Source organism: Prionailurus bengalensis, chromosome A2 (genome assembly GCF_016509475.1).
Source record: "Prionailurus bengalensis isolate Pbe53 chromosome A2, Fcat_Pben_1.1_paternal_pri, whole genome shotgun sequence".
In the NCBI taxonomy this organism is placed as follows: Eukaryota; Metazoa; Chordata; class Mammalia; order Carnivora; family Felidae; genus Prionailurus; species Prionailurus bengalensis.
The window spans coordinates 145,660,080-145,787,710 of NC_057348.1; the positions used below are offsets into that span (position 1 = coordinate 145,660,080).

The window sequence follows — 127,631 nt, forward strand, 5'->3', positions numbered from 1 at the left end:
GTTTGCTGCTGGCTTAGCGGGCAGTGTCCAGAGACGGGGCACAGCCTGGCATCCAGACGTCCCGTCCGTCAGGGGACAGGCGGGGCACTGACCGCGGGCCTGCATCTAGCTCCGGAGGGGAAACTTCGGCGGCTGCCGAGGGAAACAATGTCCCTCTGCCTGGGGCATCACCTGACATTCTTCTTCCACACCACGGCCCCAAAGCTTCTCAGCTTGACCTCTCTGGGTCCTCGCTCCTTGACTTCTCACTGCCGTCTGATCTTTCCCCGTTCTTGACTCAGATACCAGCCGCTGTCTGCGCATCACCCCCACTCTTGTGGTAGCGCCTCTCCTCCCCAAATCAAGTCCCAACTCATCGCAGCTCACGTGGTGTGTGTGTGTTTGTGAGTGTGCGCGCACACGTGTGTGTGAGAGAGAGAGAGACAGACAGACACTTTCCAACTTCCCGGAGGCTCCTTGGCCTCATCAGTGAGTTCTAAACAAGTTAGATAGTTACTACTACCCCATTGGACAGACAGACTGAAATGGAGACTGGCTTGCCCAAGGTCATCAGGGTGACAGGCAGTGCTGGGGCACTGGGACCACCAGGCTCCCCGTTCCAGCCCAGTTGTCCCCTGCACCACAGTACCGCCTGCATGAAGTGCGCCGGGCACAGAGAGATGGTGTGTCCCTTGTCCTCTAGGGCAGTTCCAAACGGTCATATTTTCACGAACTCGGTCCGGCTCTGGGACCGCATGTCCCAGGATATGTGGTGATGGAGAGTCTCCTGGCATCACAGGGCCCAGGCCCCGTCCCGAGGGAGTGGAGCCATGAGGCCTTGTTTAGTGGAGGAAGAACACCGGGCCCACGCCTGGCTGGCCTCCGTGAGGGGAAGCCGATGGCTGCTCGCTGCCTACCAGGAGCCTTTAGAAGGCCATCGTAAAGGTCAGGGCCGGGAGTCACCCTCAGTCGGCAGGTCGACCGGAAAGCCAGGTGTGAGGACGCTGAGGTCACGTTCCAGGGAGCAAGGAAGAATTAGGTCTCCCTCCACCCTCCTGCCTTGCCTCTCCCTCCCCTCCAGGGATAGTCTGTCATCAGTCTGACTTCCTGCCCAACCACAAAGTGTGAGGGGCCATGGGTGGCACCAGCAATGCTGAGGCTTTCACGGGGAGCAGATTGCACAGCAGGAGGCACCACTGCGGAGCCCCCCCCCAATTACTTGGGGAGCTGCAGGGAGAGCCGGATCCAAGCAACAGCCACAGCTGTGGGGAGGCAGGGCCTGAAGCAACCCCACTAATCAGGTCCTCCAGCCCCTGGGGGAAGCTGGCCTCTTGGCCTGAGCTTGCTTTTATGGGGCTTTCTAGCTCTTTTCTTGGAGGAGAGAGCCACATCCCTCGGCTTCTGGGATTGCTGCCTTACAACATTGCTTCCTGCGTCTCCTGTCCCACCTACAGTGTCCCCACTTGGCCTTGTTGGGTTCTTTTTAGCAGCCGTGCCACAGATGGTCCTGACGGTGGAAATCACCTCAAGGCTGTGAACTTCCTCCAGTCCCAGAGAAGGGGCCCACCTTTCTCCTCTGTCACACCCTTCTAGTTTCCCTCACTCAGTGAGTCAGAAAGGGAGTAGGGGATTCTCATTCTTATTTCGTTTATACTTTCTGTGGGAGTACTTTCTAGGTCTAATTTTAAAATGTTTTTGCGAGGGGTGCCTGGGTGGCTCAGTTGGCTGAGGGTCCGGCCCTCGATGTTGGCTCAGGTCATGATCTCAGGGCTGTGGGATCGAGCCTCGCATCAGTCTCCGCACTGGGAAAAGCCCTGGGTGGACCCCTGAATGGGGGACAGGGAGCAGCTCAACGGTGAGGCTGGCGGGTGGTATGGAAGCCGCGAGGCAGCTGGCGCCCTGGCCGTTCTCGAACGCCCGGTTTCCTCTCTGATCCATGGAGGTGACCTTCCGAAGGCTGGCTGTGAGGCCCCCGCTCTGGTTCTGCTCACCCCGGAATGAGCCCTGGCCGGGCTCTTCGCTCAGTCTGGAGCTGTGTCTCCGGAGCTAAACGGTCTCCGCTTGCTTTCGGGAGGGGAGAACGGGCAGGAAGCGCTGGCACCCGCCAGGTTGAGCATGCAGAAGGTGTTCCAGACTCCGGGCAGCCTGCCGGCCCAGGTCCAGGCCCAGGTGGCTATAGGCTACGGGCTGGATGACTCAGGTTAAGTTGTGCTAGACAAACAAGCCAGTATTCTCAACCCAGCAGGGTGACGACTGTAATTAGCTTTCTTGTCATTATCCCACCTCATTCTGAGGGTGGGCTTGCCGGGCCCGGAGCCAAGGCCCGAGGAGCTGGGCAGGAATGTGGTTATCTTGGTCTGTGTCTTGTTGCCCAAGATGCCTTCTGATGCTTCTAGAGCTGGGCTGGGAGCTGAGCCAGCAGCACCTGCATTGTCTGATGATGTCACGAAGGCTGCTGGGCTAAAAGAGCCTACCTCGGAGTAAGAGAAAGGGGAAGAAATTCCGGGATGTCTTTTTCTCCTGAGCCCAACGTCTATTCTTTCACTGCTCCCTTCTCTCAGGAGACCCAGAAGGCCAGGCAAACTGGAGAAATGGCCAGCGAGACAACTGGGCTGGACCCAGTAGGGGAGCTGAGTGGCCAGATGTCCAGCTAAGGATTCCCATACCTGCCTTGTTTAAATAATACCACAAAAAATTAGCTATGTATTTTTAAACATTTTTTAAAGGTTTATCCATTTTTCAGAGACAGAGAGAGACAGAGCGTGAAGGGGAGAGGGGCACAGAGAGGGGGAGACACAGAATCCGAAGCAGGCTCCAGGCTCCGAGCTGTCAGCACAGAGCCCGACGCGGGGCTCGAACTCACGGACCGTGAGATCATGACCTGAGACGAAGGCAGATGCTCAAGCAACGGAGCCACCCAGGTGCCCCTGCTACACGTTTTTGTTGTTATCATTTTTTTTTTTCATTTATCTACTTCGCTTCTCAAAACATCCCGACGATCTAGCTACTTGCATTAGCCTCATTTTATAGATGGAGTAACTGGGGCACAGAGGAGCTGGCTGGGATGCACACAGGTGGTAAGCAGCCCAGGCTACCGAGCCCGAGCCCATGCTTGTAACTCGCACAATCCTGCCTCTCTCCTGCTGTCATCAGGGTGTACAGGGAGCAGCACACAGCACCTCAGGATGCAAGGCCTGGCCCGCTCACAACACCCATGATGTGATCTTAGCTGTCACCCTGGCCTCCAGACTCCTCACTGTAGAAGCAGAGGTAGTGGAGGGGTTATCGAGCCAAAGGGTCTTTGCAACTGGGAGTTGCTAGTTCTATGGCTCTGGTCCACATGGAACAGCACTGAGGAAAGGTCCTGCTCTTCTCCTCTGAACAGCCCACGGGAAGTGTTTACTCCTGATTATCAAGGACAGCCTCGAGGGCATTTCAGCAGGGCAGTGATAAACTCGCGGCCTGGTGCCCCTGACTAATGGAGCAAAGCTGCTTCCCCACTCCATACCTCAGTTTCCCCCACTGGACTCAGTGGAGACAATGACCTCTTTGTGCTCAGTGTTACAGTGAGTCATGGTTAATTACCATTAGTCACAGGCTTTGGAATCCTCACAAGAAAAGGGTCATCTGCTAGGTCCGGGCCACACTGCGGTCATGATGAGACACCATTCTGGCCCATGCCCCTATGAGCATGTCTTCAAAGCGTCACTAGTGGCTTGCCTAGCTTTGTGGGTTGACCCCGAGGTGACCCAGCTCCGAGTGGTGGTGCCGAGACTGGCAGGAGATGACCCCTCAGGAGGGCTACCGCATGTGTGCTGATGTCCCTGCCAGGGGCTGATCGTCCCCTGGGTTTCCTCTTACAGCTGAATTCCTATTCCAATCTGCTTCTCAACTGTGCTCCTCTCTCTCGCCTCTAATCCCGGACACAGGGTCCTAACCCTAAGTTTTCGGGGTTTTTTTGTTTTTCCTTCTCTGGCTCCTCACTAAACATCCATTCTGTTTCTCTCTCTCCCTACTCACTGTCTCGTGCTTTCAGTCCATCTCTTTTTCCATCCTAGTACAAGCCCGTGGCAGAAACAAGGCAGCTTCAGCCTGTAAGGAACATCAGTTTGGTTAAGAGAGAAGACCGGTAGCAAAGCAAGGACAATGGGAGACTGATGCTGAAAATGAAAATAAGCCACCTGAGAAAATAAGAGCAGTAATGTCTGCCACTGGCGATCTGTTAGTCGTTCACACAAAGCGGGGAGGCGAGGTTTGTCTGGTCTCTCTCTGTTCCTGCTAGAATTCAGAAAGCCTGCAAGGAAGTCAGATGCGGAGCATGGGGGCCATCTAGCGGCTCCGGGCAGGTACTGCTGCACCACCGCTCAGCACCGAGGCCACGCATCTGATCTTGATTCGCAAGGAGGCTACGGGGACCTCAGCTCAGACCTCAGCTCTTCGGGGACGCGGCATGATGGTTAAGGAGGGGGGATCTTCTAGTCACTTAACATCTGCTAAGTCACTTTTCACTTGACATACAATTCCCTCGAATCTACAAAAGAATCTATCACGTCCACTTTCTTCCCTTATTAGAGGAGTAACTTAAATCCATGGAAGACCAAGACCACGGCACAGCCGGAAGGTCTCAGGGCAAAGACGTAAAAGGCATGTCAATAGAAAGAAACGGGATGATGGGCAATGTGGCCCAAACCTAGGTGGTAAGGGTTAAAAGGACAGTGTTCAAGTGGTGGTTTGCTTCTGTAGAAGCGGCCATTTCTTTTCTTCGTTAATGTGGCAACAACAACAACCACAACCACCAAAAAAGCACACGTAACATAAAACATACCATCTTAACCATTTTTTAGAGTAGTGGTAACTACATGCATACTGCCGTGCTCAGATCTCTAGAACTTCTTCATCTTGCACAACCGAAACTCTATACCCACTGAACTTCCCCCTTCTCCCGGCACCTGGTAACCACGTCCTACTTTCTGTTTCTGAGTCTGACTCCTTTAGATCACAGTGGAATCACACCGTTTTTGTGCCGGCTTCTTTCCTTCGGCATAATGTCCTCAAGGTTGACCCATGTTGTAGCGTAGGACAGGATTCCTCCTCTTTAAATGGCTGAATAATACTCCGTTGTACATATACCCCATGTTCTTTATTCATTTGTCCATGGACATTCGGTTCGCTTCCAACTCTTGGCAACTGTGAATAATGCCGCAGTGAACGGGCACGGCCCGTGAACAGGCATGTGAACGGGCAGTGAATGGGTGTGTGGCCATTTCTTTGTCAACAGCTATGGAGAGGGTCCGCTCACCAAAGGACGGGCTAGACTCCACAGCGGAGCGAAGGTGGCTTGAAGGTGAACAGAAGGAAGGGAGGGAAGGAGGGCACAGCTCCCTCTATATCCTTGGCTGTAGGATTTACGACAGGTCACCCTCCTGCCCAGTCTATAAACTGTGAAAAGCGATACCACTATGAGCTGGTAAGCTACAAAGAATGGGTTTTGTATATTTGTTTGCATATAAAATATTTACCGGAATGAGGTAATACATTACTTGGCCAACTTTCAAGATAAGGCTTTATTATGATTCTGTCTGAACACTCCCACTTACTGCTATCACTTCTATTGTTTCTCACCTACCTTCTATCCCAGGCATACAAAACAGAACAGGAAAAACAACAAATATGAAAACTTAGATAGCTGGGGGTGGAGAGAACATAAAGTGACCAGAAACCTTTGCTAGGCCACGGACTACTGATTGTAGAATTACAAAGACTAAGGAGACCTTTTTTTTTTTTTTTTTTAATATATGAAATTTATTGTCAGATTGGTTTCCATACAACACCCAGTGCTCATCCCAAAAGGTGCCCTCTTCGATACCCATCACCTCCCCTCCCCTCCCTCCCACCCCCACCAACCCTCAGTTTGTTCTCCGTTTTTAAGAGTTAAGGAGACAATTTTTAAATTAGCCACACAAGCGGTAGGGTGACGATTAAAGAAAAAAAAAATCCAAAGAACGTCACACGTCCCATTTTAATACATGAGCTTTTTATTCTCTCAAGTTTTCTTCTAGCCGTGGCCATGTAAACCACAGCGGAGGTACATGCCCTTGCACCGTTTTCCACACATGTCACAAACAACTTTCTGCCCCGCGACGGATTTCTTACAACGATCATTTTAAGAGTTCGAATTGTGTTCCGCCGATTTGCACTCTGTGGAGTTAATCACTCTTCAACCGTCAGATGGTTAAGTTACATTCAACTTTTTATGATAAGTAAGCATGTGCTGAACATCTTCCGGTAGATCACTTTTTCTCTCTTGAGCTATATTCTTGGTTAGGAGGCAGAGAGCAGAGTGTTAGGAAAGCAATGAACTTCTGCTTTAATTTCCTCACTTGTAAAGTAGAGATAGTACTGTGACTTCCTCATAGGCTTGTTCTGAGGCTCCAGTGAAATAAAACACGTGGTGTTTAGAAAGGTGGGTACCAACAGCCCTTACAGGGAATGACAGCTTATCTGTAGCAGTAGTAAATTCAATTTTCAGGGGTTCTCCTGTTCCAGAATGTTCTTCTCTGGCTCAGGTCGCACGAGAGAGGCGGGCTCCGGCTGCAGTCTCTGCCTCTCGAAATGGCTCGAAACCCACCCTGCCACCCAGGCACTCACTTGTGTGTTTCCTTCTCCTTTGGTCCTAGTTAGGCTGGACAAGACTCGCTAGGAAATGGGCACGGAAGCTAAACAAGGATCTTCTTATCTCTGGGACCTTGGTTTCCTCATGAGAACGGTGGGGTCCTGGAGGTAAAACCTCCTTCCTGGTCAGACATTTTATGTTCCTACCCCCATCTTCTCGATGGCTGTTCCTCACCTACTGTGGGCAACAGGCCCATTCCCCCCACCCCACCCCACCCACACCCCTACCTACTGCGATAGTGATAGGCAGCTGACAGAAGTGAAGTCAGAAAGCTGAAAAGCGTTTTATTAAAGTGGTCTGAATCTTTGGATAATCTGAATAAACCGCCAAGTCTCCGCGGCCTACTGCTCCTCCTCACAGACCTCCATACAAACTTGGCTTCCCCTTTCCGGGTCTTCCTAATTGGCTTCAGTTCCACAACAGACCAGAGAGGCACCAAGGAAAGAAAAACAGTGACCACCAGCAACACTTGAGCCACAGCCATGAGAGAGAAGAGAGAATGGGAGGCAGATGGAATGAATGGTCTCTAATTAGAGACGCGGCATCTACTTCGGAAGGCATGGGTCAGCCGACCCAGATGACCGCTACATAAAGCCAAAGAAAACCCAGGGTAGGAATAAAACTAAAAATACCAAGGAAAACTGAGGAGGAAGTGTTTGTACTTTTGCTGCTGGTCAAGCTGTACGTGCAGCTGTTTTTGTTGCTAGGGTGGAATAGGGTGGGAAGGGATTTAAAAGCTGGCTCCGAGGGAGCCACGACTGGTCTAAGGGTTGACGAATGAGGAAAGCCCCCAAACAGCATGTCGCACCTGCTAAATCGATTAAAGTTGGCTAAAATTTAAAAAGAGCCGGACTCACCTCTGGATGCCAGCGTCCCACGGGCAGTTGCAAGATAGTCCTTTCGGCTGTGAGGGGGAGATCTCAACTCTGTGCTCGGGAAAGGAGGATCACAGAGGCACCACGCTGGAAGTTCGTCCCAGCTGTATGACCATGGAAAGATCAGAAGGGTGGGCAACACGGATTTAACTCCAACTCTGCCACATTCTAGCGGTACGACAGCACTTATTGTTAAATGTCATTGAACTTCAATCTTTCCCAAAGCTACTTGGACGGGAAGTGCAACCTTTGCTAAAACAGAATCCTTGAGGGGCATCCGGGCGGCTCAGTCGGTTGAGCTCAGGTCATAATCTCACGGTCTGTGGGTTCGAGTCCCACGTGGGGCTCTGTGCTGACAGCTCTGAGCCTGGGGCCTGCTTCAGATTCTGTGTCTCCCTTTTTTCTCCGCCCCTCCCCGGCTCATGCTTGGTCTCTGTCTCCAAAATAAATAAAAACATTAAAAAAAAATTTTTTTTAAACACAGAATCCTTGAGACCTTGGTGGACCAAAACAGAGGTCGAAGGCAGGGAGGACTGCCCAAATGAGGGAGTCTAAATGACCCAGAATAGCAGGGGGTCTCCAAGATACGGCCACCCACCCTGATGCTGGGACCAAGACTGCAAAAGAAGGTTCTCACCTGCGGAGTAGATAGGAAGGCATTGGAAGTTCCATTTGCTGGCAGATGGTGAACACGGAGATTCCACAGCATCCCCATAAGCTGCCTAGTGTGGCTAACGAAAGTGGGAAAATTCCCTACAATGATGGCTTGTAATGCCACCTTGGAGGATGGGAAAGTAGCAAAAATGAAATTTTAGGCAGTTATCTTTAAAACAACAACAACAACAACAACAACTTTCATTGATCTTGAGAGAGCGAGCACGCACATGCAAGCAGGAGAGGGGCAGAGAGGGGGAGAGAGAATCCCAAGCAGGCTCCGAGCTGAGCAGACTCCACCAACCTCACGACCGCGAGGTCACCAGCTGGGGTGGTATCAGGAGTTTGGACGCTTAACCGACTGAGCCGCCCACGTGTCCCTGGGCAATTCTCTCTTTCACAAGGGCCTGCCGAAAGATAACTGTATTTCCGAGATTTTAAGTAATCCGTACGCCCAACATGGGGCTCAAACTTACAACCCCAAGGTCAAGTTGCGTGCTCTACCGACTAAGCCAGCCGGGTACCCTGAAAAATTGTATTTTCAGATAAAAAAATCAAATCATGGTGGGGGTGGGCTGGGTGGCTCAGTTGGTTAAGCGTCTGGACTTGTGATTTATGCTCAGCGCGTGATCTTGTGGTTTGTCGGTTCGAGACCTGAGTCGGGCTCTGTACTGGCCGTGTGGAGCCTCCTTGGGATTCTCTCTCTCTCTCTCTCTCTCTCTCTCTCTCTGTCCCTCCCCAGCTCACGCTGTCTCTCTCTCAAAATAAACTTTACAAAAATTAAAAAAGGGGCACCTGGATGGCTCAGTCAATTAAGCGTCTGACTTCAGCTCAGGTCATGGTGTCACGGTTCGTGAGTTTGAGCCCCCCATCAGGCTCTGTGCTGACAGCTTGGAGCCTGGAGCCTGCTTCGGATTCTGTGTCCACCTCCCTCCCTCTCTGCACCCCCCCCCCCCATGCTCTGTCTCTGTCTCACTCTCAAAAATGAATAAACGTTAAAAAAAACTTAAACCAGGAAAAGTGGGTTTCTAGAGAGGCCATGCCAGAAAGAGTTATAGGAAGAACTCACAAGAAGAACAAGTAATAGCCCAGGGCTGAAGTGATGTCCTAATGTGTGGAAGAGACCAGCAGGTTTAGGAAGAAATTCATGAACTCAATGCCATCTTTATCGGTCAGGGTTCTCTAGGAAAACAGAACAGGTAGAATATATATAGTAGACACATACGAAGAGATTTATTATGGGAACTGGCACACACAATGACAGAAGCTGAGGAGTCCCCTCCTCTGTCTCACGCAAGCTGGAGGCAAGCTGGTGCTACGGTTCCAATCCAAGCCTGAAGGCCCGAGAACCAGGAGGTCCGAGGTCCAAGAACAGAAGATGAAATGTCACAGCTCAAGGGAAAAAAGCATTCACCCGTCCTCTGTATTTGTTCTGTTCAAGCCCTCAATGGATTGGATGATCCCCATGCGCACTGGTGAGGGCGATCTTTACTCCTTCACCAACTCAAAAGCTAATCTCTCCCCGAAACATCCTCACAGATATGTCCAGCAATAATGTTTTGCCTGCTATCTGGGCATCCCTCAGCCCAGTTAAGCTGACACATAAAATCAATCATCACGGGGAGCCTGGGTGGCTCGGTGGGTTGAGAGTCCGACTTCGGCGCGGATCATGATCTCACGGCTCGTGGGTTCGAGCCCCGCATCGGGCTCTGTGCTGATGGCTTGGCGCCTGGAGCCTGCTTCGGATTCTTTGTCTCTCCCTCTCTGCCCCTAACCCGCTCGCATTCTGTTTCTCTCTCAAAAATAAGTAAACGTTTAAAAAAAAATTTTTTTTAAGTCAATCATCACGCCCTCTGGGAACACCCATTACCATTTGAAAGTATACTCGGTACAGCCTAGCGGAGTATGTACCAGAAACTTGAAACCGGTAGCCTCAAGCCTCAGGTACGCGGTGACACAGGCTGACGATAAGGTGGATGGCTTCACCTCCACCACGCAGCTCTCTAGATGGCAGACGTTTGAAACAATGAGCCTTGACTTCAACATACTGGATCCTCTTCTCCGGTCCTCTGGAACATCATTTCTAGACAGACACTAACCCCAAAATGTTACACAATACAACTATTTTCTTCCCTCCCCACCTGGATTCTTGATCTTGAATGGCTGGCCAGAGACCTCGAGGTCACCCGATTGCTCCTTTTTCTTCATGCCCAGACTGTTCATGTTGAAGTTGTCCTGACATTATTCTCAAGCCACCCTCTGTCCTTGCCATTGTTACCTCCCTTAGAGCCTTCCGGTCTCCCCTGATGCGTGCTATCCACACACACCAGAATTATCTTCCTAAGCATTAATGTCACTTCCCCGCTCAAAAACTCTTCAGTGAGTTTTCCGTTTTCCAACAGAATCAAGACCACGCTCCTCAGCAGAACATACAAGATTCCTATCTGGCCCAACTTTTATTTTCTTTTCCTCTCTCTTCTATCCCTCAGTGCAAAGGTCTAGCCACAGCAGAACACCTGCTCTTTCAGGAACACGTGAAATCCTGCTCATTTGCTCACGACATTCCTTTAGCCTCAAATGTCCTTATTTCATTAAGTGTCTATCGTGAGCCAGGCAGTTTCAAGTGCTGACGTTATAAATAAGACAGACAAGGGGGTGCCTGGCTGGCTCGGCTGGTGGAGCATAGGACTCTTGATCTTGGGGTCAGGAGTTTGAGCCCCATGTGTGGGGGTAGATTTAAAAAAAAAAAAAAAAAAAAGAGGGACAAGGTCCCAATTCTCACAGAGCCTACATCTCCCACTCATCTCCAGGTCCAGCTCAAATCTAGACCTTCCTGAAAATTCTCTCCAATTCCATACGTGAGTTGATTCTTATTTTTCTTAAATAGGCTCTATGCCCAACCTGGGGCTTGAACTCACAACCCTGAGATCAAAGGATCGCATGCTCTACCAACAGAGCCAGCCAGGCGGCCCTCGCTTGTTTTGTTATACTAATTCTTCCAGAGTATTGAGCACTCTGTCTTGTGCAACAGGTGTATATAAACGTGACTTTCAGCCTGGGAGACAGACTCCTTGAGGGCAGGAACCAGGTAGTCCTTCACCTTTGCATTACCCAAGGGCTTGTACAGGGCCTTGCACACGGAAGAGACGGAATGTTTCTTGAATTGCACAAAGCCCATCCCAAACTGCTTCCATTTATACTTTAAACACACACTCATAAACAAAACTTGTGGAGCTTTGTCTTTTTTAAAGAAATGTGACTATTTTCCCTGGAGGGAGGTATAAATTAAAAATTGCAGTGGAAGGGCACATGGATGGCTCAGTCAGTTGAGCATCCAACTCTGGATGCTCTTGGCTCAGGTCATGATCTCATGGTTCAAGAGTTCAAGCCCCACATAGGGCTTGTGCTGACAGTGCTTGGGATTCTCTCTCTCTCCCTCTCTCTCTGCTCCTTCCCCGCCGATGTGTGCACTCTCTCTCTCAAAATAAACTTAGAAAGATTAAAAAAAAAAAAATCTCTCTCTCCCTCTACCACTCTCTAGATCACAAGTGTGTGCACTCTCTCTCTCTCAAAAAAAAAAAAAAAAAATGCAGTGGAAAGACTTTTAAAAATTTACCCACATTATTATAACCTGGAATTAGGGTTGCAGTCCTTTTGAAGACCTTGTGTTAATGATTCTACACCACTCCTAAAGTGGTGACCTAGACGACAGGAGCTTCCAGAGAGCAGACTTCAAACTCACTTAGTCACCAGTCAGCAAAGGGCTTACCCCTGGGCCCAAAGGCTCATGTCCATGAACATTAGAGAGGTGCCCGGCAGTGTGCCCCTCGAAGGAGACCACGGGGCCTGACAAGGCACGCTCACGCTGAAGGCAAAAGAGCACCCCTACAGAATAACCTGGAAGCAGCCTCTCCTGGCCTCAGCCACTGACAGGGGCTTCATTCAGAAGAGATATCAACACTATTTACCCTTTTAAAAATTAGGATTGAAAAATGACAAATTAGAAAATCTGACATGCATTAAAAAAAAGGGACTCTCCTTCAAACTAAAGAGATTTATGTAACCCATGATCTTGAATTGGATCCTGGTTTAGACAAATCACATGTAAAAACATTCAGAATACCCAGGCATTTTGCATATGGACTGGGTATTAGATGATAAGAGATCGTTAATTTTCGTTGGGTAAAGAAAATAGAAAAAATGTATTTAGAGACGGAAACCGAAGTTTTAGCAGGGGCAGGATATTATGATGTCTTATTTTCTTTAAGATACTGGAGTATAAAAGTGAGTCCTACTTGGTCAAGCGTCTGACTTCGGCTCACGTCATGATCTCGCAGTTCGTGGGTTCAAGCCCCACGTCGGGCTCTGTGCTGACAGCTCAGAGCCTGGAGCCTGCTTCGGATTCTGTGTCTCCTCCTCATTCTGCCCCTCCCCTGCTCACTCTCTGTCTCTCAAAAATAAACGTTAAAAAATTTTTTTTTAAAAAGTGAGTCATAAAACAAACTACAGTTACTCAAAGAAAATATGACATTTCAGAGAAATGTCCCTTTATCAGTGTCCCTTTATCAGCTTTCACGGTCCCTTTATCAGGGGGCAGTCTTATTTAGACGGGGCAGGTCAGGGTCAATCTTCACCACAGAGACTGATGCTCACCAGCAGCAGTGAAGGAGCCTGGGGGAGTCCCCCTCGGGGGGAGCCATGTACCGGAAGGCATGTGGAGAGGGTGTCTCTCCTGAAGGACCTTCCTCCCTCACCTTGCCTATTGTTGTCAAAGTGAACAGAGAACACGAACAGCCTACCATTCACTGTAACACATCAGGAGATCTCCCGGTGACGTAACAAACCACTCTCTGGTTCAGAAATACCTCTTTGAGGGGCGCCTGGGTGGCTCAGTCGGTTAAGCGGCTGACTTCGGCTCAGGTCATGATTTCACGGTCCGTGAGTTCGAGCCCCACGTCGGGCTCTGTGCTGCCAGCTCAGACCCTGGAGCCTGTTTCAGATTCTGTGTCTCCCTCTCTCTGACCCTCCCCTGTTCATGCTCTGTCTCTCCCTGTCTCAAAAATAAATCAAGTGTTAAAAAAATTTAAAAAATTAAAAAAAAAAAAAAAAAAAAAAAAAGAAATACCTCTTTGATGAGAATCACAAGCAAATTTCAGGCTTTGCGGCTAATCTGAAAACGAAAATTTTGATTCTGCCTACTGCTCCACTGACGTGTGCTCAGTGTCTGCCTTGTTTATAACAGCCCAGAGGCAAGGAGGAACACAACTCGCCGGCAGTAAGAATCCTAATAAGCATTTTATTAACACATTCTGTCACATTCCTGGGACACAAGAGTCTTCACAACACCAGCCCGTACTGACAGACAGCAGAAGAGCTCAAGTGCTCGGTCCTCCATCTAGTTTAACAACCCCGCACTCCCTTAACAGAGCCAGGCTTGGCGTACTTCACCTGTCCAATCCCGGCACGGAAACAGGCTTCCCCTCAGGCAGACGGCAGACAGTGACGCTGCCTTTTACAAAGATGGGGGATCCTTGTGGTTAAACCGGGATGGAGAAATCCGCCGCCCAAAAGGGAATTCAGACTCTTGCTTCTCCAAGTCACTCATTCCGCTTCTCTCCAGGAAGGGCTGGAATATCTTCAGGATGAGCATAAGGATTCCCACTGCTGGAATATTCGGAATACCTTCCTTGATTTCTCAGAGAGACTCTATAGGTAGAAAAGCTCATTGTTAGAGATTAAATTCTTTTATAGAGATGAAAGACGGGTAACGGCGTTAAGGCTTCGTCTATAAATTCCTCCCACAGGGATCTAGGTACATCTAGAATTGAATAAAACCCATTTTATATTTCGTATTACTTTATATTGTATACATAACACACACCTAAAACCAGACTAAAAATCCGCGTTCTGTCACAAGACCGCTAACATACTCTGAGCCTCTAACACATGGCTCATGTCCTCCCTCCAAGTATCTTCGTCTGTCCTCATCTTTGTGAGGCTGACACTCCTGACCCACCATTAGTGCAGTGCACATATCCACCGGTTTCCGAATTGGCCCTAGTTCGTTATTTCTTGTGAACAAAGATTCACATTCATGTGATGCTTCACTGGGGTTAACAGTATAATTCAAGGCCAAGGAGTAAAAAAAATGACTCTTTAGAGCTTAAACTATGACCCTGGCCTTCTCAGCTTCATTTTTAGCCAGCAGAGCTAATAATAGGAAGACTCTCACCGCCACTTGATCATGCCTATGAAGTGATCTGAGATTCTGAGAAATGGTGTTACAGGGAGACAAAACAATTCACTAAAAGATAAAAGTTCTCAGTGAATCAGAACACGCTGATCTCTCAGCCTTTGAGAGGCACAATAAAGAGCACAGGGTCTCGATGAGAACATAAATAATAATCTAGCAGATAATCCATAAAGTTATCTCCAGTTTCTGACATCAGATGACATTTTCACTGTTTCCTCATCCTCTTTGTGGATGAATGTTTCAATAAAATAAAAGTCTCGGGGTGGGAGGTGGGGGTAGGGGGAGTTTGAGCTCTTACTAATGACCGAGGGGAATTTAGTTAATACGGCGACAACGTTAAAAGGAACTTAAGTGAAAAACAACGTAAGCTTTTTTCTAACATGAGGATCCTTTGTGTAGCCTCATTAAGCTCTGAACTTCCCAGTCACAGCAGCTGTGGGAAGGTTAAAAGACAAACCACCAAAAAGGATCTTAAAAGTCCTGGAAACCAGGGTCAATTATGAGGCCAACTTTTCCCACTACAAAAACAAAAAACCCCGTAAAAACCCTGTGGGATTTCTTGTTAGTAAGATAGTGACAGAGGGGAGTCAATAAAAACTTCCAGTACACTATTTCATGAAGATCTAGGCAGAAGAATTTACGTGCAGACATTTGTCTTCAGATAGCTTTATGTATTTTCAAAGGTTTTAAATTAGAAAAACGTAGATTTTCTTCCTGCGGAAAAACCTGGAAAGCCTTCATTTGTGTATTTAAAGGGTACAGATGTACATTCTCGGGCTCGCTATCGTTGTCCCCAGTAGAATCCCATGATCCTGCTGAGCCACGAACCTGGGACCACTTCTTCTGAACGTGTACCGGCAAGTATTATTTTACTTTGTCCTTGGAGGTTACGGAAATCAGAAATTATTCTATCTACACCGTGCTAAGAGGCAAATTTGGCAATGAGCCAGCAAAGGAAAGCGAACCCAGTTTCCGTGATTCCTTAATGCTTACCCTCCTGTCACTTCCATCCTTTACACACAGTAAACACGTGACCCGTCTTCTCAGCTGTCACGATGGATTTGCATTTACCCACATGTGCAGGTAGCAGCAGTCACTACTGCCGTGGCTTGCTGAGGCTCAGGGCACAAGTCTGGGGCTGTGGAACAGAGCCAAGTAACGTGCCCACCGTGAGGAATGAAATCGCAATCTTGGGGTCAGGGCACAGTACTCAGGCGGCTAAGCTAACTGGCCAGGCTCCAAATGCAAGTGACAGCAACTGATAGAAAAAGCAGCTGTTGTGCAACAGGAGGCCGGAACAGCTGCCTCATCATCTAGTTCTGGTTCTGTATTCCTTTTCTACTTTGAATCACTTTAGTTGAGAAGACAAAGCATTTACCAGAATTTGATGGAATGCCAAATGCTAAACTGCAGGAAGACTGAATCAGTTCCACGCCTGTTCTCCCGGACGAACCCGGACTCAGTCTAACCTGACTTATGAGAGCTGAGGGCAGGCAGGGTGCTAATTATAGGACCAGCCCCTGTTCCTCATCCCATAAACAGCGAGTGCTGCACACACAGAGGCAACGGCTTATCTCACCATGGAGTCTGTGTCAGCTGGCTGGCTGGACTGCTTGTGGGCCAAGAGGATGTTCAGCACGGCCTTCCAGCCTGGCTCTGCCGCGGCACTGGCATCTGCCTCAGTTCTGCCATCCTCCCTGGTATCCTGGCCAAATGTGACATTCACCCAAGGGCACCAGTCTCTGTGCTGAGAGGTGGGATCAAAGAAGCTTCGGGAAGATGTGTCCTGAGAGGAGGAAAAGAAACAGTGCCGATGAAGGGCAGAGGCCACGTCAATCCAGAGAGGCACTGCTGTGACTTGTCCAGTTCAGAATCTCACAACTGCCCACATTTCCAATTTGATGTCTCCTTTAAACACTGCCTGTGTCGGGGCACCCGGGTGGCTCAGCTGGTTAAGCATCTGACTTTGGCTCAGGTCGCGATCTCACGGTTCATGAGTTCAAGCCCCGCATCAGGCTTGCTGTTGTGAGTGCAGAGCCTGCTTGGGATCCTGTCTCCCTCACTCTCTGTCCCTCCCCAGCTCACGCTCTCTCTCAAAATAAATACACTTAAAAAAAAAAATTTGAACACTGCCTACGTAGTGCCCACTCTCTTTCCAAATTCTTTCATTCCCTTTGTGTTAAATCAACAGCACCTGATCAGGTATGTCCTCCCATCCCCCTGCCCGCCCCATGTGCGTGAAATAGTTACTACCTCTGCAGAATCCATTCCAAAGAACTGAAATGACAAACCTCTTCACGCTTTTTCCTTTTGGTCACCCAACTATCCCATCTTGAAACTTATTCACATTGTCTTCTCACAGCCACAGGACCACACCTGCTTCTCTGTACTATGCGGCGAGGGTCTGGCGTGCTATCTGCGCTCCACGACCTCTACACGCAGGTGGACTCACCGAGCTGCTAGAAGAGCAGAGGCGAGCCCGTTTGGCTCTCCGGAGAGGGCTAGATGGCACCTCCAGGCCAGTGCCGTCTCCTGTTCCCATACTTCGGGTCACAGGACGAGTTCTGGTGGTGGGGCTAGCAGCCTCTGGCTCAGGACGATCAACGGGACTAGAAGAGTCCCAGCTCCGAGTTCGGGAGACGATCGGGCCTGGGCTCCTTTCAGCCTGAAGGAAAGAAGAGGGAGGAGACGTACACCAATGATGGAAATGACTATGGTCAGAAGACGTATTTCTAGAAGCAGGTGCAAACAAATACGTCACAGTTTAAACTGTGAGAATTTACTTTCTGAACTGTCGACATATCTAAACTCTTCAAAAAATAAACGATTTTTATACAAAATCATGAATTTAGCTTCTGCGTTGCAACTGGTGAATAAAAACACGCGGTATTTTGATCACTGTGGTCAGAACTAAAGCTTCCCCACCTAAGTTAATCTCTAACTTTTCCACCACAACACTTTTGGCAAGAATGCTTTTTTTTTTTTTTTTAAATGTTCATTTATTTGAGAAAGTGTGAGAAAGCATGCATGAGCAGGGGGAGAGGCAGAGAAAGAGGAGGAGAGAATCCCAAGCAGGTTCCTCGCTGTCAGAACAGAGCTTGACGTGGGGCTTGGTCTCAAGAACCACTGAGAACATGACCTGAGCCAAAATCAAGAGTCGGAAGCTTAACCAACTGAGACATCCAGGCACCCCAAGAACGCTTGCTTACTTGCTTTATTATTTTAAATGTTTTTTTATTTTTGAGGGACAGAGCACGAGCAGGGGAGGGGCAGAGAGAGAGGGAGACACAGAATCGGAAGCAGGCTCCAGGTTCTGAGCTGTCAGCACAGAGCCTGATGCGGGGCTCGAACTCATGAATCCTGAGATCATGACCTGAGCCGAAGTCAGACGCTCAAGTTGGACTGAGCCACCGAGGCGCCCCCGAGAATGCCGCTTTTAAAAAGGCCACCCCGCGGCGCCTGGGTGGCGCAGTCGGTTAAGCGTCCGACTTCAGCCAGGTCACGATCTCGCGGTCCGTGAGTTCGAGCCCCGCGTCGGGCTCTGGGCTGATGGCTGGGAGCCTGGAGCCTGTTTCCGATTCTGTGGCTCCCTCTCTCTCTGACCCTCCCCCGTTCATGCTCTGTCTCTCTCTGTCCCAAAAATAAATAAACGTTGAAAAAAAAAAAATTTAAAAAGGCCACCCCAACAAGCCAAGTAAGTCTATACCTGCTCGGAGCCAGGGGAAAATGTGGCATCCTGACTCCGAGTCATCATCCTCCGAGGAGATTCAGGCACCAGAGGGAAGCGCTCTGCCCGCCCCTCAGGGCCTTGGATGGGGGAGCTGGTCAGGCCAAACGACGCATCCAGTTCAGTCATGGAAGACTCCATCTGCTGGAAGCCCCAGAGCCCCACCTTCCTCGTACACTGTGAACAGCTTATCAAGGAGAGCTGCATGGGTTCCAGAGAAGAACTAGGTAGGAACAGAAAAGAGAGTTTTCTCAAAAGGTAACACTTCCAAGGGACTAAGTGTAATCATTTGTGAGAATGCTTTATCTCATCAAATAAGTCTCTGGAACAGTCCAGTGGATTGGGAATCATGGCATCTTGAGGCCCCTGTCCTCTGATCTCAGGACCCCAACTCCAGTGTCGCTCACAAAGTTCCTACAGAAAGATCTAATGGTCTTGGTGTCATCTCGAAGGCAAGACTACATTAAAGGTTATTTTATAAATTTCTTCTGTTCCTTTTAAATGAAAATATTCCTGGGGCACCTGGCTGGTTCAGTCAGAAGAGCATGTAATTTTTGATCTCAGGGTCTTGAGTTCAAGCCCCACAATGGGTGTAGAGATAACTTAAATAAACTTTAAAATAAACAAACAAACCTTAAATAAAAAATATTCCTTGATCTATCAAAGAATGAGTAGTTAAGGTAAATCAAGATTGGTTCAAACAGTGTTTTGGTTTTTTAATATTTTATTTTTAAGTTATCTCTATACCTAACAGGGCTGGAACTCATAATCCTGAGATCAAGAGTTGAATGCTCTACCGACTGAGCCAGCCAGGTGTCCCAGTTCCAACAGTTTTCTATCTCAGAGGCAGTCTATGCTAAATTGAGCAGCTGGAATAGAAATACCAACATGGAGGCTCAGAGGACTCTGGCTGACATTTCCTTTGGTAGTTTTTATGAACTCAACTGATTTTTCTTCCTTTCTATAAACAGAAAGGAGCTTCACTGCTTACAGGAGCACAAATTCCCAGCTGGGAAGCGATAGTAAAACAAAAACAAAAACAAAAACAAAAACAAAAACAAAAACCAAAGTTCAGGTGTGTCCAAGAATTCCCGCGTTCTAATTCTGGAACTGTTACTGATTCTTATCATCCCCTCACCACCCTCTTAGGTTTTCTTTGTCTGCTTTTCTGACAGGAAAGCACCATGTGATCTACAAATACTATCAGTGACTGATGTAAACCAGTGTATGACGGTGTCAAAGTTCATGTCACCCTGCAAATTCACTGACTGACCTGCATGCCCAGCCGCACAGAGAGAGGACACAGGCAGTGACGTGGACTTGGATGTCTGAGCCTAATTTGCTTACAGCTTTTCTCTCATCCGTTCGGTGATCAAGTTCGTCTTCAAGCAGGTGCAGGAGAAGACTGATCTTGTCTTCTGTCAAGCACTATAAAGGAACCAAGGTTCCTTAAATTAAATGTCCAACCACAAAAATGACATATAACGATGTACTTAGATGGTACAACGCAAAAATCATGAAAGAAGTGCCAAACACGAAGACAATTCTCTTCATTACGGAAGGCTTACTTCCAGGACAGGGCTAAGGTATTACAAACCTTTCTGAATTGCTCTGAATCTACCGACTGAGAAAGGTAGCAGTTTTCCTAGAACTACTAAATCTTTTCTTAGTACTAATTTGTTTTCAATTTACCAATTGCAGGGGCACATGGGTAGCTCGGTCAGTTGGGCGCCCAAGTCTTGATTTTGGCTCAGATCATGATTTCACGATTCATGGGACTGAGTTCCCTGTTGGGCTCCAAGCTGACGTGAGGAGCCTGCTTGGGATTCTCTCTCTCCTTTCAGCCCCTCCCCCACCTCGCTCTCTCAAAATAAATAAATTAACTTAAAAAAAATCAATTTACAAGAGTGCCTTGGTGGCTCAGTCCTTTAAGCACCTGACTCTTGATTTCAGCTCAGATCATGATCTGACCATTGGGGAGATCGGGTTCTGCACTGACAGTGAGAAGCCTCCTTGGGGTTCTCTTTCTCCCTCTCTCTCTGCCCTTCCCCTGCACGTGCACTCTCTCTCGCAAAAAAAGATACTTACCAATTGCGGATTTTCTCTCAAACCTCTACACTTCAAACCAAAATAGGAAAAACAGATTACTATTTATATCTTGACCTGACCCTAAATTTACTTCTTGACAAAATGAGAACTTACCAAGGTCTTTATTTTTGTACTAAGAATAATAAAGAACTGACAAGGTGAACAAAAAAGCTGCCTTGGCTAGGGACAAGGGACATTTATAACAGGCACAGAGGGTAACACTTCAGTTAAAATCCAAATGGCCTCGCAACTTGAAGAAGCAAAATAATAGCTACTATTTCCTACAGTAAAGCTTGTCTCCAGAGTGTGTGCAGGGCGATGAAACAGGACACTAGATAGGGACACTAAAGATAGGGCAGAGCGGGGCGCCTGGGTGGCGCAGTCGGTTAAGCGTCCGACTTCAGCCAGGTCACGATCTCGCGGTCTGTGAGTTCGAGCCCCGCGTCAGGCTCTGGGCTGATGGCTCGGAGCCTGGAGCCTGTTTCCGATTCTGTGTCTCCCTCTCTCTCTGCCCCTCCCCCGTTCATGCTCTGTCTCTCTCTGTCCCAAAAATAAATAAATGTTGAAAAAAAAATTAAAAAAAAAAAAAGATAGGGCAGAGCATTTCTAATTTCTACTCACAGGGGAGAAGGGAGTTTATAACTTCTGGAGTATTTTCTTTGGGAAATGATAAGCAATAAACCATACGAAGTCACACTTCAGTATCTTCTGTTAAACAGTTTAAGTAACAACTCAAGATAAAATTGAATGTATGCCATTTAAAGAATATCTAGAAGTTTCGAGGGAACCATTTACTTAACTGTCAATAGCTGCCCTTCTAGCAGAGACTGAAAAAGTCCAGTTGAGGGGCAAACAACTAGCTCTCTTCACAGCAATCTGAATCCTCTGGTCATTTAAGGAAATGCTTCACGTACAAGTGCTAGTGACAACTGAAGACCGCTGTAGGCTCGCTAAGGAAAACTCACCATAGTTTTCAAGTCCTCTGGCCTCAGGGAAGGAAGCTGAAGGTCCAAGTGACAAAGGCTTTGAAAACGATCTAGGAACTCGCTAACAAGAACAGCAGGCTCATCCAACGGCAACATCCCAAATCGATCTGCGGACAAGGTAAACTGGAAGATCATGTTGGCGTAAATGGTAAAAAGTCAAAGACGTGTATGGAACGGCAGGGGACAGGTACTGATAAAACTGATCAAGCGCTTGAAGATATTAAGAATTATTGACTTTTTTTTTTTTGACAGAGCTGTGATGTTTTTGTGAATATGTGTAAAAAAGATTTCTCGAGAAAGGTTTCTCAGAAGCAGTCAGGTCTAAGCTGAATTTGAGACCAACAACAGTGTGCAAAAGCAAAGGCCCAAAGGATGGGACGGGTGCGGAGTTTCTCAACAGTTTCGCGGGACTGGAACCCAGTGCGCCTGTGGGGAAAGTAGTAGGAGACGGGGTTGCAGTGTGGAGAGTAACTAGACCACGATTTTACTAATGTATGGGAAGAGAAATTGCCGAAAAGATTTTTTTTTTTCAACGTTTATTTATTTTTGGGAGAGAGAGCATGAACGGGGGAGGGGCAGAGAGAGAGGGAGACACAGAATCGGAAACTGGCTCCAGGCTCTGAGCCATCAGCCCAGAGCCCGACGCGGGGCTCGAACTCCCGGACCGCGAGATCGTGACCTGGCTGAAGTCGGACGCTTCGCCGACTGCGCCACCCAGGCGCCCCCGAAAAGATTTTTTTAAAGGAGGAAGTGATATTATAGATAATATGCAGTAGTTTAGAGTAGAGATCATAAAGGGCCAGCTGGGATGCAAAAAAAAAAAAAAGCTTAGCAGACATTGAAGTGACCTAAGGTAATAATCCCTGCAAGATACTGGTGGCATAAAGATGGAGAGAAGGAGCATCCATGTTATAAAACTCTTAATGATCAATGACACTTCACACTGTAAGAAAAATAGGGCATAGTAATATATAGTGTTAAACTGGGATAATGATATCAACTCCTGATGTTAAATAGAAATCTAGCAGTGATGGTTTCACAAGCCCACAAGTATGTCACAACTTACCAAACCGTATACCTAAATATGCACATTTTATGTCAATTATTCCTCAATAAGGCTGTTTAAAAAATGAGGGGGGGGGGGGTTCTGGGTGGCTCACGCAGTTAAGGGTCCAAATCTTGATTCTGGCTCAGGTCAATGATCTCACAGCTATGAGATCGAGCTCCATGTGGGGCTCTGTGCTGGGTCAGACTCTGAGCTGGGCACGGAGCCTGCTTAAGATTCTCTCACTCGCCCTCTGCCCCTGCCCCGCTTGCCCACATATATGCGTGCTCCTGCTCTCTCAAAAAAATAAACAGAAACAGAAAAAAGAAAAGAAAGCACACCCAGGTGGCTCAGTCAGTTAAGCGTCCAACTTTGGCTCAGGTCATGATCTCAGTTTGTGAGTTCAAGCCCCGCATCAGGCTTTGTGCTGGCAGTACAGAACCTGCTTGGGATCCTCTGTCTCCCTCTCTCTCTGCTTCTCCCCTGGGTAACCTCTCTCTCTCAAAAATAAACATTAAAAAAAAAAAAAAAAGGAAGAAAAAAATCTCTTTTCCAGTTTTATTACTAAGAGGTACAGGGGCACCTGGGTGGCTCAGTTGGTTGAGCGTCTGACTCTCGATTTTGGCTCAGGTCATGATTTCACGGTTCATGAGTTCAAGCTCCACGTCGGGCTGTGTGCTGACAGTGCAGAGCCTGCGTGGGATTTTCTCTCTCACCCCCCACCCTCTGTCAAAATAAATAATAAATAAAAACTTAAAAAAAAAAAGAGAGAGATACAAAAGTAGTTAACAATAGCACTTTTGTCCGCCATTTATTGTATCATTAACAACAGATTTTGGTCTCTAATATTATTAAATATTATCAAACTATTTAAACTTGTTGCCAGTAACCAAATATGTCAAAAATATATGCCATCAATTTAAAAAGATGTATCATTTTACAAGGAATGTCTGATTATAAAAAACTAAGATCAACAAAAAAGGTATGGACTTTACAAAATCAAGTGAGGTTTAACAATAAAAATAAAACATGTTCTGATGACCAGTGGCTCAGGTTTGACAAAACTTAGGAGAAAAAAACAGATCCCAATGTCCTTCTGATCACCTTCCAATTTAGGGTTTGGTCTGATCCCTACAATGCTAAGAAAATACTAGTAAAAATTGATGAAGGCAAAAGAGCAAACAGAAGAAATTAAACCCATCATGTAAATGTTTTAACATGAATTAAAATATGTTTTATAACTAACATATGTGAGTATTTGGTCTACTTCAGTGTTTGATATGTTCAAAATAATCAGTCTAGTAAATTAGTAATTATAATTGTTATAATTTGAAATGTTTAAAGGGATTTAGTTTTGTTTGTAAATACTGGTAAATGTTAGAAAAAAATTACCTACAAAACTGTATTTATTAGATATGCTTAATAAATAAAAGCACTAAAAGTACAGATAGCTGTCGGTGTTCCTTTCTTCACACTAAAGTCTCTTGAACGTGAAAGAACCGAACCAAGGGATGATATAACTGAAAGGTCACATTTCAGATTTGGGAGGTAGGATGGATAGGACCAGGTGGTGACAACAGGGAAGAGCATCTAAGGTGACTTCCAGGTTTCTGGCTAGGACAACTGGTGGGGGGGGGGGGTGTCAGTACCATTTACCAAGATGGAGAACATAGAAGATGAGAAGCAAGTTCTAGGTATAAAATGAAGCATTCAGTTTTGTATATGTCGAATTCCAGGTCTGCAGCGGATATTACATGGAAATGTTTGGAAGGCAGCTGGAAATGAGTCAAGCTCAAAAGAGAGGTCTGGATAGGAGTTAAAGGTATGCAAGTAGGTGGCAGCTGAAGCTACGAATAGGACCAAGAAAGCTGAGTGTGTGTAGTACCAAGAGGCAGGAACCACCAGCAGGGTCCTGGGCGGATCCTAGAAACCTGGACAGAGCACACGGAGAGACGATTCACATCCTCAAGGAGCGAATGTGGTTGTACTATCCAGAGAAATAGCTGGGCCAACAGCAGAAACTTCTGTTACCACGACCTTCACTTTACAACGTTATTTCTTGGGTCACCTGAGTGGTCAGTTGGTTAAGCGACCGACTGTGGCTCAGGTCATGATCTCGCAGTTTGTGAATTCAAGCCCTGCATCAGGCTCTGTGCTGACAGCTCAGAGCCTGGAGCCTACTTCGGATTCTGTGTCTCCGCCTCTCTCTACCCCTCCCCTGCTCATGCTCTGTGTCTCTCCATCTCTCGGTAACAAATAAACATTAAAAAAAAATTTTTTTTAAAAATGTTATTTCTTGGGGTGCTTGGATGGCTCAGCTGGTTGAGCGTCTGACTTCGGCTCAGGTCACGATCTCCCAGTTCGTGGGTTCAAACCCCACGTCGGGCTCTGTGCTGACAGCTCAAAGTCTGAAGCCTGCTTCGGATTCTGTGTCTCCCTCCCTCTCTGCCCCTCCCCTGCTCATGCTCTGTCTGTCTTTGTCTCTCAACAATAAATAAATGTTTTTTTAAAAAAAAAGTTTAAAAAAAACCCTGTTATTTCTCGGAGCACCTGGGTGGCTCAGTCGGTTAAGCATCTTACTCTTCCTTCCGGCTCAGGTCACAGTCTCACAGTCTGTGGGTTCAAGCCCTGCATCAGGAGCGGAGCCTGCTTGGGATTCTCCCTGCCCCTCCCCTGCTCACTCGCTCTCTCAAAATAAATAAAAACCTAAAAAATTAAAAAAAAATCATTTCCTAATAGTCCCTTTCTATCACCTGTTCATCTATCAGTAGATGGCACTCTATGAACATTTTCAATCTATTTTTTTTTTCTTCTTAGTGGTTATTCATGGAATATTCCCAGGTGTCAATGACCCTGGAATTAGCCTGAGTTGTCCTACTGAAATAATAAAAAGTATACCTACTTTTTGGCACTAATGTCTGGTCAAGCATTAAGTTTTGCACCTGGTCTTGGTGAGCCCTCCAGAAGGCTCTGCTGTAGAAGTTACTCACTCAGCAGGAATATGCCCATGTGACCAGTAAAATATTTAAAACTCCCACTTGTGACTACATTTTGGGCTCCCTCATTCTGAAGCATTTTGTGCATACAACACTTAAGAGTCTTTAAGAGTCCAAGATACTATTGGGGCACCTGGCTGGCTCAGTTGGTAGAACACACGGCTCTTGATCACAGGGTCATGAGTTCAAGCCCCACATTGGGCATGGAACCTACTTAAAAAAAAAAAAAAAAGAGTATAGATACAATTAAAAAGAAAAACAACTAAAAGAACTTTAAAAGACATGAAAATATTGGGATGCCTGGGTGGCTGAGTAGGTTGAGCATCTGACTTCGGCTCAGGTCATGATCCCTGGTTTGTGAGTTTGAGCCCTGTGTCAGGCTCTGAGCTAAGAGCTCGGAGTCTAGAGCCTACTTCGGATTCTGTGCCTCCCTCTCTTTCTCTGATCCCCCCCCCACCTTGCTTGTGCTCTGCCTCTGTCTCAAAAATAAACGTTAAAAAAAAATTGAATTAAAAAAATATGAAAATATTAGCAACTGCATCACCGTAGTATTTTTCACAAAACAACTTCTAAATCAAGATCCTAAGACCAGTAACAAAGGAGCTATCATGTATTTTATAAGGCAGGGCATTCTAGAGTATGAGGCTTCATAAAATTCCTGTCTCTTTGCCTAAGTATAAATTTTGAGACCATAAAGTAAACATATCCTGCTGTTAGTTTCACAGAATACATAGTCAGATTCACTCTAAGGTAGCTTAGTTTTTTAAAAAAGTAATGATTAAAGTCAATAACTCAAGTGAAGACAATCACAAATTCACGAGATTCAAGAGACGGCGCCTTGCCAAGGCCCTTATAGAGGCGGTCTTTGGCTTCAATGCTGTTGTTTATATTGTGTCACTTCACTGGGACAAATTATACATTGGTAATCACTCTCATTTGGCTTCCCGTGAGTTGGTTTTAGGAACCGAACCCCAACTCCATTTAACTGCCACAGTTAGTGCACCAAAGGAAGCCTGGGGAGAACATGGGATTGCTTGCTATGGAGGGCAAAGCAGAGAGTTTGAAAGCAGATAAAACCACAGTTTTGCCTCCTCACCAGTTGGTTTTAAGATTTCTGATTCTGGGTGCCGGGGTGGCTCAGTTAGTTGAGTGACTGACTCTTGATTTCAGCTTGGGTCATGATCCCAGGTTCGTGGGATCGAGCCCCGTGTCAGGCTCTACATTGAGCCTCCTTTTTTTTTTAATTCTCTCTCTCCCTCTCTCCCTCCCTCCCTCCCTCCCTCCACCCAAAGATCTCTGATTCTGTTTCCTCACTTAAAAAACTGTGTTGGTAATCTACCTCCCAGGGCCCCTGTGAGAATTAAATGGGATAATGTATGCATGGCTAAGCTGTCAAATGCCCTTAATAAAGTTAAGTAATAACCTAACAAGTAAATGAATGTAAATTCTTCTTTAAAAGCCCAAATAGGAAAAAATGAAACTTCAAAGACTAGATTTTCACAAAGAAACAGACAATATTAGAAATGCAACAACCAAGAAGGGATGGTCAATGGGAAATCTTGGAAATAAGTACCTGGGGAGGGGCTGTCTGGCCAGAAACAGAACTTCTCATGGGCGGTGCACAAGGCTTTCTTCAGCTCAGCACATCGGTCTTTATCTGAAACCCACACAGGCAGCAGTGCCTTAGAAAACACTATATGGATTCAAAACCTAATGACTAAGAACCTTTAAGAGTGTAGATAGAATTAAAAATAAAAATGACTAAGATAATTTTAGAAGATATGAAAATACTAGCAACTGCATCATCTTAATATTTTTCAGAAAACAAGTTCTAAGTCAAGATCCTAAGGTCAGTAACAGTATTATGTATCTTATAAGGCAGGGCGTTCTAAAGCACGAGGCTTCAGAGAAGTGCCTTGTCTCTTTGCCTAAGTATAAATTTTGAAACCATAAAGTAAATATACTCTGCTGTTAGTTTCCCAGAATACAGAAAGTCAGGTTCACTCTAAAGTAGCTTAGTTTTAAAAAACAGTAGTAACTGAAGCTAATAATTAGGACAAAGACAATCACAGATTCGCCTTGCTATATGTAACAGTACACATTTTTTGATCAAACACAAGTGACTGGTCTTCTTAGAAAACCAGTCTAATATATCTTTGAAAATGGAGGAAAACGTAATTTGTACTTTATACTTACATCTGTCAAAATCAAAAGCTGGTTGTAAACTGGCACAGAGAAAAGCCTGACAGCTGGAACACTTGAGCATATCACATTCAACTGTGACCCAGCCGTACTTTGCACAGACAAGTGGAGACAGCTCAGAGGGCTTACCTGCCCATTTCAGAGAGTATTCATGTTAAGAAAAACAATGCTGCAAGTATATTAAGATGAGTAAGAAATGAAAACTTTAACTCATTCTTTACATATATAGGAATAAACACGTTAGATTAAGAGGAAAAGCAAGTAAGGAAAGTTTGGAAAACTAATTTTTACTTTTTTATTTTTTATTATTTTGAGAGAGAGAGAGAGACAGAGAGAGAGAGAGAGAGAGAGAGAGAGAGAGAGAGAGAGAGAGAATCCCAAGCAGGCTCCATGCTCAGTAAAGAGGCTGACATGGGGCTTGATTCCAAAACCTGGGATCATGATCTGAGCCGAAATCAAGAGTTGGATGCTCAACCGACTGAACCATCCAGGCACCCTGAAAAACTATTTTTAAAGCACAGGCAGGGCGCCTGGGTGGCTCAGTTGGTTAAGCCTCTGACTTCAGCTCAGGTCATGACCTCATGGCTCATGGATTCATGCCTCACGTCGGGCTCTGAGCTGACAGCTTAGAGCCTGGAGCCTGCTTCAGATTCTGTGTCTCCCTCTCTCTCTCTCTGCCCCTCCCCTGCTTGTGCTTTGTCTCTCAAAAATAAATAAATGTTAAAAAAAAATTTTTTTTAAAGCACAGGCACATACTTCACAGAACAATGGAAGTCATTTGAGTAATAACCAGAGGGAAAAAATTTTGAACTTTTCCTCTACAAAGCCCTATGTATTCTACATGTTTAAAATGTTGATGCTGGGGCGCCTGGGTGGTTCAGTCGGTTAAGCGACCGACTTCAGTTCAGGCCATGATCTCGCGGTCCGTGAGTTCGAGCCCCGCATCGGGCTCTGTGCTGACAGCTAGGAGCCTGGAGCCTGTTTCAGATTCTGTGTCTCCCTCTCTCTGACCCTCCCCTGTTCATGCTCTGTCTCTCCCTATCTCAAAAATAAATAAACGTTAAAAAAAAAAAATTAAAAATAAATAAATAAATAAATAAATAAAATGTTGACGTTATTAATGGTTGTGGGGTGGAATACAGAAGCCATTCCCTTTCACTTATTGTGAAATACTAGAGATTTAAAAACACTTGTAGGGGCGCCTGGGTGGCGCAGTCAGTTAAGCGTCCGACTTCAGCCAGGTCACGATCTCGCGGTCCGTGAGTTCGAGCCCTGCGTCAGGCTCTGGGCTGATGGCTCGGAGCCTGGAGCCTGTTTCTGATTCTGTGTCTCCCTCTCTCTCTGCCCCTCCCCCGTTCATGCTCTGTCTCTCTCTGTCCCAAAAAAAAAAAAAAAAAAAAAAAAAAAAACAAAAAACGTTGAAAAAACACTTGTAAAAGTACAGGGATATGCCTCAGCAATAAGGATGGTAAAAGTCAAACAAGCAGAAATATTTTCTGCCACTCACCTATGCTCTTTTATTGTACCATGTTTGCTTTTACATTCTAAAGAACAGTCAGTAAAATTAATAATGATAATATTCTTCATTATTTCCCCTGCCCAAAATTTGATTATTATGAACTAATGTGTGCACGTAGTCTATGTGTGTTAAACAGGCTGAGAGTACCCACAGCATCTAGAAGTATGCGTTTGGGAAAATGTCCTAAAACATTTATTGATCTTTAAAACTCAATACTCAACATTTTACCTAAAGAGCTCTATTTTACAGAGCACGCACGCGCGCACACACACACACACACACACACACCAACACACACATAACACATGAAAGAAGATGCAGGAAAGTTCTATATTTTTATAAGGGATACAGGAATTTGAAAACATTCTAATATTAGCAAAAGGACTGAAGCCTAGAAAACAGAATTTAGATACAGATGTTAAAGGAGTTGGCATCACCTAAAATAAAAGTAACAGAATTACTTAACTGGCTAAGTGAAAGAAATGATTATCATACCCAAAGCGGTGGTCAATTTATATCCAATGAAAACAAAAAAGAACAAAGGACAAGGTTCCTTTGCAGAAAATGAGGAATTAGTCCAAGGTATGGCAGTAGATGATTAAAATACCTTCCTCTTCCTGAGAAATTTAGTCGGAGAGCCATCAAGTGGTGAGCAAGGAGAACAGCCAGGAGGGGGAGGGAGGCAGTTCAGCACAGGGTGTCAGAACCCAAGTTGGGTAAAGAGGGGCTGCACCTTGAGGTGTTGGGAGTCAAGTGGAGTGTAAAGAGAATCTCTACAGGGCCCCCACTCACCAAATCAGGGATAACTGTAATATCAAAACATATAATGATAGTAACAGATTAAAATCCACTGAAAAAGCAGCCCATGCTGCTACAAATAAATTACATAAAGTTTGATGAGGAATGGGATATTTGCATATTTTCAAAGCACTTCTGCACAAAACACTTTTTTTTAATGTTTGTTTATTTTTGAGAGCTAGAGAGAGAGAGAAAGAGCTAGAGCAGGGTAGCGGCAGAGAGAGAGGGAAACAGAATCCGAATCATGCTCTAGGATCCCAGCTGTCAGCACAGGGCCCAACTCGGGGCTTGAACACACGAACTGCGAGATTATGACCTGAGCCTGGGAGGTACCCGCCCCCGCCCTACTTTTTAATTACAAAAGAAGTGTTACAATGGAAAAGATGGGCAAAGATGGGCAGACACTCCCTAATCAAGTGATCAAAGTGATTATCACCAGGAAAGGGATAAATCAAATTCATGTGCCACCTGACAGGATACAGTGAGAACACAGCACCATTCTGTGATATTCCTAAACTACTTGAATCTAACTATAAGGAAACATCAGATGGATGTGAATTGAGGTACTCTCTACAAAACTACTGGCCTGTAATCTTCAAAAGTATCACGATCATGAAATTCAAGGAAAAACAAGAATCTCAACTGGATCCTTTTGCTATAAAGAATATTATTAGGGGGTACTTGGGTAGCTTAATTAGTTGAACATCCGACTCTGGATTTTGGCTCAGGTCATGATCTCATGGTTCGTGAGTTCGAGATTGGGCTCTGTGCTGACAGCAAAGCACAGAGCCTGCTTGGGACTCGCTCTCCCTCTCTCTCTCTGCCTCTCCCCTGCTCACTTTCTTTCTCTCTCTCTCAAAATATTTAAACTTAAAAAGAAAAAAAGAATATTATTACGACAACTGATGAAATGACTGGGGTCTGAGGGTTGGATGGCAGTAATTTATTATGTGAAATTTCCTGATTTTGATGGCTGCATTGCAGTTACGTAGGAAAAAAGTCCTGGTGTGTAGGAAATATCTGGGGGTAATGAGGTATCACTTTGGCAACTTACTTAAAGGTAGCTTAGAAAGGAAGTTCTTTGTAACCTGTGCAACCTTTCTGCAAGTCTATAATCGTTTTATATTTTTAAAAAATCACTCTAGTGAATAGAAAAGGGCACAAGTGATGCGATGTCACCTGTGAGACTAGGTTACAAAAAGAGTTTAGCTTCTGTCTTGCTCTCTTTCACTTGCACACTCCGATGGAAGCCAGCTGCCACGTTTTGTGAACTGTCCCTGTCAATAGGCCCATGCTGCAAGGTACACAGGGAGGTCTCTACCCGAGAGCCACTATAGAGCTGAAGCCCTCAATCCAGTAGCTCGTGGGTGAGCTTGGAAATGCATCTTTTCTTAGCAGAGCCTGGAGATGACTGCAGCCTGTGAGGAACCCTGAGCCACAGGACCCAAGTAAGCCATGCCCAGATTCCTGACCCACAGAAATTGTGACAAAAAATGTGGTTTTTTTTAATGTTTATTTATTTTTGAGAGAGGGTGAGTGAGCGGGAAAGTGGCAGAGAGAGAGGGAGGCAGAGGATCCAAAGCTGGCTCTGTGCTGACAGCAGGGAGCCCAATGGGGGGGGGGGGCTCAAATTCATGAATCATGAGATCATGACCTAACCTGAAGTCGGATGCTTAACCTACTGAGCCACCCAGGCACGCCCCATGTTTGTTGTTTTCAGCCACTAAGTTTTAGTGTAATTTGCTATACAACAGATAACTAATATATAGGGGAAAATCCAGAAAGAGACAGGAAGTGTAGTATACATAGCCTCATGCTATAATCCTGGCTCTGCCATTAGCTAGCAGGCTGACCATAGGCAAGTCACATAACCTACCTGAAACTGTTTCCTCTTCTGTAAATGAGTATAATAATGATACCTATTTTCACGGGTTTAAGGTGAAGACTGAATGTGATAATATACATGAAAACACACCACATACAAATGTTAGTTACTATTCCTTTTCCTCTCAAGCTCTTAGTGTTTTCTTCTGCAAAAAGAAAAGGTCAGAGGCACTTGGGTGGCTAAGTTGGTTGAGCATTTGACTCTTGATTTTGGCTCAGGTCATAATCTCGAGGTTCGAGAGTTGGAGCCCCATACTGGGCTCTGCACTGACAGTGCAGAGTCTGCTTGGGGTTCTCACTCTCTCTCTCTCTCTCAAAATAATTAGTTAACGAAACAACAAAAGCAAAGGCCAGATCATCTCAAATATCCCTTTGAGGAATAACATTTTATGATGCTAATTTTCCTATAAAATATCTTACCAAGTTTAATTCTTTTTTTTTCCCCAACTTTAATTCTTAAATTTACAACATCAAAATAAGTGCTGTTATTTCTCGTTCCAGGAGCGGAAAGTGCAACTCACGTGAACTAATAAAGAAGGATATAGAAAATGTTTCCACCCTGCTAAAGAAGGCTTCTTTGCTTGTAGATTCCAATGGCGGCTGTTCCGCTTGGGGTGACCCATTAACTGAGGGGAATGTGGCAGATGTGTCCTTCCTAAAATAAAGTGGCAGAACTCTCAGAAATCTTTCACAGCATCACTTTGCCTAAACATTTCGCATCTCGCTTCTCGGCACATCACAGCGTCAATCACGCCACGCTGGATTTTAACCTTTCTAAAAATCATTTCAGTAATGTCATTCCTCTGCTTAAAATTATTAATTAGCTTCACAATAATTATTAAGTAGAATCCAAATTCGTCAGTCTGGCATTCAAATTTCTTTACTGTTCGTTCATATATAAGTTTCAAGTAATTTCTACCTCCACAGTGCTCCACTAATCCTATACCGGAGAACTTCTAGCTCACTTACTGTTCTCCAACAGTATTTCACACAACTTTAGTAAACACAAAATGAGACTCAAAGCTTCTATACATTACAAATTTGAGCCACCTTACAAATTAAACTCCTTTAAACACAGAGAAAAATCATTTTGATAGTTTTCTGAGTCGACCATTGATACCCACTCTCCCAAAACAGAGTTTCAGAATTCAAATCAAAGTAAAGATCTTTGGGCAATTTCATGAAAAAAATTCAGGGAGGAAAAAACCCAACAATACAATTATCTATTTTTAGTGAAAGGCATTTCAACAGCACCTGGAAGGGGTAGAGGGAGGAATCCTTGAGGACAAAAATCATCTTAATAAAAACAGGATGACAGCAGCTATTATAACTCGAAAGATATAAACTCATTCTAGGAATCTTTCTCAGAGAGCCAGCCTCAGGGAGGTGCGGTTCTTGAAAGAAATTCAGAGGATCCATAAACTTGGATGAGAAAAAAGTGACGTTTATTTTATTAACCTCTAGCTGAAATTCAGCACTTCCTTCAAATACGAATGAAGGTACTAAAAAAACCCTCACAAAACATAGTAGCATCAGCAGTACTTATGAATTTGTCACCAGTGGAAATCACAGGCATTTTGTCACATTACGGTTGCTGAACATGTTGTGAAATATCACTTATGCCCATGATTACTTCAAAATTATGGTAAATAATAGACTTATTACTAGAGATTACTTAACTTTCCAGTAATGAAGCATGTTACTGCACTTTTTTTCTTTTACTATCTTGATAACCGCATTCTAAAGTAATTGGTCCCCTTTATGTTGCTAAGCACTTTATTTTATGCATTTAAAAATATTCTGAGAAGGGATTCATAAGCTTTGCCAGGCTGCCAAAGGTGTCTAAGGCTCAAAAAAGATTAAGAAACCCCACTAACAGATGTCAGGTGCATATTCAGTTAGCAGTCGCCTTTTTTTCCCTTCCGCCCCCAACCCGTTTTATAGCAAAATGTCGCCCGTGGTGCTGAAAGCAGTACATCCCGAGACTAAAACCGAGTAAACGTAGTAAACCCGGTCTCTTTCAGATCCCGGGACGTTGCCAACCCTACAGACAAAAGTGCGGACCCAGAGGATTCCCCCCACCCCCCGCCCCGGGCCCGCGTTCCCCAAACCCTCTCCAACCCGCCGGCGCCGGACCCAGGGTGGACTCGTGAACTCACGCTTCGGCGCCTCCTTCTTCTGGAGCAATCCCCTCATCTATCAGCTGCCTGACTTTTTGGGGCGTCCCTTCTGGGGAGCGAATAACCGCACCCCAATTCTTTTCAAGCCCCGCGGCAAACGCCTGCCCCTCACTGGGCGCCGCCATCTTGGTCCGTTGCCGACTTGCTTCCCCGCGGGCTTGAAGGCTCAGGAACTTCCGTTCTGCGCGGTTAAGATCCTCCTCTGGAGGCGCGGTCCGGCGCGTTTGCCCACGCAACTCGCAGAATCTGACCGCGGGGCCCACCCCTTCGTGGCCATCTTAGAGCGAGGTAAACCCTCATTACAGAACGAGGTAAACCGCCTTGGGAGCTCCTAGTGTTTAAGCCTAGGTTGAGGCTTATGATGTGGGGTGTTTGGAGCGGTGTTTCTGCAAATTCGACAGGGATGGGGGGCCAGGTTGAGTCTTAAATTAATTAACTGATAGGGCCTTCCTGAGTTACGTGTTTTTACAAGGGAAGAAATGGCGACCGTTTCTTGAGAGTAAAACATTTCGAACTTTTCTTAGAAACCGAGTTACAGTGGGTTTCTTTTAAAATTTTTTTTTTTTTCAACGTTTATTTATTTTTGGGACAGAGAGAGACAGAGCATGAACGGGGGAGGGGCAGAGAGAGAGGGAGACACAGAATCGGAAACAGGCTCCAGGCTCCGAGCCATCAGCCCAGAGCCTGACGCGGGGCTCGAACTCACGGAGCGCGAGATCGTGACCTGGCTGAAGTCGGACGCTTAACCGACTGCGCCACCCAGGCGCCCCATACAGTGGGTTTCTAAAAGAGAGAGAGAGCGAGTGTCTGTGGCATTGGCACTGAACACCCTCCCTCCTTTGTCTAACAAGTATTTATTGAGTGTGCCCTACTGACGCCGTCCTAGGCGTTGTCAGTGACAGCGAACAAAGGAGACAGGTGTTAGTGAAGTTAGACATTCAACAAATACGTTTTCCTGTAGTTTTGAGATTATGATTAGAAATGCTCCGGAGACGTACTAAGTACTAGGGACCCAATTTAGTCTGTAAATTGTCCCGGGACAATCAGGTGCTGGAGCTAAAATAGATGTGATTGGGGGAAAGAGATCCGATTGGAAGGAGTTTGTCTCATCCGATCAACTGGCAAAAAAGACTTGTGACTGAGCAATAGGCCGAGATGAAAGTGGGACCACCTTTAGCGAGGGTTGTGGAGGCAGTGTTGCACCACCGAGGGCCCCCTTTAGGAATAAAGAACTAAATCTCATAGCTCCTGGGAGTACCACCAGCAGGAAGCCCTTCCCTCTGCTGTCAGTTCCTTGAGGAGTTACTTGAATGAAAAGAGCCATTTGCCTTCCCCAGGGAATCCTGCATCCAGGGACTAATCAAGAAGGGGATATAAAAGGCCCAGCATCCTTGTCCCAACTCAGGACAATGCTAAAGAGCCATCCAGCTTTGGAGTTTCCTGTAGGGTCCCCTGGGGCCAACCTTGAGACTTCATGGCAGTCCAGCTTCTTCCCTGCCCTATCCTGCTTCCTTCCCCTCCTTTCCGTGGTGTTGATCCCAAATGCCCTCTCCCTATGGCATGCTAATCTCACTCTCAGGGTCAGTTTATCCACTTTGTTTATCCCAGGGAAGCAGACAGTTCTGCTGCTGGCTCCAGCTGTCAGACTGTCTTTATTGTATGTGTGGGGTGTTGTTTATTTATTTATATTTTAGTAATCTCTATACCCAACATGGGGCTTGAACTCACAACCCCCAGATCAAGAGTCGCATGCTCTTCCGACTGAGCCAGCCAGGCACCGCTGTGTGTGTGTGTGTGTGGTTTTTTAAATGTGAGAATATACAAAAATTTATGTAAGTAAGCTTTTTATGCCGTGTTGGACCTCTTAAGAATGAGTCAAATATACTATGTTTGCTAAGTACAATTCTTTCATAAAGTACAAAGATGTGTCCAACAGCAAGATTGACGTTTTCAGTGAAAATTTAATTTCTATAAAACATGACTAGGTTTTTAAGCGGGTATACATTTACCGAACATTTTTTATTTCTTATGGGCTACTTTTTATTGATATGTAACTTACATAACATAACATGGTTTTTAGTATACTCACAGAGCTGTGCAACCATCACCACCATCTAATTCCAGAACATTTCATCACTCCATGAAGGATCCTCATACTCACTAGCAGTTATTCCCTATTCCTCCCTTCCCCCAGCCCCAGGTGACCACTAATCTATTTTTTTTGGTCATTATGGATTTGCTTTCACTGGGCATTTCATATAAATGGAGTCATACAATATGTATTTCAGAGGTTTTATTTTATTTTATTTTTAATTTTTTTTGCAACATTTATTTCTTTTTGGGACAGAGAGAGACAGAGCATGAACGGGGGAGGGGCAGAGAGAGAGGGAGACACAGAATCGGAAACAGGCTCCAGGCTCCGAGCCATCAGCCCAGAGCCCGATGCGGGGCTCGAACCCACGGACCGCGAGATCGTGACCTGGCTGAAGTCAGACGCTTAACCGACTGCGCCACCCAGGCGCCCCTAATGTTCATTTATTTTAGAGAGAGGGAGAGAGACAGAGGGCAAATCAGGAAGGCGGGGGGGGGGGGTAGCAGAGAGCGAGAGGGAGACACAGAATCCAAGGCAGGCTCCAGGCTTCTAGCTGTCAACACAGAGCCTGACGCGGGGCCCGAACTCACGAACCCCGGGAGATCATGACGTGAGCTGAAGTCGGGACGCTTAACCGACTGAGCCACTCGGGTGCCCCAAGTATCTCTTCATGTGGTTATTGACCGTTCTTATTTGGAGAAGTGTCTATTCAGACCCTTTGCCCATTTTTCAACGGGGTTGTCTTTTTGTTGAGTTTTAGGAATTCTTTATATCTTCGTGACATTAAACTCTTCTCAGATACATGCTTTGTCGATATGTTCTCCTATTCTGTAGGTTGTCTTTCACTTTCTGGATAATGTCCCTTGATGTGTAAGTTTTAAATTTTGTTGAGATCCAATTTTTCTGTTTTATCTTTTGTTACTTATGCTTTTGGTGTCATATCTAAGAATCCCTTGCCAAATCCAAGATCGTGAAGATTCACCTCTATGTTTTTCTTCTAATACTTTTATGGTTCTAGCACTTATGTTCGGGGCATTGATTCATTTTAGATTTATTTTTATATATGGTCTGAGGAAAGAGGTCCAGCTTGATTCTTTAGTGTGTGGAAATCTAGCGGTTCGAGCACCATTTGTTAAGACTGTTATTTCTGCATTAAAGGTACTTGGCACCCTTGCCTAAAATTGGCCACAAATATAGGGTCCATACCTCTTTTTAATGAGGCGTGTTTACTAGTGTTTTTTAATTTCTTCATTATATGGTATTTATAGTTTGTATTTATCCAAGGATTCCTTAAGTCTATGAGACGTTGTACATGTTCTTTTTATACTAAAAGAATTAAACATGACTGTACATTTTTCCTCGAGAGAAACTTTTCTGGTTAATCTATAACCTCACAGATATATAAAAGCAGGAGCCTTTTGCCCATCCAGGTCCCTTTGCCTTTATGCCAATAAAATTATCTAAGGTCAAATTCAAAGAACTTTTATTATCTAAAAAGTTGCTAATGATTAAAATCAATAACATGTCATAATTTCTTTATTTTTTCCTCTGAAAGTAATAAAGTCATATTCTAGAACTTTCTAAAATTAGAGATAAGGAGAAAACAATCCATAATTTCACTCTTCAACCCAATAACCATTAGCATTTTTCATCATTTCTCTCTTTCAGACTTCGTACTGATTCCACTTAAACCAGGGAATCTGTGAACTTGGATAGTATACTGGGTTGAGTAGTATCCCCCACTCCCCCCACCAAAAGTTATGTCTCCCTAGAACCTATGAATATGACCTTATTTGGAAATGAGGTCTTTGTAAATGCAATTAAGTTAAGATGAGGTCACACTGGATTTGAGTGGGCCCTAATCCAATATGACTGGTGTCCTTATAGAAAGAGGGAAATTTGGACACAGAGATGCACAGGGAATGCATCATGTCACAAGATGGGAGTGATGTAGCTACAAGCCAAGGAATCCCAAGGATTGCCAGAAACCACCAGAAACTAGGAAAGGGACATGAAACAGATTCTCCCCCAGAACCTCCAGAAGGAACCAGTCCTGCTGACACCTTGGTCTCAGACCTCTAGCCTCCAGAATTGCGGGAAAATACATTTCCATTGTTTAAGCCACCTACTAAGTGGGATGTTGTAATGGCAGCCCAAGCAAGCCAATACACCAAGGAAACTAATAGTTAGGGGAAAAAGTCCCATGATTTTCACAATCCCCTAACTGAAATTTAGCATTTCTGTCAATAGAAATGTAGGCAATAAACTACAGTCGTATTTTTTTCTTTTCTTTTTTTAAAATTGTATTTAAATTCCAGTTTGTCAACATACAGTGTAATATTATTTTCAGGTGTAAAATATAGTCATTCCACACTTCCATAAAATACCCTGTGCTCATCACAATAAATGCGTCCTTAATTCCCATCAGCTGTTCAAACCACAGTAGTATTAATTGTACTGTCACTTTGTCACCCATAGAAATCCAGATATTGTCATATACCATTAGAGTTACTGCAAATACCTTAAAATATTGTTTATACCGTTTTAAATATAGTAGTTATGGAGACTCCCACTCAACTTTGTTATTTCATGTGTTAGTATAAGAGGCATATGATTTACTATATCAAAAAATTAATTCTTTTAATATTTTGATAGCTATCTTTTAGTATAATTAGTCTCCTTGGTAATTTTATACATTTTATTTTATGCATTAAAAAGATTATTCTGAAAAAAGTATCCATAGGCCTTACCAGGCTAAAAGAGTTTCAGAATCCTTGATTTAAGCAGTGAAGTTTGCATGGAGAAACAAGAATATAGTCTTGTGAAATCTCTCAGGGGAAATGAAAGTCAGTGGAGTTTTTCAGCCTACCATGCAGCCTGGACAAAGGTATTCCCAGATCCACCCAGACCTTGACAAATTATCTTTCCCATTTAGAGGAATCCTCCCTCCCAAATGCTATTCCTTTGTTTGTTTTTCGGTGTGAAAGATTATTCAGGTGCTGAAAGCAATTCCAACTTTGCTTGAATTTATTTGGAGTCCTTGGATTTCTTTACATCTTTTCGTTTGCTTTTTGCTGTGTTTGTAAATTTACATCCTAGAAGACAACGTGCTGTTTTGGGACTAAGAGATCTTCACTCTTACTGTTTCCACCAAAGGACAGAAGAATGTCTGCAGGTTAAAAAAGAATAACGAAATCCTGTTAAAAACTAATAAGAATGTGTCCAAGACATATTGTATAGAAGAGCAAAAGCTGCCTGCACAATACACCGTGTCATCCCATCTGTGTAACAAACTAAAATAGAATACCTGCATGTGTGTGTAAAAGATCTGGAGGGGCATCTGGGTGGCTCAGTTAAGCATCGAACTCTTTTTTTTTAATGTTTATTTATTTTGGGGAGAGAGAGTGGGGAGTGGGGGAACAGAGAATCCCAAGCAGGTCCGTGCTGTCAGCTCAGAGCCCCATGTTGGGCTCCAACTCACGAACCATGAGATCATGACCTGAGCCGAGATCAAGAGTTGGATGCTTGGGGTGCCTGGGTGGCTCAGTCCCTTAAGCGTCTGGCTTTGGCTTAGGTCATGATCTGGCAGTTCACGAGTTCAATTCCCACATCGGGCTCTGTGCTGACAGCTCAGATCCTGGAATCTGCTTCAAATTCTGTGTCTCCTCTCTCTCTCTCTCTCTCTCTCTCTCTCTCTCTCAAAAATAAATAAATATTAAAAAAAAAAAAAGAGTTGGACACTTAACCAATTCAGGCGCCCCAAACATTCAAGTCTTGATTTCAGCTCGGGTCATGATATCACAGTTGTGAGATCAAGCCCCATGTTGGGCTCCTGCTTGGGATTCTCTCTCTCTTCTCCCCTTTCCTGCTTATGCTCTCTCTCTCTCTCTCTCTCTCTCTCTCTCTCTCTCTCTCTCTCTCTGTTTCTCTCTCTCTGTCTCTCAAAATAAATAAAAATAAACTTAAAGAAAAAGATCTGGAAGAATAGACATCAAACCATTAACAGTCTTTTGGGGGTGGAGAGTAGGATTGGGTAGCAAGTGAATGGGAGAGTTTCACTTTTTCTATATCTTCTATTTACAGTTTATGCAGTAAGGATGTATTCATTATTTTACAAATCAGAGTTTGATATAAAGACTCAAAATCATTTTCCATGTGGCTCTTGGACCAATCTTGGGACTATTACAACTTTATGTATTTTTATCTTATTTCACCTCTCCCAGCTGACTAATTAAAAAGCATTTTTAAAGAATCTACTTTGTGTAGGGTGCCTGGGTGACTCAGTCGGTTAAGCATCCAGCTCTTGGTTTCGGCTCAGGTCATGATCTTACAGTTTCGTGGGTTCAAGCTCTGCATCAGGCTCTGCACTGACAGTGCAAAGCCTGCTTGGCATTCTCTCTCTATCCCTCTCTCTGTGTCCCCCACGTGGGCTGTCTCTCTCGAAATAAATAAACTTAAAAAAAAAAAGAATCTACGTTAGGTAGGAAATCCCTCACATTTGTATTATACTGTATGGTTTACACCTGTTTCTTACAACTCTAGAGGTAGTATATTAATTAGGATTATATTGGTTTCGCGTGACAAACTCAATTAAATCTATCTTAAGCAAGAAGGAGCATTTGGTAGAACAGTATGTCTTAAAATGATTAATGTTCATTCTACCTTTTGATTTTATTCATCCTGTTTTACACAGAAGAAAACCTCCTCCTCAATGTTGACATGTTATTTTTATCAGAAGTTCAATGCATACATTATTTATAAGCTTCTTATATATGCTTATAGTGCTTTAAAAACAAAATCAGAATAAACTTCTAAATTAAATAACCATATATTCAAAACAGTTCACATTACTGAATGATGTTTGCTGAACTATAATCACCAATGTTGGAGAAAAGTAGAAAAATATGGCCTGGTTTAGGCTCTTTATTTAATCTTGTGTGTGATTTAGTTTCAATAGTATTAACATATGCAGGGAGTGCCTGTTCATATAAGCTTACCACACCAAAAATACAAAATGATATTAATAGTTTCAAGGTTTTGTTTATTTGTTTGGGATGAGACTTAATACTTGACAAATCTTTGCCAGAGAGCATTCTCCTGAAGTCAATTTAATGAGATGTCGCTTAATATCTTCATAAAATTATCTTGTTCCTTTGCAGTTAAGTTAGTGTCACTTAAATCTGAATCAAATGAATATGTAAAACAATTATTACTGGAATTGGTAACAGTAAATCCTATCTGGACTTCAAGTTCAATATTTCAGATGTTGAAAAAACTGTCCAGGGGCACTGGGCTGGCTCATTCGGAAGAATGTGCCACTCTTGATCTCAGGGTCATGAGTTTGAGTCCCACGTAGGGTATAGAGATTATTTAAATAAATAAATAACTTAAAAAAAAAAAGTCTGGTCTTAGCCCAGAACTTTCTATTAGATTACTGAAGTAAATAAGTAAATATCCAAATGACTCTATCACATAACTTTAAAAACGATTGACCATTATTCAGTTTTCTGTAGAAACTTACATTTCTTATTGGACTTGGAACATTAGGAGCACTGTGAAACTCGCTTTTGGATTGCTTTCTGTGATGGCATGCAACCTTCAAATATGCCATGAGTGTATTTTTTCATGTTATATGGCAGTCCTTGTCTTTTTCTCATTAGCCTGCAACAGCTAAAGTAATATGTTACTGCATCTCATTATGTCATTTTTCTGATGTCAAGTGTAAAAGTAAATTTATCAAAAGACAATAAACTAGTTTAATTCTGTTTCAGTCTTTCAGTTATAAAGCACTGCTACAAGAGTGTTATTTTTTTAGGTTTATTTATTTCTACTTTTTTTTTAAGTTTATTTATTTTGAGAGGGAGAGAGAAAGTGCATGAATGAGTGGTGGAGGCAGAGAGAGGGAGAGAGAGCATTCTAAGCAGGCTCCATGTACTATCAAGCGCAAAGCCCGATGTGAGGCTCGAACCCATGAACCATGAGATCACGACCTGAGCTGAAATCAGGAGTCCGAGGCTTAACCCACTGAACCATCCAGGTGCTCCAAATGTGTTTTTTTTTTTTTTTAATGTTTGTTTACTTTTGAGAGAGAGAGAGAGGGTGAGGGAGAGAGGGAGAGGGAGGGAGGGAGACAGAGGATACAAAGCAGGCTCTGTGCTGACAGCAGAGAGCCTGATGTGGAGCTTGAACTCACAAATGTGAGATCATGACCTGAGCTGATGTTTAACTGACTGAGCCTCCCAGGCACTCCTATTTGTACTTTTTAATGTACAGGTTCCAATGTAGAACTTGAACTCACGACCCCAAGATCAAGAGTTTACTGAGGTAGCCAGGTGCGAGAGCATTGTCTTTATAATTGATGATTATAAGACTACATGGCTTAGTGCTAGAGCAATATTGCATTTAAGTCATAGCCTAAACAAGTATTCCAATCTTTTGTGATACTGCTCAAAAATATGCATGTGAGAATAGATTTTTTTTAAGTTTATTTATTTTGAGAGAGAGCACAAGCAAGGGAAGGGCAGAGAGAGAGGGAGAGAGAAAATCCCAAGCAGTCTCCGCACTGTCAGTGCGGAGCCCCACTTGGGGCAAGGCCCCGGTTCCATGAACTGTGAGATCATGACCTGAGCCAAAATCCAGAGTTGGACGCTTAATGGACTGAGCCACCCTGGTGCCCCAACATGATAGATCCTTAGTGTGGCCAGGAGAAGATATTTGGGAGCAGAGGTCCTTTCCCTGAGGGTGCTGCCTATAGGCAGGTTCACCCACAGCAACGGACAGCCTCCCATATAAATCCTCAACCCAGTTCTCTGGAGTGATCTTTGAAAACTAATCTGATCATGTCACCTCTTTTCTTAAAGACTTCAATGACTCCTCACTCCATTAGGATTCAGCCTAAGCTCCTTAATGAGATTTGTCTTTCCGGTGTCATCTTAAGCAGAACTGTTTAATACCTTCCCTATCCAAAATGAAATCTTGGTTTTACCTTTGCAAAGTCCAAGGTCTTTTTTCCACATATCAAAGGCAAACTCAGGCTTTTATGTTTAAAGCTACACAAAGAAACATGGAAGCTTTGAAACAGTGGGATATTTGTGTGTGTGTGTGTGTGTGTGTGTGTGTGTGTGTGTGTGTGTGTGTGTGTTTTAAGTGGGGGTGGGATAAGGGCAAAGAGTTGCATTCAAAATTTCCATATAAGGTTTTTAGACAGGGCTGAAGTTACTGGGCTTCTGGGAACCTAAAACTTTGGTAAACACATTGGTTGCTTACCCTTTTGTTGATCAAATGCCTGCCTAAACATTGTGAGAGGGGAGCTTAAGGTTTCTGTAACCCTTCAGAGGAGGCCCTTCCAACTTGAATACCTAGAGGCAAGGTGTTTCAAGACCTTCCTGAACCACTTTGTCCCCCCACCCCTTTTTTTTCTTGCACTCTTACAGTTTCATTCTTCTTTTTAGGAAATACTGGTCATGTTCCATTGAATTGATTTCATGACTTAATGTTTCAGAAATGCTATGGTAGGTAATCTGCCTATTAAAAAACATACTACACATAAAAGTGCCTAGTTCACAACAGGTGATCAATAAATGTGAGCCTTCTTCCTTCTTTTCTCTGGGCAGCCAGACCTAACCTTAGCTACAATTTATACTTTGCGTTTTGACGACATCTGTATGTGTGATGCTTATGTGTGTAATGTTTATGAGTAGATGGTTATAATTTTTGTAATTAAGTAAAACTACAGACTCATTAGTTTGGGCTTCTCAGTATCAATGCTGATTTGATCTGGGCTGATGACAAGCAGTTAGTCACCTTTGACTATTCACCAAGGAATTTATAGGATTCTGGGTCATGTTTAATCTATGACAAACTAACCAACAATCCAAGAAGTAAACGTTTTTAAAGGATTGCTATACATTGATTGATTGCTAACATGAGAATATGACCTTACATTTATATAAAACATACTTTTCCATGTACTTTCACATGTACTGTTTTTTATATCCTGTAAACGGATAGAGTTACACGTTTGACTTTATTCAGATTCAGTTTTTTGGCAAGAATAGTTCATCATAGGGGCCACTGGGTGGCTCAGTCGGTTGAGCATCCGACTTAAGCTCAGGCCATGACCTCATGGCTCATGCGTTCATGCCTCGCATCAGGCTCTGTGCTGACAGCTCAGAGCCTGGAGCCTGCTTCAGATTCTGTGTCTCCCCCTCTCTCTGCCCCTCCAGTGCTCATGCTCATGCTCTCTCTCAATAATAAATAAACGTTAAAAAAAATTTTTTTTAAAGTATAGTTCACCATCAATGATTATACTTTCGTTAGCACACACGTAATGTCTGCTTGTTCCTTTTTGTTATGCTAGCAGCCATTGATTGTCATTGCCTACCTCTATTATTCTGTTAGGGGTCACCACCTTCCCATTTTGTTTTTGTGTTATTTCATTTTGTTTTTCATTACATTGACTTATTGACGAAACCAGGCTAGATATAGTGAAGATTGTCTCCTTGGATTTAGTTGTTTCACATGTTATTTAACTTGTTCCTTTGTACCCTGAAAGTTTCTGTAAACTGGATGTTAGAGGTTAAATCTTGAATAGATTCAAGTGAATATTTTTGATATGATGACTTTGTAGGTGGTATCATGTACTTCATATTATGTTATGTTAGCAGGTACCTATTGTCTGCATGCACTTACTTTATTAACTTTTTAAGTAATCTCTACATTTAACCTGAGGTTCAACCTCATGGCCCAAAGATCGAGAGTCGCATGAGTACTGACTGAGCCAGCCATGTGCCTCTGCGTGCACTTACTTTGAAGGCCCCTGTCCAAATCATGTCAATGCTCATCAAAGTGTACCTATATTCCACATTAAAAAGCTTTGATGGCAACCTAATTTTTAGAAGGTTTTCAAAATAATTTAATAATTTTGGGGCACCTGGGTGGCTCAGTTGGTTGAATGTCCGACTTTGGCTCAGGTCACCATCTCAGGGTGTGAGAGTTCGAGCCCCATATTGGGCCCTCTGTTGTTGGCACAGGGCCCACTTCGGATCCTCTGTCTTCCTCTCTTTCTGGCCCCCCCCCCCCATGTGCTCTCTCTCTCAAAAATAAATAAGCATTAAAAAAATAATAATTTAATATTTTAAATTTAGTTAAGAACAAAAGTTTCATTTTGTTTCTGGAATTAAAACTGATTATATCATATATATTACATACAAATTATATGTATATTATATATACTACATAATATATAATAACTACATGAGATAGTTTTCAGTTGATTCGTTAATATAATCTTATTTTTGTAGACCTTTTTTTTCCTTTTTATTATGAAGAATTTCTAACATATACAAAGGTAGGCACAACAGTATAATGAAAAGTTCTTATGTCCTTCTTCACCACCCAGCTTCAGCTTATGGTTAATGTGTTTCATCTAGCTCCACATCCATTCCTCCCTTCCCATATTATTTAAAATTTTTAATTCAGATATAATCCACATAAAATCCACCATAAAATTTACCCTTTCAAGTGCACAATGCAGTGGTTTTTAATAGAATAACAAAGTTGTGCAACCATTACTATTCAGTGATTCTTAGTATATTCACAATTATACCACTATCACTGGTCTCTTATCATATAGATTTTTCCTTCCAAATCTCTCATTTTCCTTTGTAATTTATTTGTTGAGAAATTTGATTATTCCGTAGAATTTCCACAGTCTGGATTTTGCTGTTTGTGTCTCTGTAGTATTTTTTTTTTTTATATTCCTCTATCCTCGGTATTTCCTATAAATTGATAGATATAGATATCTGATGAGATTCAAGTTCAATTTTTTTACAAGACTACTTCATACTTATGTTTATGTTCTAGAGGCGTATATATCTCATCTTTAATTTTGTGATGCTAGCAGTGGGTAATATTCAATAGGTTGATCTCTGAGTGTATTAAAGGTTGAAAAATGGTGATATTGTATTGTTCTTTATTTAGGGAATACTCCTATAAAAAGGAAATTTCCTTCATCTACTATTTGGTTTACTCAATGGTACAATTTCTTTAGAAAAATTAACATTTATTAGTTTTGACTTTCATATTTTAGAGCCATAAACTTTTTTTTTTTTCAAGTCTCAAACATTTTCATAAGCAGTGCCTTATAGTGCTTACAAGGTAAAACACCTGCCTTGAGGGACTATAAGTAGGAAAATAAAGAGGCAGGACCACTGGTGACGTGAGATTTGACCAAAAGCATATGTATGCAGCCTCAGCTACAGCAGATTTTCTCTTTTTTCCTTGCATCACATAAGGTTCTCCTATGTAAAGGTTTACAGAAAAAAAAGAAAAGCCACCGTACCTAAGAACCTTGAAAAGTTGTTTTCTCTGAAGAGTATATATGCTTTTCCCTTATCATTCATAAACATCTTTAATAATCGGTATTTTCCCACTTTGCACTACCCCCCCCCCCCGTAAGTTCATAGCCAAGTTTTCTGTTTAATTTTGGACCAATAATTTGACAGTAATAATGTGACAATTATTTAACAATAAGAATTTCTGAACTGTACATCTGCAGTTTTCCTCAATCTTCATCTTCCGTACCTATTTCTGTGTTTCTTTCAGGTGATTCAGATTTTCTACTAGCAAAAAAGGGTTTGATTGGACAAAAACATTTTCATAGCCATCAGTCATCCATGAAATTACCTTTTTCCTGGTACTCTTCTGATAGGTGTTATTTTTAAAATCTTTACTAACCTAATAAACCAGAAATGGTTTCTCATTGGAGTTTTAATTTGTATTTCCAGGATTACTGGTTAGCTTCAACACTTTTTTATGTTTTTTAACCAAGTTTAAAATTGCTTGCTTGGTAGGTGGCTGGTGTTTAATTGAGGAGCTCAGCCACTCAATTCAAAGACAAGACAAATGAAACCCAGACTACCTCACTTTTATATTTAAGCTATGACTCCTCCTCTGTTTTTTTCCTCCTCCAACAGAGCCCTTTGTGTGTGTTAACAGTCAGGGAAAGGGGTCTCAGTCTGCACAGCCGGCGAAACACTGTATTGCCCCCAAACATGTGTGTTATGTTCACAGCCTAGTTCTGATTTGAGTACTTATGGGAAGAGTTCCTGAACCCTAACCGCGGCTGGAGGACCGACTATCGCCAGGACTCTTTCTGCAGGCGTGGCCTCTCTTGCTCGGCCTTCGATTGGCCCTCCTGATCCCGCAGGACTCGCGACGCGGGCTTGCTTAGCGCGGTTGATGCGTGTGTTGAGTGGCTGCTTCTGCCTTTCTCTCTCTCCACTTTTTTTTTTTTTTTTTTTTTTTAGCCATAGCTATGGTTACCACGTCTCTCCCCGCCTCCCTCCACCTGCCAAGAAAGCGACTGGCCATTGGCTGCCTGTCACCAAGTAAGCCAGTCATTGGTCGCTGGTGAGGATAGGGCGCTCCCCCTACCCCAGTCTCCCGGGTCTCTTGAGGAGCCCAGCAAGGAGGCTCCGCTAGTGCCGCCGGGCCAGGGGCTGCCGGGACCCGGCTGCCGCAATCGTTAGCGGGTCATGTCGGCCGCCCAGGGCTGGGACAGGAACCGCCGGCGGGGAGGAGGCGCCGCAGGCAGTGGCGGCGGCGGCGGAGGTAGCGGGGCCGGCGGGGGCAGTGGGGGCAGCGGGGGTCGGGGGACTGGCCAGCTCAACAGATTCGTGCAACTCTCCGGGCGGCCGCACCTGCCAGGTGAGTCGTGGGACAGGGTCCTGCCAGCTTGCGGGCGCGAAGGGAAGGCGACTGCTACCTTTTCTTTTCTCCCTGGCTTTCTTTTCCTTGGGAGGAGCAAAGGCAGGCCCCACGCATAGCAGAGGAACTGGGGCTTAGAGAAAAGGAAAGGTGTCTTTGAGGTCAGGGACGGAGCAGGAACACAACGAAAAGAAGCATTTTTGCTTTGTTGAAAGCTCTGTGCTGAGAGTTGTGTTTTCTTTTCAAAGGAGAGGCCGATGTTTCATTGACATTCCCAAATGTTTCGGTTACTCTGTTCCCAGTCTCTTCCGCAGTTTGATCCTGTAAAAGGAGGATATTGGCGCCTAGCTGTGGGACATTATTTTTTAAAGGGTGCTAAGTTGAGAGAAGAGGGAAGAACATTCCAAAGAGTGTTTTTGTAAAAACCACCTCGAGTGTTTAAGAGTTAGGCATTCTGAGACTAGAAAGGAGGAGGAAAGGCGCGGGGAGGGGGGTAGAGTGTGTTGGGATGTGGATGGGGAACAGAACCAAGAGAATTAGGAAAAACTAGTTAAATTATTAATATTTTGCAATGTCCAGAGACAGAATCGATAACGTGGTCTAGATTTTAAGGGGAGAAAAATGAAGATCAAGAATATACTTGGTGACAAAATTATGATAAAAGCAGCTGATTGAGAATTGGAAAAATGTATCCAATGTGATCATTTTACGTTTTGGCCTACAATTTCCTATCCTGGAGTTCAGATGCTTTAAAAGACAAATCAGATCGATGTGTGTGTGCGCAATTTTAAAGAGGTACATTTGTAAGTGAAGTGTAGTAGAGGGAAGGTAGGGAAGTAAATATTGCACAGAATGTCAAATATTATATTGGGCAAGCGTATTTTTTTTACCTTGAAGAGAACGATCAGGAATGATGTGTTAATCATTCACCATATTGTTTGTGAATAATGTTGATTTTATCAGTGATATATTTGCTTAGCCGGTGACTTTTGAGAACATGATGGTTTTTAAATTCATTTTAGTACCATGCCTGTGGTTCTAAGTCAAAAATTATTTGATTAATTTGTAGACAACAAAGGGAATTTTGCACGTTCAATGAGACAGTTGCTTGCTGGTGATGAGGTTATTGATGTGTGTTCGAAATGCACATTAACCATTTATATGTGCCATTAAAATTAGCATTGAAGCAGTTGTAAATAGTCAAATATATAATATACTAGGAGTTGAGTTGGAGGTGATAGTATCAGACTGGGTATTCTAGAACTGCTATATATGTGATCTTTAACGTGAAAAAGAAAAAAGGAGAAATCCTTTTACCTACCTCAAATTAACAGCAAAAACTTCTATTTTTGTGTATTGACAGATTAGAAGATAAATCTCTTACCAAAGACTATTACCGGTTTTCCCTCTACCACTGCGATCTTTAGGTCTTTGATCTCAGATTAATTATACCATGGACTTCATATAGGCATTCCCAGGCTCCAAGAACCTAGTTGGTGCACTTCCTCACTGCCACCACCAGATGGCAGTGGAAGCCGTGCTTTCTGATGTGCGGTTTAGGTGTGGAGCTATTTCTGCGTTTCCTTAGCACACAAGGCCAAGAACAGCCATTTGTCCAGAGGGAAAGATAAAACGTGAAAAATTTAAACTGTGAGAATTCATGCAATGGGATGATCAGCCTCTTCTCTCTTTCCTTTCCTTTTGATTGGTGCTTCATTCTTCCTTCCCCAAGTAGGCAGCTTCTGTCATTTCTTTACCATCAGAATTGGGAACATCTGCCATCTCAATATATTTCAAATTCTTTTACACCGATTAATTATTTTCCCCAGTATTGCATTTTGACTGTCCCCTCCCCCCACACTCATTGAAAGGTTGTATATTGAGGCGTTTAAGAAGATTTTAGGTGCTGGTGAGGCATAGAAATATCTAGGCCTGTTTTATGGCTGACCCTGGAGGTTAAAAAAGGATTCTTTTTTTTTTTTTAAGTTTTTGTAGCTAACTTTCTCTCTCCATTGACATCTAATCCCATTTTCCATTTTTTGTCCGGCTCTACCAAGACTGCCAGATACTAAGCACCCAGAACCCTTTCTTACTTTTTGCACGCAGACCCTCCATCTAGTCCCTGATGAAACAAGACAAAACACTCTGGTCTTCCTGGAGTGTTCTTGCTCTCTCCTTCAGTGGTAGCATCTTTATCCACGCAGTTACACAACCTGAAACTTGGGCATCCTCCTTATATTTTCTTCTCCCTTGTATTTCAGGTATAATTAATCACCAAGTTCCATTTGGTTTATTTCTGCCCTATAACTCCAGCTCGTGCTACCATCATCCCTCACTTAGGTCTCCTGCAGTTTTCTAAGCAGTCTTCCTGCTTCTCCTCTCGCCCTGCAATACCTATAGCACACTCATCTTTTGCAAGCGCAAATCTGTTCTCATCTCTGCTTACAACCCTTCACTAGCTTTTCATTGCTTTTAGCGTAAGGCAGAAATCCTTAACATGACCTAAAAGGCACTGCATTGTGTAACTCTTGAGTTAATTTTACGTCATACGGTCTGGCTCTTAGATCGTTTTCTGCTACCTTAGACATATCATGCTCTTTCTGCCACGAGGCCATTTCACATGCTAGCCCATCGTCCAAGAACTCTCTAACTCCACTTCTGTTTTTTGGCTTTTAGGGTTTTTTGTTTTTGTTTTTTAGCTTCTCTTCCATTAGAACTTAATTCGATCACACTGTGCTTTCAGGGATGCCTTCTTTGACCTTCTGATTTATTCTCTTCTCTCTATACACACTTATAGTGCCATGTGGTTCTCCTTGGGCATACTTATCATTTATGGGTGATTCCTTGATTTGCATGATTTGACACTCTTCGTATATGCACACACACTAATTGTGTATATACGTCTGTACATATGTACATGTACTTAAATTCTAGATGGATGCATTGGCATTCTATGTAAGCAATTAGTTTCTTGTGAATTTGATTGATTAGTGTGGTTCAATCCTCCACAGCCCCATTGACTCTGGACAAATGGATAAAATCAAGTTCTTACACTTAAAAGTAGACCACACTCTGCATTCATGGTGACAGCACAAATGATAATTTTGTGAAACCTTGTTTGAGCAGCTTCTTGCCTTTTTGCTGTCTCCTAAAATGCAGTCGTGATTTTGTGTTTGTCCCATAGGCCAAGACATTCCTAGCTTGTTGGTCCTGGATTTCTAATTCATAATCTCTACACATAGTAAAGAAAGAACAGGGAACATTTTTGTAGAATAGGTATGCAGAGGTAGAGCTCAGGGGCACCCAGATCATGGAGATGATAGAGTGCAAGTTACTATTGTGATTTCACGGTGTCAGTTTGATTAAATGTATTACCTGCGATGACAGTTACACATTGCTGCTAATGACAGAACTGAAAAACTGACAAGGAGAAGGAAATATGTAACAACTGGTAAAGCTGGGCAAAAACAGTACTGATAACTTAAAATGTGAAATGTGATATATGTTGCTGATATAAAATCCAAATGGTACAAAAGAGCATATGATAAAAGGCAAGTTTTCCTTCTACCTTTGACCCCAGCTAATTGGCTTCTTTCCCTAGAAGCAAGCAATGATAAATTTTGAGTGTACGTGCGTGTGTGTGTGTGTGTGTGTGTGTGCACATGCACGTGGAAAGAAATGGTAGCATTTCTTTGTTTGGATGGGCATTTAAAATGTTTACAGTCTTGCTAATATAAATGATGATATGATGAATATCTGTCTATGTATTTTTGCACATGAGTGAGTCTGTCTTTAGAATAAATTCCTAGAAGTGTGATTGCTGGGTCAAAGGATATGTACTATTTAGATTTTCATAGATATTGTGAAATTGCCTTCCATAAAGATTGTACCAGTTTATGTTTCACTGTTGGTGTTGGAGTGCTTGCAAACCAGACCCTTGATAATAGAGTGGGTTATCAAACTTTCTAAAATTGCCAATTTAATAGGTGTATTTTTCTTCATCTTTTCAATAGGTATAAGAACCATATTTGTTAACTTTATTTATAACATCTGCTTATAGTTTTTATTCATCTGGTTATATTTTTTTGTTCATTTTCTATCAAGATGTTTAATATTGTTTATAGGAACTCTGTGTTTTAAGGAAATTAGTTGTCTTTGCTATGTGTTGAAGGTATTTTTCATAGCTCATCATTTGGCTTTTGACCTTGTTTATGGTACAGTTTTTCAGCAGAAATGAAAATTCTTTTGTAGTTGTAATTATCATTCTTTTTTGGATTTTAGATTTTGCATCATAAGAAAGGCCTTTCCTATTTAACTATTATTTCTGATTAAAATGAAAATTCTAGTTTTTTCTAGGTACTTTTATAATTTTACTTTAAGTTAAATGTACTTATCTATATAAAATATAAATTATGTAAAGTGTTAAGGTAAGAATCCGACTTTTTTCTAGGTGGCTACAAGTTATTGCAGTATTAAAATACTGTCTATAGGTGTACCTGATTCCTACATATAATTTGAGGTTCTTACTGGGCTTTTATCCTGTTTCATTGATCAGTTCACCTATTTGTACCTTAATGACCCCATTCTTTGATTATAGTCTGCTCTTACTCTACTTGCCAGGGTTTTCCTGGATAGTCTTGCTTGTATAGCTCCTCTCCCCCACGCTGTTGATATTTTTATTGATAGAACATTATAGATTGATTTAGAGATATTTGATGTCTTTTTGCGGTTCGTTCTTCTGTTCAAGAGCAGGGAATATATTCATTTCTTGTTCAAGTCTTCTTTTGCATCTCTCAATAACATTTAAAATTTTTTTCATTAAGACCTTTCACATTTCTTAGGTTTAGCCCTTGGTATTTTATCTTTTTTGTTGCTATTGTAAATGGAGTTTATAGTTTTATTATATCTTTTATCTTGTTTGAATGTGGGAATGCTGTTAATTTCTGAGTGTTAATTTTGTATCTAGCCACTTTTAGAATTCTAATACTAGCTAGTTTCCCAGTTGTCTTTTTAGAGTTGTGGGGTTAAATAATCATATCATTACCAAATAAAGACAATTTTATCTGCCTCTTTCCAGTGTTTATACTTATTTCTTCCTTTTGTCACATTATTTTGGCAAGTACTTTCCAAAATGTATGCAACAGTAAGATAGTGGATCTTTGTCTTATTCCTAAGTTCATTGGGTGTTTTTGGTGCTTTCCTGTTGGAATGTGATCTGACTTCAGATTGAAGTGTACGTATTTAATCATGTTAAAGTAGTCCACTATTACCATCTTATTAAGATTTTTTAATACAGAAGTAAATTTCATCTAAAGCCTTCATCTATAGCTTCTTTGAAAATTACATAATTCTTACCCTTTGATCTACTTTTGTGGTGAATTGTACTACTGGACCATCCTTGCATTCCTGAATCAATTCACTTTGTCACAATGTATTACTATTTTAAATGTGCTGTTGGGTTCTATTTGCTAAACTTTATTTAGAAATTTTGTATCACTCCTCATAAGCTAAATTGCTCTGTAGTTTTTGGTTTATCTTTGTTGGATTATGCCACTTTCATAAAAGTTATTTCAAAGTTTTGTTTTTTTGTGCTTTTAAATTTGTTTTCTTTCTATCTCTGGCTAAATGGCATTGAAGTTAAAGGTTTGATTCAATTGCCTGTGAAATCTTTGGACCGTGAGTATTTGAGGGGAAGAAAAACTATTTGACAAATAATGTCTACTTTTATGATAATTTGGCTGCTTACAATATACATCTTTTAGGGGAAGCTTTGATAATTTTATTATCCTAGAAAATAACCCATTTCATCTAAGTTTTTAAAATTATTTTGTGTGAAGTTGAACAGATACTCTTTTATGATTAAAAAAAAAATTTCCTGTGTTTTTTTCTTGGTTCTTGGATTTTAAAACCAGCTCTTGGATTTATTTAAGTTAGTTCTACTATTTTCTTATTTATTACTTTTTTCTTTCATTGTTTTAAATCCTTCCTTAGCTTTTCTTAGGTTTTATTTTGTGGTTGTATTTCTGTCTTTTTATGTTGGATGCTTAATGCTCTTTTCATTCTAAGTGTTTAAATTATAAGAATGCTTCTAAATACTGCTCTAGTTGTGTTCTGTAGGTTATAGGCTTCCTGTTGTAGTTATTTTCTAAATATCTTGCAATTCCATCAATTCCATTTTTTATTTATTTTCTTTAGTACAAGAGTAGTTAATCCCTTTATTATTATTATTTTTTAGCTCCCAACTCCCTAGTTAATCCTTTTAAACTCTTTCTTAACATTTCCATTTCTGTTTTCAATAGCTTGAGATATACTTCACATGTCAAACAATTCACCATTTAAATACCAGGGTTTTTTAATATAGCCAGATATGTGCAGTTATTATCACAGTTGATTTTAGAACGTTTTCATCACCTCAAGAAGAAACCTCATATTTTTTTTCTTTTTTTTTTTTTTTTGGGGGGGGGGAAGAGAGAGAGGAGAGAGGAGAGAGGAGAGAGGAGAGGAGAGGAGAGGAGAGAGAGAGAGAGCAGAAACCTCATATTTTTTAGCCGCACCTCTCTTATCCTCTTGCTTCCATTCCCCACCCCACCCCCACCCTAAGCAACCGCTACTCTACCTTTTGTCTCTATAGATTTCCCTATTGTAGACTGTCTCATCTGAATGGAATCATATAATATGTGGTCTTCTGTGACTGCCTTTTTTTACTTTGCGTAATTTTTTCAAAGTTCATCCATGTTAAAGTGGTGGATATCAGTACTCCATTCCTTTTTATGGATAAATAATATTCCATTGTATGGATAAACCACATTTTGTCTATCCATTTATCCACTCACGAACATTTAGGCTATTTCTGCTTTTGGGCTGTTAATAATAAGACTGCTACAAATTGTGGAGAGATTTCTGAGTGAACATATGTTTTCATTTCTCCTGGGTATATACCTAGGAGTGAAATTGTTAGGTCATATAGTAGCTCTGTGCTCTGTGTTTAATATTTTGATTAACTGCCAAACTTTTCCAAAGTTGCTGGAATTTTACATTCCTACCAGTAGTGTATGAGGGTTCCAATTGTGTCCACATGCTCTCATCAACACTTGTTGTTATCTGACTTTTTATTTGTATTTATTTATTTTTATTTTTTAAGTGTATTTATTTATTTTGAGAGAGAAAGAGTGAGGAGAGGTGGAGAGAGAGGGAGACAGAATCCCAAGTAGGCTGTGCACTATCAGCACAGAGCCTGATATGGGGCTTGAACCCAACTGCGAGATCATGACCTAAGCCAAAATCAAGAGCTGGACGCTTAACCGACTAACCCACCCAGGCGCCCCCCACCACGTTTTTAAAAATTTATTTTTAGAGAGAAAGAAAGAGTGCACACATGTGAACAGGGGAGTGGGGCAAAGGGACAGAGGGAGAATCCAAAGCAAGCTTCACACTCATCATGGAGCCCCACAGGACCTTGATCCCATGACTCTGAGATCACGACCTGAGCCTAAATCAAGAGCTGATGCTCAACTCACAGAGCTACCCAGGTTGCCCCTGCCTTTTCACTTTTTTAATTGTGTTATTTGAAGTGCAAAAGTTTTAAATTTTGGTGAAGTCCAAAACTAAATAAATAAACTTTAATGAAGTCCAGTTTATCAATATCTAAAACTCTTGCCAAATTCAAGGTCATGAAAACTTATCCCTGTGTTTTTTCTAAGAGTTTTATATAGCTTCCCTTTTACATTTATGTTTGATTCTTTTTGCGTAAGTTTTCACGTTTGGTGTAGGGTAGAGATTGTCTCAGTTGGCTGCCCTGTTGTCCCAGCACCATTTGTTGGAAAGACTGCTCTTTGCCCGTGGAATAGCCTTGGCATTTCTGTCAAAAATCAGTTGACCATAAACATTCAGGTTTATTTCTGGACGCTTGATTCTATTCTATTGATCTGTATGTCTGTCCGTGTGCTGTTACCTCACTGCCTCCCATGCTTTTGCTCTGTAGCAAGTTTTGAAATCAGAAAGTATGAGTCCTCTTACTTTATTTTTTTCCAAGATTGTTTTGACTACTCTAGGTACCTTGCAATTCCATGTAAATTGGAGAATCAGCTTGTCAGTTTATATGAACTCAGCTGAGATTCTTATAGAGATTTGTGTTGAATCTGCATATCAGTTTGAGGAGTATTACCATATTAATAACATTAAGTCTTCCAATCTGGAACATGGGATGTTTTAAATTTATTTAGATCTTCTTTAATGCTTTCAACAATGTTTTATGGTTTTCAGAGTTCACTTATATCTTGCTTGCCTTTCTCAGTCCTCTTGTCCGTGTCCTTTACTATGTTTTCAGCAGTGTTTGTACTCCTTTGTGTTATATTCAATGAAGATTTCATTTCTGTGTCGGTTTTGTTTTTTCCTTCCATTTCTTTCCTGCTTTCAACCTGCTTATATTTCATCTCTTCTATGGTCTATCTTCTTTGAGTTAGAATCTCTTAAATTTTTTCTGCCTTTGAAACATCATTAATTTTGGTTCAGTATGGTTTATTGTCTTCCACTTCTTACCACCACAATTATAAAAGGAATAGAAGCTCATTATTAAAATTTGGTAAGTATTGAGTGAGAACTTGAAAATCATCCATAGTAATTCCGCTTAAAAACCACTATATCAACATTTTGATATTTTGCTTTCCTTTTAGTTATCAGTGAATTCTCTTTTTTTTAATACTATGTAAGTAATTACATATCACTAGCAGCAACTTGGATTCTGTTAAAACTGTTGTGTATTTAGGGGCTCCTCGGTGGTCCCGTTGGTTGAGTGTCCAATTTTTGGTTTCGACTCAGGTCATGATCTCACAATTCACAGGGTCGAGCCCTGTGCTGGGCTCTGTGCTGACAGCATGGAGCCTGCTTAGAATTCTCTCTCTCCCTCTCTCTGTGCCCCTCCCCTGCATGTATGCACTCTCTCTCAAAATAAATAAATAAACTTAAAAAGAAAAACAACAAAAAAAATAACCCAAAAGCTGTCATATGTTTAAATATTTTACTCATAAATGCTCATTTATATTTTCTATTATTAGGAAGAATCTGTTTCTCAATTTATTATATGAATAACTTTTAGGTTTTCTTCTAGCTGATGTCCTATTTTATTTCTTTCCTTTTTTTAAAAAAATTTTTAGTGCTTATTTTTTGAGAGAGAGAGAGACAGAGACAGAGAAAACACATGCACAGGGGAGGGGTGGAGAGAGAGGGAGACACAGAATCTGAAGCAGGCTCCAGGCACCAAGTTGTCAGCACAGAGCCTGATGCAGGGCTCGAACTCACAAACTGCAAGATCGTGACCTGAGCCAAAGTCAGATGCTTAACTGACTGAGCCACCAGGCACCCCATGTCCTGTTTTATTTCTCTCAGTTACAGCCAAGCTTTCAAAAAGAATAGACTCTGTTATTTATTTTAATTTCTTTTTTTTCTCTTCAATCTATTGCAGTCTTGCTTCTGCCTCCTTCATTCCACTCAAGTGTTCTTGTTAAGGTAATAACTTCCTAATTGTTCAACCCTTTGGATACCTCTTAGTCTTCATCCTACCCAACTTCTCTAGATTTTTATTTTGACTACCTCCTGTACTAGAGCCTAGGAACCCATAATTAGACAAAGTCTCTATTCCTGAAGAGCTCTTAGTTATCCTTTTAGCTCTTGAACTTCTCATTAGTTTTCCTTTATCTGCCCCTTAATATTAGTATCCAAGAATATATCTGTCTGTTTATTTGTTTTCCCTTCCTACTCTTGTATTCTCCCTGGGTGATGTTATTAATTTCCTGACAATGCCTAAATCTGTCTCCAACCCAGACCTACTTTCCTGTTGGACTGTTTGCCTGTGGCTACTAGACATTACCACCCAAGTTACCGAAGAGTACCTTAAATTCAGCGTCTGAAAATAATTTCATCATCTTTCCTGCCAAACCTGTTCGTTCTTCTTTGCTCCTTATCCTAACTAGTTTCATGGCTAATTCATCCATTTAGTGACCCAAGCCAGAAACCTGGGAATCACAGTAGATTCCTTTTGCTCACCTCTTACCCAATTGGTCACAGTCTTCTCAATTTCTCCTCCTTACCCTAACTCTTCAGTTTGTCCCTTTCTATCTCTCTAACCTCACCATTGATGTCTTTGATTTTATATTTCAGCTGTATAGAAGTATTTGTAGTTAGTTGCCTTAAATTCTTGGCAAAAGGTAGGTTGGAGAGAGAGATTTAAAAAAATGTGTAATTTACTGTAATACTACAGTACATTTTATTTCTTCTTTCTAGAGTGCCGTTCTCCTAATTGTCTTCTAAGACCCATTCAAGTGTACTTTATACAACTTTTTAAAATTCTCTCTCTTTTTTTAAATCTCTTTTTTAATACAAATAGGTTATTTGTAATGAGTAGGTACTATGTGTCTGGCCCTGTTCAAGGCGTTTTATAACCATTAACTTATTTAATCCTCATAACCTTGTGAGGAAAATAACTTTTGCATCTTCTTCTCTGATGAGGAACTGAGGCTTAGAGAGAAGCTACATAACTTGCCCAAAGGTATATAGCTAATAAGTGTCAGAGTTCAGATCCAGACCGGTCTGTTGGACTTCAAAGCCCATGCTATTGTGCCCCTTCTTTGTGTCACCACCTTCCTTTGTATATAGATACAAAGTGTGTATCACAGTACTGATGTATACTGAATTGCAATTCTCAACTTACCTGCTTGCTAACTATGGGTTCCTTAAAGGCAAAAGTAATGTCTTACTCTTTACCGTATTCTGCAGAGATTAGAACACTGTCCAGCTCCTTACTATGCTTTTAGTAAATGTTTATTGAATGAGTTGGTAATTGTCAATGTCTGCAGGTATTGATGCAAGAGAGTTATTTTACGTTACATAGTCTAAAATAGATTTTCTTTACTGAGGCATTTAGCACATACAAGTTTTGTATGGCTTTTCTAAATATTCTTTTTTTCCGAGTACACTTTTATGTTGAACATTATCATAAATAGTTGTACCACTCTTCCATCTGTGCCTTGATTCTGTCCCCTCCTGCCTTTCCAGAAAATGTACATTATGTCCTGTGTCTTCAACCTTTTTCTCTCCATCAAATCATTCCTATAGCGATATAGCTTTAAGTTTTATGTCTTCTAATCTCTCCTTTTCCTTTTTTGTTTTTAAGTTTGTTTATTTATTTATTTAGAGAGAAACAGGGAGTGTGAGCAGGAGAGGGGCAGAGAGAGAGAGGGGGAGAGAGAATCTCAAGCAGGCTCTGTGCTATGAGCCCAGAGCCCAGTGTGGGTCTCAAACCCATGAGCTGTGAGATGATGACTTGAGCCAAAATCAAGAGTCAGACACTTAACCCACGGAGCCACTCAGGTGCCCCTCTCCTCCTTTGATAGCCAAGTTTGTGAAAGCATTGACTAGAGTTGCTGTCTTAATCGCCATACCTCCCCATCACGTCTTTGAAGTAGGTCTTGTTAAAGTCACAGAATGACTAATGTGTTATCAAATCAAACAAATGTTTTTCAATCTCCATTTTATTTGATCTCTTCATTTTAAAACATCCTTTTCCGTCAGCTTTCTAGGTGTCGGATCTGCTCTTCTTATTATGAGTCTGGCCTCTCATACCCAGTCTTAATTTTTTCAACTCTTCCTTTTCTACCAGGCCTTAATGTGAGTTCTCAAGTCATGATCCTATGCCTCCACCCTTTTTTTTCTTTCAAACGTAATTTTAAGTATTCTCTTCCAAATCCATGGTTTTCAATTTCTATCCATGTGCCAATAAGTAAGGCCACTTTCTAACCTCTGCCCAAATCTCTCTTGAGGGCCATATACTTACTGTCTTCACGTCTTCACTTACATGCCTTATATCCTTCAAGTTCTGCATGTCTAAAACTGAATTTGTGACCTTTCCTTATTCTAAAGGTGAAGGGAAGCTATTGGACAGTTTTAAGCAAGGGATTGATAAGATGTGATTTACATTTTTTTTAATGTTTTTTATTTCAATTCCAGTTAACATACAGTATAATATTAGTTTCAGGTACACAATATAGTGATTCAACGCTTCCATATAATACCTGATGCTCATTACAAGTGTGCTCCTTAAACCTCATCACCTATTTAACCCATCCCCCCACCTACCTCCATTCTGGTAACCATCAGGTTGTTCTCTATAGTTAAGAATCTGTTCTTGGTTTGTCTCTCCCTCTCTTTTTTCCCCTTTGCGTGTTTGTTTTGTTTCTTAAATTCCACATATGAGTGAAATCATATGGTATTTGTCTTTCTCTGACTGACTTAACAGTCCAAGTGTCTGTTGACTGATGAATGGATAAAGCTGTGGTGTGTATATGTGTGTACACACACACACACACACACACTGGAATATTACTCAGTCATAAAAAAGAATGAAATTTTGCCATTGGAAACAATGTGGAGCTTGAGAATAGTATGCTAAGCAAAATAAGTCAGTCAGCAATTTACATCTAAAAAATTTTTTTTAAGTTTATTTTTCAGAGATGGAGATAGAACATGAGCAGGGGAGGGACAGAGAGAGAGGGAGACACCGAATGCGAAGCAGGCTCCAGACTCTGCGCTGTCAGCACAGAGCCCGACACGGGGCTCAAACTCACGAACTGTGAGATTGTGACTTTGAGCCGAAGTTGGAGGCTCAACTGACTGAACCACCCAGATGCCCCAGCAATTTATATTTTTTAAAACTCCCTCTAACTGCTGGATGGAGAATGGAGTGTGGGAATTGGCTAAAGTGAAGCATAAAAGCCATTTAGAAGACTTGTAGTTGTCTCCTCAAAGGATTATGGTGGCTTGGACTAGGGTATAGTGGTATAGGTGGTGAGAAGTGATTGAATATGAGATGTATTTTGAAAGTAGCATTTTTTTAAAGTTTATTAATTTTGTGAGAGAGACCACACGTGTGTGTGTGTGTGTGTGTGTGTGTGTGTGTGTGTGTAAGCAGGGGAAGGGTAGAGGAGGGAGAGAAAGAATCCTAAGCAGGCTCCGTGCTTTCAGCGCAGAGCCCGACTCAGGGCTTGATCTCACAAACCATGAAATCATGACCTGAGCCAAAATCAAGAGTCAGATGCTTAACCTACCGAGTCACCAGGTGCCCCTTGAAAATAGCATTAACAGGATTTACTGTGAGGTATGAAGAGAGGAATCATATGTTTCTGTCTTGAGCAACTGGATGGATGATGGTGTCATTAAATGAGATGGAACAGACGGGAAGGAGCAGGATTGTGGGGGTAAGTCAAGAATTTTGTTTTGGCTATGTTAAGCATGTGATGCCTATATGACCTCCATGTGGAGAATATGGGGTAGGCAATTTTCATATATAAATCAAACTTAAGGGAGAGGTAGAGGGTCAATATATAAATTTTGGAATTATTAGCATATAGATGGTGTTTTAAAGCTGCTGGGCTGGATGAGATCACTAAGGAAGATTAAATAGAAATAAGGACAGACGACTAACTTGAAGGTGGGAAGGAAAGGAGAAGCAAGCAAAGAAGGTCCGTAAAATAAGAGGAAAACTAGGACTACTTGATTTCACAGAAGCCAAGAGAAGAAAGCCTTTCAAGAAGGAGGGAGAGGTCATCTTGTTCAAGGCTCTAAAATGGTGGACTCTAATACTACGGTGCTCTAGTTACCATCGTCGGTATGGTAGGCTTTGGTGGGCTGGCCTACGGACCTATGAACTGTTTATAACACAGTTCATATCACAAACCGAGATACAAATTTAGAATTTTGAAGCACAGCCTAATTTTTAATAGCCTCTATACTTTTTAAGGTTCACTTTGTTTTTCCTTCCTGAACTATTTTTAAGACCTTTTTAAAAGCAGTTTTTTAGTAGTTTTCAACCCTAAGATCATTAGACCAGATTACCAGTTATCTATACTGAGCAAACTTGTAGAATGAATAAAAGTTATGCTCAGGCTAAAATACGTAAATATGATTTCCTGTTATTGGACTCATCCTAGCCTATCCCCTAATATCTTTTCATAAATTTTTTAACTAAACACTACATAAATATGGTAAAATCAAATAGTATACAAAGGAGACAAAATTTCCCTTCTGCCCTAGATCCCTAGTTCTCTAGACTGTCTCCAGAGGAATCATCTGTTAAGAGTTTCTGGTGTACCTTTCCAGAAATAGAATTTGCATATGTATGCATATAGATACATTGTATCTTCATTTTAAGCAATTAGAGTACAATATAAAGTATTCTTTATGAACCTATCCTTTTTTTTAACTAAAAATATATTTTGGGGGTAGTTCTATATTACTATTTAGATTTTGATTGATCTGATTGATCTGATTCTTCTTCATGGCTGAAAGTATTGTGTTATATGGATGTACAGTAATTCATGCAATAGATACTTATTTAAACTGTTCCTCATCTACAATTTGAAAATATTGCTGGGGCGCCTGGACGGCTTGGTTGGTTGAGTGACTTTGGCTCAGATTGTGGTTTCACGGTTCATGAGTTCAAGCCCTGCATCGGGCTCTGGGCTGACAGCTCGGAGCCTGGAGCCTGCTTTGGATTCTGTGTGTGTCTCTCTCTCTGCCCCTCCGCCACTCATGCTCCGTCTCTCAAAAATAAATATTAAAAAAAATTTAAAGAGAGAGAAAACATTCCTGCAATGCATAGTGATAAATATTACCAACTTACCCATGTAATGTCTGTTTTTAAAGTTTTCTTCAAGTTATGGAACTAAAAACTCATGCTTCTATTTATCCCTTTATTTTACTCAACTTTCCCATCCATTTTGTCTGGGAGTGTTTAGGTTTAATCCTCATAATAATAACACTAGGAACTTTTATAAACATAACCCAGTGAGGAGTAGGTACTGTTATTGTTCCCTTTTCACAGAGAAGGAAGCTGAGACCCAGCATTTCTTGTCTAAGGCCATTAGCTAACTAGAGACAGAGCCAGAATTTGGAACAATCAATGTGGTTCTACAGTCCATGCTCTTAACTCTGTGCTGTATTCTCTGCTGCCCGTCCTTCCCACTTCTTTCTCTTACTAATGTAATTCAGGCCTTCACTGCCTTATAACTGGATTATACTAATTAATGTTTCTGTCATTTCCTGTCTTCTTCTCGTATTCTATTCTATATACTAAAACAGGATTAATCTTCCTAAAGCAAAACTAGGGTTTTTAGGATGTGCTTCCCAGATCAAAATCCTTCAGTTGCTTCCTGCTACATTTAGAATCCAACCTGATATCATGTTCTTATTATATTTGCTATACGGTCAGTGAATTTACTTCAAGCTTTCTCTAAGATATCATTGATTTGTCTATAAGATTAGACAGTGAAATTAGGGGTGTCTGGTTGGCTTAGGTGGTTACGCATCTGACTCTTGATTTGGCTCAGGTCATGAGATCGGGCTCTGTACTGGGTCAGGCTCTGCACTAGGCATGGAACCTGCTTAAGGTTCTCTCTTTCCCTCTCCCTCTACCCCTTCCCCGTTAATCTGGCTCACGTGTGCACGTTCTCCCTCACTTACCAAAAAAAAAAAAAAAAAAAAAAAAAAAGGAATAAATAGTCTTTGGAGTTGAATAGTGCTTTTTCTTTGAGTTATTTCCCTTTTTACCCACAGTAGCTCCTACCATATGGTTTTATCAACAGACTCTCAACTCAGTTAATTTGAATCAGATGTGTAATTGATCAAAAACTGCTAACCACAAACATCTTGGTGTCACATAAAACAAATTCCTCAAAATACAAACATGCAAACCTCATGCAAGAACATGGAATTTCTTTTTCTTTTTTTTTTAAGATAAAAAAAATTTTTTTTAATGTTTATTTAGTTTTGAGAGAGACAGAGTGAGTGAGTCCAAGAGGGGGAGGTGCAGAGAGAGAGGGGGAGACACAGAATCTCAAAGCAGGCTCCAGGCTCTGAGCTGTCAGCACAGAGCCCCACACAGGGCTCAAAACCACGAATGACCTGAGCTGAAGTTGGATGCTTCACCAACTGAGCCACCGAGGTGCACCTTTTTTTTTTTAAAGATTTTATTTTTAAGTAATCTCTACAGCCATCATGGGGCTCGAACTTACAATCTCAAGATCAAGAGTTGCATGCTCTACCAACTGAGCCAGCCAGGCACCCCAGAATATGGAATTTCTAGTGTGCGTTCCAAACTGGGTACTTTAGAAAGAGGTAACATATTTAGCATTAAATGCACATGCATATACTAAACTAAACATTGAGAAAACCATTTCGGAAGAAAAATAACTTTTTAAAGCTACATCAAATTTTTTTCTGCTCAGTTATAATTTTAAGTACAAAACTTCACTATGCATTTGTGGAAAAAGTACTACAATGCAAATGTTCTTGTGAAATGTATCTTTTGAAATTTTTATTTTTAAGGAAGGAATAGCTATTATTTTATTTTTTAGAATAGCTCTTTTTTAATATGATGCTTCAAGCAAGTATCTTACTAGAAGTCATGTCTGCTTTAGCAGTATTCAATCTGATATTTTTTAGTTTTGCATTTAAGCTCTTATTGGCTTTCTGCTTGTTACGTGACAGGATTGTCACCAATTTTTCAAAATAGCTTCATTTTAAATATTGAACTTTTAAAAACAGTTTTGTATAAGATAGCACACATTAAAAACTTGTTATTTGGTGACTGTTTTGTTGCTTTTTTCCCAGGTTTGGTCCAACACAACTTTTATTGCTTTTGGTCAAGTCTAGATATTTTCTTTGAAGACATTGCATTTGCCAACAGAAAATGGTGCCTTGAGAGAAGGGAAAGTGTGAATTCATAAAGAACAGTCGTGTCTTAGGGAGCCTGGGTGGTTCAGTCGGTTAGGCGTTCAACTTCGGCTCCGGTCATGATCTTAGGGTTTGTGAGTTCAAGCCCGCATCAGGCTGTGTGCTGTCAGCACAGAGCCTGCTTCAGATCCTCTTGTCCCCCTCTCTCTCTGCTCTCCCCTACTCTGTCTCTCGCTCTCTCAAAAATAAACAACAAAAAATAATTGTGTCTTCACTTCAAAATTGATTACTTTTCTAATTTTAATCAAGGAACAGAATGAGTAGCAAAGTATTAAATGACATTTCTGGATACAGTCATTTAATAGAATTTGCGAATTTCCTTCTGCTTGATTCCTCAGTTTTACTTGCAGAAATAGGAAGTGTTCTGTGTCTCTGAAGAGCTAACTGCCTTTGGTGCCTCTTAAAGGAGGGAGTTTGCAAAATTTTAGTTCATCAGGCACTGTCAAAATGTATTGATTGAAAGATCTGTTTTTCCTATTCAGTCTCTCATATCTACACTCAGTACATAGTGTTTCTATCTCTCCCTCAAGGATGTTTTTGGGGAGAAAGTTTATTCTCTGGATACTCATCAGAGTGCAGGAAATCCAGGAATATGAAAAGACCAAATCATGTAGTTTGACTCCTGAGTAGGTTATTACTATACATTTTTATTTCAGTATATTAGGATTCACATACATAGTTGTTAGTAAAGAAACTGGCTAAGTTATTTTCTAGGGTAGTAGGATGTATACCATACTCATTTTTTTAAACTATTTTTTTAAGTGTATATTTATTTTGAGAGAGACAGAGACAGTTTTGAGTAGAGGGAGAGAGAGAGAGAGAATCCCAGCCAGCCTCCATGCTGCCAGTGCAGAGCCCGATGCAGTCCCCAAACTCACAGAGTCCAGAGGTCATGACCTGGGCTGAAACCAAGAATCGGATGCTTAGCTGACTGAGCCACCCAGGTGGCCCTCTTTTTTTTTTTTTTTAAACAAAGTTTTGCTGGAGATAAAAAAGGAGATAATATTAAATTAAGAAAAACAGACTCTTGGGGTTCCTGGGTGACTCAGTTGGTTGAGTGTCCAACTCTTGGTATTGGCTCATGATCCCAGGGTTGTGGGATTGAGCCCCACATTGGGCTCTGAGCTGAGCATGGAACCTGCTTGGGATTCTCTCTCCCTCCCTCTCTCTCTCTCTCTCTCTCACCCCCTCCATCTCTAAAAAGAAAAATAAAAGAAGGAAAGCAGACTCTCTGGCTATGGTTTACATTTCAGGATGGCCACATTAACACAGATACTCATAGAATACAAATGCAGGCAGTTTTATTTATTTTTATTTATTTATTTATTTATTTATTTATTTATTTATTTATTTTAATATGAAATTTGTTATCATATTGGTTTCCATACAACATCCCAACAGGTGCCCTCCTCAATACCCATCACCCACCTACACGTCCCTCCCACCCCTCATAAACCCTCAGTTTGTTCTCAGTTTTTAGGAGTCTCTTATGTTTTGGCTCCCTCCCTCTCTAACCATTTTTTTTTCCTTCCCCTCCCCCATGGTCTTCTGTTAAGTTTCTCAGGGTCCACATAGGGGTGAAAATATATGGAATCTGTCCTTCTCTGTATGACTTATTTCACTTAGCATAACACCCTCCGGTTCCATCCACGTTGCTACAAAGGGCCATATTTCATTCTTTCTCATTGCCACATAGTACTCCATTGTGTATATAAACTACAGTTTCTTTATCCATTCGTCAGTTGATGGACATTTAGGCTCTTGTTTATTTTTTTAAATCTTAAACACAGAAAATATTTTATAAGTAGTAAAAAAAAGTTTTAAAATTAACTTTTTATCTTTCTCCTTTGTCCTCTCTTCTAAATCTCTTTAGAGCCATAAAATGTTAAAATTGAAAAAGACCTTAGAAATTAATTATCTTGCCCTAGCTTCTACACAATATGAGAATCCATTCCACAATAGTTCTAATCTTTTTATAAAATCTCTATTTTAATATTGTTGTTGTTGTTGTTTTTTATGTAAGCTCTATGCACAATGTGGGGCTTGAACTCATGACCCCAAGATCAAGAGCCACATGCTCTACTAACTGAGCCAGCCAGGTGTTCCTAAATCTCTATTTTAAAGATGTCTCCTTATTTTGACCTCTTAGACTAATGGACTGCCTATTACATTGTGGAGAAAGCTGTCAAATTATGTGTTGGCTCTAATTATTACAAAGACTTGCCTTAAGTGCAGCTACAAATTCTATGACTTTCTCCCAGTTGTATCTTCTTATAGATTATAGAATGAATCTGTTCTTTCTTCCATTTAACCACTCTTTGGAAAACATTGATAACATTCTGGGTCTGAATTCTGTTTTACTTTTTAACCTGGGGGCCATCAGTTCATGAGTCTGTCTTCAGGGGATGGGTCTTCAGGGGATTATATCATATGTAAAATTGTATATGTGCATTTTTCTGGGAAGGGAGCCAGTAATTTTTATTAGCCTCAATAGAACCTGATTCCCCACCAAAATTAATATGCCAGACCTACCAGGGTAGACCTGGTAATCTGCTTTTTGGTTTTGTTTTTATTTTTATTATTTTTAGTAAGTTTGCAATGAGCCGGCTAGTCTAGCATCTCAGGAACTATCGAGCTAGGTAATTTCTGAGATGCTTAGAGCATTTCCGACTCCATTGAGAATTGTAGAATTTTTAGAGCTTTAGAGACCATTTAGTTTATATATAGTTTATGGTATATTTATAGTTAATTCTTTCTATCAAAAGATTAAGCTGATCCAAAGGAGTAAGGTTTTTATTTAAAAATTTATTTGAAAACCTTGGCAGCCATTCATAAACATTAAGAATGTGGTAGTGCTATTTTAAATCAGGAGTGTTCCCAAGATTTTTTTTGTTGGACTTAATATTTTAATGTAACACAGGTTTATGAGTTATACTTTTTTATTAATTTTTAATCTGTAAAGATGTTAGCCTATTTTATTCTTACTATTCCAAAGGAAGGACAGTATAGCTGAGGATTCACTTAGGAGCACTAGTTTCAAATAGTCCATCTACCTTTTAGAACAGTTTGAGCCTAGTACAACTCCTCCCGTGCCTGCCTCCCTTTCCCAAAGACAAAACTCAACCAGCGAGGCTTTTTTCTTTTCTCCAGTAAAGTAATACTTGAATAACTAATAATGTAAACCGAATGACAAAAAGCATCTTAAGATTTGAAGATGTCTTTCAGTGTGCTATGATTACTTCACTTTTCTAGAAGTCTGTGCAGGATAGGCCTACTTTTTGCAACAAATGTCAGAGGAGTAAAGTCAGAAGAGACAAGAGACTAATGTGAAAGAAAACAGAAAAATGCAGCACAGCAGGGGAAATGAACATGTTTTAAGAAACAGCAATGACAAGCAACAGAGATGGCAAGAACCAGCAATTTTCATTCATTTACCATTTATCCCTCTCTTCGTGTCAAAACTACCTGAGTTAGCTTATAAGCAGAGATATAGCTGAAAATAGAATGTTTTTTATAAGAGGGTAAATAAGTAAATGGTGTAGTTGAAGACAGATGATATAACATATCTGGTAGCTGGGGGGTATACAGCTGCTTTTGCCTCAATATTGTAACTCCCTAAAGATACATTTCCTGTGTATGTATTAGGGAAGGACAGTAGAAGCGAGTAAGTAGTCAATAGCTGCTTACCCCTAGCTTGAAGGCCCTTGAACCAGAGTGCATGCCTTCTTGTTTCCTAAAAGCCTAAGGGATGAGAAACACTACAGTTATTTCATTCATTACAATGACTTACTATGGCTTTTATTTTAATAAGGGTGGCAATATGATGGTATATGGGGGGGGGGGTGCGGGTAACACCAGACTCTTGGGAGAGGAGAACAACTTCTTTGGAGGGGTTGGGAGAATGTACCTTTAGTTGAGAGTCCTTGCCTTAATGTTCTTTCATTTGTTCATTCGTTTGTTCAACAAGTATTTAGCAAATGCCTCTATTAGACACATTTCTTAGGTGCTGAATTGAATTGTGACTAAGAGCATTATTATAGAGTCGTTAAGAGTGATTTGGATCTAAACTGCATGGGGTTTGAATCCCAGATTTTTCATTTGCCTCGCTAAGTGACCTTGGGAAAATTGCTTAATTTCTCTATGTCTTGGTTTCCTCCTCTGTAAGTTGGGAATCATAATAGTATCTGTCTCATACAGATGTGGTGAGGATTAAATGAGTCCTGGAACAGTATTGTTATTAAAGGGAATTCAGTTGTTTTGATACACATACACACACACACAAACATGTATATGTAAAATGCTGCCATGAGTAAGCCATAACACAGTACAATATAGCACTCCAATTTATATTTTAGTTTGTGTTGATTTACATACCTCTTTGTTTCCAAAAGGATTTGAGACTGATCCAAAGCCTCCAAAAGAATACCCTGTATTCAACTAACACAACAGAATTAACATTATGGGTTCAGATCTTCTTGCTTTGAGAGGCAAAAGACAGAAACTTAAAAATGAGTGTATTTAACTGCTAGGAGTAGACACTGGATAAATATTAATTCTAAGTGTAAAAGAAAGTCATTCACTTGAAAAGTGGTCACTGCCAGCCCAAAGTGTGCTGTGATGCAAATTACTTAAAAATGCCTCTTCCAGGGGTGCCTGGCTGGCTTAGTCGGTTGAGCATGTGAGTCTTGATCTTGGGGTTGTGAGTTCAAGTCTCACGTTGAGTGTATACTTAAAAAAAATAGGGGTACCTGGGTGGCTTATTTAGTTGCGAGTCTTGATTTTGGCTCGGGTCATGATCCCAGGATCATGGGATTGAGCCCCGCATCGACCTCTAGGCTGAGCATGGAGCTTGCTTGAATTCTCTCTCTCTCTCTCTCTCTCTCTCTCGCTCTCGCTCTCGCTCTCTCTCCCTCTCTCTCTCTGTCTCTCCCCCTTCCCCTCTCTCTGTCTCTCCCTCCGTCTCCCCCTCTCCTCTACTCATGCACTTTCTTTCTCTGTCTCAAAATAAGTATCTTAAAATAAATAAATAAATAAATAAATAAAGCAAGCAAGCAAGCAAGCCTTTTCCAGGTAAGCATAGTCCTGTTAGTACACTGGGGAGTAGAGTGTTGGCTGGATTTTAGCCTCACTTAGCCACTTGGCCTGGAGCTCTTGTGCAGTGTGCAACCTACACAACTGTGCAGTGATTCTGAATACAGTATTAATTTGCTTCTCTTCTGAAATTCTTTATAGACACTGAATTGTATAAAGCAATAGGATCATGCCACATGGCATAGCCACCTAAATCAGAATTCTTAGATCATGTTAAATAGTTTGGTTTATTAAAATATTTATAATTGTTTCAGACATAGCATTTTGAATGCAGTCTGCCCCATATCACCGTAATCAGTTTTTGTCGTGTTTTTAATCCTTTTTCCTTTGAGATATTGTAGATTTACATGCAACTGTAAGAAAGAATATGGAATGCTCCATACACCCTTCATTTAGTTTCCCCAAATGATAACATTTTGTTACTGTTGTGTAATAACACAACCAGGAAGTCAACGTTGATACTGCTTGTTTGACCTTACTTTGATTTCATTAGTTTTGCATGCGTTCATTTGTGTGTGTGTTTGTTTTGAGTTCTAGGCAGTTTTATCACATGTGTAGATTTGTGTGACCACCTAGTCAAGATATAGAACAGATCCATCACAGTGACTCCTCATGTTACCCTCGTATAGTCACAGCCATCTCCCCTGGGAAGCCCCTGACAACCACTAATCTGTTCTCCATCTCTGTAATTTTGTCACTTTAAGAACGTTACATAAATGGAGTCCTACAGTTTTGGCATTGACTTTTTGGCATTGACTTTTGGCATTGGCTTAAATTCAGCACAATTCCCTTGGGAGCCATCTAAGTTGTTACACATATCAGTAGTTCATTAATACTGAGCCTTGTGCCATGGTATGGATGTACCACAGTTAAATTACTCATTCATTGGAAGGTTGTTTCCAGGTTTTGGCTATTATTGATGAAGCTACTATGAACATTTGTGTACAGGTTTTTGTGTACAGGTTTTAAGTTTCTTTTTTTTTGCAGTTTGGTATTTTATCCAAAGGTTTTTTTTTGCACTGATTGAAATGATGTTGTGGTTTTTCTCCTTATTTTGTTAATATAGCGAATTATACTGATTTTTTAATGTTAAATCAGTCTTACATTCTTGGAAGAAATTTTACTTGATCATGATGTATTATCCTTTTATATAGCTTTGATTTTATTTGGTAATATTTTGTTTGGAATTTTTGAGCCTGTTTATAAGGGATTTTGACCTGTAATTACTTTTAATGTTTTTATCAGATTTTGATATCAAGGTTCTATTAGTCTCCTAAGGGAGTTTCTCTATTCTCTGACAGCGTTTGTGTAAGATGGGTGTCATATATCTTCCTTAAATGTTCGGAGTCAAGCCATCTAGTACTCCTACTAATTTTTTTGCACAATACCTAAATTTGTGTTTTTCTATCAATATCTGTATTAATCACTTTCTGCATCTTTCTTCTAAACAAGGCAAAGACTTTATTCTTCTGCTTTCCCTTCTCTCGACCCCCTTCTTACCCTCACAGTGATTCCTGTGAATATTATCTAAGATTGGAGTTTCGAATGTTAGTAAACTTTTGTGTTTTGTTCTTTTCCCAGCCAGCACTTAACTTTAAGATTAAGATATTACTGGTTTCTCCCCTTACTCTTTTCTTGTACCTTGTTTGTTGTTTTTGGATTAATTTTTTTTAGCTCCAAGTAAAGTTTTTAAGTTTATTTATTTGAGAGAGGGAGGATCCCAAGTAGGCTTTGTACTACATGCTAAGCCCAACACAGGGCTCAGTCTCATGGAGCGTGAGATCATGACCTTGAACCGAAATCAAGAGTCGGACACTTAACCAACTGAGCTGCCCAGGTGCCCCAAGTATATATCTTTGAGTAATTCTTTTGCCAGAAGTCTGAAAGAAGCAAAATTTTTGTTTCCTAGTACATTAAAAAATGTCTTAATTTCACTCTCACGATTGAGAGTTTGAGTAGATATAGAATTCAGGACCATCTGTTGAAAAGACTGTTTTTCCCCATTGAGTGGTCTTGTCACCTTCGTCAAAAGTCAGTTGACCATAGATGTACAGGTTTACTTGTGGACTTCCAATTCTATTCCATTGATCTCTATGTCCATCCTATGCTAGTACTAAGTTGTTTTGAATACGGTATTTTTGTAGTAAGTTTTGAAGTCAGGAAGTGTGAGTCTTCTAATTTAGTTCTTTCTCAAGATTGCTTTGGTTTTCTGGGTTTCTTACATTTCAATATGAAGTTTACAGTTAGCTTGTCCATTTCTGGAAAAAGGGCAGTTGGAATTTTGGTAGCGATTGCTCAGTTCTCTTTTATATCTTAACTTTTGAAAATACTTTCTACTTCTTTTCCTTCTATACTATATTCTGGTGAATTTCTTGGCCCTATCTTTCATTGTACTAATTTAGTTTGCTGTTTAACTGGGTCTTTTCAGTTCCTAGGTTTTTTAGTTTGGTGATCAAAATTTAATTTCTGAGAGTTCCAATTGATTTTTTTTTAATAAATGTATTATTACTTTGCATATCTCTGAGGATATTAATTATACTTGATGTAAGGTCTTACTCTATTTAACTTGTTAACTCTCTTTCTTTAGTCTGAGTTCCTCTGTTTGTCACATTCATGCCTGAGTCTTTTTCATGTCTGAGTCTTGGGTTTTTGCTTATTCATCTTTATTTGAGAGTCCTAGTTAGCCTTCCTGTGAACATTACATCTGTTACTGCAGCAGATCTTTAATGGTTGTGGGGAGAGATGAAATGTGAAGTAGGATGGAGCCACCATTGCCAGGGTCTTCTTTAGTGTGAGCGTCCCCTCTTGGACCTGGGAGTTAGTATCCACCCATGGCTCTGTCCTGTCTCTCTGACCCGGTGTTTATAGTCATTGTTCCTACCCGGGGAGGGGAGGGACACCTCTCCTTTGATGCCACCGTTTCCCTCTGGAGCAAATACCTCTGTTCTGTAATGGTTGACCCAAAGAGGTGAATGAGCGGGAGAGGCTGATCTGCTTTGTAACTTCTGTGCTGGCCCCCAACCTGTAAATTCTGTAAATTGTGTCAGTTCTTCCTGCTGTTTTCCACCTCTGGGCTTCGTTTACTGTGAGGTCTGCCCTGACCACTTGCGGTAGCCCTCTCCTCTGGGTGTATCGGACTATGTTTTTCACATTGCAGTGATTCCTGATAGTGTTAGTCCACCGAAGACATTCCTTGCTTTCTTTTGATTATGGATTTGTAAAAATTTAAAAATTAAAAAAAATTTAAAATGGCTTTTGTGTTATTTGCTGGGCTTTGGAGAAAGGAGAATGTGCTTGGCCTAATAGCCTGTTTCGGTCAATGACTATGTCATTTTTATAATGAAATAAATTTAATAGAAAGAAAACATTTACAAGCAAAAAATAGGGGTGCCTGGCTAGCTCAGTCGGTAGAGCATGTGACTCTTGATCTTGGGGTGGTGAGTTTGAGCTCCATGTTGGGTGAAGAGATTACTTTAAAAAAATAACAAAAATCAGCAAAAATAAAATATTGATGAAATCATTGAAGAAATTATCCTTTTTGTTTTTGTTTTGAAGAGTAGAAGCAATCACGAATGAAGATTGGCAGTTTGAATTTATACAAATGAAAGCTTTAACGAGCAAAACTTCAGACCAGGAACATATCTATATGAATTTGGAACGGCATATATTTGCTCTATTGCTGGTTTCTCTCTTTTTCTGATCTTTGGGTGAAGGAAGAACACGTGGGTTCTGAAGTCAGTGCCTACCTTGTGTGAATAACCTCAACATTAGCTTATGCCTATGACAGACTTCATGTTGGCGGCTGAGTGAGGCCAAAGATGTTTGGCAGAGCTCTGAGAAAACATCAAAAGCATTTTTTATTATAACTTTGATTCAGTCATTTTCAATGTTATTCCCTCAGTGTCATTCTAAATTTGCTTGTTTTTCCATTATAAAATATGTCCTAGAAATTTGGATAATATAAAAGAGATGATAACCCTCAACCCTAATCATAACCACTGTTAATGCTTTGGTATGTTTCTTTACAGTATTTTTTTAACATAGCATAAATAAATTAAAGTAATATGGTATTATTTTTCTTCCAGTCCAAAAGTAATGCCTACTCAATGGGAAAGCTTGGAAAATAAAGACCAGCATTAAGGAGAAAAATCCAAAAATCATTCATAGTAACCACCCAAAGCTAACCACAATTAAAATTTGATGTACATCCTTCCTGTATTTTTCGTGAATCTATACAAGCACTTTTTTCTTTACTAATATGGTATCAGACTCTAGTACTATTTTGTACTTGCATTTTTTTGTTTGCAATATATTGTGAATGTTTTCCCATGTTAGTAAATATTCTTGTATATACTTTTTAGTGGTGTGTGAAATATGAACATATTTAAGTATGTTTATTTAGCATACTTACTTAACCGTCCCCCTATCATTGGACATTGAAAGTGTTTCTAATTTTTTGCCATTATGAATAGTATCATAGTGAGTATCTTTGTCCATACATCTTTCCATGCATCTGTGATTGTTTCTTTAGGAATAAATTCCTAGAAGTGGAATAGCTGGGTCAAAGGGTATGTACATTTTAACACTTTTGATACATAAAAATGTCAAATTTTAAGCTAATCACTTGTTATATTCTGTCTTGTATTGCTATCTAATTGTTTTATGTGTCTGTCTTGTCTCCCTAATTAGAATATAAGCTTCTTGAGGGCAAGGGAAGTTTCTTATACATCTTATGTATCCTTTGACAGTGTGGTTTATAATGTTGGACTTATGAGTCATCAACAAAAATTGTATTGATTTAACCTGTGATTCTCCAGACTTTTGGATGTCATAAATTTGTAATTAAAAAAATATATATATACATATATATATGTATATACACATACATACATATATATATGTATATATATGTATATGTATATTTTGGGGATACACATAGACTTGAACATTTTCTGTTTTTCTAAGAAAGAATAATTCAACCAAAACCAACCAACTATTTCCTCTAACCTTCATCTCATAAAATGAAGCATATTTGATCAAAAAAAATTTCTAATCTCTGAAAAAAGGACAGGCCATTTACTTAAATGGAACATTTTCCTTTAAAAAAAAAAATCACTACCTTGTCCGCTTTTTTCTCATTTTGTTTTGGACTGGTGAATCTTCACCTTAGCCTAGCAGTGGTCTGTAGACCAAGATCTGGGCATTGCTGATTTAAAAGACTTAGACAGTTAAAAGATAACCCCTTTTGCAAAACAAAGAATTCTTCCCCTTGCCAAGGAGTCTGTCTACGCCACAGTATGAAGTGCATAACGCACGCACCAGTAATGCCTTTTCATCGCACAGGATTTGTGTACCAGTACTTTGCTGACGAACATCTAAGTGTATTTGCAACTGCCAAACCCAAAACCTATACGCTTTCTAATGAATATGAGACAGGGAAGTATGGTGTAGTGGAAAGAAGGCAGGTTTTAAAGTCAGGCTGAGCTTGGATCCTGGGTGAGGCATTAAGTCGCTTTGCTACCTGGCTTGTAAAATTAAGATGATAACATCTTTCTCAAAATGTCTTTACGGCCACTGTTATGGCAGTTACTTCACTGTAATGTAATTGTTTGTTTAGACATCTGCCTTCCTCATAAGACCAAGAGCTGTTGAGGGTAGGGGACATATCCTTGCGCTACGCTAGAGCCTGGCCGAGGGCTCAAGGCATAGCAGATGCTTCACGAAATAACTGTTGAAGCCGTACAGGATTGTTGTGAGGATCAAATGAGGTAACATGCGTGGAAGCTCTTTATAAACTTTAAACTCTATACAAATGTTAACTTTTTGTATTGCCAATAAAAGCCATCTTTGGGAGCTATCAAAACTTTGGAAAGAGACAAAATTATTCCTTTAACAGTTCAATAATGCTTTGTATTTCTCTACCATATTACAAGAAAACAAGCTTTAATTGGGGTTAATATGGAACTGGTTTGCTTCCTTGGAAGGCAGATGAATTTCCTTTTTTCTCTCTCCCAGTGGAAGTGCCAAGATATTAAATGTTTGCTTTATTTGGTTGTCACCATGACATTTTAATTATAGCAAGATCTGCTTATTTCATATTCAAAGAATGGTGCCCATTGCTTTATCCTCTTAACCACATAACCGATAAAAGAATACCAAACCCGGAAGAGAACAGGAGCCTGCATTATGCCGAATTAATTTTAGTCAGTGCTCCTTTTTTGACATTCACTGATTTTTTTAAAATGTCATAATTTCTAATTTGTTTGTAAAGCTACTGGTGAATTTTTGCCACAAGATGGCATTGGTGATTATTGAATGCATGTTCTGTTGAACCAGAATTCTGAAAAATGGTGCACATATTGTTTGCATTCTTTGGGGGTGAGTTGAATACCTTCATCACTGCTTGTATATTAATTTAATTTTGTTTTGACTTCCAAAACAGGGTTAAATGCTACTTTACATCACTTCTTTCTGTATTCAAGTATTGTTTTGTTTCCTGTTTTTCTGTCTTTATAACTACAGTAACTATGTATTATTTGCCATGTGTTGTATGTGTCTGACTTATTGCTGATGATTGTGGTAACAGGTAAGAAGAAAATACGATGGGACCCAGTTAGGAGGCGCTTCATTCAGTCCTGTCCCATCATAAGGATCCCTAACAGGTTTTTGAGAGGTGGGTGATAACTAGCAAGAGATCTGTGCTTCATATGGGTTAAAGGGAACTTTGATTTTCTAAAGTCAAAACTCTGGTTTTTAAAAATTGTCTAAACAGCTAAAATTGGAGTAAGAAAAGTCTAGAACTTAATTTTAAACCTGTGTCTCATATTGACCACTGTTGGGGTTGGAATTGTAAGTTTTAGGGAGTTAGAAACACTTAATGTGTACTAGATGGTAGAAATAAATCATCTAACTGATATCAGTATTATTCCACTGTAGCCATATGAGAGAGAACTTTGAGTGAATAATCTATAAAATATGGGCGTGGGAAAGAACTTTCTAAATATCATCTGAGGAATAAATAAAGATTAACTGATGTGACAGTATAAAAATGAAAAACCTCTGTCAAAAACCATAAATAACAAGATAAATTAAAAGGGGGAAATATTTGTAACAAATGGTTACTACCATGAATATATAAAGAGCTCTTATAAATCAATAGTTTAAAAGCAAATGCCCACTAGAAAAATTGACAAAAGAACATGAATAATCAATTCAGAAAAAGGAAGCCTCAGTAAATATGAACAAATACTTATTTTCACTGTTGTTACATAAACATGATAATTAAAATAATAAGATCTCATTTTCACGTATGAGGTTGGCTAAAGGCTAAAAATGAGAATGCCCAGTGTTGGCAAAAGTATGGGGACGTGAAGCTCATATATTGAGGGAAGTGTAAAGTTAACACAGCCTATCTGGATTCAGTTTGGCTATATGATATAAAAAACCTTAAAAATGTTGACATCCTTTGACCTAGTAATTCTTACTTTTAGAAGTGTTGCATTCCTTCTAGTTCTTATTTTTTCTACCAGAACATACTCCATACTGAAAAAGAATCTCAGAAGAGGGTTGAAAACTGGTTCACACTGTTTTTCTAGATATAGCAAATTGTCAGACAAGCATACTTAATGTGATGATTTAGACTTTATTAAATTATTTATAAGCCAGTATATCTAATTTTGACTGAAGATTATTACAAAAAAAAAAAAAAATCCTGCAGCTGCTATAGATGTTTCTATATCTAGTCCCTAATCTATTTTTAGCAGCCATGTTCCACAGCATGGAAAGAATGAAATCTAGACTTAATGGTCAAAATAAGATACTTAGGGTGTTATGCTCCCTTTTAGAATGAATAATGATTTTATTGATACAGACTAAGAGATAATTCTAATATTATATGTCAAAACCATTTTTGCATATGTGGCCAAACAAGTGGCACATCTAATTCTATAACATTTTTTTCTTTTTTCTATTTATAAGTTAAAATGCCAATTTATTGATTTACAATGAGAAGGCTAACTTGGGCTGACTTAATTTAAGTACAATTAAATTGTTTAATTAGGATACAGAATTTAATATAATACAATTTTGTACAAATATAAACATTAAAAAAAAAAACAAAGGAAACTGAACCAACATTATATCTGGATGGTGAGATTTTATTTCCTTTTGAATCTTCTGTTTTCAATTCTTCAGTCATGGAAAAAAGAGATTAGTACAGGTAAGTCGCATATCTTTGGTTCTTTTGTAAGCCCTAAATTGCCTCCAACGATGAATGGCCTAGGAAGATGGCCTCTGCCTGTGCTGAGAGGGAGGTGGGAGTAAAACCAGCATCAATCACCATCATCAGTCACCAGTGACTGCCTCTAAATCAGTGGTCTTGTCTTAGTTCTCGCTTTCTTTGACCTGTTTGTAGTGTTTGATGCTGTTGACCACCTGCACCTTCTTAAATATTTCTCTTCTTTTGGGTTACTTTCCTGTACAATCCTAGATGTTTTCTTCTTCTCTTTGATTGTTCATTCTGTTTCCTTCACTAGCTTCTTTCTTCCTACCCACTACAGGTGGGCATTTCTCCAGCGTTCTGTCCTTCTCTCCATTATCTCCTTTGGTTCCCTCATCAGCTTTCACAGACTTAACTCTCTCCGTTCGTTCGTTCATTCTTTCATTCTTTTAGTATTTCTTGATTGCCTCCTGTGTAGCAGGCAGTGTATCAGCTCAGTATCTAAATAACAGAGAATCAGATAAACAATTACAGAAAATAATTTGAGTGTAATTCTTTGTGATAAGTGTCCTGGTAAGGTAGCATGGTATGGGATTGCACAGAAGAGGCTCCTGACTCAGCTTGTGGGGAGCACAGACAGAGGAGTGGCCATCAGGATGACTTTTCGGAAGAGATGTACTTAAACGCCGAGTAGGTGTTAGTTAGCAAGGGAGGGTTAGCAAGGGAGAACATCTCAAATCATGGGGACCACATAGCTTAAGGAAAGGCAGTTAGGCAAAACAGAGCATAGTCTCCAGAGAACCGTAGGGGGTTCAGCATAGGGGGAAGGAGTAAGGAGAGAAGAAGCTGGAGAAGGTCCAGATCAAGTGGGGTACAACCCAAGGGAAGTTTTCAGAATCATTTTATGTTTTTAACCAGTGAAGATATTTAATTGAAAGATTAATTACAAGGTTATTACAGTTATTGGGGTGAGAAACGATGGAGACTGCAGTGAAGGTAGTTGTACTAGGAGTAGAGAGTAGGGAGTTGATTTGAAATATAAGGAAGTAGAATTTGATGACACTTGATTCGACTAACATTGAAGAGGAGGAGCTTTCTGTGTGGACCTTTGTGCTCTTTACCCATGTTAAATGGGTGGAGAGTGGGGCAGATTTGAAGAGAGGATGATACATTCAGTTTAATCTCCCCAGACCAATAATAATGTATCCTTGAGCCCTCAGGTTAAGAGTTATTTCCAGGGAAGTTCCAGGGAAGGTCTGTCTCTGCCCCGATGGCACTCTCGGTGTACCTGCCTGTGTCATAGCACTTATCACACTGAATTACAGTCATCAGTTTCCTTGTCCGTGCCTGCCGTTAGACTGTAAGCTCTGCAAGGGCAGGGATGGTGGGACAGTGCCTGACATTTCTCTGTCTCCAGTTTGTAGCACAGTGCAAGTGGTAGGCGTATCATGTGTATTTCAGTTGAATTGAATTATTGAGGCCACTGTCAGGGAATAAATAGGATGGGACTAAAATTTTCGTATGTTCTCAACTTCTCCCTGGTGATGTGGCAGTAAACTAGAGTTGTTGAGAACACAAAAATGCTGTCGTTTATCGTTTTCTTAGATTAAAAAAAAAATCTATGCTTTTGAAGTTGCCACGTTTAAGTCTTTCATTTTGGGAATCCTATGCATTACCTCTGTTGATTCTGATTTAACAGTTTCAAGGGGCTCGTTTTCTGTCACTGGATTCCTTCTCTAGAACCTGCATTTTCTCTGAAAGATATTTCTACCAATTAAAAGTGTGGTGTGAAAACAATAGTGGTGTAATAAAAACAATGGGTTTCCATTACAAAATGATGGCCTAAACATACCCATTTATCTTTCCATACTTCTTAGGTATCATTGCAAAAGACAAAACAGACATAAGAAAACTAATAAATCGTGATTGTAGACAAGAAAGGCTTTGAATCCAAATTATCTATGTCTGAATCCAGGCTCTACCATTTACCAACTGTGTGCCTTTGGGCAAGTTCCTTACTCTTTTTTTTTTTTTTTTTGGCCTCAATTTCCTCATCTGTACAATAAGGATGATGATAGCAGTGCCCACCTTCTAGAGTTATTGTGAGGACGGAGAGAGGTCATGTGTGCAAAGTACTTGGAGTTTTCATATTTAGCCAATGTTGAATTAATGTTAGCTGCTTTCATTATTATTTGCTGATACCAGAAAGTCTAAGGAATTTCAAGGTAATAGAAAGCAGTTGGAATTTTATCGATTGAGAAACCAAAACAGTAACATGGAACTCAAAATAGGTGCTCCGGCTGCATGCTGAAGTCAGAGAATTCTCCATAGGGCCTCTTTACTGAAACTCCAAGCCTAGAGTCTGCAAGTGTGGCAGTAGGGAGCAGGTTTAGGAAAAATGGAACATCAAGGCAAATAATTAAGGGACTTCCTCCAAAACAGTTACTTCCCTTCTTCCGTCTCTCTATAGACAGAGCTCTGACAACAGCTTTAGTTCCTAGGATAAAGCTACGAGAACAGCTCTTCAGGTGGAGTTAGGGGATTTGCTTTGGGGATGGTTGAGCAGGCCCTGTTCCCATGGACTTGGACTGGAGAGAGAGTGGGAGCACAAAGCAGAGCTTTAGGTAGTGTGCCTCCACAATAGATGGGTGAGGAGGGTGGAACAGGAGCAGGAAAAGAAAGGGAACTCAATCCGGGATTGACGTACATTAAAGGACCCTACCGTCAAAATACGGCCTTATTCTGGCAATCCTAAGGCAAAACTGCTTACCTTTTCTCAGCTTCTTTCGAAAGGGAAACCTGTCTGTCAGTGTACCTCCACTGTACCACTTACCTGCAGAGACCCACAGTGAAAGAGACCTCTCATTTGGAGTCTTGGAGACAGAGTAATACAACTGTTGAGGAAACCCATGCCTCTTACAGTTACTAACCCATGTAGTCCTTTACTTACTGATATAAATAGGTGATCCAGGCCCATCAGACATTTGCAGGAGACTAAACTTGAAAGAGGATGACCAAGATGAACAAATAGCTGACGTGGGAAGAACAGAGATAATGAGGAAGCGGAATGGAACTTTAGGAAGTTCTGATCATAGGAGGTTTCCTCAGAATCAAGAGTGAATTGGGCCCATAAATTAAAAACCAACTGCCATGAGAAAAAGGAATGATTAAAGAATTAGTTCTGTGTTGAAGTCTTTTTAAAAAATGTTTATATTTATTTATTTTGAGAGAGAGAGAGAGAGAGAGCAAGCACATGCAAGCATGGGGCAGAAAGAGGGAGAAAGAAAATCCCAAGCAGGCTCTACTCTCTGTCAGCACAGAGCCTGACACGAGGCTTGATCTCACGAACCATGAGGTCATGACCTGAGCTGAGATCAAGAGTTGGCCGCTTACCTGACTGAGCCACACTCAGGCACCTCTGTGTTGAAGTCTCGATTGCTGAAATAAAAATGCAGTTGGAGTGGTCAATAATAGTCTTAAGACCAATTTTTACCAAAATAAAAGAGGAAATGTAGAGACCATAAGGCAAGAAGACCAAAAGAGAAAATACATGAGAGAAACTCATACTGTCGGGACAAATCTAAGTGGTCAATATTCATTTTGTAGAGTTACAGAAGGAAAGATCAGACGATGGAAGGGAGAAAATAAAGAAATGGAGAATATTTCCCTAAAATGAAGAGGCTATGAAGGGGTCACCAAGGAACAAGCAGGAAGAACACAAACAAAAGCTTCTATTTGTACATGGGTGAACTCCTTATGATTCCAGAGACAGAAAATAGCTTGCATAGAAAGGCTGGTGTTGGATTTCTCACCTGCAACATGATTTGCTTGAAGAGAAGTAGCTTCAGTGTTCTAAGAGAAAATTATTTTGAACAGAACTCTGCACCCAGCCTCACTAATGTTTATGTGGGGGTCAAAATAAATGAGAATTCTGAAAGTTTACCATACACACCCTTTTTGGAAAATTAACTTTGAAGAGATGCTCCCAGTAAAATGAAAACAAATCCAAGAAAGAGGGAGATTTGGATATAGAAAGCAACAGTGTGCAAAGAAACCAGTAAAACTTAAAGTTGTGTCCAGATAAAGGGGCTATGAAGCCTAGTTTGATTTTTAAGAAAAGATTGATAAAAATGTAGAAGTATAATATAAATGCGTGTATGCGTATGTATGTGTGTGTATATATTATATATACAACATTCTGTAACTAAAAACACAGGATAATATAAATATGTGTATGTGTGCATATTTATGTGTGTGTGTGTGTGGATAGATAGATAGATATACCTATAAATAACATTCTGTGACATTTCAGGTGGTTTAAACAAATTGGGGGTAAGGAGAAAGTGAAACTGCCTAAGATCATCTGATGTTTTGTTTTAGAATTTACAGGTGTAATATGGGTTTATTAAAACTCAAATAATACGGAAGTACATAGGAGGGTGAAAAGTGAACGTCCTTATCTCAAGCATATATAACAAACTTAACAGATTAGGAAGAAGAAAATAGACATCTCAATAGAAGAATGTATTAAAAGCTTGAGCAGGCATTTCCCAAAGAAAAATCCAGTTGGTCAATAAATAAAAAAAGGTAATGAGACAAATGCATATTTTTTCAATGTTTAGTTTTGAGAAAGAGAGTGTAAGCGGGGAGGGGCATAGAGAGAGGGAGACACAGAATCCAAAGCAGGCTCCAGGCTCAGAGCTGTCAGCACAGAGCCTGACGCGGGGCTTGAACTTATAGACTGCGAGCTCATCACCTGAGCCGAGGTCAGATGCTTGATCCACTGAGCCACCTAGGCACTGCAGAGACAAATGCATATTAAAACCATGATGAAAAGAGGTCTACAAACCTTTAGGAATTGCTAAATTAAAAAGACTGACAATACCAACTAGTTTGTAAACAGTTAGGCCTTATCTAGTAAAGGTAAAGATTTACACTATGACTCAGAAATTACATTTCTAGATTTATGGCCTATAAACATTGACCCCTGTGCACCTGAAAACTTGTACAAAAATGTTCATAGCAGCATTAAGAACCACTAATTTGAAACAACCCAAATCTCCATTCACACAACATAGAGTGGATAAATCATGGTATATATTCACACAAAGTAATATTATTTGGCAATGGAGATGAACAGACTTAATTCACCCCAACAACATGCATGAATCTCAGAAACTTAGTTATGAAAGAAAGAGCCCAGAAAGAATACATACTATATATCATTCTATTAAAATACAATTCAGGGGCACCTGGGTGGCTCAGTCAGTTAGGCGTCCAACCTCGGCTCAGGTCATGATCTCACGGTCTGTGGGTTTGAGCCCCACATCAGGCTCTGTGCTGACAGCTCGGAGCCTGGAGCCTGCTTCGCATTCTGTGTCTCCCTCTCTCTCTGCCCCTCCCCTCCTCACTCTCTGTCTCAAAAATAACATTAAAAAAAAATTTTTTTTTTTTTAAATACAATTCAAATTTAGGCCAAAATAAACAATACTGTTTAGGAATGCAAACTTAGGTATGATAAAGCCTTTAAAAGAAAGCAAGTTTAATAGTTGCCATAAAAATCAGGAAATATATTTCCTCTAGAAGTGAAGGAGGTGGGATGGATGGAGTTGTGACCAAAAGAAGCAGGTAAGGGGTGTCTCAGCGCTGCCAGTATTCAGTAGTTTGACCTGGGTGATGATTACATATTGCCTTTTTGATAATTTGTTAAGCTACACATTTATAGTTTTATGTGTTCTGTACATGTGTTATATTTCACAGTGAAAGAGATTAAATTCAAAAAGCAAAGGTCCTACTTTATATCTTTATTCTCCACTTTATTCCCCTCTACAGAAGTAAACGCTGTTAATAGCCAACTTCCTTTCCATACGTGGTTTATTCTTAATATTGTTAGAAAAACAAAAGTCTATGGGTTTTAGAAATTATTAGAGGTTATAGGACGAAGATCTCCGTAGGAAAAAAGGAAAGGAAAATAAGAAAGCTTAACTATTTCCATAAAATCAGAAAAGTGGGAAAATGAGCTTTTCTTGATATCAAAAAAAGCATTTTATAAACTTTGATTCTCAGTGTGTTCATTTTGTTAAATGTTAAATGCATCAAGCTCTACTCTCCTGTGCAATTCTATGTTACATTTCAGTAAAAATTTTATTTAAAAAAATCATACCCATTCCTGGCAGGGAACATTTGCAGGCATCCAAGAAAAAAGGAAAATTTATTTTATTGATAGGCTATCTATAAGAACCCAGTTAATTGTAGGGGCACCTTGGGTGGCCCACTCAGTCAGTTAAGCATCAGACTTCGTTCAGCTCAGGTCATCATCTTGCAGTTCGCAAGTTCGAGCCCCACATCAGGCTCTCTGCTGCCAGTGCAGAGCCCACTTTGGATCCTCTGTCTCCCTCTCTCTCTGCTCCTCCCCCACTCCTGCTCTCTCAAAAAAATTGTTAAAAAAGAAACCAACCGCAAATATATATAATGGTGAAACATTACCAATATCTTCATTAAAGTAAAAATCATGGAAACCAATTTGACAATAAACTTCATATACTGAAAAAAAAAAGTAAAAATAAGACAAAAATGCTTACTATCATCTCCACTCTTCAACCTTATTCTGGAGGTTTCAGCCAATACAATAGAAGACAAGGAAAAAAATAAAAGGTACATGTATTGGAAAGAAAGCAGAAAGTTGTCATTAATAACATGTATATCGTTGTCTACTGTAAAATTCAAGATAATTAATGATAACTAATACTAGAGTTCAGACAGTTGGCTGGATAAAATTTAAACTTGCAAAGATAAATTACTTTCCTATATATTAACAGCAACGAATTAGAAAATAAAAGAGATATCTAGTCACAATTATATGGAAATTTGTAAAGTACTGAGAAATAAAAACAATGAAACTACTGATGACTATCAAAAAAGATGAGGATAAAAGGCTAGAGATTATGTTCCTTCATGACATAATTTCAGATTCAACAAGAGAAGCTACAAGAATGGTAAAAAATTCTATCCCTTTTGCCCAGATTCTCCAAATGTTAATATTTGATCACATTTGCTTTATCCTATTCCTTCTCTTCTCTCTCTCTCTCCTCTCCTCGCCCATTCCCCCCCCTTTCTATATGTATAACACATGTATACATATACATGCATATTGTTTGTTTGAACCGTTTTTGAGAGTAAGCTACAGACATCATGCCCCTTTGCCCCTAAATACTTAAGTGTCTTTTCCTAAAAAACAAGTAGTCTCTTTGACTGCAGACTCGTACACAAAATAGGAAACTATAAGTAATGGATAAAATTAACACTAGTATCTAATTTACAGACCTTATTTTCAGATTTTGCCAATTATTCCGATGATATCCTTTTTAGTAAAAGAAAGTCCCAGATCACGTGTTGCGTTCAGTTCTCATCTTCAGCCTTGGTGTTGATATTTTGGAACAGTAAACACTAGTTATATTGTGCAGTGTCCCTTACATTCAGCTTAATGCATTTTTGGTAGGAATACTCGGAAGTAATGGTGTGCTCATCTCATTGCACATGGTGTTGATTTGTCCCATTATGACCACGTTAACTTTGATCATCTGTATAAGATGGTGTCTTACACCAAAGAACTTCTTACAGGTTTTTAACAAACTGATTTCAAAATTCATTACATGAGTAATGGAGAAAAACAGCCAAGAGGTTTATGAAAAAGTAACACAAAGGGGAATTTGTCCTAGTAGATGTCGATTGATACTTCAAAGCTAACATAATTAAGACAGTGTGATAATGGTATAGGAATAGACAGTGGAACTGAACAGATCCCAGAAGCCCATGGCCACTGATCCCTAGAACAGTGTGACTGCTGTCTCAAGTATGCTGTGCTCAGCACTTGAAACTAACTCACGATAACACCAGAATTTATTTTATTGCTGCCATCTTAGACGCTAAAGATTGCTCTGCCCTGAGAAGCCAAATATTTACATACACATCTCGTATAGGGCATAGAGTCTCTTTGGTAGGAAATGCTTACACAACTAAGTAATATTGCATGCTGATATGAATGGGTTGCTTTTGCCTGAGCAGCTTGGACTCTGGGAGTAGTAAAAAGGTCTGGTTGCTGGTCAGGGGCGGGAGCTAGCTGGCTCAGTCTTCCTTGGATTTCCTGTCAGGTTTCCAGGTGTACAACAGAAGACCTGTCTTCTCCGGCAGAGGTAATGGAAAGCTTCATATTTGGAAAAAAGTGACCAGTTAAACAATTTATCCTTTAGCTATTTGATATTTATAACCAGCTAATACTTTTAGCGGTAAAAGTTCTTATTTTTTTAATGGCCTCCCCACACATATTTGATAGAACATTTAGAGGTGGCTACATCTTGTAAGTAATAGACTTATTAAGCAATAAATGTTAACATGCTATTTTATTTGCAAGCTTTTGCCATTAAGATTTTGTGGTTTTGCTTTGTATTGATTGTGTGCATTCTTAAAGAGTAATAGATTTTGTGTCTAAATTTGTGATTCGACCTGGATAATTGGGATTTTCCTGATTCTACTCTAGAACATGTCAATTTCGTGTCTGATAAAGGTGATATTTCGATTCAGTATAGAAGAGGTGGCTTTCCATAAATGGTTTGGGGGCAACAGCCTATCCATTTGAGAGGAACAGTTAGAGCCCTACCTCCTATAATACACAAAAATAAGTTCTGGATGAATTCAGGTTCTGAATATAAAAAGTCAAAACTGTAAAATTACTAGAAGTAAGTGGGAATTTTTTATAATTTTATAATGATTTAGAAATAACTGAGATACAGAGCAGCCTTGTTTCTTTTTCTTTTTGCAAAGAAACCTTAGAAGAAAAGACTGAAAGATTCAGACGAAAACTTCCATCTGTTAAAAGAGACCATAAACAAAATTGAGACAAGTAGCAGGCTGGAAGAAAGAAATATAATAATCTCTATAAACCTGTGAGAAGAAAACTCAGTAGATGGAAAAGTAGGCAAGGGATGTGATCAGGCAGTTCCCCAAAGAAGAAATAAAATGGGCTGATAAACATGTGAACTAGTAAAAATCAGGGAAATACAAATTACCTGACACCAATTTGCACCATTCTGATGGGCACAAATGAAAGAGCTTGAAGACAGCATGAATAGGCACTTTCAGAAATCATTGCTGGAGTGTAAATTGTTCCAGTCTTTTTGGAGAGCAGTATGGCTCTGTGACAACATTGCATCTGTAACAGGTCAAAACGTATATTCCTTTGACCCAGAAATACTCGGACATTTGCATCTCAATATACATAACGGAAGCTTTGTTACAATATTGTAATGGTGAAAACAGCAGCAACCTAATCATCTATCCCCTGATGGGGGACAGCTAGCTTCTTCCTTCCTTTAGCCTGGAAACTAAAGCCCATTTCCCTGGTTACCATAAGCTCCTGCTTACTCCCTGGGGTAAACAGCAAGTTGTTGTGACAGGGTGAGCACACAGAAGAGAAGATGGCTCAGACATCGTAGGTGCACACTGCCTTAGCTGGAGGTTGCCTTCTGGATATCAGAAGTTCACCTCGGCATACAAGTTCACATTGGAGTTTTTTACATTTTCTAGTGGAAGTTCCTGAATCAGGTAACCTAGTTCCCTGGGTGATTTTAATAGTAGCAAGTCATTTTTAGGAAGGTGGGATTTACACGTGGAGAATTTGGGGGAGGATTCAGAGAACTATTTAACAATCTAAAACCCGATTTTATTTCGGTCAAGTTGATGAGCCTATGCTATATCCCACATAATGAAAATCAGTGCTTAGTCTCCATGACATTATCCCTGACAAACTCCCATGATTTATTCAAAATAAAATTTGACTTTCTGATATGTTAGTCACTCTTGGGCTATAAATATGTACAAAGAAATCTCTAGTTACTGACCAAAGAGAAAGAAGAGTAACCTCTTCACTCCAGGCTAACAGACTTCTTGACAGGATGTTTAATATTTATCAAAAATTGATCAGATGCTCTTTACCCAGCAGTTTAATTTGCATAGATAATGAAATTACTTACAAAAGCCAGCAATTGAGTTAGACCAACCCTGTTCAATGCCAGCAATTGAGTTAGACCAACCCTGTTCAATAGAAATGTTACGTGAACCACAACATTTAAAAATTTCTAGTAGCCACATTAAAAATGTAAAAGGCCATTTGTGCTCTTTTTTTTTTTTTTTTTTTTTTTTTATGGTGCTTGAAGTAAAACAGCCCATCCTCTGCAAGTCCATCTATGTTGTTCCTTAGGCATTCTCTCTCTGCTCAAATTGTTGAAGGATGGTGGTTTGTTTCATGGTTTTTGGATTTGAGTCTATAATGCACGTTCTAACATGATAGAGGCAATGCATTATTGTGTAGCCACGGTTTTCTGGAGAAGTTGATATTTTAGGAATTGTATTTCAGATCTTAAATAAAATTTGTTTCTAAATTTCAAAGCAAAAAAAAATAAAAATGTAAAAGGCAGGCAACATTAATTTTAATAATACTCTTATTTAACTCAGGATATAAAAAATTTTTCAACATGTATTCAATATGAAAATTTGTAATTTTACGTTCATTTTTGGATATTAAGTCTTTGAAATCCAGTGGGCATTTTACATTTAGAACATATCTCAGTTTGGACCATCCTCATTTCAACATTAATGTTGATTAATTAATTAATTGATTGATTTAATTAATGCTCAACATTAACATATGACTAGTGGCTACTGCATTGGACAGTGTAGGACTAGCCTTTACAAGCTCTAAAGGACAGAAATGGTTATGGTATCTCCATTCTCTATCACTGTATCCCCAGCATCTTACACAGTACCTGGTACATAGCAAGTATCTGATAAGATTTTTGGCTTAATGAACGAGTGGATAAATCTAAAACTGTCTTTTCACTAACTCCTCAACCTTTAATACATTTGAGTTATAGTTGTCACAAAATAGTTGTCAATAAACTAATAATGGAGCATCTGCTGTACAGCCATTTAGAGAAAATCCTAGAATAGACTGTATGTCCTTTCTGTCCAAAAGCAGTTTTAAAAAATTGTCTGTTGACTGCAGGTAATAAAGTGAGTGACATTATAGAGATTCTTAGAGTTCCCATCTGCTGACCACAGCAATTCTGTTTTTTCTTTACATTTGCCTCACTAATTTTTATTTATTTATATATTTTTAAAATATACGTATTTTCAATAAATATTTATTTTTAATAAATAGTATTTATTTTTGAGACAGAGAGAGAGAACAAGCAGGGGAGGGGCAGAGACAGAAGGGAACAGAGGACCTGAGGCTGGCTCTGTGCCGACAGCTGTGAGCCCAGTGTGGGGCTTGAACTCATGAACTGTGAGATCACGATCTGAGCCGAAGTCGGACTTCGGGCGACTGAGCCACCCAGGTGCCCCTAAATTTGTGTCACTAATTTTTGGAAACATTTATATTTTGAGAAGACCGTTGTGTAACCCAACTCCTGCCCCCAAATCGTATATCTCTTAAGTATAATTATATCAAAGTCCACTGAGAGCTGTACTGTTTTGAGCGTCCCTGTCATTGTTTACTCTGACTTAAAATCAGTGAAACTTCTAGTGCCTTAAATATCTCCAGCTGTTTTAGGTGTTAGAGGTAGTACAGAATAATTCTTATACATGACCTTTCCCCTTGAGGAGCTTATAACCTATTTGGAGGAGAAAAACATTAACAAAATGAGTAGAGAAGACTTAAATTTGTAAGTTTTTGTTTAGTGTTTTCTGTGTGCCTTAGGCTTGGTGCTAGAAAGATGAATACAAGTACATTTTTCTCTCTTCAGATAGCTTGCAGATACGTTGAAGATTCATATATAAACCAATAAACATTTTAGGGGCGCCGGGATGGCTCAGTCAGTTGTGCCCGACTTCAGGTCATGATTTCACAGTTCATGAGTTCGAGCCCCACGTCAAGCTCTGTGCTGACAGCTCGGAGCCTGGAGCCTGCTTCAGGTTCTGTGTCTCCCTCTCTCTCTGCCCCTCCCCTGCTCGTGCGCGTTCTGTCTCTCTCTCTCTCAAAAACAAATAAGCATTAAAATAAAACTTTATTCATAAGCATTTTAATAGCAGTATGAAAAATCTGTGAGGTACAAGAATAATATCCCCTTATGCAGATGAGGAAGCTGAGACTCAGTGAGGGTCAGTGACTTGCTCAAGGTAGCAGTTAGAAAAAAACCTGGATTCAAATCTAGATATTTGTAGGAGCCTTTGCTCTTTCTTCCACACCACACTTTCTGTATTTCAAGATTCCTAGAAAGAAACTGAGTTCTTCACTTGAGGTAAATCACGGCTCATGAGTCAATTTTCTAACTGATTCTAGATTGCCTAATATATTCACGTGTTTACATAATCTTGTAGAAAGTGCATATCCTATCATTTGAATTGTAGGGTGCTGAATTGTAAGGGCCCTAGGGTTTTATTGGTGAGAAAGCTGTAAGGGCTGGACTTGGAGGCATTTCCACAAGTAGGCATTGCAGGGTAGGAGGCCAGGCCAAGGTCTAAGGGAAGCACTCGCCTTTCCAAGCAGCGAGACAAACTTAAACAGGCAGGAGTGTGAGAGATCAGGACAGAGTTAGGTCATCAGAGGCCCTAAATCACTAGTTGAACACTCCGTACTTGAACAGGAAGGAACCATCAGAGATTCTCAAGCAGGACTAATAGGTCGGAGTTGAGTGATTCGGTGATTCATGGTTCATTAGTTTTTTAGTTTCTCTTAGATCTGTGCAATTTCTTTTCAGTTCTTATTTAAAACTATACCTTAGGAAGTGGGATTTTGATTAAGAATATATATATATATATATATATATATATATATATATATATAGGGCTTATGTTAGGTTGATAATAAATGTTTATTTATATGACAGAAGTTTGTTAGGTGCCCAGCATCGTCCTAAATATTAATTAACATTATACTAGTGCCTATTCCTAATATAAGAAATTAGATAAGTCTTTGAGGTAACAGACAACTATAGTAGCTTCTTATTCTATCCAATATGTTATTTAAGCATCTTTGGTTCTATAGCTATGTAAGGGTTTGTGTAGACTTGTATAAACAATTGTAAGGATAATAGAAACAATATAAAATTTTAGTTTTTTTTTTCACTCTAAAATAATCTTGAAGTCGTTTTTAGTGAACTAGGTGATATAATTTCAGAAATTACAGAAAGCTTCAGAAAGCTTTCAAATATCAATTGTAGAAATAGCTTTCCTTAGTGAAGCTCTTAATAGGGTGAAAGATGCTCTTTGAGATAAGTATAAGGATATTTTTTGTTGACTGCCATAATGTCCGGAGTGGGATTTAAATTCTAAATTTTGCTATAACTTTGAAAGCCAGTTTTCTTTTTAAGTGTGTAATTATATACTGTGGACAAATCATAGGTTTTATGTGTGTGTATTTTTATTTATACATGACTCATTCACATTTGTGATTATATTTATGTAGTTCTCTAATACTTTCAGTTTAATTTAGTTGGCCTGTGTTTTTGTTCTCCTCTAAGGAAATAAGAAAATTTGTCCTGTTAGCTTTGGGATTATTAAACCCCTCCTCCTTCTCTTGCAAATTTCAAGTTGTCAGCCATTTTCTTGAGTTTATAATGCTATTTTTCCTCCCTTGGAAAAAAATTTTTTTACAGTTTCCAAAATCTGAAAGTAGTTGTATGAAATAGAAATGGAGACTAGCTCCTTAAAATTATCTTAAGTAGTATGTGCGAATGTATAAAATAACCTAAGCAAATAAAAAGTAAATCCACGTTATAAATCTTCCCCATCCCCTTTTAAAGCTAAAATGATTATGACCAAATTTTGTTTGTGTTTTTAATCTGCTTGGCCATCTGTGGAAGACTGTCCTCTTCTTTCCTAGGCCACAGACCTCCACCAGCACGAAGTGGACATCGTTGTGTGGCAGATAATACCAACCTCTATGTGTTTGGAGGTTATAACCCAGATTACGATGAATCTGGAGGGCCAGATAATGAAGACTATCCTCTCTTCAGGGAGCTTTGGAGGTATCATTTTGCTACAGGAGTATGGCACCAGATGGGCACAGATGGCTACATGCCCCGGGAATTGGCATCTATGTCACGTGAGTGCAAGCCGTCCTGAACTTTTGACTCTTTCATAATTAAGCAATGTCTGTGAGAACAGGTTCAGTGCCGTGTGTTTTTTGTTCATAATTTATAATAATACTGTAATATGATTAAACCCTGTTAATGGGTAGACTTTTCACTATGGTAATAATATAGCATGGTGATTCAGAATCACTTGGCAGTTGGATAGTCCTGAGTTTAAATCTAGCTGTGTACCATTTGCTTGCTTGATGAGTTTTAGCGTCAAGTTCCTTACCTGTAAACTGGGATTAGTGATATCTCAGAGGGTTCAGTATAAAGTTTCATATATATGTATGTATGCTAAGCACAATGTAGTAGAAGATCAACAGATGGGGCTTACAATGGCAATGATAGCTTCTGAACAAAGTACTTCACGTGTAGTATCTGTTTACCTACGACATCTGTATAATGCACAAACTAGAATTACTGCCATTGTACAAATGAGAAACTGAGTGGAAAGAGCCCAAGTATGTCCATCGACTGATAAATGGGTAAACAAGATGTGGTGTGTATATATATATATATATATATATATATATATATATATATATGTATATTATATATATATATACATACACACACACACACAATGGAATATCACTCAGCCATCAAAAAGAATGAAATCTTGTCATTTGCAATGACATGGATGGAGCTAGAGTATATTATACTAAATGAAATAAGTCAGAGAAAGACAGATACCATATGATTTCACTCATGTAGAATTTAGGAAGCAAAACAGATGAACATACGGGAAGCGGGGAAAAGAGGGAAGCAAATCACAAGAGACTCCTAATGATAGAAAACAAACAGGGTTGATGGAGGGAGGTGAGTGGGGGGGGGGTGGACTAGATGGGCGATGGGTACTAAGGAGGGCACTTGTTGAGATGAGCACTGGGTGTTATATGTGAGTGATGAATCACTAAATCCTATTCCAAAACCAGTATTACACTATATGTTAACTAACTAGAATTTAAATCAAAATTTGGAAGGGAAAAAAAAAGAGAAACTGAGGCTACAGAGATGCCCTAAGGAAATGGCTAAGAGTGCAGGCTCTGGAGTTAGATTGCCTGGAATTGAATCCTAGCTTGGCAAGATTCTTTTTGGGAAACGTTCAACAAGGTTAAACCACTCTCCACTTGTTTCATCAGCTATAAAAATGGAGAAGATAAGATTAGTTCCCACCTCATAGGGCTGTTGTGAGGATTAATTTGGAGATTAAATAACTTTCCTGAGGTCACATGAGAATTGAAACCTAGCTCTAGCTGGCTTCAGAGCCCATGCTGATTCTTATTCTATATTAACTGAATAATTGATTTTAGAAAAGAAATGCCATTGAAATAATACAGTAGCACTATTTTGGGAGCATTTGTCATCAGAGAGAAAGAATGTGTGTGTGTGTGTGTGTGTGTGTGTGTGTGTGTGTGTGTGTGTGCGTGTGGTGGCAGGAACAGAAGAGATCTAGAGAAGAACACCAAAGTTACCAGCAGGATATTGGTGTTTCTTTTTATCTGGTGGAGGATTAAGGTGACAGAAACCATAATTTAAAATGTAGAGATCATTCATTCCCCTGGCAAAAACAGAATGATCATTTTATCCCTTCATCCAGAGCCCTGCTGGGCCTTTGCTAAGACAAAGATAATACTTCATGTTCCTCTGCCTTGCTGCGTACTTGAACCGCCTTGAGCGGCAGTGGTTCATGTCATTTAGTATTATTATCCACAGTATTTCATGAACTCCACAAATACACGTTGAATACATGTCACACACCTAACAATGAGCTGGCTACGTGACACAGTCCATAGAGTGTGAATTAAACCTTTTTCTGCAGTACTTTGTAGTAGTTAGATGTCAGTGGTTTGGGCTATCTTCTGAGAGCATTAAAGCAGGCTTTTTTTTTTTTTCCCCCAGTTTCTCAGTGATTCTGGGTTTATGTGGGAACATATTACAGGTAGCCAGTACGTAAATGGAATTTGTGCTTCTCCTTCCCCAGTTGTGCTGCATGGAAACAACCTGTTGGTATTCGGAGGTACAGGCATCCCATTTGGCGAGAGCAATGGCAATGACGTCCACGTGTGTAACGTGAAGTATAAGAGATGGGCTTTACTTAGCTGTCGTGGGAAGAAACCCAGTCGTATATATGGACAGGTACCAATCTGTGGCCAGTCACGGTGGATGTATTTCTGCAGATTTTTCTAGTTTGGGGGACAATGTCAGAATAATTATTTCCATGTTTTTAACAGAGAATAAATTCACTGGGGTTAATATTTGATTTTTCAGTTCTGATACGAAGTTGTAATTTATAAGTCTGGTTGCTCGCCTTCTCCCTTCCTTTTTTTCCCTCACTCTTTGTTTCTAGTCCAATTGGGCATCGTGATCTAGATCTGTACAGAAGTATTTTTCAGTGTCAGGACCCACCACATCCCCACCCCCACCTCCAGTGAGAGATTGGGCTCTACGTATGGTCTGCACGCTGCCACCTTTAGAACAATGCGATTCTGTGGAGAGCTTTCTAACCTAAGTAGTAGAGGAGGTGATCTCCGCACTTTGGTACAAGACTTTTATAAGCCTGATCTGAGCTAAAACACAGATTAGGTGGAGATGAGTTTCTAGTTACATTGCCGTGCTTCAAATCAAAGGTTTGAAAAGTTATATCCAAAAAGATAGGGTGCAACCTACCAGCATTAGAGACCCTTTGAAAGTAATGGACTAAGCTTAAAACAGCTAAGCTTTGGCTTCTTGTTTAGCTGGCCAGCTTTCACACTGGTAAATACCTTCCTTCTGAGCTATGCGTAGAGGCACACACTAGATAACTCTATCCCACCACAGGAGGCATTTAAACTCTGATAACATGATCATAACAAAAGCTGAGCTTATGCTAAAGAAGAATCTGGTGGAAAATGTGAAGTTTTATGACTGCTAACTCTAGACATTTTACTTAAGGAGTTCTGGTGGCTTATTTTCATATCTGCTTCTTCTTAGAGCAGTTTTCTTCATACTGCTTAGAAAGGGAAGCAGCTTTGCATGGAAATGCTAATGCCCCCGATGTATATACATTCTTGGGTTGGCTAAGACCCGTAAGGAACATCCAGTCCTCTTGCCTATCTAGGTAGGACTGCTTTCCAGTTGAGCAAAGCTCTACCTTTCTAAAAGTAATCTCTGGGTTCTCTAAAATCTCTAATCCTTTAAACGTCTGATATTCTAGAAGGTTAAAAAGTACAAAAGAATTTCATAAAGTCTGATTTTGGGGTATTTAATAAGTTTACATTCTTTAACAAAGTGTTCATGAGTCAGTGGTGTTCACGTTTCCTTGTTTTCCAGGCCATGGCGATCATCAATGGCTCCCTTTATGTTTTTGGAGGGACAACTGGCTATATTTATAGCACAGATCTGCACAAATTAGATCTCAATACCAGAGAGTGGACACAACTGAAACCAAACAACCTATCCTGTGATCTGCCAGAAGAGAGGTAAGGTTCTAGGATTAAAGCATATTTATTCATTCTTGCTAAGATTTGACTTTATTCAGAATATTGGTACTATGGTTTAAAGAAAATTCTTAAAGCCTGGTTAAAATAGCTAACTGGCTGGTAGATGCCAGTTCAGCATTAAAGAAAGGTCTTCTGGTTAAGGAGTGCTATTTCTCCATTAACTATAGATTTTTTCCTCATGTTATTTTCTTTCATACCTCAGTTTTTCTGCATTAAGAAGATAGTAACACTTTGAAGAAGAAACCAATGGTAGCAATTGTAATTAAATATGTTACAGACAAAACAATTACTTTCTAGTTACTTTTTTTTTTTTTTTTTTAAATTTTTGGGACAGAGAGAGACAGAGCACGAACGGGGGAGGGGCAGAGAGAGAGGGAGACACAGAATCGGAAACATGCTCCAGGCTCCGAGCCATCAGCCCAGAGCCCGATGCGGGGCTCGAACTCCCGGACCGCGAGATCGTGACCTGGCTGAAGTCGGACGCTTAACCGACTGCACCACCCAGGCGCCCCACTAGTTACTTTTTTGATTTCCCTTCTTAACTTGCATATTAGGATTCTTTGGCTCATTTGTTCGCAGCTGTATACCCAGAAGAAGGCGCAGTGCCCGTGGCATCAGTTCCCATAGTAGTACTCAATGAATATTGATCGGATGGATGGATGGAAAGGAGGGAGGGAGGCCACTGATTTTCAGTGCCCTGTTAAGCACGCCAACATCACATGGTGCTCCTAGTTGCCTTCTAGGAACAGGTGTAGACCTGTCACTTTTCTTTCCTGATAGGAGTTGCCTTTTAGCAGTAAGCTCTATGAAAAACTTGATTTCTTCCCCTCCTGTTTAAAAGTAAAGACAGTGGGGGCACGTGGCTGGCTCAGAAGAGCACACAAGTCTTGGTCTTAGGGCTGTGCGTACAAGCCCCATGTTGGGTGTAGTGATTACTTACATGGATAAACTTAAAAAAAAAAAAAACATATTAAATGCAAAGACAGTAAACATTTTTTTATTCACTCTGTTCAGATGAATGCAGTTAACTCTTTGTTTCCTTTAAACAAAATAGCATAGAGGTGCTAAGGAAGACTTTATCTTTTTCGCAGTATGTCAGTGGGCTGATGATTGTAGAACTACCGTGTGAGGACTTGGGAGGTGGACCGCTACTGGAATAATTTTGATGTAATTTATTTTATCAGCACCAGGGCCTTCAGGGAAAGGAGGAGATAGATTAAGTTTTCAAAGCATTTTCACATGGTTGCCTTCTTGAATCATTTTATGGACATATTATAAATTGTTTCAGCTTCTAGCTAGACTGCTTAGATGAAAGTTCTGGTAGGTGTTTCACATTATATTCACAGTTTTGAGTAGCATAATTTTTCTGATATCTTTGTATCTATTAAATAAGTATCTTCAGGGGCGCCTGGGTGGCGCAGTCGGTTAAGCGTCCGACTTCAGCCAGGTCACGATCTCGCGGTCCGGGAGTTCGAGCCCCGCGTCAGGCTCTGGGCTGATGGCTCGGAGCCTGGCGCCTGTTTCCGATTCTGTGTCTCCCTCTCTCTCTGCCCCTCCCCCGTTCGTGCTCTGTCTCTCTCTGTCCCAAAAATAAATTTAAAAAAACGTTAAATAAGTATCTTCATTTAAAAGCGCATAGTCTAGGGTTTCTAATGAAATGTAGACAGATCACTTTTTAGAAAATCTGGAAAATACAGATAAGCAAAATGAAGAAAATAAAAAAACAAAACCTAAATCTAGGGATAACCAGGGTTAACATTTTGGATGTATCTCTGTAGTCATTTTCTGTGCGTATTTGTGTAACTATAAATTTTTAATGAGATTATAGCCTATCTGCTCTTACATGAGAGCATTTTTTTTTTTAGTTAATGACACGAAAAGAAGTTTCCAATATATTAACCATCCTCTACACCTACTTTCTTATTGGATGCACACTAATCCATTTTATATATATTCTATAATTTATTGAATCAGTTCACTCTTGTTGACCACTTAGGTTATTTCTAATAACTTATTACTGTGAATAATTATCCAATAAAAATATCCTGTAGCTAAATCTTTGGTAGATAATTTTTCACTTTATTATAAATGGATTTTATTGTGTATTTTCAGATACAGACATGAAATTGCACATGATGGGCAGAGGATTTACATCTTGGGAGGTGGTACTTCCTGGACAGCTTATTCCTTAAACAAGGTATATTTAAAAATAATAATAATGAGAGTGAGAGAAGGAGAGGAAGAGGCATGTTTCATACCAAGCAAGATAATTCTGTTACTGTAGATACTTAGATTTCTGGACAGGTTCTTCATTAACACCTGTTGTGTGTTACCTGCTCTTCGTAACAGAAGGCCGAACTATGCCGCTGTTACCCTTTCCAGTTGACAGTTGTAGTGATCACACGCTAAAAACACCTGAAAATGAATCCTGGCACAAACTGGATGAGGACAGAGACCAAAAGGAGGACACAGTAGCTTAAATGGAGAAACCGATGAGAACTGGAGCCACGTTGCTCAGAATGTCCCACAGAATGTCTCTCATCATCAGTGAGATGTCTAAAAAGAACAGTATTTTTAGGGCTCTGCGTCACTCACTTTAGAAAGCTGTACTCTGAAGGTTTTTATTCATCCATTCCTATGACATTTCTAAATGCACGTCTCCCAGGGAAAATCTAGATTAGGCTACAGAGCTCCCGGTCTGCTTTGGAACCTTATTGATCTTTTTCAAGTTTTGTCAAAACTGCATTCTCATATTTTCTTATGAACAGTTGCTTTTTTCTGGTATCAAAAAATGATACACATGTTCATTGCGAAAAATGTGGTAGTTGTAGAATTCCAACTTTCTTACTTCGTTTTTTTTCTGTGATTTTAAAACATTGGAGTCCTATATCTGCTAGTTTTCAACTGCTTCATTTAATGTTTTTTGCCTTAATATTAGTATTAGGGAAAATCAGAGAAAAGCAAAAGAAACGAAGACTTTTCAACCAAGAATACATGTTTATACAGGTTGTTGTTAAAAATTCAGTTTTCAGGGGTGCCTGGGTGGCTCAGTCAGTTAAGTGTCTGACTCTTCATTTCAGCTCAGGTTATGATCCCAGGGTTGTGGGATCGAGCCCCACATCAGGCTCTGCACTTAGCACAGAGCCTTCTTAAGATTCTCTCTCTCTCCCTTTGCCCCTCTCCTCCGCTTACACACTCTTTCTCTAAAAAAATAAGCTAAAGTTATTTATGTGTGTGTATCTTCTCTTTTTCTCCCCAAGATCCATGCATACAACCTTGAAACGAATGCATGGGAGGAAATTGCCACAAAACCCCACGAAAAAATAGGTAAATTTAAATTATTGATTCATTTTTCTTTAATAACTATGCTTTATATTTTTACTTATTTTAGAAGAGAAAAAGTGCTTTTTTTGAGTTATATGACAAGTATAATATCTGTTGTACTAGTATTATAACTTATTTTATTCTTTTGCCCAATTATGCTTCCTCCACAATTGTGCAGAGACTTTTAATGGGGATTGTTGAGTTCTGTGGAAATAGGGAAATGTGGGTGGGTTAGGAAGCAGGCACTTTGAATCAAGGTCCACCTGTTTTTTTGTGGGCATAAGGGCTTGGGAAGGCCATTAGTAACCCCGTTTTGTTCCCCTGGCACCTGAGCATTGTAGTTATCATGGGACTCCGATGGCTTTAATTTAATGTGAAAAAAGGAAGGGTTGGAAGGACTAATCAATGGTTGCTTAATGCAACAAAGGGATTGTTTTAAGTAAGTTACTCATAGGATGTCTTTCACCGTGGCACATCACCGTTATTCTATTCTTTCTGTGGATAATGGGATATTTGTGTTCATGTGTTTGGCAGGTTTTCCTGCAGCCCGAAGATGTCACAGTTGCGTTCAAATAAAAAATGGTAAGTATTCTAAAGAACATTCTAGTTTCATTTTTGTAATCGTATATGCCAAGAATGTCTTCTTTTTTTTATGTTTATTTATTTATTTTGAGAGGGTGAGTGAGAGTGCGTGAGTAGGGGAGGGGCAGAGAGAAATGATGAGAGAGAGAGAGAAGAATCCCAAGCAAGCTCCATGCTGTCAGCACAGAGCCCGATGTGGGGCTCAATCTCATGAACCGTGAGATCGTGACCCCAGCCAGATTCAATATGCTCAACTGACTGAGCCACCCAGGTGGCTTTATTTCTTAATAATAGCTCCTTAATGGGGGCATAACTTTGAGAAGAGTCTATTTCTTATAGTTTAAACTTAATGGGAAACCCATAAAATTATGGTTCTCTCAGCAGTTTTCATCCAGTAACCTAGTGGGGTGTTTGGGTTCCCTCAGTTACCAGAGAACTCAAAAATTGGTGATAAATAAGCTTTTATTACACCACCTGACCTTTCAGCACCTCACCCCAACCAATGTCTGTGGCTGTGGTGGGTAATACTAATAATCTTGACATATAAAATGGACACCTTGGTGGACAAAGTATTAAAATTACAATAAGTCCTCCAGAGTGGTATTTTCTAAAGTTTATTCTGTGTTCTGTCAAATGCCAAATAGGACTCTTGGCTCGTTCTTTGGCTATATTACAACAGAGGCATTGTGTGGCTTCAGAAAGCAGCTGAGGCTACTTCATCCGAGTGTGATAAATGACTCCTCTTTGGACAACCCTCCTGTCTTTTAATTTACAACTTATTTGATCGTTTGGTATACCCCCTTCCATTTTTCCTGGGAGGAAGGTGTGTGTAAATGAATTTGATAGCCTGTATCCTTTCGGCAGTTTTGTTTGGATTTCACTAGGATTATGCTGCCATCTCACAGAGGTACATTTTATTAGGCTCCTGCTTTCTCGGTAGGATTTATAGATAGTGGCATTGTTCAGCTTTGCCTCTGGAAGAAGCAAAGCTGTACCTTGCTTTGGAGCTGAACTTTTCTTGAATCTTAGGCCAAAAAGTTTCCAGTGTATTCTGTAGTTTAATGAAGTATTGGCTTAACCCTGATCTAGACCTGAATTAAGACATCTATTCATTTGATTCGTTGAGGCCAGGCAGTATACTAGTGGAGTTCAGCCTTAGTTTGGGGCATTTAGTATGAATGTTTATGTAGACTTTGTTACAAGTCGTCCAGTTATAACTGTCTAATTTTACAAAAACAAAGCAATGACAATGGTAAAAAAAAAAAAAAAAAGAAGAAGAAGAAACACCTTTGATTTTGGAGAAGGTTTAAAGAACTTAAAAAACTGTTTAGATCCAATGGGGCTTCAAACTATCCTCTTTTGGCTAAAGAAAATTTGTAAGAACTACTTTTTCTGCCCCCAAATTGAACATTGCAGTGAATGTTTCTCCTCAGGTTAAATGTCTACATAGAAGACATTTGTCTCTATGGGCAGATAGGTGTCCATCCTTTCTAGAGCATTATGTAAAAGAAGAATTTGTAAACTGGTGACCTGCAGTTACGTTTTGTCTGGCTCACATGTGTATGAAATTTTTTTGGATTAGAATCGAAGTGTTTCACTTAAAAATCCAGATTTCCAGCTTCTCTCATAAAAACAGATCTGGCAGTTGCTGACCTTAAACTCTACATGGTATCAGTCAGCTGGTGCAGGGCATGTGCACTCTTCTTATTTGTTTCCCTGGATCTCCTGGTTGTTTATTTTCCCTGGACCTTCTCATTCACTCACTTCCTGTGCCTACAGGTATTTGAATTTGAGGACCCAGACATGAGGCCTGCTTAGAGGCTTGCTGCATCCTTAGTCTTAGCAAAGATCCCAGCAGAGTATCCATACTTTAGCAAGGGACAAGACAGCAGCAGGGGAGGACCACCCGGCTAGAGCCGTCTGTAGTAGGGGGGAATCCACTGAACTTGTCCCCGGTCAGCCTGCCAGCTGATCTACAAAACACGCTGTGGCTGTGGCTCTTTTCTTTGGTGTGATCATGGGTCTCTCTCTTCTTGATAGATGTGTTTATTTGTGGGGGCTATAATGGAGAAGTGATCCTGGGAGACATCTGGAAGCTGAATCTGCAGACTTTTCAATGGGTGAAGCTCCCAGCTACCATGCCAGAGCCAGTTTATTTTCACTGTGCAGCTGTTACACCAGTAAGTTTTTGTTTTCATACCTTCCTTACATAGTTGCAGATGATAAATCTTTACAGTGATATTAGCGAGAAAAAAAGATTCTGATATTACCAACCTTGGATAAAGAATGTGTTTCTAAAACTTTCTTCAAGACAAAGCCAGCCCTTCTTCTGAGAAGAGGGGACAAAAACCATCATACACAGTTTAAAAGAGCAGCAGAAATATAAAAGAAATGCTGTGCGTGGCATTTAGGCCCCTGCCGTGACATAAAAGGTGTTTTCTGGGAGGGCAGGATAGCTCTATCCCCCCCCCCCCCGATGCCTTGTTCTTAAAGATCCCACCAGTTTCTCAAGGCGAAGACCTTTATTTTCATCTTTGTGTTCCTGGTGTTTGGCACAATGAATACTTAATATCATGTCACTTTAATGTTCGTTGAAGTAAAAAAAAAAAAAAAGAAAGAAAAAAGCTACAGTTTTCCCCTAGTAAACTCATTTATTATTTAAACGCCTCTTGATCTCTGCACTATGCTGGGATCAGTGAGAAATTCTTTTTGTTTTGCCCCGTCTCCATTTGGCCTACTGTGCATTTTGTCGCTGACTCTTCAGCCTAAGTTACCTGCTTCTCTCCCATTTGAATTTGTCCTCTTTTGACTGCCGTCTGTTCATAGGCTGGTTGCATGTACATTCATGGAGGAGTGGTGAACATCCACGAAAACAAACGGACTGGGTCACTGTTTAAGATCTGGCTGGTGGTGCCGAGCCTGCTGGAACTGGCATGGGAGAAGCTGCTTGCAGCCTTCCCCAACCTAGCAAACCTCTCCCGCACACAGCTTCTGCACCTTGGACTCACACAGGGACTCATCGAGCGCTTGAAATGAGGATCTCTGGACTGTTCATTGATACTGGAAATGTTAATTTAAAGAGACTCCTTTATTTATGGGCAGTGTAGAATCGGTTACCCTGATCAAGGCCTTATTCAGAAAATACATCAGATGCCTTTCTGTAAATTGGTTTTACGTTTATGGCAATCTCACTTTCCCTCGTGCTTCTTTCTTTGCTTCTCTCCCTCCTGCCTCAACACACACACATACTCACATACTCCCTCTTCCTGGCTGGACCTGAGGGAAAGTCTGAAAGTACCGTAACGATGTTATGAATCATGATCAGATAAAGAATTTTTTAAAGGGTCTCTGAAACTATGACCATGTCAGCCAGTGCTCCACAAATTAAAGCAGCATCATTGACAAAAACAAATAAAATTTTAAAAAATGTAAATCCAGCAACAACAACAACAACAAGAAGGCTGACCTTGAGAGTTGTGCAGGTTACATGCCAACCTAGACGTCAACCTTACTGTTTTCCAAGACGCCTCTGATTGCGTGGCTGGATCTGATGGCAGCACCGGTTGACATCTTGCTGCATCGATACCCAAACCCATCCTTTGACTTTGGAGGAAAGTCAGGCGGCTCAGCAACTCTTGATCGGTGATTTCTTTCCACATTCTTCTGGTGCCAGCAATGGTTAGATTTGGCTGTCAAAAGGCTTGTGTGTGTGTGTTGTAGTTGTGCTGTTTATTGTTGCTCTTAGAAATTATGGCACCAAGAACGTTTCAAATCAAGGAATTGATGGTGGTCAAAGTTCTTTGTTCTGGGCAGTTTTGAAATTCCCTTGTGCTTATAACTGGTTTCAAGTATCTCTGACTTCTTCGTGGGGGGACTTGTAGACCCTAAATATGTGGCATAAATGCCATGGGGCGTAAAAGTAAGCTTGTGAGAGGCCAGAAAAGAGCAAGGCGGGGAGGGCTTCAGCTCCAGGCTGTGAGCTTTGACCATCCTATTGGCCGTTTCCTTTTCAGAACTTGAACACTGGGCCATGCACCTGCCGTTTTCTCTGGCAGTGGGTTTTATCTCTAGAAAGCCAACTGGCCCTTGATTTTTCCCTTAGCTTATTGCCTCTTTTTTGTCTGCTTTAATGTGCATGGTGCTGTGAGTAATTGTCTAGTTATTGGATAAAAGGTCTTGGGGGAAAAGCCACAGGCCATCCTTCCCAAAGAACTATTGTTTTCAAAACTAGCATGAGGAAGGAATGAAGCTGAAGATCATTAGCTTTTTGGTGTGACATTTTAGTTCTGGTTTGTTTTGTATTTTAACTCTAAAAAAAGGAGTGACCTGAATTTTCACTTCTTTGCCATCAGGCTGCTAGCGTAGTTGAGCAAGTCACTGAGACGTGAACATTTGGAAGTCCTCAGGTGTACGAAAGGTGCGGAAGGCATACAAGAAGGCACAGTGCTGATCATCCCGTTGGTCACCTCACAACAGGAGACTCAGACGGGAGATTTGGGACACATTTTTCCTTTAAGTGCCTCTTTTTCACTTAGCTTTTAAAGTTACTCTTCTTTTTTCCTTCATCCCAGAAGGGATCTCTTTAGCTCATGTGTGGATTTAAAATCACCTTTGAGTTATGGCTAAAAAGTCACCCTCCAGTGTTGAGTTCTGGGGAAGAGAAAACTGTGGTCTCTAGACTTGGACTCTTAACTTCCATGCCTTATTAGAACATCCCGTCCATGTTGGGTTGAGTTCATGGAGCCCAAATTCTGCAAGGTCTTATGACACCACTCACCTGTGAGTTTGGGTCCTTTAGGGGAAATGATGGGTGTGGGGCAGAGGCAGGACAAGGAGCAACTCCTCTAGAGGTCCCACCCCCATCTTGCCACGACCACGTCTGTTTGACATTTAACCTCTTACCGCCCACTGCTAAGCTTACTCCAGTGAGGAGCTCTCTCCGGAGCAAGTCAGGTTGAACAGCCCCATGAGTTCAAAACAAAGCTTTACCCCACGACTCCAGCCTGGTCTCTGGATATTCGGTGGACTGTATCCAGTTAAATAAGCTGTGCGGTCTAGGGTGGCGAAAGGGTATTTGTCATGGATTTACGTAGGGACCAAAGCCTCAGTCCTCAGCCTCTGTGCTTACCCTTCCGTGCTCCTTGGGAAATAAGCAGGTCTCTAGCTTTGCTACACTGGAGAGCTAGAAAGAGAGTCTAGTTCAGTCCACACTTGCTAGCAAAAAGGATTTAAGCCTTCTGAGGGCAGTCTTCTTTGAGGTAGACTTTGGAGGCCTGACATCCAAGACCTTGTGTGTGACATTTTTATAAAAGTACATACCCTTGGTCTAAAGTGTCTTCTTTTCATATAACACTAGTGAAAGCGATGTAGAATGACCAGCTCTGAGTGCTATAGAACCACACATATGCACATGTTCTGGATGCCAAATGAGACTGTGTGTATGATGACTTAAATATAGATGAGCAGAATTTTATATAGGGGGTCCCCGACCATTTAGTATCCCTATAACCAGCACCCTGAATTCCTGACACTGTTACTTGGTTTAGGAAAGTTTATGCCTGCTGCTCCTCTGCCTCTTTGAGGTACTCCCTGCCATCTTACTGCAGTCCCGTAAATTTAAGTGCAATATATAGAAACACATATGGATATATACAGATTATATATAGGGTGTAACTATAAAGCAGGTAGACTACTTTTTTTTTTTTTTTCTTTTTTTTGAATCTGCCTTGGGGAAAGCCAGCTCATTCCTTTAGAGTCAACTTATACCAAGAATTTGAGATGTGACCAGCTAGCGTAAGCCAACTCTTGGTCAATCTGGGTTTTCAGGTCCTTGTTTTCTTACTCCAGTTCTTAAAGACTTCTTATTCCTTGGGTTTGTTAGAGTTGAGACTTTCCCCCAGTCATCTTTTGTACTATCTCATGTTTGCGTATCTTACTACATTTCTTGCCCACGAAAAAAGGAAGTCTACCTGTAAGGAATTTCTAAATGGAGAATTAAAATCTAATATTTAATACTGTCAGCTTTCCCATGTACATACTAATTTATCTGTGAATATAAGACTTTATTAAACGAAGAGAATGAGGCTTTCTTCATTTAACAAAATATTTTCCACATTCTGGAAAATCTTATTAACCAATATAGAATAGAATGAAATTTTCACTGTTCTTCAGGGGCCAAACTGAAATCCTTTCCACTGGCAGAGTCTTTTTTCAGGGCCCTCGTGACATGGTGTAAAAATTTGCTCTAAATTATTCATGTCCATCACATAGCTAGATTTAAACATATGATGATAAACATTAACATTTCTAAGCAAAAGGTTTATGAACAGTGACCTTTGGTTACCCAGAGTAGCAAGAGTAAAGCACAGATAATTGAAACTCATAGATAATCAGTGTTTCAACTTTTCTATCAAACAATTGATCCATTTATATTCTTCCTCCCCCTTACCCCTTTCCCACAAGCACCTCCTTCTCAGTGGAGTAGGGCTAATGAGTAGTTAGAAATGAAAACGAAGAGTCACGGAGGGCTAGAAACCAGCAAGCATATAGGCAGCCCTATTAGCTGTAATTGTCAATTTGATGACAGCTGTTGAATGCTGAAATTAGGACCCACGGGTGGTAATCCTGAGTTGAGATGTTAACTCTTCACTCCTCTGCTTCGGCACGGTTTTCCTGCCCTGAGTTCTAGGCTGTCTCTCCTATAACCACCAAAGAACTCTTAGCACCCGGAGGAAGAAAAAGCTGCTGTGTGTGATGCAGAGGGAATCCCATCATTTGAACACATTTCTTTGGCTCTTGACAAATACTTGCTTTTCCTCTGTTCTTGCAGGAGCCTTATTTTTTCCTTTGGGAATTCCTTTTCCAGCCATATAGCTTGGCATGTGGGAAAAGGTTGAATTACCCTGTAAGTCTGTGTTGGTCTTGATTCTGTAAAACCAGTTTGTTTTTGTGTGGTCTTACAGACGTTTAGCAGGTGGCACCGTTACTACAAATCGTCTACCTGCCAGCACTCTGATGTAGCACAAGAAGCCGTTCTTATTCTTCATTGTTCTGGCGTTGAGCTCCAGGACGGATGAGGGCTTGCGGTCCCGTGATCGCGAGCTCCAAAAACTGGTCACTGTTAGCTTAAAGTGCTTTGGTTCCCCAAATTCCTCGGGACTCTAGGGGCGTTGGCAGGGCCTGAGGCCGGCTTCGTAGAGCCCTGTACCTCCCGTGTGTGCCGCCGCGGGTCGTGCCCAGTGATGCTGCTTCCCTTCTGAGGTCACTGGGTTTGGTGGGAAGCGACCTCTTCTCTTACCTGGTGTTACAAAGAGGAGTTCTGAGTTGTGCTTCAAAAGTGGTACCATCTTTTTAGTTGTAATTTTCATGATTTTATTTTTTTTTTTCACTTTATAGAGGTTTTTGAAAGGCCCTGCTTAGTCAGTGCGCAGGGTGAGTCCGAGGCAGTCTCACCGAGCTGTAGCGATTGCTGTTTTACTAGTTGCACATTTAGAATACAAAGGAGGCATCAGAAACACACTGACTTTCTCCGAAGCCGCTTCCTTGTACACAGGGTCTGAGCAGGGACAGCGCCAGGCATTTCCCTGTAAAGGCACCTGCCGATGAGGATTTGACTGGAAGAACCTAGGCAAGAAAGGGGAACCTCTCACGCAGTCTCTGAGGGCAGGCCTGGGCTTGGCTCTTTGTACAGGGTGTGCTTAGGCCACACACGATGCTTGCCTTACTGTAAAGCTATTTGCCACAGTCCTGTTAAATAGTGTGGAAGTCCTTTTGCAGTCTGGTGTGCATGCCATATGATCAGGACAGCTTTTCCACCTTATTTGGTCTCCTACGAGCACGTAGGAAAAATAGTGAATTTACCCTAAAATGTCCAATCTGTATTTATGTACCTTGTCAGTGTTTTGCTGTTGGTTTTCTAAAACAATCTGATCAATAAATCTTATCCAAATCTATTTGGCTCAAGGCTACCTTGATTGTGGGACGGTGATTTGCGTGTATGCGAGCTCACCTCTATGACGGAAGCATCGGTCTGCCCGCCTCCGCCACCCCTTTCCCGCCCACCAGGGTGCACTTTTCTCCGTAATTAATATCTGTGCGTCATCTGCCTTCCACCGCCGCCTGCTGTGGGTCCCTCTCTCTGCTCACCATCTGGGACTCCTGGACCTACAACCGTCCCCTCAACAGAACGCTCTTCCCCTCAGGACACCAGCAAGGGAGCGAGTGACTGTGGGGCAGACCACACTCCCTTTTCCTGTCCCGTTCTGTATATTCCCCAAACTCCCACCAGCCAAGTCCGTACGGACATCTCAAGGCTCTTCTGAAGAGTTGGAGGAGCTACAGGGAATTCAAAGGGAAGATGTGAATCGTTACATACAGAGTCACAACTGTCCCTGAGTCAAGGAAAAAACCCCAGGAGGAGCTGAGCCCTCCCCCGGGGGTCCTTTGGGGATGAAACCACAGTTCCTGGTTCTTGCCTCGGTCTTCCAGATGCTTCTTTCTCCAAAACCTCTGCTTTGTATCGCCTCGCCCTCTGCTAGGATCCCTCTCCCAGCAGTGCTTTTCTTCAGGCTCTGAAGTCCGGTGTAGGTGTGGACACTCCCAAGTCTGGTCACTTTTAAGGTCTCTCGTCCAGAATCGCACATATGCCTCTTAGTTTTCAGTGTTTCCATCGACAAACTGTTGGGTCAAATATGCCTTCCTGGGACAAGTCATCCTCGATATTCTGCCATAAATCGACCAGAGGAAAACATAACAATTTCTACCCCCTAATTTATAGGGCTTCCCAGCCCACGTTACAGTTAACACGCAGAGCACATTCATTACGCAGAGCATTCTCGTTTCCTTTGCTTTATTTCTCCTACGTCTTCTGAAGTATACTCCCCTGAGGCCCATCAGGGGCAAGAAGCGGACCCTGTGCCTTTTAGACTTTAGACCAGCCAGAGCTTTGAAATGAACTCTTGTTGGTATCTAACTCGGTTCTTAGTTAAGCCCCGTCTTGGCTTGGGTGGGAAGAGGTTTCAGTGGCTCAGTTGTTGGTTTGGGTGGTTTTGTTCTTCCAGTTCCACGTGTAAGATTCTAGTTTGTCAAAATGCTGTTACGAAGCTCTTATAACTGAACAGTAGGACCACAATTCTCTTGCAGTTAATCTTTGGTAGTAACTGCTTGATGGGAGACGACACTGGGAAAACCATCCAGTTTCCATACTTACCTTCAGATAAAAGGCCCAGCTTCCAGAGCAGCGCAAAACCAGTGGTTTCCTGCGGTGATGGAAATGTTCTATATTTGCGCTGTCCAGTATGTGGTAGCCACTGGCTGTTCAGCACTTCAGATGTGGTTAGTGTGACCGGAGAACTACAATTTTCATTCCAATTTAATTTTCATTTCTGTAAGTATAAGCTGTTACGCGTAGCTAGCGGCTACCTCAGCACAGTGCCGGAAGGAGATGGCCTGGAGGGCTGGAGAACCAAGGCTTGGTCAGCTCTTGGCTCTCGGCTCAGTCCTTGTTACTGTGTGGCTGCAATAACGTGTGAGGTGCTTTGAAGCATGCCTGGGGTATTTACCGTTCTCGCTCTCTATAGTTGATGGTACAGGAAATGAAGACGAAGTATTTGCTAAAAGTTACAAAATTAACCAATAAAGAAAGTAAGAGGACGAGACAAGGGAAGTGGGGTGACATAGGTGAGAGCTAAATCCTCATGTTCCATGGCAGGAAGGTAATATACAGAATGTCTCAAATTAAGCACTAACCAGGAAAGCATATTGACTAGAGGCATAAAGGAAGGTATCAGAAAACACAAACAAAAACAGCCAAAAGAGCTAACAGTGGTAAGGTGGCCCGGGAAATGTAGAGGGCCACAGCAGGGACTGCTGGCTTTTTCAAGTATGTTCACGGTTTTTGTTCGTTTTTTTTTCCCCCCTTTTCTCTCCTTTAGAAACCAGTACCCTTCGTGACTCTTTCGATTTAGCCCTTTTTCAGGATACTGTGAATCTGGGTCCGTTCTGACCAAATCAGGCTGTAAAAAATTGGGTGGTTCAAAGGGTAGGGCTGGAGTAGTAGTATTTTTAAGTTCCTGATTGATTAAGAGGTAGCCTGACTGGTATTTGGAAATCTTCGATTTAAAAGCCAATCTTGGAAGCCGGTGGGAGAAAAAAAAATCCAGGAGAGGGAGAGAAAAAAAAAAAAAAAGTCTCAAGATTTAATTGTTGCCCGAAGACCATTCCTCACCATCCTGTCCCTTCATAAAATCAAGCAAGATAATACATTATTTTAGAGGCTTTTTCTGTCATCCACTCCACAGTGAGGGGAGGGGAGGTGGAAGGCTTCTGAGCGATACACAAAGCAGACCCGGCAAACCCACCCATCCTGCACAGGCCTTGGGGTCCGGCCTCGAAGTCTCCGGTGGAAGAGGGAGACACTTTTCTCAAATCCTCAAACACACGAGTGTGTCTGAGTTCCTTTCCAATGGTCCGCCTAACAGGAGGGCCTCCGCAGCTCTCCTAGGAAGGAAGGCGCCGAGCTCAGCTCAGGCAGACGGGGCAGTGACCAGCCCAGCCCAGCCCAGCCCAGGGCTGCGAAGGAGAGAAGGACAGAGACAGCTGGGAGCTCCGGCCACTTGCTATTTCAGGAGCCCGCACCCGATCTGGAGCTGTAGGGTGGCTGTGCCCATGGCAACTGTGCAAAGAGAAAGCCAATGTTACTCAGTCCGAGTCACCTTAGACCACACCGGTCAGTTCGTCCCTCTTGCACCTTCCACCGAAAGCTGGAGCCCAGGTGGCTCTCCCTGCGACGGCCAAGGATGTCTACAAGAGCTCCTCCACTTGAAGTGAGCGAACTTAACTTGCTCCGGCCTCCGCCAGGCATCTGGGGTCTCATTTGCTCCCTGAGCCTCACCCTGGAGGAAAAGGTAGAGAGCGTGCACTGCAACAGCCAAGATCAGATCGTGGCTCAGGATGCTGGCAACTGCCCTTGCCCCCTCCCCCCCCCCAAAGGAAGAGGCCCACTTGCCACCCACAGAGAGGTGATCCGTAAGAACGGTAACTCGGCCGTTGCGGGGAATGACATGTACCTAGGGGTGCACCGGCGGCGTCCAGGACTGGATGGAACTCCAGCCCTGCTCCCCCCACCGCCAACCTCACCACCTCGGAGCCCACCCAGGCTGTGCCTCCTTGAAGGGCCAGCCGCGCCTTTCCCTGCTTCGTTTCTCCCCGCCAAAGCGGTACTGGAATGTTAAGCCTGGAGGGCTGACCCCCACTTGGTGGCAAGCCAAGCGCAGTGACGTGCCTGCAGAGAGAGTTACCCAGATCCGCAAAGCCCGGAGAAGGGGTGGCCTTGCCTGCAATCCCCCGCCCCCAGAACGGTCGCCCTCCGGGGCCCTGGAGCCCTGGCCTGGCGGCGAGGGTGGCCCGGCCGCCGCCGCCGCCGCCGCCTCCCCCGCACGAGCGAGGCCCGCAGCCGGTTTCTCTCCCTGCGGCGCGCCGGCCTCGGGCCCGCGACCTCGCGTCCCGGGGCTTCTCTGCCTCCCCCTGGCGGGCAGCGGCAGCCGGCGGAGCTCGGCCGGGAGGGGGCGCCCGACCCCCCGGCCCGAAGGCGGGAGGGAGCGCGCGGTGCGCAGGCCGGGGTCGGCGCCGGCGCGCGCCCGCTCGGACCGCTCACTAACTGAGCACCTAGTACGCACCCGCGCGGGGCCGGGAGCCGGCCGGGCCAGGCGGCGGGGAGTAAGCCTGCCTTCAGGGAGCTTCCATGGGAGGCGGGGAGCGGGGAGCCAGTCAGCCGCTGTGAAGAAGCACGAGCGGCCGGACACGGACAAGTTAGGGAGAGCCTCCCCGAGGATGCAATGACTGCGCGCCAGGAGCTAGAAAGCACATGAGGGAGAATGCCACTACATCAAGGGGCCAGAGCATTCCAAAGACAAAAACCCGGCCCCTGGTGTCTTCTGGAAGGGGAAGAAGCCGCGTAGCGGGAGGACGGGAACCCGGGAGGGGAGGCCAGGGAAGCAAGGAGAGGCAGGCTGGGCAGATGATGGAAGAGCCGGGCAAAGCGTCTGGTTTTCATTCTAAGATCAACTGGAAGCTGGAAGGCAGAGAGAGGACGAACCGGTCCCCCCGCTGCCGAGGGAGGCTGTCAGAGGAAGCGGGGCCCTCGGTTGGGAGGCCACGGCAGCGGTGCGGGCAGGGTGAGGGTGCTTTGGGCCAGGTCACAGAGCGGGGCTGGACGTCGGCTCCCATCGCTCCCCCACCCTCCGCCGGGCGCCCTGGTGTCGTGACCGACCGACCACCGCCGAGCAGAGGCCGGCGAGCCCGGGCCGCTCGACAAAGGCTCCGCCAACTCCCCGCACCGGCGGGGAGGAAGCCCGGGCAGGCAGAGCGCAGGCGGACGTGGAGCCCGGGGCGGGGGGTGCGGAGTAGCCTCCAGACCCCTCTCCACTAATCTCAGGGCGCGGAGCCGCCGTCCGCGGCCCACGCCTAGTTGGAGAGCCTACTTGGAGAGCCTCTCGGGGGTAGAGCGGGGAACCGCTCCGAACCGGAATGATCTGGTTTAGAGCGGCTGCCTTCCCCTCCTCCCTCCCTCTCCCCCAGCCGCCCGCCCTCCCCTTCAGCGACTGGCTGGTTTTTGCCGCAGTCCCTGACCAAGGTAAACAGAAGAGGGAAGTGGGAAGAATGCTTCGTTTCCATGGCAACCCAGAGGGCAGTCGGTGCGGCGCTCTTGGATGTGCTTCAGGGGAAGAAAAGGCTCACTGGAAAAGCAACAGGGAGACCGGCCCCTTCCACAGACGCACGGTGGGGGATTGTTCTGGAACGCGGTGTGGGCCTGGATGGAGGGAGGAGCGGGGGAGAGGAGTCAGGCACCATCCGTGCAGTGGCAGATGAGCGGGGAGGGCCGGGGACACACCAAAAAAGCAACCGCACCTGCTGTTGTGACAGCCGTCGGTCAGTGGCTCCATCCCCACACCTAGGGGGCAGAAAACAGGGATGGCGGAGATCTCAGAGCCTCCCCAGGTGTGCACCTGGCTGTCCCTTTCCAGAAAAATCCTTCCGTGGGGCAGCTCAGCCGGAGGGCAGCCACAGAGGCTGGATCCAGAGCCTCAAGGCCATAGATAGGTTTTGTCTGAAACAGAGAAACCCACCGTTCTCCTGCTGCAGAGTGAGCTGGAGGTGCCCACCCTCCCCCCTCCAGGGGACAGGTGCTTTCCGTTTGTCGCCACGTCACTCCAGCTGCTGACCACAACTCCTGGACGCTGAGGGCATCAGAAACCTCTTCTGGTTTCCAGGCTTCATAAGAGATTCGTCACAAACCGGCTCCACCTCAGGCATGGGCCTTCCTGGCTTGGGGCGGGGGCGGGGGGGGGGTTCACTGTTCTGCTCTCACCTTTGTAGGCAGAAATGGGAGAAAACCTGGGACAGAAGGAGGTGGGAGGCAGTAAGCTTCCTGCCCCCGCAAAGCAGAAAGAACGTGGATGCTTTGTGGGAAGCTGGAGGGAGGTGCCTCAGTTTCCCGGGGCAGATGCGTCGAGCACCCTGGCAGCGGGACTACAGGCCTGGGAAGTGCTCACCTACACGTCGTGCAGTCCACACCCTTCTCCTTGAGTGGGCCCTTAGACGCTGTGGTCTGCCTGGAAGACGCCTTCAGGACAGGACCCAGGGCTGGGAGGGAACACCTGCAGAGAACAGGATCGACAGACTTGCTTTTCCCTTGCAAAACACCCCGAAGTGCCAGGTTTACTCAGCTCTTTCCATGGCTCACGGATTCGAAATTTCTGTGACCTTAACTCCTGCCGCTGCCCCTTTGCTCGTTCTATTCCAGCTCCCCTTTGCTGTTCCTTGACCAGTCAGGTTTCCATGCCAGGTCCATGGCACTGGCTATGCCCTGGAAAGCTCTTTCTCCAGCATCCACGTGGCCAATCTCTCACCTTCAGTTCTTTATTCAAATGTCATCTCAACGAGGCAGGGCCAGGGTGAGGTAAACGAGGCAACACGGTCTTCCCTGACCCTTGGTTTAAAATTGTATGTTTCCAGGGGCTCCTGAGTGGCTCAGTCACTTAAACGTCCAACTTCAGCTCAGGTCATGATCTCGCAGTTCATGGGTTCGAGCCCCGCGTCGGGCTCTGTGCTGACAGTTCAGAGCCTGGAGCCTGCTTCAGATTCTGTGTCTCCCTCTCTCTCCGCCTCTCCCCTGCTCGCCCTCTGTCTCTCGCTCTCAAAAATAAATAAAACATTAAAAAAAATATTTTAAAAATTGTGTATTTCCACCCCCCCGCTAGATCTCCCTTATCCCCTTCACACCCTGTCACTTGTCATTTATCTTGTTTATTGTCTGACTGCCTCTGTTAGAATGGAAGTGCCAGGAGGGCAGGCATTGTCTCTGTCACGCACCAAGAGGTCTCCACCACTGCAGGAGGTGCATTGGGAGGGGACGTAGGGACGGTGGTGCAGAGAAGGGGGGAAGGGACCACCGCTTAGAACCACACTGGCTCTTGTGTCAAGGAGCCTCGACACCTGCGACCAGGGGCTCCTGTCCCTCTGCCTCAGGAGGCTACCGCTGTGCCTCTCCTCGGCGCAAAGTCTCCTGTAGCCAACTGGCAACAGCAGGTTCTAACAATCCGTCAGGCACACCCCCCACTTGCAGTGTGTCACCTTCAATTTCCTGCCTGCCTGCCTCTTTCCTGATTGACCTGATAAAATTCGGGACAGCTTTTATTGCTTTTGGCAAAAAAAACTGCCGTTAAGGTTTCCAGAGCCAAAAGCCGGTACAATGGGATCTTCAGAGTAATTTACACAGTGAGTTTCAAAAGATGAAAAGTTAGCATTTCAGAGGTAATTTCATACAAGGGATTATCAGATTAATCACCGTGTCAATTTAATAGTGGTGTCCCCAATAATTAATTAGCTTTCTCGGGAGTCAGCAATGCAAAAAGGGGCTCTAAGAGGAATAGAAATGGCTGTGTCAGACAGTAAGTGTGTTTTGGGCGACAGATCTCGAGACACTTCGCCTCCGAATTGCCTCCGCGGAATGTCTGGCATATGGGTTCTGCGGCTCAGAGACGTCCTAAGAGAAGAAAAGTGCTGGGAGCGCCCAAGTCTCCGGGAGACCTTTTGGATGTGCCGGGCTGAGGCTTGGCTGCACCTGCCGAGTGAAGGCCACCCCGCCACGTGTTGCATCGTCCCGTGACACCTGGAAAATGTGTCTAACCCCGCCGTGCGTTGACAGGCTGCTCTAGATGGGGAGAGCCAGGTGTGAGTTGCAGCCTGCTTGTGAAATCACCCGTGAGAATTCCGTGCCGGAATACCGCCAGGGACACACGCAGTCGGAACAGCGACATAGCCATGTGGCGCTCAGTCGGCCGCCATAGGTCAGGGCAAGTCTGTGTCTTCAGTGGGTGTTAACGGGTCCCCCCCCCCACCACCTCCTAAAACGTAGGTTGCAGTCCTAACCCCCTGGTATCTCAGAATGTGATCATATTCAGAGACAGGGTCTTTTCAGAGGTAATCGAGTTAAAATGAGGTCATTAGGACGGGTCCCCATCCAGTATGACTGGTGTCCCTATAACAAGAGGGTATCTGAGAACAGACACACACGTGTAGGGAGGACAGCACACGAGCACGGAGGGGAGAATGGGGTGATGCGTCTGTAAGACCAGAGATTGCCAGCCAACCACCGGAGCTGGGGGAGAAGCAGGGAATGCCCCTCCACCCCCCCCCCACCCCCCCCGCCAGCCCCAGAAGGAACCGGTCCTGCAGACGCCTTGACCTCGGAACTTCGAGCCTCCACCACTGTGTGCAAATACGTTCCCCGTGGTTGAAGCATCTCAGTTTGTGGTACTTTGTTGAGGCTGAATTGGGAAACTAGCTTGGGGGGTGGGGGGGGGCATCGTGGAGACTTGGGTGTCATCGTTCTTAATAATTGTATTTCTGTGTGTTTTTAAGAGACTTCATCTTTTTTTTTTTTTTTTTTTTTTTTTTTTTTTTTTTTTAGCAGTTTTAGGTTCATAGCAAAACTGAGAAGGTCCAGAGATTTTCCCATGTGCCTCCCCTCCCCCACCCCAGCCTTCCCCTCCAACAACATCCAGCATCAGAGCTGTACCTTGGTGGCGACTCATGAACCCACATGGACACGTGGTTATCACCCAGAGCTGGTGGTTTACCTCGGGGTCCGCTCTCGGTGGGGCCCATTCTGTGGGTTTGGACTGATGATGAGTAATGACACGTATCCACCATCGTCCGGTCTCATACACGGTGTTCTCACCGCCCTAAAAATGTTCCACCTATCCACCCCCCCCCCCCGCCAACCCCCGCCAACCCCTGATCTTTTTTACTGTCTCTGTAGTTTTGCCTTTTCCAGAACGTCACATAGTTGGAATCACACGTTATGTAGCCCTGTCAGCTTGGTTTCTTTCACTTAATGATATGCATTCAGGTTTCTTCCATGTCTTTTGATGGTTTGAGAGCTCACTTCTTTTTAGTGCTGAATAATATAGTCCCTTGTCTGAAGGTACCACGATTGGTCCCTTTCCTGTATTTTCTTCTTTATTTTTATTTATTTTTAAATTTTTTTAACGTTTATTCATTTTTGAGACAGAGAGAGACAGAGCATGAACGGGGGAGGGGCAGAGAGAGGGAGACACAGAATCCGAAACAGGCTCCAGGCTCTGAGCTGTCAGCACAGAGCCCGACGCGGGGCTCGAACTCACAGACCACGAGATCATGACCTGAGCCGAAGTCGGACGCTCAACCGACTGAGCCACCCAGGCGCCCCTGTATTTTCTTTTTTAAAAGATCATTTTTAAAACACCAGCTCAGGACAGAATATAAAGATACGACAAATCCAGGTAGTACGTATAAGAGTATTCTCAATACTTTCTCGTAAAGAATTAGAGACTCGGGGCCTTTCTCTTGGGGTTGCTGACCGGATAGGCTGCGAGCCTGAAGCTGTGGGGGCCAGCGGCCTCTGTTGGAGGAGAGCCTGCCCTGAAGAGAACAAGCCGGCAGGCCCGGGGGGGCCCTGATGCCGCGGGTGCGCCTGGACCCGGGCACTGGCCGGGGCACTTTAGTTACATGAGCTTTAAACAGTATGTGGCTTTGGGTCTCAGTGATTCTACTTAGAATGTGATCTTCTGGGCCTTGCCTTCCTCCTTTCTCAAATGAGGAAATCTAGGGCGCCTGGGTGGCCCAGTCGGTTAAGCACCGGACTTCAGCTCAGGTCATGATCTCACGGTTTATGGGTTCGAGCCCTGCGTGGGACTCTGTGCTGACAGCTCAGAGCCCGGAGCCTGCTTCGGATTCTGTGTCTCCCTCTCTCTCTGTCCCTCCCCCGCTCACACTCTGTTTCTCTGTCTCTCTCTCTCTCAAAAATAAACATTAAAAAAATTTTTTTAAATGAGAAAACCTGCCCTCAAAAGTTGTGAAGATGAGACATAAGAAGAAACTCAGGGTGACCTGGAAAGTGCCAGAATATCCACAGCTCCATGGTTAGATACTTCCTGAGCAACTGACACCACACGTAACAGCCTGGAAGAAGCTCTGGTCCCAGACTCAGGATCCCCCCACCCCCACCCAGGTGCCACTCACTGGCCCTGTTCACCCCGAAAGCCCCTTGTTGACCTTACGAGGGTGTCTCTCTGGGGTCCGACTTCAGAGGTCACCCTTCAGGGAGGTAGCTTCTTCCCACTGCACTCAGGCCACACCAACCTTTGCGGTCTGGGCTGCTCCTGGGAGGATGATGGCCAGTTCTTTCAGAAAGGGCACTGAAGACCAAGATGACAATGACCCCGGGGCCTGCTTGTGGTGCCTAACCCTTTGAACCGGGCAAAGCTTCCAATGCTATGAAAGAAGCTTCTATGGGCTTCCACAGGCTGTGGAAAAGGAGTCTGAGGAGGGGAGTGGGGTGAGAGGTGGAGCCAGCCAAGTGGCTCAAGGCTGAAAATATATCCTTCGATGGGGAGGTTTACCTCAGACTGCTTCCTCTTCCTTGTCCCTCTTGGGGAGGAAGAGCCTGAGCCCCTTCCTCACGGCACTTCAGAGCACAGAGCCTGAGCCCCAGGCTCCAGGTTCAACCCTGCCTACTGTGGTGGAGTCCTTCCCACTCCCCTTTGCCTCTTTTTCCCAGGGACACACCAGATGGGGTAAGGGCTAGTCGGCCATTGCCAGAGGACGCTATGTGGGAATTTAAGGGCTGCCTCCCAGGTCTACACCCTGAAGCTCCCTCTCAGTGGCTCCTTGAAAAAGGGAGACCCAGCCTGAACCACCAGCACTCTTCTCTCTCAACTGTCACCTGCTGGGCACCTTGCCCGCTCTGTCTTTCCTTCATAGATTTGAGTTTAGGTTCTCCCCATGAGAGCAAGATGGCCCCAGGAAGAGGTCTGGTAAGTCCTACACTTGGACCTGGAGGAGGAATTCAACCAATTTTCTTATCTTTTCAACCAGTGTAATTTATTTCCTGCTCTTAGGCTTTTCCACGTTTCTTCACAGGGAGCCCTCTGTGGTGCCTTGAACTGTCAACCCTTCCCGAAGATGCCATGTTGGAATTGTGGGCCTGGAATAAGGAAGAGAGGAGGGCTGGTTTGGGGTGGGGGCAGTGGGATGCAGGAAGCAGATGATATATTAGATGCAAGCTGTTTGGGGGGCACAAATTTTCTTATTTGGGGAAATAAATTTTTTGTAAACTTGGATCCTAAAATGGCATAATTGCTCACTCTTCCCCAGGAGGGAAGTCAAGCCCAGATGGTGTGATCCATTTCCCAGGCACTCTGGCAAGGTCACTGGAAGGGCCAGCTGGCGGCTTTCTTGTTATTGTAGAGTTATTTTATTCTTTAACATTTTACTGATTAAAGTCCTTGAATCTCAAGAGACCAGATGGAAGCCAAATAATATAGCTCTTTTGGTTTCCTTTTAATGAGATCAGGGTTGGGAGAGGACTTGGGCGCGACAGAGATGGAGAAGCCGTCTGCTGGGTGCCCTGGGACTGGTTGCCCAGAGGGCTTGGTGAGCTGTGATTTCTTTCATCCTCTTCCCTGCAGGGATTCTTGTCAGTCTCTATTTTCCAGAAGACTCTCCTAATGGTTTCTGTAGGACTTTGTGCTTCACAGGCTTCAATTAAAATTTGACTCAGCTTGGGAGGTGGGGAGACTAAGAAGCCTGCCAAGACTTTGGACCCTTAGAGCCCCCAAATCCTCTTGCTCCATGGGGGGTTGGGGGCCACTTGGCCTACGAGTATGGTGGGGGCTCTGAGGATGTGCTGCTCCCTCCCCTCGATCCTGCTGCCTGGGAGCTAAGGTGCAGACTCAGGTCTGGCGTCCTCTGGAGAAGCTTTGAGCAGCCCAACAGCAGTGCTCCCCGTTCTGTGGGGACGGAAGGGCCTGAGCCATCCAACCTAGCTCTCAACCACGCGGATGCAAGATGGCCACCGGCTGGGCTGCCTCAGCTGCACCCAGCTCAGCTCTGGGTCTGCCAGGAGCTGGCCCACCCTCACATTCATGTCGTGAAGGGGGTGAGGGAGGGCGGGCGGCCCAGGCAGGTCACCTCAGCCAGGTGTGGGTGCTGAGGAGACAGGGCCTTGCAGAGAGGGCCACACCACATCTCCAGTAACCGCCATGGGCCTCTTAAGAGTCTCTCTGGACCCTCTCTAAGCTGTCACCATTTTATTTAGCAAGCAGTTCAGCACCGGCTGTGTACAGAACCCCACGGTAGACCCTGGTGAGCAAAAAGGAAACAAAAGAAACAGGAACTGTGTTCTGTTTCTCAAGGATATTCTAAAAAGGTCAGGAAACACAAATATACCGACAAAATGGCCTGAGGACTAAACCACCCCAGCGGCTGTGCATACATATTTATGGTACATAAACCATGAGGTTTCAAACGCTGAGGCAGAGGGGGCAAATCAGAGGTGACGTGAAAAGTTCAATACCACTCGGGGCACCTGGGTGGCTCAGTTGGTTAAGCGTCTGGCTCCTGGTTTGGGCTCAGGTTACGATCTCACGGTTTGTGAGTTCGAGCCCCGCATCGGGCTCTGTGCCGACAGCGCGGGGCCTGTTTGGGATGCTCTCTCTCCCTCTCTCTCTGCCCCTCCCACTCTCTCAAAATCCATAAATAAACTTCTAAAAAGTAAAATTAAAAATGTTTTAAGTTCAAAAACACGCGCATGCAGGGGATGACTGTGACCCAGGGAGGCATCTGCTACCAAGTGTGAAGATGGGCCAACCTTCACACGTCCTCGCACCTCAGCGGGTGTGAAGGAAGCCTGCCCACACCGCGCTCCCTCCAGGTGGGGGATTCCTGTGCACTCCTCAGCCATTGCCTCACGCTGGTCGGGCTGCGCGGGAAGGTGAAGGCCTCTGGCTATTGTTCCTTTACCAGCTCTGCCATGGAAGAACCTCTTACGTCTCAGCTGAGATGTAGTGATCTCATTTTTGCAGAGAAAATGGATACAGGGAAGGGCAGCGATCAGCCGCAGGTGAGAGCGGCGAGGCCCTGAGCATATTAAGGGTTCAATAAATTTGCCGACTGACGTTGAAGGCCGGGAAATGACACCGAAGTCTTGTAGCCAGATCCCTTCTTCTGAGGCCTTGTGCGGCGGTCAGGCAGTGGCGACGGAGGCCAGGCCGAGACCGGCCTGGCCCTTCCCTCTCTCAGGTCTGGCCAAGCAGGGCAGTGACCTTCAGCTTTCCGGACACACGTCAGTGCCCCCCACTCTTCTCCCCAACCAGGGCAGAGGAGCTTCTCAGGAGAGGAGCCAACGCCAGTGACCACGCGGGTGTAAGAGACCCCCTCCTCCTCAGCAGCCACAGGTTCAGTTTTGGAAAGGCCGACATCCGGCCTGTGACACCCCCGAGTAACCCCGTGGAGACAGAGAGAAGCCAGTGGAGCCGGTGCCTGAATAGCCACAGGGACCTTCAGGAGGAGAGGCTGTTGTTCCCCTACCCCCCTCTCCCGGGCAGCAGCCTAGTTAGAGGGCAGAGGTTAGGAACAGAAGCTCCTTCCAGGCCTGCAGCTGGGGCTGCTGCAGCTTCCTGGAGAAGGGGGGCTTCCTAGTGCCCTTTCTTCCTTACTGTTTATTTATTTTTGAGGGAGAGGGAGACACAGAATCTGAAGCAGGCTCCAGGCCCTGAGCTGTCAGTACAGCCCGACGTGGGGCTCGAACTCACCGACCGCCACATCATGACCTGAGGGGAAGCCGGAAGCTTAACTGACTGAGCCACCCAGGCGTCCCTTCCTAGTGCCTTTTCTGAGGCAGGCTCCCTCGTACCCAAGGCCACCCCTCTCAGGCCCACGTCGGGGAGGGAGAAGCAGTCGACTCTGAACAGAGCCTTCTAGAAACTCGGGCCACAGTGGGGACCCAGGTGCCTTCAGGATGAAGGCCTGAGCCACTGGCAGCCCTGCGGCCTACGGCGGGGATGAAAACCCCTTGATTTCTTTGGCCCTCGGCCCCGCACGCACAGGGAAGCTGGTGGTCACCGGCCTGGGCATCCCGGCCTGGCAGGGAGGCAGGGACAGCATCTGTCCTGGCCGGGAGGGCCTCCGCCGGCACAGGCAGGGCGCCCTTCCCTCCTGCGGTGCGGGGCCCGCCGCGTGCGACGGTCGGGCGGCCCCGCTTTGTCCTCCCGCCGCGGGGGGTGGGGGGCGCGACGTGCGGGGGGGGGGGGGGGGGCGGGGGGATGGGGGTGGTGGCGGCGCCGGGACCGGCAGGGCCCCGCAGGCACAGATACCAGCGCCCTCTGGATTCACGCCAGGAGCAGGTGGCCATCAGATCCCCGGCTCCGGCCCCCACCCCGCGAGGCCCCCGCAGGAAAGCTGGCACCTTTCCCGGCGCCAGCTGCGCCGCCTGGCACCGAGTCCGCACCCAGGGGAGCCCGCGGCGCGCGCCGCTGCCCGGGGACTGGATGCGTGACTCACGCCCGCTCGCTAATCGCTCCCCTCTCCTCCGCCTCGCGTCTCGCACAACCTTCTTTCCCCCGGAGACAAGCGTGCCCATCTGACACCCCGCCCGCCCCGCTCCCCGTGACACATTCATCTGCCCTTGAGCCTGCCCCGGCTCAGCGCGACTCCCACACGGCCGATCCTCCCGGGGCCCGCGGCCTCCGGCTCCCGCTTCCACCAGGAGGGCGTGCCTGGCCTCTACCCCGGCCAGTGCCCTCGGGGCGAGCCCTCAGCACCTACCCGGCAGGTGCGCCGCGTCCCGCCCTGACCTCTCTGCCCACCTCCGCACCAAGGCCGCGGATGCCCAGCCTGGAGGCATCTGTGGAGAGGAAGTAAGTATCAGAGCGCAGTGGCCAAGCTCTTCAAGCCACCATTCAGCTCCCGAGGACTCGTGGCACATCCCCTAGAAGGAACCAAGGACGGAGGAGCCTCCTGGTTTTGTCTGCTTTGACCATACAGGCTGGAGGAAGAATCTAGCCCAAGTAGGCGCTGGGAGGTCCCAGGAGTGTCAACGATGCCTTGTGGCCTGGCACCACAGAGTCGGCCTGATGGGGACAAACGACTACCTCCTGCGGCACCTCGGAGTCTGAAGGCCGGACTTCTGGAGTGGCCCAAGCAGGACCCTGGGCAGGGGCAGGCCCTCTTTGGGCTTCTGGGTCTTCTGTACAATGAGACGGTCCAGCTGCTTGATCCCCAAGGCCACTTCCAGGCTTTCTAAGCTATGACAAGGAAAAACATCTCACCCCAAAACTGAAGCGGCCCCCAAAGCCAACACTGCTTGCATGTGGTGGTTCACACAATCTAAAGAGCTCCTTGGGGCGCCCGGGTGGCTCAGTCAGTTGATCTGACTCTTGATTTCGCCTCAGGTCACGATCTCACGGTTCATGGGATTGAGCCCCACATCAGGCTCTTTGCCGACAGTGCGGCCTCTGCTTGGGATTCTCTCTCCCTCCCCGCTCACATACTCTCTTTCAAAAGAAACAAACTTAAAAAAGATACACACACACACACATACGCACACACACACACATCCTTTCTTTTTAGGCTAAACACAGAACTGGTGTCACAGGACTGCCACCTGGACAGCCACCCAGGACCCTACACTTAGAAGGGCCTTGTGATTGGTTTAATGCTCTGTTGTGGCTGTCTTGAAATTCTTGGTAATTTTTAACAAGAGACCCCACATTTTCATTTGTTTTTTTTAATTTATTTTGAGAGAGACAGAGACAGAGAGCACTTGGGCAGGGGAGGGGCAGAGAGAGAGAATCGCAAGCAGGCTCCATGATGTCAGCGCAGAGCCCATCGCGGGGCTTGAACCTGTGAACTTGAGATCATGACCTACGCCAAAATCAAGAGTCAGGCCAACTGATCCACCCAGGCGTGTCCCCCCCCTCCCCAATTTTAATTTTGCACTGGGTCCCACAAATTATGTAGCTGGTGCTGGCTAAAAATACTTAGAATGTTAAGCAGAAGCATTGTAGATGTCCCTGCAATGTTTTGCTCTACAGATCTTGGCATCTGGAACACAGAAATGTTGAACATTTCCTTATCGTCAGTGCCTGGGGACCAGGGAGAGGGTTAGGAAACCCTTGGTGAGTTACACCGTTCCAGGGGACAATGGACTCTGTACCGTGTTCACGGCCCTCGGAGGCAGGCACAGCCAAGGCTCTGTGGGTTTGTATAGACATCTCCTCAGTGACAGACTGCTGCTGCTGTCCAACATCCAACCCCTCCCCTTCGTCTGTAGTGCTAGGATTATTAGCTGGCCATGGCCATGATCATGGCAGACAAAACCTACTTTCCTCAGATTCCCCTGCAGCTTGATGTGTCCCTGTGATTAAGGGCTGGCCAATGGGATATGCCTGGAAGTACCTGCCGCTATGCAGGAGACATTCTTAAAAACCAGTTGGTGGGTGTCCTTTCTTCTAAGTTGTATTTTTGAGCAGAGAAGTTTTCAATCTTTAGACTGAGCTCGGGAGTCAGAAGAATATATGCCATTTGTTATTATCATTTCATAATGGAAATTCACATAAGAGCGAATCGGCGCCCCGTTGCCCATTAACGTGCAGGTTTTTTTTAATTTTTTAAGGTTTATTTATTTTTGAAGGAGAGAGAGAGAGACAGAGGGTGAGTGGGGGAGGGGGCAGAGAGAGACGGAGACACAGAATCTGAAACAGGCTCCGGGCTCCGAGCTGTCCGCACAGAGCCCGACGCGGGGCTCGAACTCACCAACCGCGAGATCATGACCTGAGCCGAAGTCGGACGCTTAACCGACTGAGCCACCCAGGCGCCCCAACGTGCAGTTCTTAACACAGGACGATGACGCAGGCGTCCCATCTCTAAAGGGGGGCGCTGGTGGGGGTAAGTAAAGTCTCACGTATGTGCCATGAAGAAGAGCTGAGCGGGGTAAGGGAGATGGTGACAGCAGTGCCATTTTAGGGTGGCAAGAAAGCGTCCAAGGAGGTGGCATTTGAGCAGAGCTCTTCCTGAAGACAGGAAGCAGATGTTACACACAGCTGGGGGAAGAGCCTTCTAGGCCGAGTGGGAGGTTCAGACTATTTTGCCAAAAAGGGGATCTCTTCCCTAAGATTCAGACTTTATGTTTCCAGCTATCTGTTGTCATTCCGTGTGCACGTCCCAGTTAACAGCTCGAACTCAGCGTGTTGAAAATCTCTCTTCTGCCAACCGGTTCTTCTTCCTCCAATTTCCGTGATTAGCGCTGCAATCGTCATAACCGCGCAGGCCGAAGTCTCAGGGGCTGTGTCTACCCAGGTACCACGTTGTGACCGTTTCTGCTTTCACAAACGCTCTCCAAGCTTTCCTGCCCCACCTGGCCTTCGGCAGCAGCCTCCTCCCAGGCCTCCCTGCCTGCTTCTGTCATCCTCGGGACAGCGGGCAGGGGCATCTTCCTGGGGCACACCTTTGACTTCAATCTCTGCTCAAAAAGCGGGGGAGTCTCTACGGTCAACTCTGCAGCCTTAGGTGAACCTTCCCTTCGAGCCCCAACTTCCCAGGCTCCGGTAAACACGGCTCGGGTGGGATGCTTTGCAGCTTTCCAAAGTCAGCTCCCCCGCTCCTGTCTTCATGGCTGGATCCCTGCTGCTTTCTCCTCCTGCTGAAGCTCATTTGCCACCTGTCCCACCTCACCTTCTCACTCAGCAGAGCCTTCTCTTCCTTTGACCTGTAAAATTCTGTTTTGCACCACTTGCCCCCACCCCACCCCCCTTTCTGGATTTTTTTTTTTTTTTAATTGTAAAAGCGACGTACCATTGAGAGGGAATTGAAAATGGAAAAGCAATCATCCACGTTCCCGTTTCAACAAGTGAGTTCACATTTGGATATTCTGTTGTAGTTGGCGATCCGCATGCATATTTTTACATAATTGTAACCACAGTAGACGTACAACTTTGATTTGCTTTCACTTCTACCCGACATTTCCCCCAGCTTTTTACATAGTCTTGTTAGAGTTGTAGGGATTTTACAAAGAGGTCAAACTAAGTCTGTAAGTATCTCGTTCAAGGATAGATCTCACAGAATTGAGGTACAAGAATTGATTAAACCGTTCTATCACTAGACATTTGGATGGATTTTGTTTTTAGCTATTATAGACTAGAAACCATGTGAGGGGAAAACGAGTATATTAAGTCTCCTCTGTATTCCTAGCCCCTAGCAAAAGAATTTAAACAATATTTACTGGGGGGATGGATAAATCGATGAGCAAATGCTCACAATGAATATCTTTAGGCATAACTTATTTTTTTCCTGTTGAATATTTTCCTAGGATACATTGTCCTGGGATCGATGAGCCAAAGAGTATTAATATCGCAGGAGGTGGGCATTGCACTTTGTGGTAGATCGTATTTTTCAAAAACGGCCACATCAACATATGACCCATCCCACACACTCTCTCCATGGAGAGGTGGGGTCTAGGCTCCCTCCCTTTGAAAATGGTCCGTTCTTTGTAGCCGCCTCGATCAACAGGATGCAGTGGAAGAAACGTGCAACTTTCGAGTCTAGGTTATAAAACGTAATATGCTTCTGTCCCCATCTCCCCCCTCCTTTCTCAAGATACTTGCTCTTGGAATTAAGAGGTGGCTCAGGCCACATGTGGAAGCTCTGTGTGGGCATTCCGCCCACATTCCCAATAGCCAGCGTCGACCACGAGCCATGTGAATGAACGAGCCTTAAAGACGATTCAGTCTTCCAGCTCCCCGGGGAAAAGTGATACTGAATGATGCTTTGGGGGAATAGTTTGTTATGCAGCAGGAGTGACGGAGATATACGTGTAGCCCCGTGTTATGTTCCGAAAAGGCTGTACTAATTTCCAGGGCCACCAGCAGTGGAGGAGTGTGGCCGATCCTGGTGTGGCCAGGGGGGGCACAGACTCTAACTGTGGAACAGACGGAGGCTATCCTCAGAGAAAGCATGTTCCAGAGAAGCAGCTCAGGAAGTACATCTTCTGGTCCAATGAGACACATACTTGGAGAAAACTCTGCAGTGTGCCAGGGAACGGGATGATGGTATCCCGGGACCGGATCACGGGGTTCCCAGCTCTCCCACCTCGCATCTATCCTAACACAGCTCCGGCTGTGTCAGCTTGCAGGATGCTACCAATTTTGCACCCAACTGAGAAACTGCTGGCAGATGTGCATCTAGATGGCTCCACCCACTCCCAGGCGTATACGTACTCCTTACTATTGAATTAATTTCCATAGAGCCCAATGACGAAGGATGCATGGAAATGTAGAGTGGGTCCTCTGACCTTCTTCTCTACAAGTTTAGAGCCAACTGCCAATTCCTAGTCCTTTTTCCTCTCTGCCGCCTTTCTACTCACCAGCCAGAGAGCTCTCTACGGTCTTCAGCATGGAAAGCACATCGAAAATTCCAGGCCAGAACAAGAAAAGGATTGCTTTTCAAGTGAGTTCCTACTCAATCCGCTTGTTAATCCAACAAATAGTTCCTGAGTATCTCACATGCATCTGCCCTCAAGGACCTGAAGGAAGCCAGAGTCTAACGGAAGCTCCAACATTTACAGGAGTTCCACTGTCTGCAGGGCCTCTGGTTTTCCTTGGTATTTGTTCTAGCACTGCCCCATTGTTGCACCTGCCGGGGCAGGGTCAGAAGGGCAAGCCAGTGAGAGCTGCAGATCCGTCACCAGCAGAAAACTACTGCGGGTAGGTGAGAGGGGAGGGCGTATGTGTGGGGAAATAGAGTCTTGAGGTGGGAAAAAGTAGCAACTGACTCAGAGATAGAGTAGTTTCAATGAAAGATCATTTCTCTGGCTGCATAGAAAATACGTTGTGTCTCGTTTAAGAGAATCCATAATTCTGGGATGTGGACGTTAGCTCCGAGTTCTAAGTACAGTCTAGCCACAACTTTAAGGTAGTTAGCTCCAGGAATTTTCAAGATGGCTTAAAAAAGACTTTAAAGAAATCATGCAGAACTTTGAACTGGAAGCAGAACATCGTACCGAATTTACTTTTTTTTTTTCAAAAAAAAATTTTTTTACATTTATTTTTGAGAGACAGAGACAGAGCACAAGTGGGGGAGGGGCAGAGAGAGAAGGAGACACAGAATCTGAAGCAGGCTCCAGGCTCTGAACTGTCAGCACAGAGCCCGACGTGGGGCTCGAACCCACAAACCGCGACATCATGACCTGAGCCGAACGCTCAACCGACTGAGCCACCCAGGCGCCCCTTACTGAATTTACTTTTAAGAGTGGTTAACTAACTTGAGACGGATGCCACCTTAACATCTTTTCAAACTACCAGGTTTGGGGGCTGATGGCTTTAGATCTTTCTTCTGCCAAGTCTTACTTTCACGAGTTAGCCGGGCTGCTCTGCCCCGCAGGCTGTCCAGTGGATGATGCCCCTCCCCATTAGGAGCACAAGGGGCCTTTCTGTGGAGCTGGAGCTCAGGACGCTGATGCCTGTAGTCTGGGCCAAAACTATCACAGAGCTGCCCGGTTCCAGTCTACACACCATGTGTCTGAGGAAGAATCGTGCCTGGCCGCTGCCTGAGAAAACAAGTCTTGCCCCCAACGGAGCAGATCACCACCTTCTGACTTTCCCCCTATGGGATGCAGTTCATGAAAGCAGGGTCTGATTCAGGGTTGTTATTTTTTCCTTCTAGTTTAGAAATGGGAAAGGAAGGAGACGGGGTTTTCTTGGTAGACCAGAAAGCCCAGCCTTCAAGGTACAAAGGTGGCACTGTCTATGCTGGGGGAGGGCCCGATCTGGGGTGGGGGGAGGAAGGAGGGAGCAGGGGGCAGATCCAGCTGGGCAAGAGCAGTTGGGGTGGGGCAAGGGCGTGTCAAGGCCATGAAGGTCTCCCGGTCCATGAACGAGATAGTGGCTTCACAATGCCAAAGGGGCCATTTCTTACGTTTATGCTAATAGTCTGTTTGGGGACTTTGCAAAGCCAGTTTTTTCCCTGCCTAAAAGCACTGTCATCC

General features: G+C 42.9%; 2 protein-coding genes and 1 long non-coding RNA gene across 6 annotated transcripts; 1 reads left to right on the forward strand and 2 right to left on the reverse strand.

Moving 5' to 3' along the window:
• Nucleotides 1-13,457: 13,457 nt before the first annotated feature.
• Nucleotides 13,458-34,058, reverse strand: ZC3HC1 (zinc finger C3HC-type containing 1). Its single transcript, XM_043589525.1, has 10 exons — nucleotides 33,839-34,058; nucleotides 32,223-32,334; nucleotides 27,473-27,623; nucleotides 26,850-26,933; nucleotides 21,215-21,342; nucleotides 19,435-19,589; nucleotides 18,141-18,384; nucleotides 16,887-17,099; nucleotides 16,014-16,220; nucleotides 13,458-13,887 (listed from the first exon to the last, which is right to left on the reverse strand). The coding sequence occupies exons 1-10, from the start codon at nucleotides 33,982-33,984 to the stop codon at nucleotides 13,819-13,821; spliced, it is 1,509 nt and encodes a 502-aa protein (XP_043445460.1). The 5' UTR covers nucleotides 33,985-34,058; the 3' UTR covers nucleotides 13,458-13,818.
• A 13,274-nt stretch (nucleotides 34,059-47,332) lies between these two features.
• Nucleotides 47,333-117,964, forward strand: KLHDC10 (kelch domain containing 10). 4 transcript variants are annotated; one of them, XM_043589526.1, is made up of 10 exons: nucleotides 47,333-47,660; nucleotides 76,120-76,206; nucleotides 91,631-91,852; nucleotides 93,868-94,022; nucleotides 95,196-95,344; nucleotides 97,478-97,562; nucleotides 98,626-98,692; nucleotides 99,224-99,271; nucleotides 101,312-101,451; nucleotides 117,734-117,964. In XM_043589526.1, the coding sequence occupies exons 1-10, from the start codon at nucleotides 47,489-47,491 to the stop codon at nucleotides 117,947-117,949; spliced, it is 1,341 nt and encodes a 446-aa protein (XP_043445461.1). In that variant the 5' UTR covers nucleotides 47,333-47,488; the 3' UTR covers nucleotides 117,950-117,964. The 4 variants fall into 4 exon arrangements, with proteins under 4 accessions (XP_043445461.1, XP_043445463.1, XP_043445462.1 ...); XM_043589527.1 differs by lacking the exon at nucleotides 117,734-117,964 and adding an exon at nucleotides 102,098-107,223 and having other exon boundaries at nucleotides 47,358-47,660; XM_043589528.1 differs by lacking the exon at nucleotides 76,120-76,206 and having other exon boundaries at nucleotides 47,339-47,660.
• On the reverse strand, nucleotides 53,779-56,645 carry LOC122488267. Its single transcript, XR_006298593.1, has 2 exons — nucleotides 54,195-56,645; nucleotides 53,779-54,084 (listed from the first exon to the last, which is right to left on the reverse strand). It is a non-coding gene; the product is annotated as an uncharacterized LOC122488267 (long non-coding RNA).
• Nucleotides 117,965-127,631: the final 9,667 nt, after the last annotated feature.

Bases quoted from the DNA above. Each gene is read 5' to 3' on its own strand.
- KLHDC10 (XM_043589526.1), top strand. From the start codon at position 47,489: ATGTCGGCCGCCCAGGGCTGGGACAGGAACCGCCGGCGGGGAGGAGGC. The intron at 99,272-101,311 runs GTAAGTATTCTA...TCTTCTTGATAG, and splicing joins TTGCGTTCAAATAAAAAATG to ATGTGTTTATTTGTGGGGGC. The intron at 101,452-117,733 runs GTAAGTTTTTGT...GTTTCTTCACAG, and splicing joins ACTGTGCAGCTGTTACACCA to GGAGCCCTCTGTGGTGCCTT.
- ZC3HC1 (XM_043589525.1), bottom strand. From the start codon at position 33,984: ATGGCGGCGCCCAGTGAGGGGCAGGCGTTTGCCGCGGGGCTTGAAAAG. The intron at 19,590-21,214 runs GTGAGTTTTCCT...GTTCCTTTATAG, and splicing joins CAGAGGACTTGAAAACTATG to TGCTTGACAGAAGACAAGAT. The intron at 16,221-16,886 runs GTGAGTCCACCT...TCCTCCTCTCAG, and splicing joins TCTGCTCTTCTAGCAGCTCG to GACACATCTTCCCGAAGCTT.